Here is a 140,282-nt window from a genome sequence, read left to right on the forward strand (position 1 = left end):
GAGAATAAAATTCCGATTTCCTCCCAGGGATACCAGGGGGTCCTACTAGGCCAGCCCCAAGCTGCTGCTTCAGTTCACACCCTCATCCTCCTGTGCTCTCTGCTCACCACATGGGCCTCCTCTAAAACCTGTCATTCCTCAAGGCCTTTGTGCCTCTTCTGGTGAGTGGAATGCTTGTCCCCAGATTTTTTCACCTCTCTTTCCTTCTTACCATCTGTCTCCCTGACCTCTGCAGAGACAGGTCTTCTTGAAGTACCTTATCTAAAGTTGCCCTGCTTAATGTTTAAAGCATTTTCAATCCCTGAAATGATATGATTTATCGTTTGTCTCTCCTGTGAGTTCCAGGAGAGCAGGATCCTTTCTGTCTGTTCACCGCCACATTCCTGTGCCTGGACTGGGTCTAAAACAGGTTGGCACTCAAAAATTATTTTTTGAATACTGAGAAACAAAACATGGATCATTCCTCAACCCTATACTTATTTCTGAGTCCCTACACTTCTTTTTGGGCATCTGTCTGAATCTCTCTCTGGTTTATCTAGTTCCGTGGTTTTGTTTTTGGTTTTTGGTATCTCTGAGGCTTCTCCAATTTGTGTATCTTTTTGTCTCTCTCCTGCCCTTTTTTCCTGTCTGGATCACCTTCCTATGTCTCTTTGACTTTTGCTCTCTGTTTCCGTGACTCAATTAGTTTTGTTCTCTTCTGCTAGTCCTTCCTCCCCACCTCTCTCTTCTTCCTGCCCACCCTCCAAGTCTCTCCTATTTGGCCTGTCTCTCTTGTCTTGTCCCTAGGTTTGGCCTTCAGATGCTAGAATCCATTCTCCACTAACCAATTCTGTGTCCCTTCTCCAGCAAAGATACCCCACCAAATTTGTCCTCTGTTAACTTCCATGCCTTCTTTTACTCCTAGATCTCCATCTCACTCATTTGTATTCTTTTCCCTACAGTTTCCAGCATCAGTCCTTGGAACTCCCCCCAGGCCACTGACCTCTATTCTCTTCCCCTTCCTGATCTTTCCACATGAGCCCAGAGGGAAATTTGGAGCTTATGGCTCTGATTCCATCCCTCCTTGATTCAGCCCCCTATGCTTCCCTGCCTTTTCAAGTCTCAAAATGAAAGCTAGTGGACCCCCTGTCAGGAGGGCACCTTTCCTACCCAGTTCCTCCTCTGCACTGTGTTTGTGGGGGGTCTTCTCACCAGAGTGGGAACCCCCTTGAGGACAGGGCAGGATCAAGATCATCCATACAATGTCAAGAAGCAGTGGTTCACTTGCATGGAATCCCAGCACCCTGGGAGGCCAAGGTGGGAGGATCCCTTGAGCTTAGGAATTCAAGATCAGTCTGAGCAAGAGCAAGACCCCATCTCTACTAAACATAGAAAAATTAGCCAGGCATTGTGGTGGGCACCTGTAGTTCCAGCTACTGAAGAGGCTGAGGCAGGAGGATTGTTTGAGTTCAAGAGACTGAGGTTGCTGGGAGTTATGATGACCCCATCACACACCACCCAGGGTGACAGAGTGAAACTTTGTTTCAAAAAGAAAAAAGAAACATGCTGATTACTAGTGTTACTTTGTAACCATGGGTCTCAGGCCTTCTAGGGAGATTTTTACCAGCTTTCCAGGGTTGTTTATTGGTAACAGGGAGAATGAAAATTTGTACTGGGTCTTGCAAGACCACCACCACCACCCCCACACACATACACACAGGGGTCTGCTGTGGCATGGGGCAGGAGGAAGCTGAGGCAGGAGGATTGCTGGAGACCAGGAGTATGAGATTGCTGTGATCTGGACTGATGCCATGGAACTCTAGCGTGGGAAATAGTTAGACTGGAAGGAAGGAAGGGAGGGAGGAAGGGAAGGAGGGAGGAAGAAAAGAAAGTAAGTAAGGAAGGAAATCTATTAACTCCCAGCTTCTGCCAAGCTCAGCTGAGAAAGCTCGTTGCCCCAGCTCAACTGCCATCCTGCCCTGATGCCCTTAGAATCAAGATCAAATCCCTCTGTACCTTCAGACTCTGGCTTATAGCTATTTCTCCAGCCTCCCATCCCATCCATACCCTGTACATCAGCATCCCAGGACTATTAGCACTGTCCCTAATAGGCCACAAAATTTCACTTCCCCTCCCCTTCCTCACCTGGCAAACATCTACTCATCCTTTTAAGACTCAGACTGGTGGCTCACGCCTGTAATGCCAGCACACTGGGAGGCTGAAGCGGGTGGATCACTTGAGCTCATGAGTTGGAGACTAGCCTGAGCAAGAGCGAGACCCCATCTCTTTAAAAAAAAAAAAATAGCCAGGCATTGTGGTGGGCACCTGTAGTCCCAGCTACTTGGGAGGCTGAGGCAAGAGGACTGCTTGAGCCCAAGAGTTTGAGGTTGTTGTGAGCTGTGACACAATGGCACTCTACGGGGGGGCAAGAAAGTGAGGCTGTCTTAAAAAGGAAAAAAAAGACCGAGACTGGGCTCTAGGAAGCCTCCTCTGAGCATTGCCCACTCCTAGTACTTGGTCACTCTGTCCTCTGTTCCATGGTGCCCATTGTGGTCACTGTTATATCACTGACTGCCCTGCCTTACTGCAGTTTTTGATGCCTACAAACTCCTTGAGAGCAGGGGCTGTTATACCTCCAGGGATCTAGAGCCTAACGTTGCCTGGTATATTAGCAGATGCTCAGAAATGTTCATGGATGAACAGCTGAATTAATGAATGAATGAAACATAAATCTTTAAGTTTCAGGGCTTCTCCTGCACACCATCCTTGTGCTTCAGTATTTGTGTAAGAAAGTGCCCCCTGGTAAAGCAGTGCATTTCAAGGGCCAGAGCCTGTGTACGACACTGTATGTCAGTGTGTCTCTGCCTCTTAGTCTCTGGGGTCCTGTGTTCTCTTTGAGCATCATTCACATTACACTCCTGCTTCAACTCATTCCACAGAGCCTGCCACCCTTAGAAGAAAATCTAAACTCCTGACCTAACTTACAAGTCCCTGTACAAACTGGCCCAGTCTTCAGCCTTATCTTGTTGCAGGCACACCAGGCTCCTTACACTTCTCTGGAAGCTTTCCTGCCCCCAGGGCCTTTGCATCTGCTGCTCTGCTGGCAATACTTCTCCACCCCCAGCTCCACCTGGCAGGCTCCTTCTCATCCTTTCAGTGTCAGCTAAAACCACGTCCTCTAAACTGCGTTAAACTCCTCTGATGGAGCATTTCATAGTATCTTAGGTTTCTCCTATACCCTAATTGTAACTTACTGTGTATGTACATGACTCTGATTAATGCCTGTCTCACCTACAAGATGTAAACTCTGAAGATGGAACGAAGCCTGTTTTCCTCCATTCTGTATGCTCAGCACTCGGTGCCATGCCTAGCATTTAAGCACACAAATAAATTGGCAGTAATGAATGAATGAGTCTCTTTCTGTGCCTGTGTTTATGTCCCCTTCCCCAGGGTCTGCTGTGTACCAACACCTGGTACACAGCAGGTGCTTAATAAAACCGTGTGGAATAATGAATGGGAAAAAAAAATGAATGAATGCCTGCGTCCATCCCATTTCTCTTGGCCTTTGTACATCCCTTCTCTTAATCCTTCGGTCTGTTTATATAGAGCCTGTACGGAGTTTGTAGGTGTAACGTAGATTACATAGGTGTGTTATGGGCCCCTCTCCAGGAGTTGGGCTGGGCTGGGAGTCCCTCCCTCCCCTCCCCCGCCCCGCCCCCACATGCACACAGCAAAACATTAAAAAGAAAACATCTCAAAACTGCAAAAAACACCATGGCCCTCCCCCCTCCCCCTAAATCCCACAGAAAAATAAAACACGACGCTCCCTCACAAAGGCCCCCTCCCTTCCCTTCCCCCTCACTCGGGGTCCCTGCTTCGGAGGGTGGGGGGCGCTCCCCCACGCCCGAGGGCGGGGGCGGAGTGCGGGGGCAGGGCCAAGCAGTCTCTAGCGCGCTCACGGGGAAGAACGGGGGCGCCCCCGACCCGGCAGACTCGATGCACGCGCGCCCGCGCACGCGCCCCGGACACGCCCCCAAGCTCCCGGCGCCGCGCCCCTACACCGGCGTGGTTTTCCTGTTGAGCGTGTTGGTGTTGGAGGCGGCGGCCTCCTTGGCCAGGGTCCCGGGGGCAGGCGCGGAGGGTGCAGAGGGTGCAGGAGGCGCGGGCGCGGCAGGCGGCCCGGTGACCGTGACCGTCACACCTCCGCCGGCCTCCTTGGGGAAGGTGTTGTGCAGCGTGAGGAAGCCGGACGCCCCCCCGCGGTCCCGCTCTGCGCCCGCCCCGCCCCCACCGCCCCCTGCTGCACCGCCGTAGGCCCCTGCGCCGCCGCCGCCGGCCCCCGCCAGCCCCGCGGCCACGCTGCCCTTGGACGGGTCGCGGCTGAGCGTGTACATGGAGATGTCCGTAGAGGCGAAGCCCGGGCCCCCGGGGCCGCCGGGAGACGCGTCCCGCGACGGCGACGGCTCGCTGGAACGGGAGCTAGAGCGGGAGCGGCGGCGGTAGCGGAAGCGGTAACTGGGCAGACGGAGGATGGCCGAGGGGCCGCTCCCGCCACTGCCGCCCGCGCCCCCGCCGGCCTTGAGCAGGTCCGAGCGAGACTGGCAGTGCGCCTCGCGGCTTCGCTCGATGTAGATGTTGACAGCGAGCACGCCGATCACCTCTGCCAGGATGAACGACAGCCCGCCGAAGTAGAAGGACCAGCCGTACGAGTAGTGGTTTTTCTTCTCCTCGTCCCGCTTCGGGCCCGGCTCGCCCGCGTTGGCCGAGATGTACACAATCACGCCGATGATGTTGCTCAGGCCTGGGCGGGACGGTCAGACGGGAGCCTCGAGGCCACGCCCGGCCAGGACCCCATCCCCACCCCGCTGGTCTAAGATCCACCCCAGGGTGACCCAAGCCCCGCCCCGAATGGGCTAGACCCTATTCTGGATGGGCCAGGCCCCGGCCGGTCTAAGTTCCACTCCAAGTGGCCTGGGGAACCTGCAACCATGTTGCCTTCCATATCCCTGAGTGCAGCCCTCGCCTGACCAAATCCAAACTTCACAGAACCAATTTGGATTTGCTCAAAAAGCTGCATTCAAGGATCCTGAAGGCCACCTGTGGCCCCAAGACCACAGGTTCTCCAACCCTCCACTCCAAACTAGCCCAAGCCCCATCTCTGCTGGTCTAAACTCCCTCAGATGGTCTGGGATCCACTCTCGATTGGTGTAAACTCCAGACCCAGGTGGTCCAGGGCCGTCCTCAAACAGGCCAGACACCAGACTGGGCATCCAGAGTGTGGCTGGCTCAAGCCCTGACCTAGATGGTCAAAACTTTCTCAGCTAGTCCAGGCCCTGCCCTGCATAGTCTAGACCAAGCGTCCTCAAACTTTTTAAACAGGGGGCCAATTCACTGTCCCTCAGACCGTTGGAGGGCCGTACTATAGTTTAAAAAAAAACAAAACTATGAACAAATTTCTATGCACACTGCACATATCTTATTTTGAAGTAAAAAAACAAAACGGGAACAAATACAATTCACACCGCTTCGCGTGGCCCGCCGGCCGCAGTTTGAGGACGCTTGGCTCTAGACCCTGGCTGGCTCAAATAGTCCCACCTCAGATAGCCTAAACTCCACCCCCAGACAACCTAGGCCCCATCTCTGCTGCTCTAAACCCTGCCAGAGAGGGCCTAGGACCCACCCCAAGATGGTCTGGGCTCTACCTCTAATGGCCTAGGCTCCGCTCAGCTGAAACAGAACTCTCCCCAGGTGGTCCAGGCCCCACTCCTAGATGGCCTAAGCCCCACCCTCAGCTAGTCCAGGCCCTGCCCTGACTGGCTCAAAAGACACGCTTGATGGGATGGTTTCAGCCTGATTGGTCTAACTTTGTAACTGGATTTTCCTAAGGCCCCGCCCCACTGCACATGGCATAATCCCACTCTGATGCCCTGGGTCCTACCAATTGCTGATCTGAAGTCTCCGTTCATGATGTAATCCCAGCCTGGGTGTCTAGGCTAGATCCTCCCCTGCTGGTCTAAAATTTGCTCATCATAAATCAGGTCCCGCCCCCCTTCTGTCCTAGGCACCACCTCCGGGTCTAGGCCAGGCTCCTTCCCCGTCGTGCTTCCAGCTAGGCCTGCCTTTCAGGTCCTCTAAATCCCGCCCCAGCAGAACTAGAGCCATCCCAAAGCACACCCTGCTCTTTAAACAAGAGAATTCCTCCCTCTTCTCTGTATGCCACCCTTTCAAAAAAGCTCTGCCCCCTGGAATTTGCCCGTTCTATCCATTTAAAGTAGAAAGGGGATCTTACCCCTTAAAGATATACCCCTTGGGTCTTGAGTCCTAGCTCTGCTAGTCTAGGCCCTAGCTCTTGAGGCTCTGGTTTTGGTCCGCCTCTGCAATCAGCCAGGTTGATTCTCTGTGCCCTTAATACATAATCTCTTCCCCTCTGACTTTTCTGGCCCCTTCTTTGCTTAGCCTCTGGCACAGGCCCTCTCAGACTCCCTGGCTTGCCCCTTCTTGGAACCCCACAGTGTCTACGAGGACCCGCCCCTTACGGAAGTCTCCTCCCCCTTCGGCTTTCAAATCACTTTCTCCCTCTTCTAGCCCCGCCCCCCATGCCCAGCCCCGCCTCTAGAACCTCAAGACGCCTACTCAGTCTCTAGGTCCCGCCGCCTCTTTCAAGCTCCTCCCCTTCCGTCTCCAGGATTGCGGGCTTTAGAACCTGAGCTCGATTAAGCGCCGGACAGCTGTCTGTGCGAGTTCAGTCCTCTGAAGAGAGCGCGGAGACCGCACCTACCTTACCCAGCCCGTGGCGATGGAGCTGGGAAGAGCCTGGGAAGACTCCGGGCCCCAGGGGTTGCTCGGGACAGGGTCGCTTCGCAGAAAGACAGACACACACACATATGCTGCCCCCTCACTCTGCCTCTCACCTGCTGCCACAAACAGGATCCCGGCGCCCAGAATGATGTTCCTCTTAGACTTGTAGACGCGAGAGGCCGCCACGCACACACCCCCGAGCAGCAGCAGGATGGCGCTAAGGATGGGAAAGATGCTGGAGGCCCGGACAACTCCTGCAGGAGAGGAAGAAAAGGGGGGGAGAGAGCGAGGGGACGAGGCTGTCAGTCGCGGCCGCCTGCGCCCCTCTCTCTCCTTCCACGGTCCCGGGGCGCCTCCTGCCTACTCTGTCTCCGCTTCTTTTCCGCTAGTTCAGATTCTTTCCCATCTGGCTGTTTTGATTATTTTCATTCTTTGCCCCATTCTCTGTTTTTAAATTTTTTATCTTTTTTTCGGTCTTATCCCCCCCCCTTTTTTTAATTTGTCTTTGTTTTTCTTACTCCGACTATTTTTTTCCTCTCTCCTGGCATATTTTTCCCCTCTTTATTTCCCTAAATCACTCTCCCTGTTTTTCGCTCAACTTCTCTATCAATCCACTCCCTTTCTCTTCATTTCTTTCTCGCCCTTTTCTTTCTCTCTCCTGAGAATTTCTCCAGAGTCTTCTGTCTATCAACCCCCTTAATACCTCTCTGCACACCCCCACCTCTTCTGCCTCACTTCATCTATCTCCCTGGATCTCTTTACTCCTTGCCTGTCCCCCTCCTCTTTCTGCCTGGCTTCATCTATTTCTGAGTTTCTCTTCTCCTTCTCCTCCACCTCCTTTGTGATCCGGCCCATCTTATATTTCTGGGTCTCTCTCCTCCCCCCTCCCTTTTCTGCCCGGTTTAATTTATCTTCTAGGTTTCTCTTCCTCCCTCCCTCTCTCTTTGCTCTTCCCCTGCCGTTTAAGCCTGGGTTCATCTCCTTCTGGATTGCTCTCTCTCTTCCTCCCTCCCCCTTCTTCCTCCTTCTTCGTTCTCTTTCTCATTCATTCTCTCTCTGCAGTCCTTTCCACCCACCCGGCAAACCCCAGAAAACCAGGTTTTGCGATTTCTGAACCTGGCTAAGGCCGCAGCCAATCATCATTCAGGATTTGCCGCGTTCTCGGAGTAGCTACTAATCGCAACCCAGGCTTTCCCAGCCAGCTCTCGAGAGTGGCCAGCCCGGTTGCAGATTGCCCCCTTAGACCCAGGAAGCAATGGCCAATCCCAGCCCCAGAATCTACAACCAGTCACTACGCAGAGTTGCCGCGAGTGCCAAAGAGAACCAGGAGGCCAATCAGGACGCAGGATCGCCTCTCAGCCCGCCCCAAGGTGAGAGGAGGGGGCGGGAGAGAGACCACTGAGCCAATAGGCAGACAGAAGATCTCAGCATCTGGACTGGGATTGGCTAAGAAGCTAACTTCTTCGTGTCGATCCAAGTTCTGGGGTCCCAGGCCCTGTTCCGCCCCGCCCCCCACCCACCACCTCCCTCATCTGTCCCGGACCTTCACGTACGGAGTAGGTACTCCGCGCTATCATGGTCGTAGTCCGTGTCCTCCGGGAAATGATTGATCTTCACGCAGACACCTCTTTTCAATCCTGGAGGAGGAGGATGGTGTGGTGTGGGGACGATGTAGGGACTTCAGAGTTGGGGGCGGGGCAACCCCCAGTGGGAGAAGACCCTCTCCTTCCCCAAACCTCTTCTCTGTGATTATTAGGAGAAAAGACATCCTCCTGAGCCTATCTCGTGATCTGGGACAAACTTTCAACCTCTCTGGTCTCAGTTTCCCCACCTGTTTAAAAAATAAAAGGAAAAGAAAGAGGAAAAAGGCCCAAGGCTAACATTCTTCCAGCACCCACCACAAGGCCATAAGGACCTTTGCCTCTAACCTGGGGCTGAGTTACCTTACCAATTTGGGCTTCGACTTCCCTTGCTATAAGAAAAGTGGTCAACAAAGTAACCTTTCAGCTCTAAACTTGTTGAGAAGTCAAAGTGCGTGGGGAAACAGGGAAAGGGCTGAGGAGGGAGATGAGAACTACACTTCCCATGAGGCTCTGTGAAATCTTGAGCCCAACTGTAGATCAGCCCCAGTGGATCATGGGAGTTGTAGTCTCCTTAGTCCTGTATCGAGAGAGATTCCTAGTCTCTTTTGGCACTGTATGCTGAGGACTCCTCTGCAGAAAGATGCAGAGGCTGAAGCAAGCAAAAGCTAGAGAAGGCCTCGAGTAGCTTCTAAGGGTCATGAGTCTCATCTCCTTCCTCCTTTCCCAAACCCCTTCCTAAGGTCCTCATCCTATCTTTTCGTCTGTGGGGACAGTCTCTGTTTTACTACCTCTAGCACATCACTGGAGAAAATAAATATAAATCCAAATACAAAATATTTAGTTTCCTCAACTCTTTTTTTTTTTTTTTTTTTTGGTAGAGACAGAGTCTCACTTTATGGCCCTTGGTAGAGTGCCATGGCATCACAGCTCACAGCAACCTCCAACTCCTGGGCTTAAGCGATTCTCTTGCCTCAGCCTCCCGAGTAGCTGGGACTACAGGCGCCCGCCACAACGCCCGGCTATTTTTTGGTTGCAGTTTGGCCGGGGCCGGATTTGAACCCGCCACCCTCGGTATATGGGGCCGGCACCTCACCAATTAAGCCACAGGCACAGCCCAGTTTCCTCAACTCTTAAAGCTCCCTCCAATCCCAGGCCTTTGCCCCTTCTGTGGATCATTGCACTCACATTCTTTGCTGATGTGATACTTACCCTGCAGTGGGCAGCTCAGGGGACACCTTCTTGAGGAAGCTTTCCCTAGATACACACACATACACCACACCACACTACACATACACGCACACCTCCCACCAGAGTTGGTCAGTTTCATGTCCTGGGGTGCCCTTTAGGACATGCATCAGGTTGATTTATGATCTTCTTTGTCCTCAGCAAGCTGGTAGTTCCTCTCTGCGTCCCTAGCATTGCCCGGTAGGAGACCTGGCACACAGGAGGCCTCAAGAGATGGATGTTGAATGAATGAATGAAATAATGAATGAATGTAAGGGTAGCAGGAGGGGAGATTGGAAGCAGACCATGAGAGGAAAAAGGAAAGCAAGGGAAAGAATGGAGACAAAGGAGAGAAATGGGAAGAATGACCAAAAGGCAGTGAGTAAAACCACTAACATCTAACAAGTGTCATATCTACTTTCAGGTAGATTAACTAATAACATAATCTACTTTCAGGTAGATTAACTCTTTCAATGCTCTCAAGACCACGAACAGATAGTGTTGTTGGTGTCATCTGGTGGCCAAATTTTAGATTTTAGAGTGTCTCCACTTCCTTATTCTGGGCTCTTGCTGGCACTATGTAGGCCAACTTACTTCTATAAAAGCGGATGATAGGACCCACCTCACAGAGTTGTTAGGAGGATTGGATCCAGGTAGAGATTTAACACTTTGCCTAGAACACAAAGTCTCAATTGATAGTAGTCATACAGGATACCCATTCCCCAGATATAGAAACTGAGGCCCAGAAAGAATTCATCTATTCACAACTGATGGCTGATGAAAGCAGAACCCAATATACATCATGAGTGTAAGCAACTGGGCTGATCACCACTGTGATACCAGCATCTATAACAATGCCTGACACAAACTAAATGCTTCATAAGTATTTTTGATGAAAGAATGACTCAATGGGCCAAGAAGCACAAGAAAAGATGCTCAACATTACTAATCACTAGGAAAGTGCAATCAAAACCACAATGAGATACCATCTTATACCCATTAGGATGGCTACTATTTTAAAAAAACAGAAAATAAAATAATAAATGTTGGCAAGGATGTGGAGAAATTGGAACTCTGTGCACTGTTGGTAGGAATGATGCAATGTCTATGTAAAACATCAGGGGTGGCACCTCAAAAAAAATTAAAAATAGAACTACTGTATGATCCAGCAATTCCACTACTGGGGATACACCCAAAAGAGAATGCCTGTGTTTTGTTTGTTTGTTTGTTTGTTTGCAGTTTTGGCTGGGGCAGAGCTTGAACCTACCACCCCTCGGTATATGGGGCCGGCGCCCTACTTCTTGAGCCACAGGCACGGCCCAAAGAGAATGCCTGTTGACAGAGAAATGGATAAAACAAAATGTGGTCTAGGGTGGCGTCTGTGGCTCAGTCAGTAAGGCGCCGGCCCCATATACCAAGGGTGGCGGGTTCAAACTCAGCCTGGGCTGAACTGCAACCAAAAAAAAAAAAAAAAGCCGGGTATTGTGGCAGGCGCCTGTAGTCCCAGGTACTCAGGAGGCTGAGGCAGGAGAATCGCTTAAGCCCAGGAGTTGGGGGTTGCTGTGAGCTGTGTGAGGCCACGGCACTCTACCGAGGGCCATAAAGTGAGACCCTGTCTAAGGAAAAAAAAAAACAAAAACAAAATGTGGTCTATACATTTTGGTCTAATATTCTGTCTATATACATTTTGACATTCCCTTCCTTTTAAAGGCTGAATATATGTATTCATATGAATATTTGTATATTCAGCCTTTAAAAGGAAGGGAATTGTGACACATGCTATAACATAGGTAAACCTTGAGGACATTATACTAAGTGAAACAATCCCACAACAAAAAGACAAATACTATATGATTCCTATGAGATACCTGGAATAGTCAAATTTATAGAAAGTAGAATGGCATTTGCCAGGGATGGAAGTGGTGGTGGGGATAATGCAGGGTTGTTTGTTGGGTACAGCTGCACAACAATGTGAGTACACTTCACATCACTGAAGTGCATTCTTAAAAAAGATTAAGGTGGTAAATTTATGTTTTATGTAATTTACCACAATTTTTTAAAAGAATGAGTGGGCCAGGCACAATGGCTCAGACCTGTAATCTTAGCACACTGGGAGGTCAAAGAGGAAGGATCTTTTGAGCTCAAGAGTTGGAGACCAGCTTGGGCAAGAGTGAGATCTGAGGCTTGGAGCTCATAGCACAGTGGTTACAGTGCCAGCCACACACACTGAGGCTGGAGGGTTCGAACCTGGCCCAGGCCAGCTAAGAAACAATGGCAACTGCAACAACAACAACAACAAAATAGCTGGGCGTTGTGGCGGGTACCTGTAGTCCCAGCTACTTGGGAGACTGAGGCAAGAGAATCGCTTAAGCCCAGGAGTTGGAGGTTGCTGTGAGCTGTGATGCCATGGCACCCTATCCAAGGCAACATAGTGAGACTCTGTTTCATAAAAAAAGAAAAGAAAAAAGAGTGAGACACTGTCTCCACTAAAAATAGAAAAGTTATCTGGGTGTCATGGTGGGCACCTGTAGTCCCAGCTACCCAGGAGTCTGAGGCAGAAGGATCACTTGAACCCAGGAGTCTGAGGTTGCTGTGAGCTATGAAGCCATAGCACTCTAACCTGGACAGCAGAGTGAAACTCTATCTCAAATTAAAAAGAGAAAAAGAAAGAATGAATGAATGAATATCCAAATCCCAAATGCAAACTCTTATCCATGTGCACTTCCATCATGGTGCAATAGGTAAGATTGTGGGCTCAAGTTCCCTGCTTTCTTCAGTGGGATCATAGTAACTTCTCTTAGAACATCAGTGATAATTAAATGAGATTGAGTATGTAAACCACACAGCACACAGAATTTCTCAACAGTTTAGGGGCGGCAGAAAGAATGATAACTAGCACTGACTGAGAACTAACTGTGCACCAGGCATTGCGCTAAGCATATGATGGGTAGTTAATTAGCTCACTCAATCCTTAGGGCAAACCCTGGGGGATAGACAGTCAAGTGTAATAACTGCCTTTACCATGAGGAAACTGAGATACCGAGTTGAAGAAATTGCCCAATCTGATATAGAGGGAAAGTCGTGGGGAGGAGGCTGGAGCGCAGCTCTGTTTGGAAGGTCAGCGCCTATAAGACAGAGGAGTGTGCTGTGGCTATGGTGGTTACTTGAGCAGGGGCTCCAGAATCAAATGCTCTGGACTCATATCCCAGTGCTGTCACTTCCCAGCTGTGGTGTGTCTCTGAGACTCTGCTTCCTCACTGGGGAAAATGACTTTTGTAGGGTTTCAATGAGATTTCAATGGATGTTAAAATCCCACAAAATATGGGATAATTATGCCCCACACCACTACTGATTGGGCAAGGAGCTTTTTACATACAAGGATGGTGATGAGTCTTTCTGGACAGGTGAGGGTCAGGGGGCAGCTTGGTTTTTCAGCCAGGACACTGCAAACTGGGTTCTAGCCCCTCACACACTGGTGGCCCAGGCTGAGTCACTTCCCCTTTCTGCCCATGAGCTTCCTGCTAATAATACCTTCCCCCTGGCACAATTGTGAGGATTCAGTGAGATAATAAGGCAGGCAGAGTGCTTAGCACAGGGGCTTTGTGCAGTCAGCACTGATAAATAGCACCTTGGTCCCAGATTCCTGAGTCCTGAGAGAGAACCTAGAAGGCAGCTGAAGTCCCTGAGGAGGGACTGTAAGCTGAGCTATCCCATGTGGATGCCACCAGCCCCGAGTGGCTCCAGAGCTCTTGAAACATGGCAATTGAGATGTTCTGTGAGGGTAAAATATGCCCCAGATTTCAGGCTCAGAATGGAAAAAAAAAAAAGAAAGAAAGAAAGAAAAAGAGTGTGTGTGAGAGAGAGAGAGAGAGAGAGAGAGAGAGAATGTATCATATTTCATTAATAATTTTTATATTGATTACACATTCAAATGATAATATTTGGGGATCATGAGTTAAAGAAAATATATGGTCAAATTCACCTGTTTCTTTTTCTCTATTTTAATGCAGCAACTATAAAAATTTTCATTGTCTATGTGGCTCAGGTTATATTTCTATTGGGCGATGCTGGGCAGGGGCCAGGACTTCTGGATTATCAGGGAGGAAGGCTCAGGGCTTGGTCACCTGAATTCCTAACAAGAAGAACAAGAACACAGTAGCAGAAGCAACAACAAAATATGAAGAATATAATCCAGGCCCCAACTCTGGGTTTGCAAACCTTTTAAAGGCTTTGCCTGTATTAACTCCTCAAATCCCTCCTTGACCCTGGGAGTTAGGGGCAATTGTGATCCTCATTTTCCCGATGGTGGAAATGAGGCTCAGAGAGGTTTACAATATGGCCAGAGGTCACCCTACTAGACGAGGCACACAGGAGCTACACCCAGTTCCAGGAGCTACACTCAATCTGTCTTATTCTTGGGGTTTGCATCTCAGTCATCACATTCAACTGCATTTCGCAGAGAGACACTCCACCAGGAGATGGAGATTGAGCCCAGGAATTCCCAGGAACATGGTGACTTCAGGAGGCCATGGCTCAGGGGGTCTAGTTTCTATACTTTTGGAAGCCTGCTGGGATGAAAGTGAGTGGAAAAAGTACAGGCCAGCATTCAAATCCAGACCCTACTGCACATTAGCTGTGTGACCTTGGGCAAGTTACTTCACTTCTCGGAGACTTAGCTTCTTCTAGAAGATGAGAGTAATTATAGTACCTACTTTGAAGGATTATTGTGAGTATTCAGTGACAAATGAATGACGATTACAGGGACAATAAAGTCAGTCTTCATTTCTCCCTTCCTGAAACATTCATTTCCTCTGGCTTCCAGGTCACCCCTTCACCTGGTTTGCCCCAAACCTGTGGTTACCCCTTTCTCAACTCCCTTTGGTGGCTTCTCTCATCTCCCTCCACGGTGAACCAAACCGGCTCAGGCTTCAGCCCTGCAACTACTTGTTTTTGTTTGTTTCTGTCTCCTCCTGTAAGTGACTGTGTCCACTCAGATGCCAATGACCCTTGAATTTATGTCCTTAGTCCAGATCCTTCCCCGAACGATCACCTCACATATCATATCTCCCCCCAGGTCCGCAAACTATGACCTGAAGGCCAAATCCAGGTAAGAATGAGTGTTCTCGGTTTTAAATGACTGAGAAAATATCAAAGAAGATGACAATTTCATGGCATGTGAAAATGACATGAAATTCAAATTTCAGGGTCTATAAATGAAGTTCACTTAAAACACAGCCACTTTCACTCACTTACATATTATCTCTGGCTGCTTTCCTAGGTAGTTGTGACAACAACTAAATGCTTCACAAAGCACCCTGAAATATTTACTACATGGCACTGTGTGGGCCTCTTCACTCTGCTGACTCCTGTCCTTGGGTTATCTCTTAAAAGGCATCTTAAGTTTAACATGTCTAAAACTGAGCCCATGATGGCTGGGCACAATGGCTTATGCCTGTAATCCTAGCACTCTGGGAGACCAAGACTCAGGAGTTCAAGACCAGACTGAGCAAGAGTGAGGCCCCATCTCTACTAAAATCAGCTGGGCATCATGGCATCTATAGTCCAGGCTACTCAGGAGGCTGAGGTAGGAGGATCACTTGAGCCCAAGAGTTAGAAGTTGCTGCAAGCTAGGCTGAGACCATGGCCCAGAGTGAGAAGACTCTGCCTCAAAAAAATAAGCTAAAGGTGGCGACTGTAGCTCAAGCAGCTAAGGGGCCAGCCACATACACCAGAGCTGGTGGGTTTGAATCCAGCCTAGGCCTGCCAAACAATGACAACTACAACCAAAAAATAGCCGGGCATTGTGGCAAGTGCCTGTAGTCCCAGCTACTAGGGGGGCTGAGGCAAGAGAATCGCTTACACCCAAGAGTTTGAGGTTGCTGTGAGCTGTGATGCCGCAGCACTCTACCAAAGGCAACATGGTGAGACTTTGTCTCAAAAACAAAACAAAACAAAAAGCTAAAAATAAAACAGTAAAACTGAACCCATGACATCTCTCCTGAATTATAAACTTAATAAGAGAATATAAAAGGAATAAAGTAGGGAAACACATTCTATTATATTAATTGAAGTTGCCTAATAAAAATAAAATCTATTGTTAAAACTAGCCGGGTGTTGTGGGGAGTGCCTATAGTCCCAGCTACTCAGGAGACTGAGGAAAGGGGATTGCTTGAGTTCAAGAGTTTGAGGTTGCTGTGAGCTATGATGACGCCACAGCTCGCTACCCAGGGTGATAAAGTAAGCCTCTGTCTCAAAATTTTAAAAAATCCATTATTAAGAAAATAAAATAAATATAACAAAATACATTTTCCATGTTGTGAATGGCTTCCCCTCCTCTCAGGAGCTAAGGCCAAAGCATTAGAGTGGTGATTCTCAACTAGAGGCAATTTTATTCCCCAAAAGACAGTTGACAATGCTTAGAGATAATTTGCAATTTTGGTTGCCACAACTGGGAAGGGTGCTGCTGGCATCTAGAGTTCAAGGATGCTGTTCAATGTTCTACAAGGCACAGGACAGCCTCCACTGCACAGAAGTGTCTATCCCAAAATGTCAACAGTGCTAAGGTTGAGAAACCCTGATCTGAAGACACCCCTGAGTCTTCTCTCTCATATCCCACAACTACTCCATCAGCAATTTCTGTCCACAGTAGCGCCAAAATAGTCAAACCACTTCCCAAACTCTATTGCTCCCAACCAAAATGAATCTTCTGTTGTCTCATTTGCCTTCTCCTCAGTCATTTCCCAATACAGTTACAAAAGCCATCCTATTCAAATTTAAATCAGCACATGTGACTCCTCCACTCAAGAACCTTCAACGGCTCCCATCACAGGGTGTGAAGCAAAATCCTTTCCAGGATATATAAGAACTTGTGAGAGCTGGACCCCATTACTTCTTTGATTGTATCTTCCATGACGTTTCTCCAGCCCTGTCACCCACTCTGCCCCAGCCACACCAGCCTCCCATGGGTGGTCAAACACATGGGTACACTCTCACCTCGGGGCCTTTGCATCAGCATTTCCACAACCTAAAGTACTTTCCTCTGGCTATCTACATGTCTTCACCTCTCACTCCTTTTACATGTCCTCTCAAATGTCACCTGCTCTATGATGCTTTTCCTACTTTTCCTAGTCTCCTCATCTGCTTCCCGCACACACCCACCACACTTCCCCCTCCCCTCCTCTACTTCTTTTCCTCCTTAGCACTCAGTCCTATCTACCCCTCTAAATTATTTATTTATTTATTTATCTCCATGATCATCTGTCTCTCCCTTTAGAGGATAAGACAGTTAAAGACAGGGGTATTTGTCTGGTTGGGCTTTTTTCCCATTGAATCCAAAACAATGCCTGCCACTCAGGCAAACTCAATAAAAACTGGCTGTTGAATGAATGAATGCATGAATGAATGAATGGTATTCTTACTATATGCCACACACTGTCCTAAGGAGGTGGTGATGCACTCCCCAGACGTAGCTCTGTGCCTGGTGCTTGGTGAATGGACATGAGCTCAGACATCCATGGGAGGAAGAAAGCAACATGATGAGAGAGGTGAGGGGTGTGTGAGGCAACGGGGAGGAGAGGTGACTGCAGAGAAATGGGGACCCCACCTTCGCCTGATCTGAAGAAGTGCTGCTCAGATGCAGCATGTTGCGGTCAGTGTCAGTGTTGTCAGAGCTTTTGACAGCTCAAAAGAAGCCAGAAGTTGGATCTATAATGTGACATTTCCCTATTTTTAAATGTTGGCAATGGATTCAGATTTTGGTTTCAGTTTTAAACACACCACATTTGCCGGACAGAGGGCATCTGCAAATCCCCCCATCAGACCTGGATTCTCCTCTTGGATCTGCCCCTTTCACAGCTGGGCGGCCTTGGGCTAGTGGCTTAACCTCTCTGAGCCTCAGTTTCCTCATCCCCAACAGGAATGTGGCACCCACCTCCTAGGATTAAAGGAGATAATGTTCCTGGCTTGTCGTGAGTGCTCAGCAAAACAGAGGAGGAAGGGACAGGAGAAAAAGAGGGGGATGAAAAAGAAGTGAAGAGAGTTGGGTCTTTGGTGCAGGGCCGGAGAACATGGCAGAGGGCATTGTGAGCCCCACTCCTTCGCATCCAGATGGGAGGTACCTGTCGGGAGGTACTAGTTACACAGGGCACAGATGAGCCTAGGACTTCTGCTTCCCAGCCCAGCCCCTGTGACAAGCTGGGAAAAGTGTTGATGCCGAGAGTGGGCGGGTAAGGGAACTGGGGAGAAAGAGGGCAGGAGTCTAGGAGAAGTGGGGGAAGACACAGAGAGGTCCATCTGGGAGAGAGAGAAAACAGAAGGGAGGGAAAGAGGAAGATGGAGCTTGGAAGACGTGGGGAGTGGGGGGTCAGGGCAGAGCAGGCTTAGGGTCAAGCAATGAGGCCTGGAAGGGGTTAAGAAGCAGAAGGCGTGAGTAAAGACGGAGGGGGAAAAAGAAGACGGGGGCGTGGGGGTGAGGGGGTGCTGATGGGGAGACACAAAACCCAAGGAGGGAAAACAAGGAGGGGAAAGAGGGAAAGTGAATGGGGTGAGAGAAGGCATGAAGTTTCAGAGAGAGGAAGGGGCCACGAGTGGGGTGAGAGAGGCAGGGAAATCCCGAGGACTAGGCGGCACGTGGGGAAGGAAGAAGCCACCGGCAGGGCTTGGAGGAGATGGAGGGGTGGCTGGGAGGGCAGCAGGGAAAAAAACAACTCCAAGGGGGAAGGAGAAAGGGCAGAGGGCAGAGGGAAGGGATGAGGCAGAGGCGGGTTGCCCGCCTGGAGAGAGAAAAGAGGGGCGATGGAAGAAGCGGGCGAGGGGATACGACACCCGCGGGGCGCAGCGGCGGGGCGCCCAGCAGGGGGCCAGGATGCACCCTGGGGTTGAAAGGGAGCTGGGGGCACGAGGTGGACGCAGCAAGGGGACCTCCGGCCGACGAGGGGGACACGGACGGAGGCTCCAGGGGAATAAGGAGATGCAGGACCTAGAAGCTCCGCGTCTTCTGCGGGGACGCGAGGCTGGGGGCCTTCCCGCGCCCTACCTTCCAGGCAGCAGATCCTCCAGAGCCCCGAGTGCGTGAGGCCGCCGGGGTCCTTCTTCTCCGAGGAGCCGCCGCTGCCGCCGCCGCGGTGGGGGGGCCCGTCGTCGCGGCCGTGAGGTTGGTGGTATTGCAGATGAAGGCGCGCGTGTAGAGCCAGTAGTCGGTGCTGATGGCGATGGTCATGAGGCCGAAGGCGGCGAAAGCGCCCACCGTGGTCAGCAGCACCTGCACGCCCTTCTCGCACCACAGGCCCCTCTCCTCGTTCCAGCGCTTCAGCGACTCCAGGCTTGACCACGGGCAGCCGGGGGGCCGCGGGCCACCACCGGGGCAGCGGGGGCGGGGCCGTGCCGGCGGCTGGGGGGGGTCACAGCGCAGGCGGAAGCGGGGGCCCGGGGCCAGCGGAGCTGGGGAGGGGTCGGCGGGCGGGAGACGGCTCGGGGGCGGGGGTCAGAGCGCGGCCATGGTCGGCGGCTGGCGGGGGGTGGGGGGGCAGGAGCGAGAGGGCGGGTTAGACCAGAAGGCGCAGGGACCTCCGCGTCCCAGCTCCCGCCCCCGCCAGCACAAACTCTGCCTGGTGGAAGGAACTCCTTCCACGAGGATCCCAACTGAGAGCCTTCCTCTGAACACCCCCCATCTCTCTGATGTCACTAGGAGAACCCCCACCCCAGCCACCCTGGTACACTCACCGCACTCCCCCCTCCAGCCCCTCAGCCTGAGCCCAGAGCCTACCAGCTACTGTTGAAAGCCCCCTTCGCGGTCCTCACTCCTAACAGACCTGCGCCCGCTGGTGTCCAGTCTGTCCCCAGACAGATACCTTCACTCTTACCCTGCAGGTCCCACTCCTTCCCCTGCTAGGACCTCTACTCAAGACAAGCTCTCCTGTCTTCCCAACTTTCCCCCGAGTGTCTGTACAACATAAAAACCACTCCGCATACTGCCACTTCCACAGGGTAACCTCTAAGAGCCCTCCTGTCTGTTTTTGTTATTTAGTGATCTCTCATTGTCTCAATTTTCTCCTTTTAGGAAAAATAAATCTCTCCATCTCTCCTCAGCTTAAAAAAAATCCAAACCGACCCTCCCCTATATGCACCCCTCAGACTAACCATACGACCCCTTCCTCACTCAACCCTGTCCCCCATATCTCAGGCCAGAGATTTGCGACCCCTAACACACCTCGAAACCACCAGAGGACCCTTACCAATCTGATGCTTGAGTGCCACCTGAGAAATTCCGCTGTATGTGGCCTGAGTCTAAGTTTTTAAAATCTGGTGGTGGGGGTAGGGGTGGATTCTAATGAGCAACCCACGTCAGACCCACTGCGAAGGTGCCCTCCCATCTCCATCACATGCCCTCTCTCAGCCTCCACTCTCTTCCCTTGGACTACTCACCTCCATCCCCTACTACGTCTTTAACTCAAGGAAACCCCCCTACTTCCTCTCTTGGTTAAAAAAGTTTTCCGGATCTGCCCCCCCTGCCCCCCACAACTTAGACGAACTCATCCTAACCATCGTTTTCTCCTTCATTAAGAAAAATTTCCTCCATGAGCTCGGCAGCATTTTCTACTCACAAGAATCCTCTAGACCCCAAATTTCTCTTCATTCAGAAATATCCCAATCTCTGACTGTGCTCCCATTGTAGGGGGTGCATTGTACCCCCATTCTGCCCAGGATTTTCCCTACTCCCTTCCTCTTTCTGGCAGCATTTCTCCCTGCCTCCAAATCATCCCCAGCAGCACACAGGAGCACCCAACTCTAGATCTTCCTAACTCACTTTCCACACTCTTCAACTTCCAAGAAACCACCTCCCCAACTTCTCTTCCATTAAGGATCCTCTTGACTCCTGCCTAGTTCCTCCACACACTACAATATCTCACTTTCCTCTACCCAGGAAAATCCCCTCCAGAAGGCCTGAAGACGTCCCTCTACAGGAGCAACACCCTCCCCTCCAGCCCTCCAGCCCCAATTCCACCTGTGCAGGAACACACACTGTAACCCCCATCTTCTTCCAAATTTTAAAACATCTCCCCCCAACAGACTGCACTTCTCAGAAAAAAAATGTAATCCACAGGACTACAACTCTCTCCTCAGTTAGGAACACTTGGCCACTCTGCACCCTCCCATGGTCCATTCATTTCTGGCTTCCACACTGTCCCCACCATGTGCCCCCAGCCCTGCCATTTCCACCTAGGCATGTATTTCTTTTTTGCTTCCACCACACGCTTTCCCAGAATTCTTCCCCCAAATCCCCTACAGTTAAGAACCCAGAAACCTTAGAGGAGGGGAAGTAGGGGAACCTAGGTCCTGGTGCAGTGTGACCTTGGCCTCCTAGTTTCTTCCGGTATCCACCACCCCCCACCAGCTGGCCCCAGACTGGGTCTGCTCTCAGGAGGGGCTGTTTGAAAAGGTTGTCTATAGGGGGTGTCTCCATGGCAACCGGGCCTAGTGCCCCACACATTGTGTTCCCTCCCCCATCTCAACTCCTGCCTACCCACACACAGCCCTTCCTGGACTACTGTCCACCAGAATGCTGGACACTGGCATCCCCCAGCTGCCCTCTCCTCAGCATTGGCCCTTCCTCTCATCTCTCTCCAGATACTGAGTTTCCTCTCTTGCTCTCTCCCCTCACCACTGCCACCTCCACTCACTGTCTTAACAGATTCCTGCTTCCAACGGGATGAGCCCATGACCCTGGGCCCCCCACAAAGTGGGTCCAGAGGGGAAGGGGAGAAATTCTCTAACAAAAAAAAAGAAGATCTTTTCATCATGTCAATTTGGGGGGGACAATCTGTTTGGATTTCGGGACTCTTCAATTCATCTATCAGCGGCTGCAAAGCAGGAGAGAACAGGGGACCCCCAATTCTAAAGCTGCCGGATATGAGGGGATCATCATCCTTTCTCCCTCTAAAGGGGCCAGCTCTTTTCTCCAGAATGGGGGGGGGGGGTGTCACAGAACCTCAATTCCTCATCCACCCACCTCCGATTAATAAAAAGATCTGTCTCACCTCTGTTGACGATAGGTCAACTCTCCGATGCACTGGGGAGGGGAGGTCGAACCCCCCCTGCCGACACCCCCCCCAGAAAGACCCTTTGGGCTCCCAATTCTCGCTGCGTCCCCCTCCCCCAGCAGTGAGGGACCCAGGCGTCCGACCTGGTTGGGAGGCAGAGATGAAGAGGCGAATGGGGAACGGGGTGTTGGGGGCACAGGAGCTGAGGGGCAGCTCTGAGCTTGGGCCCCAAGGGAGTGAGGGTCGGGATATGGGGGGGGAAAGGTGAGGAGACAATTTGGTTCTCGTGTCGCTGGGTAAAGTGCGGAGCTGGAGGACGAGAGGGAGGGAGCAGCGAGGGAGGGGGAGGGGAGCTGCTGAGGGATGGGGGAGCCACGAAGAGGAGATGGATGGGGGAAGGGAAGCGATGGGGGGGGCAGGGTCTGGGTGGCAGAAGGAAGCTGGGGAAAGAGAACGAGAGAGATCCAGAGAGGGAGGGAGAGACAAGGAGAAACGGAGAGAGATCCAGAGACGTGAAACAGAAATGGGGGAGGGAGAAAATTGGGGGAGGCAGTGACTGGGAGCAGAAGGAAGTTGGAGAGACAGAGTGAGAGAGAGAATCAGAGAAAGAAGGGGACAGAGACAGAGCCCCAAAGAGAGAAACCAAGAGACAGGGGATGAGATGGGGAAGGGAGTGCGGGGGGCTTGGGGCACAGTAGAGAATGGGGGGGGTCAGGATCTGGATAACAGAAGGAAAGAAGGGCGAGGGAGAGAGTCATCCAGAGAGGGAGGAGGAGAGACAGATGGGGAGAGACAGACAGAGAGAGACGGAGAGGGAGGGGAAAGGGGGAAAAACAGAGAAAGGGGAGGAAGAGAAATTTGGGATGGGGGCAAGATCTCGGTAGAGAGAAAAATGCAGAGAAAGAGAGGAAACAAGAGAGTAAATGAGAGAAAGTCGGGGTAGAAGGATCTGGATAGCAGAAAGTACCTGGAGACAGAAAAGCAGGTGCAGAAGAAAAAGACCCAAAGAGAGAGCTAGACCGACAGAGACGGAGACAGGAAGGGAGAGAGACCCAGAGAACCAGAGACAGGCACGGAGACTGAGCAGGCACTAAAATGCAGGCAGAGAAAAATGATGAGAGAGGGGTCAGGCTGGGATGCTTTAAGGTGGTTAGCAATAAAGGATACCCCTGCCCCCTCCCCCACCCGCATCCTCAGCCCGGGATCCCTACCCCCATCCCCATTTCAAACCCGCCACCCCCACCCCCACTAGCCTCCATCTCTCTTCAGCATCGCTTGCCGCCGCCACCGCCTCTTCCTGTCGTCATAGCAACAGGATCCAGGCGCCCAGCCAAGGCTGGCAGCAGCGGCCGGAAATGAGGGGAGGGCCTTTTCAAAAGGACCCCAGGAATGCTACCCATTCCCAAAATCCAAGGGGAAGCTTAACTTCCCAGGGTCTTCCCACGACTCCTCCTCCAATGGCAAGGACAAAGATCCCCCCCCAATAAAATGATTTTAAATTTACCAGGATAGCAAGGCTTTTGACTTTTGACTTTCACCAACAAATTTTTTTCTTCCTACTTCCCTTTTCACTCCTAATTTGAACCTGATGAGGAAAAAGAGGTAGATTCTCCCAAGATGGAAATGGGGCTGGGTAGAAGAACAGAATGTGAAAAGCTTGAGCCAGAATAATTCCTAAAGAAACTCTTCTGGGTTTGGGGAGGGGGCTATGCAAGAGTTTTGAGAACGGGGGATTAGTTGGATCTAGAACTAGCCAGCAGGCAGTGGTAGGACCACTTGAGGTGTAAAATCTGGGTTGAGAGTTTCCTCTTGGTCGAGTCTGAATCTCAGAGATGGCCCCCAGCCACTGCATGACCTTGGGCAAAACACTTCCTTTCTAAACTCAGTTGCTCCTGGTTATAAAGAACATAAAAATTGCCTCCAATTAAATGAGAACATTGATGAGAAAAAGGTCTTTGACCCATGGTTCCAGCAGTTTTTTCTAGGTCTTCATGCAAATCTTATCAAAACTAGGAGAGATACAATGCATGCGATAGCAAATAAATAAATAAATAAATAAATAATAGCCAGGAATGATTGTAGGAGGTTTGCGTGCTTTGTTATCTCATAAATTCTTACAGAATCCTTGCAACATGGGCATCACATTATAGATGAGCAAACTCCAAGTTGTGTAAGGTTGTGGGTGTGGAGGGTGGCCAGCCAAAGATGGACTTAGAGTCATTTAGCCCAACACACCTTTACTGCTCTGTCGAGGTGGGGGACTGGGAGAAGATAAGACTAGTCCATGTTCCCCTAAATCTATTTACCGAGTGCTTGCTCATGCTGGTCTCTTCCCCTGGAGGAGTTTTATCTTTTAGTACCAGCATCTCACATTTCCACTGGAATTTCTTTAGGTCTGTTCACTTAATTCTCACTCTGCCCCATTGGGGGAAAGGAGTTGAGAGCTGCATTCCAACACTCCAGGTGTAGAAGCAAATAAACAACCCCCAGGTGAGGGATCCTGGTATTCATTCCTGGGAGGAATAGTTGTTCATCCTTTGCTCTCTTGTCAGGGAGAGGGATTCAGCCACAAACAATAATGATAACTGATATAATATTATAGACTCACAGTGTCTTGTAGGCATTGGCTCGGTCTTCAAAAGAAGCAGGTAATGGGCCTAGCGTGATGGCCTATAATCCTAGCACTCTGGGAGGCTGAGGTGGGTGGATTGTGCTCAGGAGTTCCAGACTAGCCTGAGCAAGAGGAAGACCCCATCTCTAAAAACAGCCAGGCGTTGTGGTGTGTACCTGTAGTCCTAGCTACTTGGGAGGCTGAGGCAAGAGAATCACTTGAGCCCAAGAGTTTGAGGTTGCTGTGAGCTATGATGCCATGGCTCTCTACCGAGGCTGACAAAATGTGGCTCTATCTCAAAAACAAAAACAAAAAAAGAAAGAAAGAAAAAAAAAAGAAGAAGTTTGTGTTATTAGCCCCCATTTTAAAAATATGGAAACTGAGGCTGAGAAGTAAGTGGTATTGGTAGAAAGCCAAATCAAGGCATGAAATTTGAGAGCATGTGATAATATTTAAAAAGCCAAGGTTTCTCAATCTGGACGCTACTGACATTTGGGCTGGGTAATTCTGTACTGTGGGGGCTGTCCCCTGTGTATTGCAGAACATTGAACAGCATCTCTTGCCTCTATTCAATAGATGCCAATAGCACCCCCCTAATTTGCACCCCCAAATAACATTTGGGACAGCCAAAAATGTCTCCAGACATTTGTCCCATGAGAAGCAAAATCACCCCTGGTTGACAACCACTAAAGTAAGCTAATAAGCAAGCAGGGGAACCTACTTTTTTTTGTTTTTTTTTTTTTGAGACAGAGTTTCAAACTGTTGCCCTGGGTAAAGTGCTATGGCGTCACAGCTCACAGCAACCTCCAACTCTTGGGCTTAAGTGATTCTCTTGCCTCAGCCTCCCAAGTAGCTGGGACTACAGGTGCCCGCCACAATGCCTGGCTATTTTTTGGTTATAGTTGTCATTGTTGTTTGGCAGGCTGGGGCTGGAATTGAACCTGCCAGCTCTGGTGGCTGGCGCCTTAGCCACTTGAGCCAGGTGCCGAGCTTACTTTATTTTTTTATTATTATTAAATTGCCTATATATTTCCTAATCAAATCAATATTTGTCTATGACTTTTTTTTTTTTTTTTTGCAGTTTTTGGCCCAGGCTGGGTTTGAACCCGCCACCTCCAGCATATGGGGCCGGCACCCTACTCCTTTGAGCCACAGGTACTGCCCCTGTCTATGACTTTTTTAAAAAAGAAAAGAATCGGACCACATACGGTGTCTCATGCCTGTAATCCCAGCACTCTGGGAGGCTGAGGCAGATGGATTGCCTGAGCTCACAGGTTTGAGACCAGCCTGAGCCTGAGTGAGACCCCACCTCTAAAAATAACCGGGCATTGTGGTGGGCTGTGTAGTCCCAGCTACTAGGGAGGGTGAGGCAAGAGAATCACTTGAGCCCAAGAGTTGGAGATTGCTGTGAGCTAGGATGCCATAGCATGCTACAGAGGGTGACAAAGTGAGACTGTCTCAATAAATAAATAAATAAATAAGAAAAAGAAAAGAATCAAATAGTACACAAGGAATTATAATAAAAACAATTCCACCTGTTTCACTTCAAATCCCGTTCCTAATTGGAACAGCCTTTTAAGATTCTTAGCTGTTTCTTCTCTTACTCCCCTTGATGTCCCTAAATAATAATTATCTTCTGGCTGTATCAACATTATGCATTATCTCAACATTTTTTTCTCTTTATAGATAATGAGTTAATTCATAAAGACCTCAACCTACCCTCCCTTCCTCCTCATATGTTAGTCCCTATATTGGTTAATTTTGTGACACTAAGTGATACATGAGTACATCATGGATTTTTATTTCAACAACTAGAGTGTATCTCTTTGTTTTTAACAGCTTTTTTGAGATTGAATTCGTATAGTATTCCCCCACTTAAAGTGTATAATTCCATGGCTCTTAATTGCATGGAGTTGAGCAACCATCAACTGTATATCAGTTTTGGAACATTTTCATTAGCCTATGGGGAAACCATGCACCCCCTTAGGCACCAACCCCAATCTCCCCACCCACCCCCAGCTCTAGGTAATCTCTAATGAACTTTCTGTCTGTATAGATTTCCCTATTCTAGCCATTTCATACAAAAGGAATCATGCAACAGCATGATTAGCGTAGTGTCTTCAAGGGTAATCTGGGTTGTGTGGCAGTATTTCAGTCCTTTTTGTGGCTGAATAATATTCCATGATATGGAGATACCACATTTTATTTATCCATACATCTATTGATGGGCATTTCAGTTGTTTCCACATTTTGGCTACTATGAATAATGATGTTGTGAACATTTGTGTGCAAGTTTTTGCATTGATCTATGTTTTTATATCTCTCGGGCATATACCTGGTAGTGGAATTACTACCTGGTATGTACCCTTTTGAGGAATGAGATAGTATCTCTTGGCTTCATTTGTAAGATAGGAATATTAGACCCACTGATCACCCCCTTAGCTCATGGAAGAATCCTTCACAGGAAAAACCTCATTCCTACATTTGCTCTTACATACATCTCACATTAACCAAGGCCTCCAATGGGCTTGAGACTCAGAGATAAGGCTGCTGAACCCCTTCCCTTAAGAAGGTTCTCCACCCTCACTTCCCTCTAGGGTAGGTAGAATTCTAAAATGACCTCCAAGCTTCCCACCCCCTGGTGTACATAACTGGTATTAGAATCTCCTCCTCTTGGGTGTGGACAAGATCTGTGAATAGGAGGGGATGTAATTTCCATGATTAGATGATATCACCTAGCAAGGTGTAGAGATTTTGCAGATATAATTAATTTTTTTTTGTTTGTTAGTTTGTTTTTTGAGACAGAGTCTCACTTTGTTGCCCTCGGTAGAGTGCTGTGGCATCACAGCTTACAGCAACTTTCAGCTTCTGGGCTTAAGCGATTCTCTTGCCTCAGCCTCCCGAGTAGCTGGAACTACAAGCACCTGCCACATGCCTAGCTATTTTTTGTTGCAGTTTGGCCGGGGCCGGGTTCGAACCCACACCCTCGGTATATGGGGCCGGCACCCTCCTCACTGAGCCACAGGTGCCGTCCATAATTAGGGTTCTTAATCAGTTGTTCTGAGTTTACCAACAACAAAATGATCCTGGGTGGGCCTGAGCTAATCAGGTGATCATTTAGAAAAGGATCAAGAAGATATAGATTCAAAGCCAAAGAGATTCTTTCAATGTCCTTGAAGAAGCAAAGTACCACACTGTAAGTAAAGATGTAGCAAAGACCTGACACTGAATAAAAACCAATAGCCAAAAAGAAAGAGAGAGACCTCAGTTAACCACAAATAAATAAATTCTGCTTAACTTGTGGGAGCTCAGAAGTAAATCTCTCACTAGTCAAACTCCCAAATGGGGACACAGCCAGATGACATCTCGATTTCAGCCTTTTGAGACCCTGAGCTGAGAGTTAAGTCATGCTGGACTCCTGATCCATGGAAACTGTGAATTAATACATGCGTGGTTTTGTTATTGTTGTTGTTGTTTGTGATTTTGTTTTTAGGGTGTGGGGGGGGATAGAGTCTCAATTCCTTGCCCCCAGTAGAGTGCTGTGTCATCACAGCTCACAGCAACCTCAAACTCTTGAGCTCAAATGATTCTCTTGTCTCAGCCTCCCACATAGCTGGGACTACAGGTGCCCACCATAATGCCCAGCTATTTTTAGAGATGAGGTCTCGCTCTGGCTCAGGCTGGTCTTGAACCTATGAGCTCAGGCAATCCACCCAGTTTGGCCTCCCAAGTGCTGGAATTTACAGGTGTGAGCTACTGCGCCTGGCCTCACATGTGTTGTTTCAAGCCACTGAATTTGTGGTAATTTGTTATGCAGCAATAGGTGACTAATACACCCTGTAAATCACATTGCACTGTGAAGTTCACATAGCAGCTACTTGGCCAATGTCCCATTAATGCTTCCTCAATGCCTTTCTCTCCCTTACTCCCCACAACCAGTCACCATAAATAAACCTTTCTCTTACCTGAGCCCTTTTCAGATACATTCCTTTTTCTGCTCTTGCCTAGGCTGTAACACATTCAGCACTGACTCTGTCTCTCCTCAACTTAAAATCCCCCTATGGCTCCCTATTGCCTTGGGAGAAAATCTAAGCTCCTCACCCATACACTTCTGCAAAGAGTCCCAGCCTCATTTTATGCCATCTCTACGGCTGCCTCCTGTGCCTTGGTGTTGCTTTCCCTACCATTCCTAGCTCCTTCATGCTTTGGGGATTTCCGAAGCATGAAGTGTGGTTCCCCTTCCATCTCTCAGCTGCATAACAAACCCTCTAGCCACTCCATAATATTCAACTTAAATGCTCCTTCCTTTAGGAAGCCTTCCCTGATTACCCAAGTGCCTTCACTGTCCCTTATGTGCATTGCCTCCATTACACTGCACTATGATTGGCACACGGGCCAGTCTTCACCCCTGCCCCCAGAGTGGGAGCTGTTAAGGCCAGGAAGAGGTCTGATTCATTTCAGTGTCCTCCCCCTGCCCCCACCAGAACCCAGCTTAACTAGTAGACAGGAGCCCTCAGTTCATGGTTGCTGAATGAATGAATGAGTCAGGGAATGAGCAGACCCACATCCTATGGTCTGCACCCTTCAGCAGCTAATTCCAAACTCTTATCCCTACCCAACCCCTCTCCCTGGCTCATATCCTGAGTGTGTGCTTTTCCCCAGGTGCTTGAGTGTTTCTCGTCAACAACAGCTGGGCCCTTTGTGTTTTCTCAAGAGGAACAGAGTGGTGGTGGCATGTCTTCCTGCTGTACCAGGAAGAGACGATCAGCGTTTCTAAAACGTCCTCATTCAGGGTGAAGTGGAAATATTCCAGTGCTGGGGAGTCAGGTGGCTTGAGTTCCAGTTCTTGCTTTTTTTTCTTTTTTTGCTTTTTTTTGCCTGCCCTAAGGGACCCAGAGCCAAGTCCGTGTTCTCTCTGCACCTTCTTCCTCTCCTCTATAGAAGGTGGTGGTGGTAGGGGGTGATAAAGTTGGTGATTTCTCTCTCTGGATTCAAAATCACACATCCATGGAATTCTGCAGGAGCTTTAGGGTTGTCAGGGAAGCCCCTGAAATTATGCATAAAATGTTGTGAGTGTGGGCATTTCTTCTGGGGGCCCATAGTTTTTCATCTGATTCTTGAGAGGGCTCCTAATCTCTTCCAAGTTAAGAACCACTGCTTATAAATGGATTTAGTACGTGAATAAAAATAAATGCTAGCGGGGGGAAAAAGTCAGGAGAGAATATATAAATGCATAGATAATATCTAGAGCAGTTTTCCTCAACCTTAGCACAAGTCCTGTCTGAGGCCAGACGATTCTTTGCTGTGGGGGACTGTCCTGTGCATTGTAGGATATTTTTTTTTTTTGCAGTATTCCGGTAGATGCTAGTATGCATAGCACTTCTACCCCCAATTGTAACAACCAAAACTGTCTCCAGACATTACAAAATGTAACATGGAGGCAAAATCATCACTAGTTGAGAACCATTGGCCTAGAAGAAACGGGGAACAGTCATTCTCTCTGGGAAAAAAAGACTGGTGCTTAAACTTTTAAGTCATGACTAAGTGTTACATTTATAATTAAAAATGAGTTTACTGTTAAATTACCTCCTTTTGATGAACCATTACACAGCCTTTTTTTTTCCTTTTGAGACAGAGTTTCACTATGTTTGAAGCCTCAAACTCTTGAGCTTCAGAGATTCTCTTGCCTCAGCCTCCCAAATAGCTGAGACTACAGGCGCCCACCACAACACCCAGCTTTTTTTTTGTTGTGGCTGTCATTGTTTTTTGGCAGGCTCGGCCAGGTTGGAACCCGCCAGCCCTGGTGTATGTGTCTGATGCCCTAACCACTGAGCTACAGATGCCCAGCCCATTACACAGCCTTTAAAAGAATGAGGCAGGCTCGGCGCCTGTAGCTCAGCAGCTAGGACACCAGCCACATACACCAGGGCTGGCATATTCCAACCCGGCCAGGCCTGCCAAACAACCATGACAGCTACTACAAAAAAATAGCGGGGTGTTGTGGTGGATGCCTGTAGTCCCAGTAACTTGGGAGTCTGAGGCAAGAGAATCGCATAAGCCCAAGAGTTTATGAGGTTGCTGTGAGCTGTCACTCCATGACACTCTACTGAGGGTGACAAAGTGAGGCTCTGTCTCTAAATAATAACAATAATCATAATAATAAGAAAAGAAAAGAAAAGAGTGAGGCAAATCTCTGTCTCTGATGCATTGCCTTGGGGACATATGGCAGTGGTGCTTAAACCTTTGATCTTAGGGCCCCTCTATATACTGAAAAGTTGTAGAGAGCCCCAAAGAGCTTTTGTTTATGTGTGCTATATCTACTGATACTCTGCATCTTTGAAATTCAAACTGAGGACAAATTTAAAATATGTACTTAAGTAAAACAATAAACTCATTGAATGTTTACATAAGCAACTTATTTTAATAAAAAATAACTATAGATTCCAAACCAAAAAATATAAGTCAGGCATGGTGGCTTATGCCTGTAGTCCCAGCAACTAAGGAGACTGAGGAAGAAGGATCGTTTGAACCCAAGAATTTGAAGCTGCAATGGGCTGTGATTGCACCACTGCACCCCAGCCAGAGCAACAGAGTGAGGGCTCCATCTCTAATATAATATATATGTAATGGAATTAATTTATATTTTGAATATTGATTCAATATTTGGCCTATTCCAAGAAAGTTGAGGTCATGTGTCTGCTTCTGGATTCAATCTATTGTGTTTTTATTTGTCATGAAGCCTCCTACAGAAGCTTCTAGACTCTATATACTCTGGAGAGAATAAGAGTGAAAAGGGAGGCTCGGCGCCTGTGGCTCAAGTGGCTAAGGCCTCAGCCACATACACCTGAGCAGGCTCGAATCCAGCCCGGGCCACCAAACGAAGGCTGCGTCCAAAAAATAGCCGGGTGTTGTGGGTGGGGACACCTGTGGTCCCAGCTACTTGGGATTCTGAGGCAAGAGAATTGCTTATGCCCAGGAGTTGGAGGTTGCTGTGAGCTGTGATGCCACAGTACTCTACCCAGAGCAAAAGCTTGATGCTCTGTCTCAAAAAAAAAAAAAAAAAAAAAAAGAAGAGTGAAAAGGGAAATAGAATCTTAATAATATCTTAGTATTATTATAGAAATAGTGTTGACCCCTAAATCTCTCAAACAGGTCTTAGGGATGCCTGGGCTCCCTGGGCCACACTTTGAAAACTACTGATGCAGGCTGGGCATAGTGGCTCACTCCTATAATCTCCGTACTCTGGGAGGCGAAGGCTAGTGGATTCCTTGAGCTCAGGAGTCCAAGACCAACCTGAGCAAAATAGAGACCCCATCTCTAGTAAAAAAGAAAGGGCTCGGCACCCGTGGCTCAAGAGGCTAAGGTGCCAGCCACCTACAACTGAGCTGGCGGGTTCCAATCCAGCCCGGAGCCTGCCAAACAAGAATGACGGCTGCAACCAAAAAATAGCTGGGCATTGTGGCGGGTGCCTGTAGTCCCAGCTACTTGGGAGGCTGAGACAAAAGAATCGCTTAAGCCCAGGAGTTGGAGGTTGCTGTGAGCTGTGATGCCACAGCACTCTACTGAGGGTGACAGCTTGAGGCTCTGTCTCAATAAAAAAAAAAAAAAGAAAGAAAAGAAAAACTAGCTGGGTGTAGTGGAGGGCACCTGTTGTCCCAGGTACTCAGGAAGCTGAGGCAACAGGATTGCTTAACCCCAAGAGTTTGAAGTTGCTGTGAGCTATGATGCTATGGCACTCTAACTAGGGTGACAGAGTAAGACTCTGTCTCAAAAACAAAAGAAAACTACTGATACATAGCATTGTTTGGTAAATAAGGTACAACAGTGTGTGAAAATGGTCATAGATAAATAGATGGAACTAGGTGTTTTCGATATACATGGAGGTATGCAGTTTAAGCATTGTAGACTCAGAAAACACTCACAATTCAAATTTTAGCTGGACCACTTACTAGCTGTGTGACTAGGAGAAAGTTAACTAACCTCTCTGTGCCTCAGGACCTCAACTGTTAGATGAGAATGAAAATAAGAGCCCCAAACTTCCTTGGGTTACAGAATGTAAAGTTCTTAGTTCTTGAATGCAAAGTGGCTGGCACATAAGGAGCACTCGATAAATTATGCAATTAATTTATGCAAATGATTGTTATTAAGCAGTGTTGGAAAATAGTAAGGTTGAGTTATATAACTGATACTAAGTGAGCTCCATAATACATTGTCCTGTGAAACTGGAAGGTACACAACTATGTGCATTCTATGATAAATGTATAAAATAAACTGCTACATACTCACCTGTATGTGGATTTAAAAAATGAACGTATGTGTGAATATGCATGGAGTAGTCCTGAAATTATGCATTAAAATCTAATAATACCCTGGGGGAGGAGGATTTCCGAGTGTCAGAATAACCTGACTTGCTTCAGATAGATGCGTAGTAAAGGGGAGGCTTTTCATGGCATTTCTTTAAAACAAAACTCAAATCTTTAACTATGGAATTTCATTCCACTTTTAAAAATTAACAAAAAAAACTAGATTAATTTTTTTGAGACACAGTCTCACTCTGTCACCCAGGATAGAGTTCGGTGGTGTCATCATAGCTCACTGCAACCTCAAACTCGTGGGCTTGAGAGAGCCTCCCACCTCAGCCTCCTGAGTGCCCCCACACTCAGTTACTCTTTTTTTTTTTTTTTTTTTGTAAGATACAGGGTCTTGCTATTGCCCAGGCTGGTGATTTTTTAGAAGGGCATAAACTTTAGGATTGTTGGTTAAGTTTTGGATAAAGTCAGCAAATATCTAGCACTTGCGTCACCACCATCCATCCTGCAGGCAAGGCAGACAGCACCAATTGAGCAGCATGGCAGACAGCAGCAATCAATGGGGACATCCTTCCTCTCTGAGCAGATGTTCAGAATACTTCTAATATTGTGTGCCAAGTTGCTACCACAGATCACTTAGCCCTGATAAAGAAGCTGAAACATATTTGCCCTCCCAAATCTCAAGCATGACCTCCAGAAATTCCTGGAATCATCTAAAATGACTCAGAATATTTCCCTCAGGGAGTCTGATCCTGCTGAATCGGGATTCTTTCCTGCTAACCTACCCCCACCAACCTTCCTGTTCTAGAGGGATTTGGAATCCTTCTAAGTCATCTCCCTCTTTTTTTTTTTTTTTTTACAGAAAAGGAAACTGAAGCCCCAGAGATTAAAAGACCTGTTCAAGGTCACAGAATGAGTTTGCATCAAATCCATAGTAGTAAAATTTAGCAGCAAAAAGAGGAGACTCTAGGGTCACACAGGCCTGGGCAGGAATTCTCCTCTGTATCTTACCAGCCGGGTGGCTTCACTTCACTGTGCCTCAGTTTCTTCATTCATAAAATGGGGCTCATTGGAATGCCACATGCACAGGATGGTTGGGAGGATCCAATGGGCTAATAAATAAAGGATGCTTAGCACAGCACCTGCTACCTAATGATAACTTCATAAATGTGGCTGCCATTGTTACCAGTTGTGGTGGTCCCTCAAGAGGGTAAATCACAAGGCAGAGAACTAAGGGGCTGGAACTGTGTTTCCTTTACCATACACTTCAAGGACAAGCTTATTAAACATTGAGGTTGTTCTCCATCTCTCAATATAGTGGGTGAAATCACAGATCTTGGAGCCCACTTTTGAGCCTCTGTCCTTTACTTGCAAAAACCGGGTGATGATTGTTCCATACAAGACTGCTGTGAAGGCTTGGTGCCCATAGCTCAGTGAGTAGGGCACCAGCCACATACACCAAAGCTGGCAGGTTCAAGCCCAGCCCAGGCCTGCTAAACAACAACTGCAACAAAAAGACAGCTAGGCATTGTGGCGGATGCCTGTAGTCCCAGCTACTTGGGAGGCTGAGGCAAGAGAATCACTTAAGCCCAAGAGTTGGAGGTTGCTATGAGCTGTGACACCACAGTACTCTACTCAGGGTGACATAGTGAGACTCTGTCTCAAAAAAAGAAAAAACCTGCTATGAATGTCTGACAAGGCCATGTACAGAAGGAAAGTGTTTAACTCATGTCAATTGTGCAATGAATAGTGGCCACTATTTGTCCCAACAGTGGCCCAGACAAGCATTAGAAAAACTCACCGCTCCCTGATGAAAGAGGAAGCTCAAGCTTTGGAACCAGAAGAACTTGGTTTGAGCTAAGGGCTTTGCCAATTTCTACCTATGAGATCTTGGACAAGTCATTTCACCTTTTTGGACCTATCTGCAAAATGAGGCCAATAAATCAACCTGCAGACTGGGGAAGACAGGTGAAGGGAATGATGAGTGTAGAGGGGGTCATAGTAATAATACAAAAGATAAGTTCTATCGCTCCTGAGCAGAGTCCTTTACCTTCCTAGAGGATTTACATGGGTTGAATTATAAATCACGACGATTAAGTAATTTAACAACGACCAACCTAGGGGTAGAGAACTGTACTGAGCCGCCTGTATCCAACCCCCTTCCTCTGGGCAAGCAGAGACGTGTTTGAAATAAAGTTTATTGAAGTTTCTGTCGGTATTTACATATGATACACGGTAAATAATAGAGCCAGGCCCCCCCCCAACCCACCCCTATCCCCACCCCAGTGTCCCCCAGCCTCGTTAAAAATCACTGCATAAAGACGGGTTAACTGCTGCAGACCTCCCTCCCCCTAAGATGCAAACTAAAAAGCCCCTGTCCCTCCCCTTCCCCCTCCCCCCACCCCGGGGGGCCTTTCTGGTTCCGTGTACAATACTGTGCTACCTCCCCCCTCCTCCCTAAAGAGAAGGCGGTGAGCGAGTTTCTGGTGACCTCCCTTCCCCCAAAATCTGTCCAAGGGGGGGCAGAAGGGCCCTTGACAGAGGCCAGAGTTGGGGGACTGAGATGGGAAGAGGGACATCAATGAGGAGGGCCAGAAAATGGAAGACTTAGAGGTTTTGGGGGGGTGTCGACCCCCGCTACTGCCCCTCCCTCCCCCGACGGGGCCTCGAGGGGGGAGAGGCGGGCACAGGTGTGGAGATGGCATGGGGTAACTCCCTCCACCTAGGGTCCCCATCCTTGTCGTTTGGTGTGCGGGGCTGGATGTACCTGCTTTGGACCAGCAGGCAAAGAGAAGAAAGAGTTAGAGAAGGAAGAGGAAGAAAAAGAAGCCAAGGTCAGCCGAGAAAGCAAGGAGATCTAGACAGAGCCCCCTAAAAGACAGGTAACCTTCAGGAGGTAGAAAAGAGCCCAGCCCGTGAGAAAGAATGAGGTCTCCCAGGGGAGCAGAGAAAGGGCGGGGGGAAAGCCAAGGTTAACCACAGCCGTAGACTCCAGTCCCCCACCCCACTCAGGAGCTGTGGGCCGGGGTAGCAGGTCCTCTGGCTGAACCGGAGTACCCTGCAGATCAGGAGGTGAGATTACGTAAGAAAAAAGAGAAGTCCAGGGCACAGGGGAGAAAAGCATGGCTGGCATTCCTGGTAGTTGCTGAAATCTATTCTCCAGCCCGGCGCCCCAGCTGTGCGGTGGGAGGTCGGGGTAGCTGGGCTCCAGCGATGCCACGGGATGTTGGGTGAGAGGAGCAGGAAGAAGGCGGAAGAGGTTAGTTGCCTGGGAGAAAGTGGGCCAAAGTAAAGGGGCGGGTCCTTAGGGCAAAGGGACGGGCAAACGAAGGGGAGGAGTCATGTGGAAGTGGAAAGGACCAATGAAGAGGAGAGGTCTGAAAGGGGCGGAGTCATTGAAATGAGTTTGGGCTACAGGAAAGGGGCGGGGCCTAAAGCCGGCTCCGCATCCTCCAGGTGGGAGGGAAAAGTCCAGAGGAAGGGAGTGGGTGCTGCATAGTAGGGGGACCCACGAGGAGGAGGAAGAGGAAGAAGGAGGCGGGAAGTTTCGAGGAGCGGGACCTCAGCAGGGAGAAGTGGAGATGTGCAGGTGGTCCGGGTACTTGATCGCAGGAGGGTAGTTCTGAGTCATCTGGATGGATACGTCGCTGGAGATGTCTGAAGGGCTGCGGCCACGGCGCCATGCCTCCGGCTGCAGAAACTGGCCCGAGTAGTCGGAGCAGTCGCTGAGACGCGGGCGGTAGAAGGCTGGGTGTGGACGGTACATTTCTTCCTCCGCGTAGCGCTTGGTGAACAGGTACACTGACATCACGCCGGCCCCCTGTGGCGAGGCACAGTCAGAGTCCTAGAGGCGTCCCCCCACCCCCTCTTACTCCAAAACTCAGGAGTCCCGGCCCCCAGCCCCATCCTCACTCAGGACCCTGGATCAGAGCTTTAGCCCCTTCCTCTTCCAGGGCCCCAGGAGTCCAATATCCCCCAACCCCTTCCTCTCCCAGGACCCAGGATCAGAGCTCCAGCCTTCTCCTTTTCCAAGACCTCAGAAGTCCAAGCCCTCGGGGTCCTCCCTCCCTTAAGACCTAGGAGTTCCAGTCCCCAGCCTCCTTCCCCCAAACCTCAAGCGTTGTACTCTCAGACCCCTTTTCCTCCCAGACCTAAGACATTGAGCTGTCACCTCCCTCATCTTCCAGGACTCAGGAATCAGCTCCCCTCCCCGTCCCCACCCCAGGACTTTTTCCTACTCAAAACTTTAGAGTCTGGGTCCCACCAACATCACCTCTTTGAGTAGGAAGGAGGAAGCAGCAAATGCAAACGACCACCCATAGCGATAATGAAAATACTGCTCCGAGCTGCTGGGCCTGTTCATGACCTCATCGTTGATGCTGGAGATGTAAAGAACCAAGCCCACCACCAAGGAGAGGCCTGGGGGAACAGAGGGGATACCCTTGGTCCATTAGAAGTGTACCTCTCTCCCCAGTCCTATCTCCCCTTTTTGTCTTACACTAATTTCTCTGAAGCCCCTTGTGTGCTGGCCCTTGTTGGGTGCAGGGAGCCCAGAATGATTCAATAATCTTCTCCCACCCCCCATTCTGCCACCCAGGGACTCACAATGCAATTGGAGAAGGTGAATATGAACCCTGATCAATAGTGACACATATGATGATAATGCGTTATGAAGAAGTAACACAGCCCTGTGAGAGTCCGGAAGAGGCACCAGACCCACCTAGGGCAGGGGCAAGAGAAATCAAGTGAAGATTCCTTTGTCTGAGTCTGAAAGGATGAGGCCCCAGAGAAGAATAAGGGCACACTATCCCCTTACTCCCAGCAGAGGAAACAGCATGGGCAAAGGGGGCATTGAGCCATCCCATCCATGTAGTTAGAGCATGGGTTATATCCAGAGAAAGGCTAGAGAAAGGGACAGGGACAAGGCCACAATGAGCCTCGAATGCCAGGCTGAGGAGCTTGGCACTGACACCAGGGGCACTAGGGAGCCATGGAAAGTTTGTAGCAGAGAGAGGACAGGGCCAGATCAGAGTGTTAGAAGATCTTTTTGTGGGCGGTGCCTGTGGCTCAGTGAGTAGGGCGCTGGCCCCATATGCTGAGGGTGGTGGCCCATATACCAGCTCTGGCCAAACTGCAACAAAAAATAGCCGGGCATTGTGACGGGCACCTGTAGTCCCAGCTACTCAGGAGGCTGAGGCAAGAGAACAGCCTAAGCCCAAGAGCTGGAGGTTGCTGTGAACTGTGACACCACAGCACTCTACCAAGGGCAACAAAGTGAGACTCTGTCTCTAAAAAAAAAAAAAAAGATCTTTTTGGGCTGGTTGGTGCTGGGAACAGATTGGATGGGAACACTGGAGTTGTGATACAGATAACTACAGATGTAGTTACAAACATCTGACATACATACAATTTGCACTTACAAATCGAGGCTATTACAGGTTATAGGTAAAGGTACCCATTCCAACTTACACACAAATTTAACTTAAGAACAAACCCACGGAACCTATCTCATCATAACCTGGGGACTGGCTCATATTCTAGGAGGAAGAGGACAAGGTCTGAGCAAGGGCTATATAGATAATAATTGCAGCAACAATATCAATAATAATAGCAAGTACAGTAGAACCCCTGTAAGTTGACCACCCAATGGACCATACCAAACTGGTCAACTTACAGAGGTGGTCAACATAAAGAACTAGTCCTCAGTACATGTGATGCATATCCAGTCTATGAAAATTAGGTCAATTTAAGAGGTGGTCAACTATAGAGATTTTACTGTACTTATATATGTCTTGGTCTGTGCCAGGCACTATTCTCAGTGTGGTATTTATAAACTCATTGAAACCTCACAACCACCCTTTGAAGTAGACACATTTTTATCACCATTTACAGTTGAGGAAATAGAGCCATATGGACAGTGTGGAGAGGCGAGGTCTGGTTTGAGAATTTTTAAGAGGTGATTATCATTTTCTCAAGATGAACTTTCCTTTAGATGGTAGCCATGCCAAGAGAAGCTTAGAACACTATAAAGTCCCCTGACCTAAATTAATCCAACTACTTCTAGCAGAATCTTCCCCCAGAATCCTACAAATAAACATTTGTGTGCCTATAACACACAGAACAAATCTCAATTCCTTCCATTCCCTACAACAGGGGTCCAGGGACTAAATCCAGCCCACCTCTTGTTTGTGTATGGTCTGCCAGCTAAAAATGGCTTTTACATAATTAAATAATTATTTTAAAAACCTCAAAAGAAGAATGCTATTTTGTGGCACATTAAAAGTATATATATATATATATATATATATATATATATACTTCATTTGACAGTTTCTCAAAAAGCTAAAGATAGAATTACCACATGACCCAGCAATTCCACTCCTAGGTGTGTACCCAAGGGATTAGAAACATACATTTACACACAAAAAAACTTGTACACAAATGTTTGCAGCAGCATTATTTGTTACAGCCAAAAATGGAAACAGGCTCGGCACCTGTAGCTCAGAGGCTAGGGCACCAGCCACTGATAACTACAACCAAAAATAGCTGGGTGTTGTGGCAGGCACCTGTAGTCCCAGCTACTCAGGAGGCTGAGGCAAGAGAATCGCTTGAGCCCAAGGGTTGGAGGTTACGGTGAGCTGTGACACCGGCACTCTACCAAGGGTGACATAGTGAGACTCTGTCTCAAAAAAAGAGTGGAAACAGCCCAAATGTTCATCAGCTGATGAATGGACAAGCCAAATGTGGTACGTCCATATGAAGTATTATTGAGCTAAAAAAGAGAATGAAATACAGATTTATGCTACCACAGGAATGAACCTAGAGATCATAATAAGCAGCCAGATGCAAAAGGTCACATATTGTGTGATTCCATTTATATGAAACATCAGAATAGACAAATCTATATCCATGGAGGCAGGAAGTGTATTAGTGGTTTCAAGGGAATGGGATGGAGAAGAAGATTGTGACTGGCTATTAAAGGGTGTGAGGTTTCTTTTGAGGGTGATGAAAATGTGAAATTAGCTAATGGAGATGGTTGTGCAATCTTGTGTATACTAAAAACCAGCAAGTTATATGAATATTATATAAACTCCCGAACTCAAGGGATCCTCCTGCCTTGCCTTCCCAGAGTGCTAGGATTACAGGCATGAGCCACTGTGCCCAGCCAGCAGCATTATTTGTAATTGAAAAACATTGGGAATGACCTAAATGCCCTTACATAGAGGATTGATGGAATAGACTATGACTATGAAACATCCACATAACAATGAACTGTGCCACTGTAAAATAAAAATTGAAAGATCTCTAGGAACACATACGGCATCCAATGATGGCTCCAGATCATATCACTACGTAAAAACCAAAAAGTCCAATAATATGCAAAAGAGTATGCAATATGCTACCTTTTAAGCAAGAAAAAAGGGTACATAAAAGTACATCTGCTTATATGTGCAAAAAGAGAGAGAGGAGAGAGAAAGAAATAGAAATGGGAAAAAATAAACGCAAAAAGTTGATTACCTATAGTGGGTATGAGAGAACAAAAAAAAGATAGAGAGGGAGTGGTACTTCTCTGAGTACATATTTTCATGTGATTTTGGCCTTTGGAATGATGCTAGTATTTTATATATTCAAAAGATATAATTAATGAAGATGGGGGAAATTTAAATTAAATATAAACAGAAATAAATGAATCTAACTTTATATCAAATGAACAATATAGCCACAGTGTATTATAATCCAAGTAACATTTGTTTTCTATTTATTTTTTTAATTTTTTTTTTTTTGCAGTTTTTGGCCAGGGCTGGGTTTGAACCCGCCACCTCCGGCATATGGGGCCAGCGCCCTACTCCTTTGAGCTACAGGTGCTGCCCATTTATTTTTCTTTTGAGACAGGGTTTTGCTCTGTTGTCCTGAGGAGAGTACAGTGGCATCATCATAGCTCACTGCAGCCTCCAACTCCTGGGCTCTAGTGATCCTCTTGCCTCAGCCTCCCTAGTTGCTGGAGTATAGGTGCTGGCCACAACACATGGCTAATTTTTTCTATTTTTGGTAGAGACAGGATCTTGCTCTTGTTCAGGCTGGCCTCAACTCTTGACCTCAAGGGATCCTCTCACCTAGGCCTCCCAGAGTGCTAAAATTATTACACTGGCCCCATCTAACTTTTGAATGCAATACTTTGATTAAATATTTTAGTCTAAAGACAGGATGATCTGGAAAGAAATTTTGAACCTTATTTAGTAGGATTAAAAAAAAATTGTTTTGTTTTGCTTTTTTTGTTTGTTTTTTTTGAGACAGAGTTTCAGGCTAGAGTGGTGTGGCATCAGCTTAGTCCACAGCAACTTCCAACTCCTGGGCTCAAGTGATCTCCTGCCTCAGCCTCCTGAGTAGCTAGGACAATAGGCAACTACTACCATGCCCAACTAATTTTTCTAATTTTAGTAGAGACAGGGTCTCATTTTTGTTCATGATGGTCTTGAACTCCTGAGCTTCAGTGATTCATCCTCCTTGGCCTCCCAGAGTGCTAGGATTATAGGCATGAGCCACTGTGCTCAACTTAAAACTATTTTTTTTTTTTTTTTGGTTTTTGGCTGGGGCTAGGTTTGAACCCGCCACCTCCAGCATATGGGACCGGCGCCCTACTCCTTGAGCCACAGGCGCCGCCGCAACCTAAAACTATTTTTTTTTTTTTTGGTAGAGACAGAGTCTCACTTTACTGCCCTCGGTAGAGTGCCGTGGCCTCACACAGCTCACAGCAACCTCCAACTCCTGGGCTTAAGCGATTCTCTTGCCTCAGCCTCCCAAGTAGCTGGGACTACAGGCGCCCGCCACAACGCCCAGCTATTTTTTGGTTGCAGTTTGGCCGGGGCCGGGTTTGAACCCGCCACCCTCGGTATATGGGGCCGGCGCCTTACTGACTGAGCCACAGGCGCCGCCCCCAAAACTATTTTTAAGAGATGAGGTCTTGCTATGTTGCCCAGACTGGGCTCAACTGATCCTCCCATCTCAGATTCCCAATTAATGGAGACAACAGGCACATCCCATTGCACCTGGCTATCTTATTAAGTAGGTATTTCTCCACAATTGATAAAATTTAATTATGGACTGTATATTACCTATAGTATTATCTAAATGTTATCTTGTGTGCACTGTTGAGTAAATATGTAAATACTTTGATGCTTGGGGGAGCTAGAGTTTCTTATTCTAAAAGAAGAAATACAAACACACAACAGGGTAAGGCAAGAAAAAGTCTGTGGTGTTTAGGTATCATTATACACTCCTGTTATTTAAATATGTTTAATAAAGTTGCTCACCTTTGTGTCCTGAAACATCCTAGAAGCAGCAAAACTCTAGGGCATTGAGCACACAAGGTACCCCAGACCTTGGTTTCTAACATCACCCCCTACTAAAAGGAGCTGGGGCTGCTGGGAACAATAGCAGATTTGGAGCAGAGTCAGTAAGATGCACTTGTTGAGCTCCAAAGCCAGGAAGTCCTCAAAAAATGATGAGTGCATGTCAAAAAGGCAACAGGATCAAGCTTAAAGTTTCCTGAGAGTCGAACTGATGATAATTTGAGCATCAAAATCCACAATAGAAGTAATGGCATATAACACATTGAATTTTTTTCTAAATACATGAGTTTATACGGAAGTATTTTTAAAAATAGACAAGTAAGAGAAAAAGGAAAGTTATTTTCAGTCACATACCAATTTATACGTGTAGGTGGAACAATACCAATAGCAAACAACAACAACAAAACCATTTTGCAACTCTAGAGGTAATATTAGATTCAGGCAAGAAGCACCAGGGGAAGGCTGGGAGCGGGGGCTCATGCCTATAATCCTAGCACTCTAGGAGGCTGAGGCGGGTGTGCAGCCTGAGCTCGTGAGTTCAAGACCCGCCTGAGTAAGAGTGAGACCAGTCTTTAAAAATAGCTGGGTGTTATGGCAGGTACCTGTAGGCCTAGCTACTTAGGAGGCTGAAGCAACATGATCACTTGAGCCCAAGAGTTTGAGGTTGCTGTGAGCTGTGACGTCATCGCACTCTACTGAGGGTGACAAAGTGAGACTCTGTCTCAAAAAAGAAAAAAAAAGCAGCAATCACCAAGGGATGTCAAATCCGACTGGATGAAAGAATCTCCCCATAGAATATCTATTAATTACAAGGAGAATAAAGCCTCCTTTATCACAAAAGAACCTGGGAGATACATGCACCACCTGAACCACGCGGTAGAAGCTGATATCAACAATAACAGGGCAGAGCCACTACACGTGGCTGCTGGTGAGAGAGGCTGAGTAAGCCACCGCTTCACTTATGTAGTGTTCCTGCTGAGACCGCGTAACCTGAATCCACTCCTGAGGATGCCCTGGGACACTCTACATCACCACTGGCTGTACTCTTCAAAAACGTCAACATGAAAGACAGAAAGAAGAAAAAAACAGAGCAGAGGAACTATATATAAACATAAAAGGGGACTACGGAGACACAATTGAGAAACGCAAAGCGTGATCTTAGATTGGAACTGGGGAAATGGGGAAAAAAATGGAATGGGGAAAAAAATGACAGTAAAAGATAGCGTTGAGGGCATTGGCGGAATATTGAGTAAGGACTGTGCATTAGCTATGGTATCACATAAATGTTAAACTTCCTGACTGTAATAATGGTGCTGTGGGCTGTGGTTACATAAGAGAATGCTCTTGTTCTTAAGAGGTACGTGCTGAAGTATTTAGGGGTGAAGTGTTTGAAGCTTATATTCAAGCAGTCCCATATATGTGTGTGTATGCTTTATGGGCATGCATATATAATATATGTATATTTGTGTGTACACACATGTATGTATTATGTATATACACGGTGTCCATAAAGTTTGTGTACGATTAAAATTGCATAATATTTAAAATTGCACATGAACTTTATGGCCACCCAGTATAACATTTGTGTACACACACATAGAGAGGGAGGGAGAGAAAGGCAAATGTGGCAAAATGTTAAAAAAAAAAAAAAAAGGGCAGCACCTGTGGCTCAATGGGTAGGGTGCCAGCCCCACATACCGAGGATGGAGGGTTCGAGCCCTGCCTCAGTCAAACTACAACAAAAAAAATAGCTGGGCATGTAGCAGGCGCCTGTAGTCACAGCTACTTGGGAGGCTGAGGTAAGAGAATCGCCTAAGCCCAGGAGTTGGAGGTTGCTACGAGCTGTGATGCCACGGCACTCTACCGAGGGCGATAAAGTGAGACTCTGTCTCTAAAAAAAAAAAAAAAGCTAGTCTATGGCCAGGTATGATGGCTCACATAATCCTAGCACTCTGGGAGACGGAGGTGGGAAGATCACTTGAGTTCAGGAGCTGGAGACAAGCCTGAGCAAAAGTGAGACCCCATCTCTACTAAAAATAGAAAAACTAGCCAGGCACCTGTAGTCTCAGCTACTCAGGAAGCTGAGGCAAGAGGATTGCTTAGGCCCAGGAATTTGAGGATGCTGTGAGCTGTGATGCCTCCACTGCACTCTATCCAGAGCAACAGAGTGAGACTCTGTTTCAAAAACAAACCAACTCATTAATAACAACAACAATACTGGTTCTAGTTAAGGAAATTTTAGTCTATTGTGTTATTTTTGCAACTTTTCTGTGGGTAAAAAAAAAAATCGTTTTTAGGCTCGGTGCCCGTAGCACAGCGCTTGCAGCACCAGCCTCATGCACCAAGGGTGGCAGGTTTGAACCCAGCCCAGGCTAGCTAATCAACTGCAACAAAGAAAAAATAGCCAGGCATTGTGGTGGGCACCTGTAGTCCCAGTTGCTTGGGAGGCTGAGGCAGGAGAATCGCTCAAGCCCAGGAGTTGGAGGTTGCTGTGAGCTGTGACGCCATGACACTCTACTGAGGGCAACATGGTAAAACACTGTCTCAAAAACAAACAAAAAAAACTTTTTGCAAATGAAAAGTTTGTTTAAAATAAAAATAGGTATCTCTAAATACAATTTTTTAAAGGTACCAAAGTGTTACCCTGCAAATTACTTATTCCTTGTAAAGGGAAAAACTCTTTTTGGTGGAGCGCTCTGATGGACATCACCTTTACCAAGGGTTCAAACTTTATACAGCTCCCAGTGGGACAACCTGGCATAGTTTGCTACCTGCAGTGATGTGATACAAAGCATACAGCGCAGCGCCTCCAACTTGCCAATTTGGAGGTTTTTGCCAATGATGTTCAACCTGAAGGTAATCAAGCCTCTAGTCTAGACACAACTTTTAGGTTACAGAAAATACAAGGAAAAGAAACAATGAAACAGATCCAGGATGGGGGCTCCTGTACATGGACAGGAGCATGATATCCAGAATATCATAGTCTTCAGGAAGATGAAGACATGGACCAAACGGCCAGCATATGAACCCGTGATCAATGACCAGGCTGCGCATCTCCTAGTCTCATAAACACAGCAGGATGTAAACAGCACCACCTAGCTCTGAAGGGTTCTTGCCAAAAACACAAACAAAAAAAACCTGGATCCATCTAAGCTGCTTTTTAGATCTTCATTTACAAAAAACCACAAGACTGGATGAATGTAGTAAACCACAAAATGAGAATGCAATTGGAAAACTCCAGAATGTGAGAATTCTATACAACAAAAGTCTAGATTTCTCCAAAAAGTAAATGGCAAGGAGAAAATAGAAGAGGGACTATTTTAGACTAAAAGAGGCTTCAGAGATGTATCAACTAAATGCCCATGTGGAATTTGGATCTAGATTTGCAACAAACTAACTATAAAAAGGCATTTATGAAACCAATGGGGAAGAGCAAACGCTAACTAAATATGATATTAAGCAATCATTCTTATTTGTGTGGGCTTGATAATGGCATTATGGTTATATTAAATAAAAGAGAACTTGTAATGCAGTGATACACTGAAATATTTGTGAATAAAATGAGTTGATTCCTGAGACTGGCTTTAAAATAACATAGTAAATGCAGAAGGGGGCATGGCAATATAGCTAGAAAAAGATTCACCATATGTTGGTAATTGTTGAAACTGAGTGAAGGATGTGTGGATTTCATTATAGTATCTGTTCTTTCCTTTTTATAATAAGATTTTTAATTTCTTTTCCTTTCTCCTCTCTCTCAGTCTCTCTCTCTCCCCCCTCTCCCCCCTGCCCATGATAGGACCTTGCTCCATCATCCATGAGCAACATCCAGTCAGAGGGAGAGACCAGCAGGGAGTACAGCACGGATGATCACAGCTCACCGCAGCCTCAAACTCCTGGACTCAAGTGATCCTCCTGCCTCAGCCTCTCAAGTAGACTAGAAGTGCTACCACCACACCCAGCGGAGTTTTTTGTTTTTTTTTAAAGATGAGGTCTTCCTACGTTGTCCAGGCTGGTCTCAAACTTCTAGCCTCAAGCCATCCTCCCACCTTGTCGCCCCCGCCCCCACAAAGTCCTGGGATTACAGACATGAGCCACTGCAATGAGATATATTTTAAAAGGAAGTGTTGTAAAAAAATAGTGGGGGAACTTGTCTAGACTAAAAGAGACTTATTGGCCAGGCACAGTGGGTTCAAACTTTATTCAGCTAGAACTACATATCCTAGATCTCTGGAAGGCGCAGGCAGGAGGATGGCTGGAGCTCAGAAGTTTAAGACCAAGCTGAGCAAAAAATGAGACCCTATCTCTACCAAAAAGGGAAAAAAAATTAGCCTGGCATTGTGGTGTGCACCTGCAGTCCCACCTATGTGGGAGGATGAAGCAGGAGGATTGGTAGAGCCTAGGAGTTCAAGGTTACAGTGAGTTGATGATTCCAGTGCACTTTACCCAGGGTAACAGAGTGAGACTTTGTCTCTAAATACATACATACATACTAAAATAAAATAGACTGGCTTGGCACCTGTAGCTCAGTGGTTAGGGCGCCAGCCACCTGCACTGGGGCTGGTAGGTTCGAACTCAGCCTGGGCCTGCTAAACAACAACAGACAATGACAACAACAAAAATAGCCGGGTGTTGTGGCGGGCACCTATAGTCCCAGCTATTTGGGAGGCTGAGGCAAGAGCATCACTTCAGCCCAAGAATTTAAGGTTGATGGGAGCTATGATGCCACGGCAGTCTACCGAGGCTGACATAGTGAGACTGTCTCAAAATAAATAAATAAATAAAATAGACTTATTAACCAAATGCCATATATTGCCTTAGATTGAATCCTGGTTCTGGGAGGAAAGCCATAAAAGACATACTTGAAACAACTGCAACAGTTTAAAAAGGGATTAAATTATACAACAGACTTATGGTAAAATTACTAGGTCTGGTAGTGCTGCTGTACTTACATAGAAGAATGTTCTTACTCTTAAAAGATGCTTACTACCATTTTCCTTTTACAGAAAACTATTATGACACCCACAATTTATGTTCAAATAGTAAAGCCAAAAAAACATGAGTGTGGTGTGTGTGAAAGAGGGAGAAAAGGACAGAGAGAGAGAGAGAGAGAAAGAGAATAAGGCCAAACATTTGTAACATTTGAATGATTCCGGTGGATGGAATACAGTAATGACTTCTCCATCAGTCTTTTCCCTAACTTGTGTTATTTTTCTTTGTAGCACCTATCGCCACATTATAATTAGTAACATTATATTCTCAATTCATTACTTTTTATTATAGCTCTTCTACCCCTACAATATGCTAGAAGCTAGTCCACCTTGTTCACTAGTGCACTTCTAGCAGCTAGCACAATATCCAGCACATAAGAAATACTAGTTGGATGGATAAATAGATTTGCCATAGAGCTGGAACATCTAGAAGAGCTCATCTATTCTAAATGCCACCATGCCTCTATCTCTTCCAAGAATTACCCTTCTCTTGCTCTGAACTTCCATAACATTTTCAACTTCTAGTATTCCATAGTTTTGAGACTCAAGAAAAGAGAGACCATCAAGCTTTACATGGTGATATGGCTGAGACAGGCCTTGAACTATGGGCAGGTTTCTAAGAAAGGGATACCTAGGGATGTCCAGAAACCATGCTTGCTCAAGGATTCACTCACTCAAAGGCAGAGGAGTCAGCTTGATTTCTCTCCCTCTTTCCCTCTCTCCCCCTTCATCCATCAAGAATGGCCACTTGAAAATGATCAGCTCCTGTCCATGTTACTTCCTGAATCTGTCCTAAGTCCAAACCGCTTTTTGCATTTATAGATCCCTTACCACAGCACAGACCTTATCTTCTGTGCCTATCCCATTGCTCCAAAATCCTCATCTATCTTTCTAAAGCCCAAAGCAGACTCTCTCTCCCTGCTCAAAACTTCTTGGCTCTCTGCTGTCCACAGGAGAATGTTCCCATTCTCCAGCCTGACATCGCAAGCTCTCTGTGGTCTGGATCCTGCTGACTACTTCTTCCTCACCTCTCGTTCCAGCCCTAGACGTAAAGGCCATGTTTCATGTTATGGCTCTAAATAACAAATGTTCTCCATAAGCAGAGTCAGAATCATGGTGGGATGAAAAGGAAACAAACATTTTTAGTGAAAGAGATGTTCTTTCTTCCTTTTTTTTTTTGTTTTTGAGACAGAGTCTCAATCTATCACCCAGACTGGAGTGCCATGGCCTCAGCCGAGGTCACAGCAACCTCTAACTCCTGGGCTCAAGCAATCCTCCTGCCTCAGTATCCTGAATAGGTGGGACTACAGTACAGGTACCCACCACAATGCCCAGCTAATTTTTCTATTTTTAGTAGAGATGGGGTCTTACTCTGGCTCAGGCTGGTCTAGAACTCCTGCGCTCAAGGGATCCTCTTGCCTCTGCCTCTCACAGTGCTAGGATTGCAGGCTTCTTTCTTTTTTCCTTTCTTCCTTTCTCTTTTTCTCTCTTTCTTTCGAGACAAGGTCTGGCTATGCTGCTCAGGCTGGCCTTGAACCCCTGGCCTCATGCATCCTCCTACCTCAGTGTCTAGAGTCCCTGAGACCATAAGCACACAACACACTACCACAACTGGTTTGCTGTTTTCTCTTTAATAAGTCATTCTTGTCATTCCTTTTCCTTCCTGGCCATTTAACATTGGCTCTGGTTTTCCAAAAATAACCTTCTTTTCCCTTTCTCTCCTGTACTCTTGTTCTCCCTCCCCTCCTCCTTTCTATCTCTGCAACCCAGCTCTCTTACTTGCCTCCCACTCCCTCAACTACATCTGCTTTGTGATTCTTAAAGCACAGTAGGCAAGAATTACCCACAGTCCAACTGAATGGAACCCACCTGCCTTTAGACAATAGAATTTCAGGACCATGGAGAGTTGCACTCATATCTGCCTCTTTATCTTAGATGCTTTATCAGGCCTTAATATACTTTGTTCTTCACTTGAGAATTTCCCCCTCACTCTTTCAGCATTGACTTAGATGTCACCTCTTCTTGGACGCCCTCCCAGCTTACTCCCACCCCCACCCCCCCATACTATGCAGCTACCTCAGGTTAACACACCTTCCCTTTTCTCAAGATACACCAGGCTGTCAGTCATCCACTTTACAAACACTTCAGTGACTACTTTGTACAAGCAACTATTCTAGACCCCACAGATGCCAATAAAAACATGTTTGAAGAGGTTCCTATGCTTTTAGTGTTTACATTCTTGTAGAAGGAGACACAAAACAAATAAGATGACAATAGCAATAAGCACTATGAAAAAAGTATGAACTGGGGGATGTGATGAATAGTACAGTGGGGGAAAGGCAACATTAGGTATCAAGGAGGAAAACATGTGAGCCCTGTGAGAAATCAGAGGGTAGAGACTTCCAAGCAGGGAGGAATAATGAGTGTTAAAGTCCTGACATGAGGCAGAGATTAGCATTTTCAAGGAGAAGAATGAGGCCAGAGTGGCTGAAGTTATAAGCAATGCAGAGAATGTTCATGAGTTAGAGATGAGGTCAGAGACCTGAGCAGTAGCCAAATCACAAAAGACCTTGCAGGCGAGAGTGAGGAGCTTGGCCATGTTGTGATTGCAGTGGGGATTTATTGGAGGGATTTCAGCCTATCTGAAAAGCTTTCATTGACATGTCATTGGAGGCTGTTCTGTGACTAACTACATTTGGGCTTGTGTTTGGCGTTCATTTGTGTCTTCACATCCAAGGACAGGGCCTGGTGTGCAGGATGTCCCACGACTGAGTGAATTAGCAGATCACACTGAGGATCAGGGGTTAATATGCGACACACATGGGCATGGCTCTTGTGGCCTGGAAAAAGAAAATCAATGTCACTCTAGCTTCCTCTCCAAGTCTCTTGCCAGCTACATCCTGTCATCATCTGGTTCTATTGATTCTTCTCTCTCCCATGGCTGTCCAGTCGCCCTTTCCTCACATCTCCAGCCATACTACAGACCTCATCTTCTATTGCCCGCACCATTGCACCAGACTTCTTCCCAGTTTGCCCATGTCTAGTCTCTCTCCCTCCAGTCTGTCCCCAGTACAGGTTCCAAAGAGATGTTTAATGCCCAGCTGTGTTCTTATCACTCCCCTGCTCCAACCCTCACACCTCTTTCTCTAGAATCCAATGCCAATTCCACCAATGACATGACCTATGGCAGCTCCCGTCTGTCTCTGTCACTCTCTCTACCTCTGTTTCCTCATTGGAAATATGAGGTAGTTGGACCAGGTCATCACATTCCAAGATCTGAGCTATGGCTATTCTTTCCACCCTTAACCTCTCCTATTAAACAAATCTCCTTCTCTTGTGATTTGTAATGTTGGTGGGCCAGTGTACTGCCATGGAGGGGAGCCTGGGTTTGAATCTTACCTCCTCTATGAACAACTTAACCACTGACTGCTCCTATTTCCTCAGTGGTAAGATGGAGATATTAGTGGTACCTGCCTTAGAGGGAGAAGACAAATAAATAGCTTCATATATGTAAAGTACTTAGGACTGCCTGGACCACCCTGGACTCAGTAAAGCTGGGTGTTACTACCACTACTACTACTGGTACTACTACTATTACTACTAATTTATTTCAAACTATTACATATTGAGTACTTACTCTTACAGCCCAAGTACTGGTTCAGGCCCTCTTTCCATCTATGATTTGGCCCACTACCAGCCTTTGTGTGGTTTGTAAGATAAGCATGGTTTTTACTTTTTTATTTTTATTTATTTATTAAATAAAGAGTCTCACTATGTCACCCTTGGTATAGTACCATCATGTCACAGCTCACAGCAACCTCTAACTCTTGGGCATAAGAGATTCTCTTGCCTCAGCTTCCCAAGTAGCTGAAACTACAAGCATTGCCACAATGTCCCGCTATTTTTTTGTTGCAGTTGTCATTGGTGTTTAGCTGGCCCAGGCCAGGTTTCAACCCACCAGTCTGGGTGTATGTGGCCAGTGCCCTACCTACTGAGCTATGGGTGCCGCTGATTTTTACCTTTTAAAATGGCGAGAAAAAAAAATATCCAAAAGAAAAACAATATTTCATGTACATGAAAATGACATTGAATTCAAATTTCTAGGTCCAGAAATAAAACATTCCTAGAATACAGATGCTCCTACTGGTTATACCTAACAGCTCTTGAACAACAGCTAAGTTGCGTAAAGGTAGAATTGCATAGTTGTATCAGAGACCCTGTGTCTCATGAACCCTAAAATATTTACCATCTGGTCCTAAACAGAAGAAGTTTGCTGACTGCTGACCAAGATTTGTCTTCTCATCAGCTGCACAAAGGCTGGCTGTAGGTCATACACTGAGTTAGTGATAGTGGTAGGATTTGTACCCAGGTCTTTCTAGGTTCATAACATGTGCCTTCAGCCACTATCCTCCACAAGCTTGACAGCACATGACTGGATACTATGGGGGTCAAGTGCATAGGTCATAGTCTATGAAATGAGCTTAAGGCAGCAGGTTCAATTTCTTCCAAATTACTCTATTTTTTTACATCAGAGGCCTGACTTCCAGCCCTGCTGTGCCATTAATCCTCAGCCTGACCCTGGGCAGTCAGTTCCTGGTGCAGTGTTGATCTCAGCATGGGTTTTGGAATCAGAATACCCTAGCTTCTCATTCCAGTTCCACAGCCATTGACTAGCTGTGTTGTCTCTTACCGTGAGCAATGAAACTTTCCTTATCATGTTTTGGGCGGGTTGAATAAAAATCCCTATGCTACCTACTCTTGCCCCACTTTTGTCTCTAGGCCACTATTTTTCCATCTGAAAATGATGAGACCTTTCTGCTCTGACACTCTGGGATCGTGATATTCTACATGTCTTATTTTAGCTCAGTGTCTGGCTCCACATGCCGTGATTCAAGTTTGCACAGAGATTGCGCCCTTGTTTCCCTGAAAAAGGTCTCATCAGGTTAGGTTAAAGGCATGGGGAGGTTTAACCTGGAGGAAGCTGGATGAGGAGCAGGGAAGAGAATGAAGGAGGAGGGTATATTTGAAGATCCCGCTTCAATATTTGCACAGTCAACTGGAAAGAGGGAGCCAAGTGCAGGCCCCAGGGGACAGAATGGAGATGAGACATACAGTGGGGTTTGTTCATAAAATACCAACTGAATGACAAGGGCCTGATTTGAGTTTAATTAAATTATGTTGAATTAATTTGAATTGAATTGAAGAACAAAGTCAGAATCAGCTGGGGTTAGTTGAGCTGACTTGAAGGATGTAAATGTGTTTGAGCTGCATTGATTTAGGTTGAGCTGAGCTAGCTGGGTTGGGTTGGACTGAGCTGAAATGCGATGGAGAGTAACATCCAGAAAAAAACTCTGCCAGAACTCTGGACACTCAAGACCTGCAGCACCAGTTTCTGCTGCTATCTTGGGCAACTTACTACACAATTCTGGGCCTCAGTACCCCCATTTTATCAAGCAGGCACTAACAATAACTCCCAGTTGAAGAAGTTATGAGATAGGTGTGAAATCACACATGCAAAAATGCCTTGTACCTCAAAAGAGAGAGAGGGGAAAAAAAAAATCCCTGTAAACAAACATTGAACTCAAGCTAATGACATGCATAGTGATGTATTTAGGGTAAAGTGTCCTGATGTCTGAAACTTACTTTGAGACATATCTGAAAAATAGGACGGATTGATGGATGGTTATGAAATACAGACAGATGGACGTTTTCAGGGTAATGGAAGTCTAGTGATACATTAATGGTTGACTCTAAGCAGTGGGTACTTGGGTGTTCGCTACAAAATTATTTTTACTTCTCTGTTTATTTGAAAAAAATTAAATAAGATGTTACACACAGAAAATAAAGAGCCTTGTAAACTGTTAATTGATAAAATATCAGAAGCAGTTAAAAATACAGCCTCTGGAGGCGAATTGCGTGAGTTTGATTCCCAGCTCTGCCTCTCACTAGTTGTATGGCCCTGAGCAAATGACTTCATCTCTCTCTGAGTGTTTGTTTCCATATCTGCAAAATGGGGCTATTAATAGTATTTACTTCATAGGGTGGTTGTATCAGAACAGAGCCTGGTACCTAATTAGCACCCAATAAGCATTTGCTATGATTTCTTCCTCTAAACAAGGTTGTGTAATGGACACTGCTATCTCTATTTCATGGAGAAGGAAAGTGGGACTCAGAGAGGTTCTGCAATTCCTCCCAGGTCACACAGAAAGGAAGTGGCTAAGGGGAAGAGAGATCACAGATTCTTGGAACTTGAAACAGTCCCCCAGCCCATAAGTCCTTTCCTTGGGCTCACCCGATAGGATGAAAAAGATGCCAGAAACGAAGGCCAAGATGGTCCTCTGTGGGCGGATGTGGCCGATGTTGCTGATGACGAAGGCCGTGAATACGAGGAAGAGACTGACCATGGGGAAGGGGGTGGCTGTGCGCACTGTCTCTGGGGGAGGGGGACGGGGAGAAGCAGGAGGTGAGGGGGACTCTGCAGCACTACACTAACCCCATTCCCTTGACCTCTCCGCTGCCACCACCTCTGCCTCTCGGTTTGGTTCCTCCCCTTTCCCACTAACCCCTCCCCTTTCCCAGATACTTCCATTGCTGGCCCCGCCCCTTCACACATGCCCCACCTCCTTGGATTGAGCCCCTCCCCTTCCTGCTGAATCCTCCCTAGCATCCAGACCCGGCTCTTCGAGACACTCATTTCTTCCCACTTCTCCATACCTAACCACCTGCCTTCTCTTAAGCCTCCATTCTTTCCCTTTCCACCCTATCCCCTGGTCCTGCCCTTTCTCCCAAGACTTGTGATACAGTTTTGCTTCCTTGTTGCCTAGGCACCCCCACATCCCCTCACTCAGAATATTCTCCGTGTTTTCCGTCACCAAGTTGATCTCCGGTTCAAGAAAATACTCCGAGGCCACACAGCGACCCTTCTCCCGACCTGAGGAGAACATAAAAGGGCCGGGCTAGATGAGAGGCTCTCAAGCTCTAGAGAGGCTTTCAGGGGCAGGCAGGATAGTTGGGAGGGGGGCCCTTGCGGAAGGGGATTCGAAGTCTAAGCTAAGGGGGGTGAGAAAGGGGGTGGCCAGGATGCCTCCTAGCTCCTCTTGTGAGCTCTCTAGAGACCCCTGGATAGAGGAGGAGAGGGCTGGATCCTGGGCCCTAAACAAGGGCTGTGGACCAGACTCCTGGATCATTGAAGAGGACAGGGGTCTTGGTGGTCGCTGGAGGGATGAATTCTTTTTTTCTGAACTGAGACTACTGATTTTCAGGGAGAACTCCAGCGTTTCCAGGGGAGTAATTAGGGACCTGGAGTTTGTCAGAGCATGGTGCTCCTGCATCCAGGGAATAAAGAACTAGACTTTGGCACTCCTAGTATAAATTTGACCTTCCAGGAGAAAAACATGTTAAGTTTCTGGATTTCTGGAACCCAGGGAGTGTTACTATGGATAAGGATACTCTGGCCCCACCAAGACAAAAATAGTGGAATGGAGGGCAGGAAACGGCTTACCTGCAAAGAAGCAGACGCGCCAGAGGCCAGCGTGCAGGGCCATCTTCACCTCCGTGGTCTGGTTCTGTGGCAATACTGTGCCTTCCTCCATGTACAGCCAGTAGTCAGTGCTGACCGCGATGCCCACGAGGAGCAGGCCACACGCACCAAACACACTGCTCAGCAGGGTCAGGGCACGGCTGCTGCAGTGACTCATCCTCAGAGGCGGGGGGCGCCCTGCGGGGCCTGTGGGACCAGAGGCTACAGTGGAGAGCCCCAATGGACTATCCAGAGTCCCAGACCCATAGATCAACCCAGGATGCTGACCCTTGCCAGGATACTCACTCCAAAAGCAAAATCTTTCACATCTGACTTCTGTGGGCTGTCTCATGACCCAGGCCTGGGTTCTGACTAGGGACACCAACTGTTGGCCTTCAACCTCTGAACTGGGCTTCCCACACCTGCTACCTATGCTGTGGCTCCAGATCCACATCTTCAACCCTGGGATAAGATTTACAACTATAGGGTGGCACCTGTGGCTCAGAGGGTAGGGCGCCGGCCCCATATACCAAGGGTGTCAGGTTCAAACCCGGCCCCAGACAAACTGCAACAACAACAACAACAAAAAAAATAGCCAGGCATTGTGGCAGGCGCCTGTAGTCCCAGCTACTCGGGAGGCTGAGGCAAGAGAATCTCCTAAGCCCAGAAGTTGGAGGTTGCTATGAGCTGTGTGAAGCCATGGCACTCTACTGAGAGTGATAAAGTGAAACTCTGTCTCTATTAAAAAAAAAAAAAGACTTCCAACTATAACCTTCAGCTCAGACCCAGAAATTAAATCCTGACTCTAACCATATATCTAGACATAGGCCCCAAGTATCAGAAACTCTGATTTAGATTTTTGGCCCCAGAATCAGGCCCACTCAAATCTAACCTCATATCCTTCTCTGAGATGTTAACCTTAGAAATCAGACCCCACCAGAACCCCTGACACAGAGCCTGCGCCGGTGACTCAGAAACTATAAGGCTGATCAACAGCTTCATCTGTAGGGACCTGGTATCCCACAACCCTGACTCTGCCTGGATTGAAGCCCCCAACTGTGAACACCAGACTCCAAGAAGAATCCATAACTTCAACTCTATGCCAGGACCCGGACACTGGACCCAAGTTAAGAAACTCTAACCTTGCTACCCAATCTAAACTCCATGCTCTCACTTGGCACCCTGATACCTTCCCTTTGGACCCCATTTCTGAACTGCACCCAGAAATCCCCAAAGTGTGTCACTGACCAGGGATCACGAACCCATACCCTTGCCTCAGACCCTTAACAGGCCTATCTAAGCCTTCTTTAGCAAAGCCCCACCCCCACCCCCTAGTTCAGACTCTAGAACTTACAACTTGACTCTTGCAACCCGATTCTAATACCAAGAACTTGGCCCATGATTTCTAACTCTGATCTCGTGACTTGACCTCAATTTGGCACCCCAATCTGAGATCACAGCCCATGTCCAAGTTCCAGAACCCTAATTTCATCCTCCCTAGACAGGCCCCTGAACCCAGAATGCTGGGACTCTTTCACAGGCTGCTAAAACCCTGAACATTGGGACCCAAAGACCTGGACCCAGGATCTTGACTAGAGACACCAGAATATTAAAATCATGAGCTGGGATTCACACTTACCCAGAATCCTAACGAGAGCACTGCAGTCAAAGAAGGAGCTCTCATCCTTCCAACTAATAATCAGTGCTCTGAACTACAACTCCACTCAGAAATTCCAGGGCACCATCGCATGACCCTTAACTTCCTACCAGAGATTCTGGACAAGGACTTTCAATCAAAGACCCTCTCCAACATTCAACATTGAACCTAGATCCCCCTACACTGGACCCTCCAGGCAAGAGAACCCCAGTTCATAGCTGTGGTCTCCCAAGTTCTAACTGGCAACCCAGAGATTCCAACTAGGGAATGCCTCAGTCCAAGAACCCTTATCCACAACCTCACATCCCCTCCTCAAGAACTGGGGAAGCAGGTGTACAAGCCCATGATTTGGGGCACTCAACTTGGGAACCTCAGCACATTTCAAAAAGAGATCTCTACATCCCCAAAGACTAGTGGGGATGGTATTTTAACTATGAAATATGGGACCCCTAAAACACTCCCCAATAATGTAACCAAGACAGGAGAACTCCACCTTTCTTAATCAGAATTCTTGTACCCTTAAAACTCTGCCCCACCCCATGGAGGACCATAGAGTCTGAGATACCCCCAACCCCATGCCTCCGATTCTGTACTCCCAGCATCCAGAGCACACCCCCTCCCCCACTTTTTTTTTCTGGAGGACTCAGGGTTAAGGAGTCCGACAACGATCTGACGAGGTTTTCCTCCCATCCCCCTCCAGGTGGCTCCGGGCTTGACCGCCAGCAGCCAGCCCCTCTCTCAAGCCTCTCAGCTCAATCCAGCCGCCCAGACTGCTTTAGTCCCAGATAGCTGACCTCAGCTTCCCCCATTTGCCCCTCCAACTCCCGGCTGGGACCTTGCCCATTCTCACTGTTCTCACTTCCCCTTTTAACCCCCCCTCTCCTCTCTTGCTCCAATTTCTCCTCACTAAAAGGGCCCGCCCAGATCTCCTTCTCCAGCCTTTCCTCCTCTGGGACCCTCCCCCCAGGCCTGGAGCCGCCTTCTAGTCCTTCTTTATCCTCCCCTGGATTCAGGCACCCGGGTCCCCGAGGTCCCATTCTTCAAGTCCTCAGCCCAAACTCCATTTCCCTTCAGTCTCTTGAGAGGCTGTAACTCCCCTTTTCTGGAGACCCCTTCCTAGACTCACCCCTGCTCGTAAGCCGCCAGGATCCTCCGCCTTCCTCAAGACCACTGCCTGCACCCTCCTCAGGGCCAACTGTCTCAGAGGCTCACACATTAATAGTATAGTTTCCCCACTCTTGGGACCCTCGGACTTCGTCCTCCGGGATTGGCCAGGCCCAAATGTCCCTCCATTCATTATAGCCTCCCGAATTCGGGTATCCTGACCCGCCAGGCTCTCACCCTTGGAGCCATTAGGGCTCCTTTTCGCCCCAACCCTGCTGGTGGACAGCTCCGGAGTCTCCCCCCTTTTGCTTCTAGGACCCTCCTCTCGAGCTCACCTCGCTCAGGGCTGGGCGGACGCTCCGGGCCGCGGGCCCCGCAGCCACATGACCGGCCTCGCGGCTTCCCCCGGCCGCTACCGCCGCCACCGGGGTCGCCGGTGCCCGCGCCCCCCGCCCCCGCCCCGGAGCCCGGCGTCCCGGCCCCTCCCGACCTCCCACCCCCCACCCCCCGCGCCCGCGGCCTCACTCGGCGGTGGGAGCCGGGAGCAGAGACCTGCGGCCGCTCATTGGCTGCTGCGGAGGAGGGGAGGGGCGGGGAGGGAGGGCGAAAGATGCAGGGAGGGAGGGAGATGGGCCTTGAGGATGGGGGAGGCAGAGAGAGAGCGAGAGAATAGAAACAGAGGCAGAGAGCCCGAGAGGGGCAAAGGCAAGAGGAGAGACTGGGCAGATAGTCACAGAGGGACCCTGAAGCTGAGAAATTCAGAGACTCCGCGGGTCTGCAGACTGCAAAAGACAGAGAGACAAAGAGAGAGAAAAGGAGAGACAGAGACGGAGTTTAGGACCCCCCACCACCACCACCCACACCACCTCCAACCACCACCTAGGCTCAGAGATTCTGAGGCCTTGAAGTGGAGAGGGTAGAGACCTCAAAAGAGATAGAGACGCTCGGAGGCCTTGGGCTGAGAGATGCTGAGATCCAGAGACCTTGAGCTTGAAGAAGAGACAGAGGCAGAGAGAAAGAGAGAGACCCTGAGAAGGAGAGACAGCGGGGACAATCCTGGGGGGGGGTCCCCTGATGAGAACTGGGGCTCTATCCAGGCCTTGGGTGGAGCCTGGGGTCTGGGCGGCTGGAGAAGCGGGAGGGGCGTCCCGGGCTGGGGTCCCCAGAGCAGCAGGCGGGCGCAGAGCTGAGCCGGTCCTGCAGCCGCCGCGGAGCCGGGAGCCGGGCCAGCCCCCCCCCCCCCCGCCGTGATGTCAGCGGGGCCACTCTTAAAGGGGCAGGCCGCCCGCCGAGGGTCGGAGTGGGGTCTGGGGCCCGGGCCTGCGGACACGGGATGGGGGTACCGTGGCAGCGATGGGGGAGACGGGGGTGGCCACAGCATCCAGCTGTGCCAGGTCTGGCAACCCACGAGCCTGCGGAGAAGACGAAACTCCGGGGCCGCGAGAGAGCCTGCGAAGCTTTTGGGGTTCAGTCCCCTCCAAACGCACAGGCAGGGGTCCACTCGGCGAGCCGGCCGCTACCTGAGGACTACGTTTCCCATCAGCCTTGGCGGCGAGGGTCGCACTTGGGGGAAGGGTCTGCGGCGATGTCTACTGGGAAATGTAGTCTATTTGGACTGTCCCTTTCACTCCCCCGACTCTCAAGTGGGTCAGGGGAAGGAGGTTCGGGAGGTGCGTCTCCCTGCCTTTTCCCTCGCCGCTGACTCTTGTGCTTAGGGGTTCTGGTTGATTGGGTTTCTCTGTCTTGGGGTCTTTTTCTCTGATCAAGACTCTGGTCTCTCAGTAGGAGGCCCGCCTTTCATCTCTCCTCTGGGGTTTTTCCTAGAGGAAGAGACTCCAGGGCCGCGATGGAGCCTGTGATATGTGCCTAAAGTGTCTAGGGCATAAGCTGCCAGGATCCTCCTAGGGCATAAGATGTGCCTGGGGTCTCTGACACTCTGTTACCTTTGGGTACATCTTCCCACATGCATCTGCCCACTTTGGTCCTCTCTCTGGCTGTGTGTGTGTGACGCTCTTTTCTTCTCTCTCTTGCTGTGGGTAGTGTCTGTCTCACTTTATGGATCTCTGCGCTTTCCCTCCATCCCTGCACCCGCAACCTCTCTCTGTGTTTGTTTCCACGTACAGTTCCACCTCCACACTCCCCTCATTCTCCAAGCTTACAAAAAAACATCCAAACACTTCAGCATCAGCATCCCAAATTTATTCTCCAGCAGCTGTGGCTGGGTGGGAGAGACTAAGGGGAGGGGAGGCGGAAGAAGAGGGGGAAGGAAGAAGGACAGAAGAGATTCCCAGAAAATGGCAGGCACTGGAGAGGGGAGGGGATGGTTCCGAGCAAGACTGGAGCCATGCACCGGCAGGCGGGGTTAGGGATTAATATGAGCAGTGGTGGGTTTGGGATGGGGAAGTCCAGAACAAAATCTAATTGGGAACAGTTGGGGAAAGAATCCTTCAAATATCCCAAGGATCCCCAGAGCGCAGAAGGAGGAAGTCCTGGAGGATGAGGGCACAGCCTCCCACTTACTCTAGAAAGGGAGTGAAGGTGGGAGGGGCCTTGGAGGTTGAGGTTTGTTCTGGAATCTGAGTCTGGAAGAGCCAACCCCATGAAATTATTTCTGGGGTCGGGGGAGACATAAAACTACCAAGAAGGAGTCTCAAATCCCATGGAGTTGGGATGGTGGTGGTGGTCCTGGAACCTGTTTGAGCGGAGTCCAGAATGCTAAGGTGGGGGGGGATATAGGGGTTGGCACAACAGAATCTAGAACCTAGGACGGCTCCAGAAACTGTATGGAGTTTAGAATGCCAGAGACGCTTGGGAGGGGCATCTAGATACCACGAGGGCAGAGGCCAGAACGCTGAGATGCAAGATCTGGAATCCAGAAGGGGGTGGAGCAGGTGGCATGGCAGAGGGGATACTAGAGACACCTAGTGGTGGCAGGTGAGATTACATGACTGGCACAGGCACCGGGCTGGTGGGGCTGCGGGCGTCCGGGTGCACGAAATCGGGGTTAATATAGGTGAAGCCCTGGAAATCGGCCTGGTCTATGCTGGCCAGGACTAGGCGGTCCGGGGGTGTCAGCGCTGGCGCTGCACGCGTGAAAAATTTGTCGAAGTTCTCGCCGCTTCGACCACACTGTGGGACAGGAGGAGGAAAAGTTAAGAATCTCTGCCTGCTCTTTGGGCGTCCTCTACATCCCCCTGCACACATCTGACTCTTGCAGGATCACTACATATCTCTCCTTTGTGCGAGGGGAGTCTCCGCAGAGGGAACCTCACCCAACCGCCATACGTGGGTATTAACACTCATGGGTACCCCACCATTCCTGGGATCCCCTTTTGTTGTTGTTGTCGTTGTTGCCTAGGTAACTGACCGGGCGTGGTCTGAAAGGAGGCGCAATCTCCAACCGTTCCAGTCGCTCCCAGTCGATCCAGCGGAAAAAACCATGTGCTCGGATGGTGGGTTCCCCATCTGGCCCTGAGCCCAGGCGCTTCCCTGGGTGCTTGGTCAGGAACTGTGGGAAACACAGTCATAGAGACAGATAGACAGAGTCCCAGATAGGGAGACCCAGAATGAAAAAGATAGAGAGAGAGCCCAAGAGACACAGGTGTAGAGATCCAGAGAGAGAACAGCGAGGAAAAACAGGAGATGAAGAGAGAGGGGAGGAATGGGAGAGAGGAAGAGAGGAGAAAGAAGAGGGAGAATAAATGAGAATGGGAAAAAATGAATTCTGGACCCAGAGGCCCAAGGCCAGACAGAGAAAGAGAACAAATCAGGGTGTGAGATTGTGAAGAGCAGAGGACCCAGAAAGAGAGGAGAATACATGGGGAAGGTACCCAGAGAGGGATGAAAAGAGGAAGAAGAGGTTGAAAATCTGGAGAAAAGGGGGGAATAAAGATTCAGAGAGAGGGAAATCCAGATATGAGAAGAGGCAGAAGAGAACCAGGGGGCTAGAAACCCAGAAAAAGAAAAGTATGGAGACCCAGGAGACAAATACCCAGAGAGAGAGAAAGAGAGAGAAAAGACCCAATTTGAGAATAGAGACCCAGAGAAAGGGGAAGACAGAAAAAGGGAGAGAGATGCAGAGTGTGTTTGTATGACAGCAAGGGCCTGAGGGTGAGAGAGAGAGATACAAAATACAGAGACACAGAAGGAGACATAGAAAAGGCAGAGACACAGAGAGCCCCATCACATGTAGGTAGCTGGAGGCAGAGGTATGAGACAGAAACCAGGGAGAGACAGAGACATGTGGAGATGGGGGCTGAAAGAAGTGTGCTAACATTTGCTAAAAACCTGCTACAGGCCAGGTGCTTGCTTTCTTAACTCTGTGCAACAGCAGAAGAAGAGGCTGAGGTTCACAAAGTTTTGGTGACTTGCCCAAGATCCCATGGGAAGAAAAACTGTAGAAGTTAAGTTCACCTGACCCACTTGGCTCAGGAAAGAGAGGCCTTGCCCTTTCAGCACTTCCTGAAAGCAGGGAGCAGGGAGCTGTAAATCATTGTAACAAAACCTATGTATTGTATCAGCTTTTCCAGCAGATGGAAGTGAAGTAACTTGAGGAGTGGGAACCTTTTTTCCCAATGGGCACTGAGGCAGTGATGGGGCACATGGGTTGTGAGTCAGGGGAAGCTTGGAGTAGGGGGCTCTCACCCCCTTGCAGATGGCCACGGCTTCCCGGGAAAGCGACTTGGGGTAGGTGACAGTTTGTTCCATGATGGCCTGAAACAGCTCCTCCTCGTCCTCCCCATCAAAGGGAGGCTATGAAAATGGAGGGGATAAAGAGTCAGAGACTTGCCAAATTGCCTTTCCCAGTCCTTCTACACACTCTCATCTTCCACCATGAATATGACTGGCCGTTGACATCACCCCCTCACTGACTACTTCCTAGAGAGAGATTGAACCAGACCACCAAAGGTTTATCTTTCTCCTGCTCCAACCCTCTAGTTTCCTATCTCAGATGCCTTAGCTCAGTGTATCTCTTGGCAGCCCTGCCCCTCTTTATCTATGATGGACATCAGCAGGGTGTTAATTATGCAATATGTCATTAAGGTAAAAGAGAGGAAAAAAACATTCTTTTGGTTGGATGAGTGGTTCCCAGTCTTCTGGCATTAGAGAAAGCAATACCAAGGCAAGGGTTTGTTTTTTTTGTTTTGTTTTGTTTTTTTGATACAGAGTCTCACTTTGTGGCTCCCAGTAGAGTGCTGTGGCAAAATAGCTCACAACAACCTCAGACTCCAGGGCTCAAGGCTCAAGCAATTCACTTGCCTCAGCCTCCAGAGTAGTTGGGACTACAGGCAGCTGCCACAACAATCAGCTATTTTTTAGAGACAAGTCTCACTCTTGTTCAGGCTGGTCTTGAACTCCTGAGCTCAAGCAATCCACCCACCTTGGCCTCCCAGAGTGCTAGGATTACAGGCGTGGCCACCGTGCCCAGCGAGGCAAGGATTCTTAATGTGGAGTTTAGGGAGTCTCTACCTAACTGAAGGGTCTGTGAACTTGAATGGAAAAAAATACTGCATCTTTATGTTTTTAAACCTCTAACTAAAATTAAGCATTTCCTTCAATTATGAATATAGGCAGAAGCAGTACTTGTGAGTTCATCACCAACAGAAATGATAGATATTTCCTTCTCACGTGAGAGTTGTAGATTTTTTTTTAGACAGATTTCTGTTACGTTGGATAGAGTGCTATGGTGGCATCATAGCTCACAGCAATCTCAAATTCTTGGGCTTGAGCAATCCTTTTGCCTCAGTTTCCCTAGTGCCTGGCTAGTTTTTCTATTTTTAGTAGAGATGTAGTCTCACTCTTGCTCAGGCTGGTCTTAAACTCCTAAGGTCACATAATTCATCCACCTTAGCCTCCCAGAGAGCTAGGCTTACAGGCATGCCATTAGATATTTTAAATTATCAGTCATTGATACTTCAAAAGTCCTGTTAATTCTTCCTACTTCCAATTATCATCAGAACTTACTATTCAATGCATTAATAGGAAATCACAGTATATGTCCATATCCAAGTTTTTAATATTTATACAACTGTATACATTTAAGTTAATTTAGCTGCTTGAGTTAGATTCACTTAAGTTTTACAGTTTTGGTTTGGTGGGGGGGTGCATTATTTTTATTTTATGCATTTAAAAAACATTCTTCTGGGGTGGCGCCTGTGGCTAAAGGAGTAGGGTGCCGGTCCCATATGCCAGAGGTGGTGGGTTCAAACCCAGCCCTGGCCAAAAACCACAAAAAAAAAAAAAAAAAAAAAAAAATTCTTCTGAGAAGAAGGCTATAGGCTTAACCAGACTTTTACTTTAGCATTTAGCATGTAGGGTGAAAGGATTCATGGTATTTGAGGGAAAAAAAAAAGAGGTTAAGAACCCTTGGTCTATGCTAAGATAACACTTCAGAACCACGGACAGCGCTATCCAGGTGCGACCTTGTAGGGCTGGGCATACCTCAGTTAGATTATAAACCTCCCTTCTAACTTGCTTCTCCTCAGAGAAAGGTCATGTACAGATGACACCCCAACTCTGTATTGCCATTAGCCACTTCAGTTTCTCCCCATCTTCCCTTACCTGTCCTGCCAACATCTCATATAGCAGAACTCCAAAGGACCACCAATCGACAGATTTCCCATAGGGCTGGTAGGCAATAATCTAGCAGGGAGGGTGGAAGGCAGGGAATCATGATTTGTTCTTTAAGAAGTCTATGACACCTCTGGTCTTACCCCTTTGGCACTATGCCCAACTTAATTGCTTTCAGCACAAGCTCTTCCCACACTGAATATTTTGGCCAGGGCTCTGCCCTTTTGGAAATTTAGGGAATAAAGTTTAGCTATTTAGAACATTCCTTTGGTCTCAAATACAAAGACTCCCTATGGACCAAATCACAAATTTCACCCACCTAGAGTATTTGGGTAACTAGACCCTCCCCTTCCAATATCAGATGTACAAGGCTACATTTTGCAGACCACAGATCCTTAAACCTGAATGTGTATCAGGCTCATCTAAGGAACTAATCTGAATAATAGATGTTTCTATCAAAATATCACATGTACCCCCAAATTTTGCACAACTGTAATGTATAAATAAAAAATACAAAATTAATAGATGTTCCCAGCCCTGAAGAATTCCAACCTCCATAAGCTAGAATTAAAGTCAGGAATATGTGTGTATTTTTCAATTTTTCCAGAGGTGATTCTGAATACCAGTCAGGTTTTGTGATCACTGACATTGATTGCTTGGGGATTAATTGCTTGAAAAGATCAAAGGGCAGCACCATCCATACAACCTCCTTCCAAACTTAGAAAAATCAGGACGTGAGCTCTATCCACTTATATGTACATCCAGAGCTTCAGCTCCACCACCTCAACAAAGTCAGCAATACTCCAGCCACATAAAATACTCAGAGTACAGCTCTCTAAGGATTCTTGAGGATCTGATCCTGTTCTCTTAGAACGTTCAACACAGAAGGCCAGACCGCTTAGATCAGAGAGTCTTGCACAATATTTATGAAATGAGTATCCACCCAACTGAATACCCCAGGGCAAGCCCTGCCCAGTTAGAATATTCAAGAGACAGCATCCATAGGCTTGGTGTTCTCAGCGCTGGGCCACACCCACTCAGAGTGCACTAGAAATAGTCTCCACCTCCTTGGCATGGTCCAGAAACAGGCACTACGGAGAATTTCTACGAGCTGGTCCCACTCTCTCAGAACACTCACCCACAGGTCCCACCCACTTTACCTATTTAGAGACTCAGCTCCACCCACATAGAAAGCTTAGTACACAGAGCTTGCCTGAGAGGGACTGGCCATGAAGGGGGAGTCTTTGCTGAGTAAAAATGCCTACAACTCACAACAAGTGCCCAGGGTCAGGCCTCACCCACTGTGAATACTGGACAGCCAGCCACACCCACTAAAAGATGTCAGAGTGGGCCCAGTTACCCATAGGCCAGAGGCTCAGTTACCTCAGGGGCTATGTAGTCCGGGGTCCCGCAGAAGGTGCGGGTGGTGGTCCCAGGGAAGACATTCTCCTTACACATGCCAAAGTCAGTGATCTTGATGTGTCCTTCCGCATCCAGCATCACATTGTCCAGCTTCAGGTCCCTGGAGAATGGGGGTGTGGGGTAAAAATTGTAGGAACAGTTGAACTTACCAAGCTGGAGGTCTAAGTTCGAATTCCTTCTCCTCCAGGGGACTGACATCCCCCCATGGAAAGTCCTGGGGCTGCTCACCTGTAGATAATGCCCTGATTGTGAAGGAAGAAGAGGCCTATGGCGATTTCTGCCGCATAGAACCTGGAGAAGCAGGTGGGAAGCCAGAAGGTCAGTGGTTGGACCCTACCCCTTTCCGCCTTCCCCTCCCTTCTCTCTTGACTGAGACTCACGCTGCGTGGGGCTCCTTAAACTTGCCCAACTGCTGAATGTGGTACATCAAGTCTCCCCCGGTGACATACTCCATCACGAAATACAGACGATCCTGGGGAGGAGTGGGTGGGCTTAGAGGTGGGGCTGCACCTACCTGGGGCTGGGAAACTCTTTTCCTATACCCTTGGGACCAACCAGAAACCCAGCGCACCAGGGCACACCCCTTGAGAGGGCCTTTAAGGTTCTAACCCTACTACCTCAGAAACTCTCAGGTGTTCTGGCCCTGCCTTCTCAGAATTGAAGATTAAGGAAATCCTGGGACAACAAAACCTCTTTCCACAGCCAGCCACTCACACACATATACAATTCTGGCCACCTGTTAGAGACCAAAGTTGTTCAGGCCTCGCCTGCAATTTATTTGTTTAAAATCCAGGAAGCTGGCCATGCTCATTCAGAGCCTGTGGAAATAGAGTCATGCCTTCTCAAAACTCAGATGTTTCTGACTCTTTGCCCCGTGCCTTGATCTTAGGGAAATAGGGAAATGCCTAACGTTTCTAACGTGTCCTTCAGTCAGAATCCAAAAAAGATGACCCCGTCACTCGGAGCCCATTGCTGGTCACGTCCATCCTGAAGTCATTTTCCTACACGCCTTTGCTCAGAAATCCAGAGCTGGCTACACCCTCTAAGGACCCAGCTCATCTCCGCAACAGGCATTCTGGCCACGCCTATTTATATGACCACGCCCCAGAGCCCTGCATTTGGCCACACCCACTCAGAGAAAGCAGGTTCATTTGCCTGGTCCTAAACTCAGAAACCCAAAACAGATACCTCATTCATCCACAGGGAGGTGAGGCAGGGCCCAGGGCCAGCCTCTGTGTTCTCCTTTCTTACCGGGGTCTGAAAGGTGGAGTGAAGCTGGGTGAGAAAGTGGGGCCTACCGCCAGGACCACGGCCCCCCAGCGCCAGCACGCGTTTCTCCACCAGCGTGCAGTCCACGTCGTCATCCTGGACGATTACGTCCTTTTTCAGGATCTTGATGGCATAGAGCTCATCGGAGCCCCTGCGTTCAGCCAGCATCACCTACGAACAGAAGTCCAAATGGCTAGTCCATTTTGGCAACTCAGAACCTGCCCCTCTCCCTTTCAGGAAAACACAGACACAGGATCTCAGTTCCTTCTCCTCTCTGTAAAGGAACTGGGTACCCTGACTTTGCTGCACACACCCTCAGGGAAAGTATCCTCATCTTTATAACTCTCCTTTCCAGGAACCCTTGAGGCCCAACAGAACCATATTTGGGGACTCAGGAGCCTCGTATCCCTCTCCTCCCACTCCCTCTCTAAGTGAACTCTCAACAGACATCCTGTCCTTTTCCCAGAACCACAGGACAACCTTCCCAAAGCTGCCTTTTCCTAGAACCATGAGGAAGCTGAAGTCAGAGATGTGCAGGCGTCCTGGGCTGGCCCCAAAGAAGCAGCGCTTGGAGTCGGTGGGGCTCGGAGAAGGGGAGGGGATGGGAGAGGTGGAGGGACCCATCCGCACCCGCTGTGAGAAAGAGACAAATCCAGGAGTCAAAGCCTGAATAGGAACAAGGAGACATCCCCCAAGAGGCACAGCATCTAAGAAGGAAAGGGATGGGGGTCAGGGGGAGATTGCCACCCTTCCACCCCATCTTTGGCTTAATTTTCTGACTTTTCATAGTCTTCAGGGTTTTGTTTATTATTTAACTAACATTTACCTTACTATATGCCATCTCTAGAAAACCCTGCTATCATCCTGATTTTATAGAAGAGGAAACCAGCACAGAGACAGTAAGTAACTTGCCCAGTCACATGGGGGGTAAAGGGCAGAGCCAGAAATCAAATCCAAGCAGTTCATCTCTAAAGTCGCTGCTCCTCACCTCTAAGCCAGAATCCCATAGAGAGTTTGGTAAAGCAGATGGCTGGGTCCCACTCCCAGATTTTCTGATTCCATAAATCTGGGGCAGCACTGGAGAATATGTGTTTCTAACAAGTTCCCAGGTGCAGCTGCTGCTGCTGCTGCCACTGGTCACTAGTCAGCCTGGGGAACACCCTGGGCTTTAAAGCTTCCCCACCTTTTCCTGCTGTGGTCCCCAAGAGGGACTCCAATGAGTGAACTGCTGTAATCGCTTCCACACTTGTCCCTACATTGATTGTTGCTTTTTCTAAAGCATTCCCTACTCAGCTGACAGAAGAACCAATTTAAAAATAAATAAACCAGGTCATGTCTCCCCTATTTGCAAACCCTCTAATAGCTTCTCTCTGCATTAGGGTTTTATTCCATGAGGCTTGCAAAGCTAGGCCCCTAGATCCAGTCACCCTGACTGCACACCTACTGTCCTTCCTCCCCCTCAGGGCCTTTGGGTTTCTTCCCTCCCATCTCCTCCTAGCTTCCTCTCAAACATCCTTTGTTTAGACCTTGACTCAACCATCACTTCCTGGAGGCCTCTCTAGACTTTCTAACTTGTCAGGGGCCTCTCTTAGCTCCCCTTTGCCACCTCAGACATTTTCTTTATACTGTTTCCGTTAGTAACTTTGCATCTGTCTGCCTACTGTCTATGAGCTCCCTAAAGTAGAGGTAGGCTTTGTTTCCCTAGACACAGTAAGAGAGCCTGGGACACAGTTGGGGCTCAAAAATTATTTATTGGATGATGCAATCGTGTGCAGAAGGGCAGTCTGACTGTCTCCATCTGACTTGGCTCTGCCCCTTACTGGGACATCTCCATAACCTCATCTACAAAGCAAGGACATGACTATGTCCCACATAGATATGTTGTAAAGATTGGCTACATAAACATATACAAGGCTTTTACAGCAGGACCTGACAGCAATAAGACCTGCTTGTACTTGCTGTATTGTTACCCCCATACCTACTACTGGCTTATTGGTAATATTAATTGGTGCCTACTGAGTTGTGAGAGACAGCTATGAACAACAACAGGGACGCACTCTTATAATTCTGATGCAGGTGGACCACACAGAACACACTGCTGTGAACAACAGGGATGCACTCCATCCAAGTTCACACACAGAACTTGAAAACACTTATGAAAGTTTCTATAAGAGTCAGGAGAGGCTGGGCACAGTGGCCCATGCCTGTAATCCTAGCACTCTGGGAGGCTGAGGCAGGAGAATCCCCTGAACTCAAGAGTTTGAGACCAGCTTCAGCAAAGACCTCATCTCTAGGCTCAATACCTGTAGCTCAGCAGGTGGGTCACTGACCACATACACCGGGGCTGGAGTGTTCGAAACTGGCCTGGGCCTGCCAAACAACAATGACAACTACAACAAAAAAAAGCTGGGTGTTGTGGTAGGCACCTGTATTCCCACCTACCTCCCAGCTAATGGGAGGCTGAGGCAAGAGAATTGCTTAATCCCAAGAGTTTGAGGTTGCTATGAGCTGTGATGCCACGGTATTCTACCAAGGGCCACATAGTGAGAAAGGAAAAGGAAAGGAAAGAGGGTGGCGCCAGTGGCTCAAGGATTAGGGCGCCGGCCCCATATACAGGAGGTGGCAGGTTCTAAACCTGGCCCCCGCCAAAAACTACAAAAAAGAAAAAGAGAGAGAGAGAAAAGAAAAGAAGAAAGAGTCAAGAAAAGCCTAGATAGCTAATTAGTGGTGTTTAATCTTGGAGATTCTATTGCCAGTACTTGATACAACTCCAATGTCACCTCTACTGGGGTGCCTCAAGCTGGTGGTCCTGCCAGTGTCTCCATTATAGAATGTCACCCTCTGTCACAGGGGTTTCTTTTTTCTTTTCTTTTTTTTTTTTTTGAGACAGAGTCTCACTATGTCGCCCTAGGTAGAGTGCCATGGCGTTTCAGCTCCCAGCAACCTCCATCTCTTGGGCGTAAGCAGTTCTCTTGGCTCAGCCTCCCAAGTAGCTGGGACTACAGGCACTCACCACAATGCCCAGCTATTTTTTTGTTGCAGTTGTCATTGTTGTTTAGCTGTCCTGGCTGGGTTCGAACCCGCCATCCTCGGTGCATGTGGCTGGTGCCGTAACCACTGTGCTATAGACATGGAGCCTGTCACAGGGGTTTCTAAGATTCTGAGACTCTTCCACCAGACTGTGAGCAACTTAAGCCAAAGAATGTGTCTCCCTTCCTTATGTTTCTCTAACATGACCTAGCACATAGTTTGGTGCACAAAAGGTCTTGGCAAAAGGGTGTAGAATAGGTGAAAGTTGGCTCAGTGCCCATAGCCCAGTGGTTAGGGTGCCAGCCAACTTTTCTTTTTCTATCACTGTACTTGCTTTATTATTATGCATAAAATTAAATGTAGTAAGTCAAGCCTCCACCAACCAGAGTCCTCTGCTTGTTTTGGGTAGAGGAAAGCAGGCAGCAGTTTATAGGGGACAAGGAATGTGTCCAAAGGGCCCTGTGCTCCCTGGCTCTCACTGGAGGATGTTGAGGAGCCTGTTGTCTGAGTGCCCAGCAGGGAGGAGCCTGGGGCCTCCAAGCCATGTCCCATGTGGGAGGTTACCAGGAATCTATGAACGCTGTGTCCCCTTCCAGTAGCTACACACAACAAGGGACTCTGTACCATCATGCCCCTCTCACAAGTCTCGGGCTTCCAGGCTTTGGGACTCTCCCTCCCAGTTCTTGCCACTTGCCGTTAAGGGATCAGGACCTGTCTCTCCCAATGCAGCAGAATCTCCAGAGCTCAGGGTGATTTGTCCTTTCATTGCTAATTCTCCAGAAACAGCATGTGGCCTGCAGAAGGCACTCAGTACATGTTTGTTGAATGAAAGAGTGGGACTGGCCTCAATTTCCAGCATGGGCCACAGATTTTCCACTCCAACTAAACAGATTTCTTAGCTGACATAGTGAGACTCTATCTCAAAAAAAAAGAAAAGAAAGGAAAAAAGAAACCCCTGTGACAGAGGGTGACATGCTATAATGGAGACACTGCAGGACCACCAGCTTGAGGCACCCCAGTAGAGGTGACATTGGAGTTGTATCAACTTTTTCAGCTTGGAGAAGCCTCAGCCATGGGCCTTACCTCCTCTGCTGGGGCTGGTGGGTTCAAACCCAGCCTGGGCCTGCTAAACAACAATAGCAAAAACAACAACAACAACAACAAAAATAGCTGGGCATTGTGGCAGTTGCCTGTAGTTCCAGCTACCTGGGAGGCTGAGGCAAGAGAATCACTTAAGCCCAAGAGTTTAAGGTTGTACCCGCTCCATGTACCAAGAGTGGCAGGTTCGAGCCTGGTCCCAGCCAACTAAAACAGCAATGAGAATTTCAACAAAAAATAGCCAGGCATTGTGACAGGTGCCTGTAGTCCCAGCTACTCGGGAGGCTGAGGCAAGAGAATCACTTAAGCCCAGGAGTTGGAGAGGTTGCTGTGAGCTGTGTGACGCCACGGCACTCTACCAAGGGGGACATAGTGAAACTCTATCTCAAAAAAAAAAAAAAAAAAAAATAGGTGAAAGTCTTAGGAAACAGGTGCTGACTGCCCTTCCTATTGCCTTAATCTTCAGAGTATACCCACCGCCTGCCTGGGTCTTCACAATAGCTTCCTTGCTTCCACCTCTGCCTTCTACACAGCCAGCGATCTCACCTCAGGCCACTCCTCTTCTCAGAGCCCTCCCATGCCCTCCCATCTCACTAGGTTTAACGCACAAAATCCTCACAGTGAATGACAAGGTGCCCCACTTCCCACTCTGACTTCCATATCCCACTTCTGCCCACTCCTCCTCTGCTCCAACTTCACTGTCCTCCTTCCTGGTGCTCCCTCCTCAGGGCCTTTTTATGTACCCTTTCCTCTGCCTGGTAGGCTCTTGTCCCAGATATCATGGTGGCTCACTCTCCCACCACCTTTAAGTTTTTGCCCCAAAGTCACTTTCTCATGAAAGTTTTCTGCTTACTATAATTAAAATAGCAAAAGCTTCCCCCAGCAGCATTTCTTAGCCTCTAGAATATTTTTTTGTTTGTTTGTTTGTTTTTGTTTTTTTTTTTGTAGAGACAGAGTCTCACTTTATGGCCCTCGGGTAGAGTGCCGTGGCCTCACACGGCTCACAGCAACCTCCAACTCCTGGGCTTAAGCGATTCTCCTGCCTCAGCCTCCGGAGCAGCTGGGACTACAGGCGCCCGCCACAACGCCCGGCTATTTTTGGTTGCACTTTGGCCAGGGCCAGGTTTGAACCCGCCACTCTCGGTATATGGGGCTGGCACCCTACCGACTGAGCCACAGGCGCCGCCCAGCCTCTAGAATGTTTAATTTTTCTCCATGTTACTTATCACCTAACATGTTATCATGTACTTATTTATTTTGTTTAAAGTCTTCCCCCAAGTGTAAGTTCCACAGGAGAAGGATTTTTTTTGTCTTGTCCCGTGTTCTGTGTCCCCAATAACTAAAACCATATCTTGCATGCAGAGGTGCTCAAAGCTCTTGAAAGATTAAGTGAAAGCATTCCTTCCTTCTGACTGGAAATCTGCTCTCTCTCTCTTTTATCTGGGAAATCTACCCCTTCCTCCAAGTCCCACTTATTTAGGAAGCTTTCTTTTTTTTTAATTTTTGAGACACTGTCTCACTTTGTAGCCCTCAGTAGAGTGGGTAGAGTGCCATGGCGTCATAGCTCACAGCAACCTCAAACTCTTGGGCTCAAGCAATCCCCTTGCCTCAAGTCTCCTGAGTAACTGGGACTACAGGTCCCACCACATCAGGCTATTTCTAGAGACCAGGTCTCACTCTTGCTCAGACTGATCTTGAACTCCTGAGCTCAGGCGATCCACCCTCCTCAGCCTTCCAGAATACTAGGATTATAGGTGTGAGCCATCGCCCACGCTTTAGGAAGCTTTCTTAACTCTCTGGCTGTGCTAGGTTCTCCTTAGTGCCTGAGGCTAACTCCTTTCCAAACACATTTGGGTTATGCCCATAGCTCTCTCCTCTGAGAGAAGAGGAATTCCCTCAGGGAGTAGCCTGACTCTACTTCCAGAACAGAGCTTGGCTAATGCTACACCTTAGGAATAGGTATTGGATGAGTGAATAAATGAATGGAAAGAGAAAAGTCAGTGACTGATAGATTAAGAAAAAACTTGGGCAGCGCCTGTGGCTCAACAAGTAGGGCGCTGGTCCCATATGCTGGAGGTGGCAGGTTCAACCTGGCTCTGGCCAAAAACAAAACAAAACAAAAAACCTCAAGGAGCAACACAGGTGTCACCTCTCCAGGAAGTGCTCCCTGAACTCCCTCCTCCAGGCAGAGTGACTGCCTCTTCTAGGTTTCCCCATGCCTTGGGATCCTTGTAATTTAGCACGTCTCCATGTTTTTTTTGTTTTGTTTTTTTGAGACAGAGTTTCACTATGTCGCCCTCAGTAGAGCGCTATGGCATCACAGCTCACAGCAACCTCTAACTCTTGGGCTTAGGTGATTCTCCTGCCTCAGCCTCCCAAGTAGCTGGGACTACAGACACCGGCCACAACACCCAGCTATTTTTAAAGATGGGTCTAGCTCTTGCTCAAGCTGGTCTCAAACTTGTGAGCTCAGGCAATCCACCCACCTCAGCCTCTCAGAGTGCTAGGATTACAGGTGTGAGCTACAGCTCCTGGCTTGTTTTTAAGTATTGTGACTGCGCCCCTACCTTGGGGAGTTTCTTCAGGGTCAGATTCACATCTCAATCCTGCGATTATCCAGCAAGCACATGATAGACCTGGCACAAAGTGTGTTCTCAACCCATGAAGACAAATCAAAGGGACAAGCTGGGGGAGAGAGAAACCGCCTCCATTCAAATCAGCTCCACTCACCTCATACAATTCCAGGGGGTAGTTACAAGCCTGGGGAAGAAGAAAGCCATAGTCAGGCACCCAAGAGAGGTAGGGGATTGCCCTAGAGCAGGGGCCAGTGGTTCCTAAAGCTCCCAAGCCATGGAGATGGACAGGAACTACAATTTCCATCAGACCCTGGGTTCAAAGTCCCCTAGAAGAGCAGAGGAAGGTATACCAGGGTCTTCTGGGAATTGTAGTCCTGGATCAGAGGACAACCAGGGATAGGGGAGGCCAGCTCTGAACAGTGGGAGGCTGGGCTGGGTTCCTTGGGAAGCCGGGGTCTGGGTACCTCAAACTTCTGGAGGAGGCTGCAGTTGTCAGCATCGGCCACCGGCACATTGTAATATTCACCCTCCTCCTGGTTCAGTAACTTGTACCTGACATACAGACGGAGACCAGAGGGCGGGCAGGGGAGGGGAGAGACGGGGCACCCATGGGAGAGGCAAAGACATCCAAAGGGAGGAAAGAGACACAGAGAGACAGACACACAGATGGAAAGAGAGAAAGAGTAAGATAAGGAGAGAGAGGGAGAAGTGGGTGGGAGGGGAGAGAGAGAGACAGAGAGAGATGTGTGCCGGGAGGTGGTGGGGAAGATAGTGGTCCAAAGGAGAGAGACCACACATGGATGGAGATGCTGACATGGGGATCCATCCCCAGGCCCCAGCCCTGCTCCTCACCAGCCATCCACAGGTGCCTTGAGCAGTTCTGAGACACCGAAGGACATGGCACCCATGAAGTCATTGCGGGAAGTGCGGTCCCAGTCCCACACCTCCACGCTGAGCCGGCGCTCCACGTCACCAGGCTTCAGGTTGCTGCAGGGATGTGGGGGGAGGACGTGCTGAGCCCAAGGCCCCCCTCACGTCCCCAGCCTTGGTGCTGCAGGTGGGGGCAGCAGTGGTGAACTGGGGGCTGTTTTCTGCTTGGTAAAATATCTCCCCACCTTGGATCCTCTTTGAAGGGGTCCCTCTCCCCCTGAGGCTTTGGGGCATTAGATAAACCTAGACAGCCTTTATCAGTTCCTCCCACATTCCTGGCCTCTCCCCATCCCTGTCTCAGTGGTCTTGCTCCCAGGTTTCTCTCCCCCTCTGAGTCTCTGCACCCCTCTCTTCTCTCTGGGTCTCTGTATCTGTCAGCTGGCTTCTCTTTCTCTCTCTAGCCCGCCCCTCCCTTCCCTTCTGTGTTTCTCTTCAGATTTGTGCCTCTTCCAAGACCCTCTTCTCTCTCTCTTTCAGTCTGTCCCTCTTTCTGGTCTTTTCTCTCCGAGTTATTGCCTCTGCCTGCCTGTCCATCTCTCTCTCTCTTTATGCACCCTCCCTACAACTCCTTTTATCCTCTTCCTCCTCTGTGCTTTTCCTCTCTAGGTCTGTCTCTTCTCTGTCCCTGTCCCTACCTGTTCTTGCCTCCACCTCTCTGGGTATCCACATGTTTGTCTGTCCTCCTCTGAATCTCTGTTTCTTTCTTTCTTTTAGAGACAGAGTCTCACTATGTCACCCTTGGTAAAGTGCTGTGGCATCACAGCTCACAGCAACCCCCAACTCTTGGGCTTAGGCAATCCTCTTGTCTCAGCCTCCGGAGTAGCTGGGACTATAGGCGTCTGCCACAACGCCCGGCTATTTCTGTTTCCTTTTAAACTTTTTTTTTTCTTTGTTTGAATCTCTGTTTCTTGATGCCTGTTCTCTCTTGCTCGCTCTCATGTCACAAAAGTGTGTGGTGGTGGTGATAGTGGTAGTATGTGTGTGTGTGCATGGGGTAATGACAATTAAATACACAGAGACCTGTCTGTCACTCAACTTCTATATCTCCCTCCCTCCCTTTCTCCCACCATCTTCTTCTACCCTTTCTGGGTTCCATCTATCCTAACACCTCCTATCAGCTGCTCTCTGGCATCTTGTGGGCCACCAGGACACTCAGATCATTCTCTATCAGTTATCATAGCCTCCCCTGCGCCCAAGGCTCACAAAACAAAAGTCTCGTTCCACACAGGGTTTAGCGTGGCTTTCACTGTCCGGGTCTTCTGTTTGGTCAGGTTCCGAGGGTCTGGAATGAGCTTCAGTTTCACATAAGGATCAGAGAGACCGTTGGGGTCCATTGGAATGAGGTTTCGGGCTTCACCAACTGAAGGGGAAGGTGAAGGAAGGTTAGAGATCCAGAAAGGGTCTTCCAACCCCCGCCCTCCAGTCGACAAGAATCCCAGGCCCTCAGTCTCCTTTCTCATGACCTCTTACCTCCCCAGTACCCAGAAGAGAGGTTGTAAAGCCCTTTCCCCAGTAAGCTACCCAGAAATCAGACCCAGAGCCCTTTTCCGCATTAGCATCTAAAGTCGGGACACTGGCGGTATCACAATAGTAAATCGGAGCTTCCCTTGGAACCAGATCCTCTCACGTCCCACCCTCTCAAGACCCCAAAGGCAATTAAGAGGCGCTAAAAGTTGCCAGAGATCAGGCTGGAGGCGAGGCTTCCAGCTAGAAGGGGCGTGGCCCTGGTGGTGTCCAACTTTCAGGGGTGGGGTCTGGAGTGTGGGGGTGGTCTAGAGGGGCATGGCCCAGGTATGGGTGGGGAGGATGAGCCCGCAGCAGTGAATTCGCGCCCCCCACATTCGAGGGAAGGGGCGGAGCCAGGGGAGGGGGTGGGGTCTCACCAGTGACGTGGATCTCGTCCGAGGTGGGCGCCCGAATTTCCAGCTGCAGGCGCCCGCGGCGCTCAGTGTGGTCCACGCCACACAGGGAGGGCACACTGCGCACACAGCGTCGGTGCACGTTCATCTCGCAGCCTGGTGAGGACAGGACGGAGTGGGGGTAGTACTTCAGGTCCCACCCTCAGCCCTTGACACCATCAGCCACTCGTTCACCCTACCCCGCAGCGCACGCATCTCCCGGAACCCAGGCCCTGCGCTTTGGAAGGGGCCCAGTTAGTGCCAAGTGCTGGCTGGAGCACTCACAGGAGCATTTCATGCCTTGGTGCACCAGCCCATAAAGGAGGGAGCCACAGTGGTCGCAGAAGGTAGGGCTGCTGTAGCTGTGCAGGCGGAACTTGTGCTTGTTCCGGGGATCCTGGGGGCAGAGAAGAGTCGCTTAGGGGCGTTGGGACGAGGGTCCTAAAACCCCAGGTGAGGAGCCTTTTGAACTCTGCCTTTCACCTTGCTCTCCCGGTTTTCCTGCTTCATTACACTTATTCACTCTACTTATTCGCATATTTATTGAGCACCTACTGTGTGCCAGGCACTAATCTTGCTGTAGGACCCAGCCTTGAACGAATCAAATAAAAAACTCCTTGTCACATGGAGTTTACTTTTTAGTGGAGGGAGACAAAATATAAACATAGTACCTAAATAAGACACCGTTTAGCAAATGGTAAAAGATGCTCTAGAGAAAAATGAATAAGGAATGGGGACCACCAGAAGTTGGGGAATGGAAATTCAAAACACAGTGGTCAGGGCAGGGCTCACTGACAAAAGTGGCACTTGGGTGTGGGGCCACCCTGAACTCAACATCGTTTTCTGGCAGCCTCTGTCAGTGTCTGCCTATTGCAAGGTCTACCTTCTCCGCGCCATGTGGGATGAGAAACATGACCCTTTGGTTATAATAGGCACGTAGGAGACCTAAATTAAAAAACTGGTGTAACAAACACAGAAGGGCCCAGCATGTTAGATGTGCTAAACACTATTACTCTCACTGCTGTTATTATTGCTGTAGGTATTATTAGTAATTTTACTGCAATCCCCACATAGCTCTGAATTATTTTTTTAGAGACAGGGTCTCACTATGTGCCCAGGCTGGTCTCAAATTCCTGGCCTCAAGCAATCCTCCCACATCAACCTCCCAAAGTGCTGGGATTACAAACGTGAGCCACCACATCCTGCCACCCTGAATTTAAATAACAGCTAGGCCACTTCCCCGCTGTGTGATTTAGAGCAAGTTCATTGCCAGATTTGAACTTCAGCGTCCTCCTTGTCAAGTGGAAATAAACAATCTATATCTTGAAGCAATGCTAAATTTCCAAAGCCCAGTTAAGCATCTCCTGCTCCCCCAATCCCCTACCCCTGGGGGCAATGTCTAGTGGTTAAATAATTTGATATTTTCCTTTTTCTTTTTTTTGTAGAGACAGAGTCTCACTCTATGGCCCTCAGTAGAGTGCCATGGCCTCACACAGCTCACAGCAACCTCCAACTCCTGGGCTTAGGCGATTCTCTTGCCTCAGCCTCCCGAGTAGCTGGGACTACAGGCGCCTGCCACAACGCCCGGCTATTTTTTTGGTTGCAGTTTGGCCGGGGCCGGGTTTGAACCCACCACCCTTGGTATATGGGGCCGGCGCCTTACCGACTGAGCCACAGGCGCCGCCCTCCGATATTTTCCTTTTTCTAAGAATGCACTGGAAGAATTATCATCATGGTGAAAATTTAGGACATTCTTGGACTTTCACTAATTTTAGTGGGGTTTCTATTTTGAATATGTATTTGGGAGGGGGGAGGAAACATTTGCCATGATCCCTTTCAATGATCTGGGCCTTTAGAGATCTTCAGCTGACCCTAACTCAAAGGGTTCCTGCCAACTAAACAAGACACTGTGTGTGAAGGCCCTCAGCAGGGCATCTGACACACAGGGTTCGCACAGCAGAAACTGTTGTTATTATTCTCAAAGTAAAGGTTTGTATTTAAAGGAGACCACACTGAGGCTCTGGTTAGATACATCAGAGACCCAATCTTGACCACACTGAGGCTCTGGTTAGATAAATGAGAGACCGAATCTTGGCTCTGCCTGCCCCCATGCAGCTAGGTGGTTTCCCCATCTCTGCCCCTTTGCTGAGCCTTGTTTCCCCTCTAACCTAGGGATATGAGCCCTCCCTGAAAGGTGTCTGATGAGGACTATATGAAATCACACTTGCTGGCTTGGTGCCTGTGGCTCAAGCGGCTACGGCACCAGCCATATACACTTGAGCTGGTGGGTTTGAATCCAGCCCAGCCTGTCAAACAACAATGACGGTACAACCAAAAAATAGCTGGGTGTTGTGGCAGGGGCCTGTAGTCCCAGCTACTTGGCAGGAGGAGGCAGGAGACTCGCTTGAGCCCAGGAGTTGGAGGTTGCTGTGAGCTGTGATGCCACAGCACTCTACCCAGGGCGACAGCTTGTGGCTCTGTCTCAAAAAAAAAGAAAAAGAAAAATCACACTTGCCAATACCTTAGCACATTCTTTTCTTTTTTTTTCTTTTTTGTAGAGACAGAGTCTCACTTTATCACCCTCTGTAGAGTGCCATGGCATCACACAGCTCACAGCAACCTCCAACTCCTAGGTTTAGGCGATTGTCTTGCCTCAACCTCCCAAGTAGCTGGGACTACAAGTGCCTGCCACAACGCCTGGCTACTTTTTTTGTTGTAGTTTGGCCGGGGCTGGGTTTGAACCCACCACCCTCTTTATATGGGGTGGTGCCCTACCCACTGAACCAAAGGTGCTGCCCTTTTTTTTTTTTTTGAGAAAGAGTTTTACTCTGTCACCCAGGCTAGAGTGCTGTGGCTTCAGCCTAGCTTATAGCAACCTCATATTCCTGGGTTCAACCAATCCTTCTGTCTCAGCCACTGGAATAGCTGGGACTATAGGCACCCACCACCACACCCATCTAGTTTTTTCATTTTTAGTAGAAACAGGGTCTCTTCCTCAGGCTGGTCCTAAACTCTAATCTCAAGCAATCCTCCTGCCTTGGTCTCCCAGAGTGCTGGGATTACAGGCCTGAGCCACTGTGCCTGGCCTCCTTAGCACTTCTTAAGCCCTTTATCCATGTTATTTTCTTTTCTTTTTTTTTTTGGTAGAGACAGAGTCTCACTTTATCGCCGTGGCTGAGTGCCATAGCGTCACACAGCTCACAGCAACCCCCAACTCCTGGGCTTAGGCCTCCTGAGTTGCTGGGACTACAGGCACCCACCACAATGCCCGGCTATTTTTTTGTTGTAATTTGCAGGGCTGGGTTTGAACCCATCACTCTTGGTATATGGGGCCGGCGCCCTACCCACTGAGCCACAGGCGTTGCCCAATCCATGTCATTTTCAACAAGATCAAGAGCATTACGAATTTTTTTTTTGAGACAGAGTCACCCTGGGTAGAGTGCTGTGGTGTCACAGCTCACAGTAACCTCAAACTCCTGGACTTAAGTGATTCTCTTGCCTCAGCCTCCCAAGTAGCTGGGACTACAGGCACCAGCCACAACGCCCAGCTATTTTTGGTTGCAGTTGTCATTGTTATTTAGCAGGTCTGGGCCGGGCTCAAACCCACCAGCCTTGGTGTATGTGGCTGGTGCCCTACCCACTGAGCTATGAAGACATTTTAAAAAAGTGACCCTGTCCTCACTATTTACCTCAGTTTTCTCATTGATAGTAAAAGTAACTTTAATGATAATAATAAACAACATTTGGACTCTCATTAAGGGCCAGATACCACATCCCAAGTGTGTGACATTAAAAACTCAAGACAACCTCATAGATAGGCAGGATTATCATCCCTGTCTTGTAGGTAAGGAACTCCAGAAGTTCAAAGAAGTATATTGACTCCCAGGAGGTCACAGCACCAAAAGTGCTGGGGCTGGGATTTGAGCCCAGATATTCTGGCTTAGGAGCCTCCGCTCAATGGAGACAGGAAAAATACCTAACCTAACCTTATCAATTGTTGTGCAGGTCCAGTCCTAAGTATATAAGATAAGTATATGATACTTGACAAGTGCTCCCAATGAGCGTTTGATAAATCAGAGCTCACAGTGGTAGTGGAGGTAAGCAGGTGAGGTGAAGCAGGTAATCAGTAAGGTATGTAAGTGCTGGTAGACAGTGGTGCTCAATATACATTCTATAAAGACATATCCTCTATGTAAGTTTCAGTTGCCTTCAACTGATAAGCTGACAAAATGCCTCATGGACTTCTGTGGATCTCTCTCTCTCTCTGCCTTATTCTCCATCTGCACATCATCAAACTGTCTCCAAACTTGTGTCAAACCCTGGAAGAAACTCTTCAGCCACCTGACTTCACTGAAATGTCAAAACAAGTCTGAGGATGTCTAGATGTGTGCTGTCCCATTTGGTTGCCAGTAACCATATGTGGCACTTTAAATTTAAATCAATTCAAATGGAACAGAATATAGATTTCTGCTCCTCAGGCACAGTAGCCCCGTTTCAGTGCTGCTAGCTGCACTGGCTGGTGGCTACTTCCTGGGCAGGGCATGTGGAGAACATTTTCTTCATTGCAGACAGTTCTATTGGTCAACACCATCTCAACTAGCCCCATTTTATAAAAGAGGAAGGTGAGGCTCAGAGAAACAATGACGTGGGAATGGGCAGGGGTGCCCAGCATTTTTTTTTTTTTTTGAGACAGAGCCTCACTTTGTAGCCCTTGGTAGAGTGTCGTGGCATCACAGCTCACAGCAACCTCAAACTATTGGGTTTAAGCGATTCTCTTGCCTCAGCCTCCCAAGTAGCTGGGACTACAGGTGCCAGCCCCAACGCCTGGCTATTTTGTTGTTTTTGTTGTTGAGACAAAGTCTCAAGTCGTCACCTGGGTAGAGCGCCGTGATGTCATAGCTCACGGCAACTTCCAACTCTTAGGCTCTAGTGATCCTCTTGCCTTAGTTTTTCTTTTCTTTTCTTTTTTTTTTTTTTGCGGTTTTTGTCCAGGGCTGGGTTTGAACCCACCACCTCCCGCATATGGGGCCGGTGCCCTACTCCTTGAGCCACAGGCGCGCAGTTTTTCTATTTTTAGTAGAGACAGGGTCTCACTCTTGCTCAGGCTGGTCTCGAACTTGTGAGCTCAAACTATCCACCCGCCTCGGCCTCCCAGAGTGCTAGGATTACAGGCATGAGCCACTGCACCTGGCCACCAACACTGACTGTTCTTGGGAGACCCTGATGTGGAGGGAGAGGTGCAGTGGGGGGAGATTGTGTATACCTGAGTGTGTGCATACATATAGTTACATGAGGGCTCTGTGTGTGCACATGTTGGTGTGTGCATGTGTACTGCAGGATCTTTGTGGGCCTCCCTCTCTGAGTATCTGTTCATTATATCCATGTTTTCTATTTTAGTCTTCAGGTATCTGCATCTCTGTCTGAGTATGTCTGTGTTTCTCTCTCAGTACCTCCAAATTCCCCTTTCTTTCTGTGTTCTCTCTCTCTCTCCTTCTGCTTTAGTCCCTCCCTCTGGTTCTCTATGTTTTTCTGCATCTCTGTTCTTCTTTCTGAGATCCTCTTACCTTGGGACCTCAGTGCTTGCCTTGATATTTCTCTCTCTGTTTCCCTCAGCTCTCAGTTTTTGTTTGTTTGTTTGTTTTTAATCTCTTCACTCCTGGATCACAGCCCGCCCCCTTAAGTCCTCATCTTTGGTCCCCTCATCCCTGTCTGCTCTCTGTCCCCCACCTGTGTCCCCAGCCTATTAGTCCCCCTCACATTCCCCCTTTCCAGGCCAAGGGCAAGGAATCTGGGCCAGATAGCTCCCCCTATCTCTCCAGCCCCCCTCCCCTCCCAGCCTTAAAAATAGCAGGAGAAATTGGGACGGACGCCGAGGGGGTGAGGGCGGGGGCGCGGCCTGAGAGGAAGAACCAGGTGTCCGGGCACTCACGTCCGTCTGGGGGCCCTTGCCAGCGCCTGGACATTCGAAGGTCACAAATTCGTGGCATCGTCGATGAACCACAAAGCTGCAGACTGAAGGTGAAAATCACAGACACACAGACAGAGACACGGATCAATCCAGAGAGAGACCCCAATAGGCAGAAAATTGGAAAGAGAGAGACTCAGACAGAAAAAAAACCAGGAAGAGAGGGATCTCAACATAGAAAGTCCAACAGAGACAAAATCAGAAGACAGACCTCATCATGGAAAGACAGAGAGAGAAGCACCCGGAGACAGAAGCTCCAGAGATGGACTCAGAGAAAGCCAGAGAGAGCAACACAGCCCTCAGTGCACACAGCCCAGAGACAGAGAGAAGGAATATAGGATCCCATTGACAGACATGTCCAATGGACAGAGATAAGAAACCAAGGAGAGAGGCAGACAGATCCAAAAAGAAAATGGAAATATCCTCAGAAACAGCAGAGAGCAGCAACTTGGGCAGAAGTGAGTCTGGGGGCGCTGCTACCCACCCGCCCCCCCACCCTGACTCACTGTGTTCTCGGAAGTAGCAGCTGGTGCTTAAGGACTCGCCCCCCTCTCCCACCGCCCCCTAGAACCACCACCAGGCCTGGCCCTCACTTGCCCATAGTGACCCCACCTGGCCTGCCCCTGCTTAGGACCATTGGTGTTGTCATGGCGACAGCAGCCTGAGTGGGGGGGGTTGTATCTTCAACCCCCTCCCGCTTCCCCCCTCAGCTCCCCTTTTCCAAATCTCCCTGTTCCCATGGCAACAGATTCTCCAAATATCTGTCCCCACCTGGAGCCGGCCGAGGGAGGGGCCCCCAGCACCACCTCCGCGGTGGCCCCACCATCAGAGCTCCCTCCCCACCACAGGCTGTGTCTCTGCCACACCCCCCGCCCAGGGCTCCCCCGCGCCTCTCTGGGGACCAAAGAACACGTGTGTCAAGCAGCCTCAGCTGTGGGTCCCCAGCCTCCACCCTCCTGGGGGACCCAGGAGTCCAGGTCCCCAGCTCTTACCTTGACATTGCAGGCCCTGTTTTCCAATACCCCTAGAAGAGGCAAGGATGTGAGGTCAGTGAAGAAAGGGACACCTGGACACCCCACTTCTGCAAGACATAGGAGGCTTGAGTCCTCTGACTCTCCTCCCGCGGAGCCAGGTGTCTGTACTCCAGCTGCCTCCTCTTTCTAGAATCCAGAAATTTTGGTTCCCAGCCCTTCTTCTCTCGGAGAGTCCAGCCCCCTGGTCCTTTCTCCCACTGACCAAGGACTCCAGGATTCCTGCCTCCTCCTCCTTCAGACCCAGGAGTCCAGGCTCCCAGACGTCCACTGCCCCTCCCCCGCATCCTAGAACCCAGGAGTCAGGACCACAGCCCCCTCTTTCCTCGAGAATCTGGTGTGAGAGGAGCCTGCACCCCTAGTCCTTCCTCCCTCAGGTCCCCAGCCCCCTTCCCTCACCAGATGAAGTCGGTACAGTGGCTGCAGAAGGTTGGCTGCTTGAAGAAGCGAGCGGTGAACTTGTGGCTCTTGACTTCATGGACCACCTTCTGCCTCAGAGCCCCCTTTCTGCAAAACAGGGGCCGGGGTCCCCCTTCTGTATCGCCTCCGCCGGGGCCCAGACCCGCCATGGCCCCAGGAACGTAAGCAGGGACCAGGACCCTGCCTTTCTGGGGAAACAGGTGGAAGGAAGGGAGAGGAGCTGGAGATTCGGGGATTCCGAGGTGGCTAGGAGAGGGGCGAGGCACTCCAGGTGCGGAGCGCGCGGGCAGGGAGAGGCACCCGCGGGCGCGCCCGCTCCGCCAAAGGGAGCGGGCAAGTGTGGGGCGGGTGGGAAGTGCCAAAGGCCGGGGCGCCGCGGAGCCGGAGGCACGGGCGGCGGCGGTGGGAGCTCCAGCTCCGGCACCTGCTGAAATGTGGGAGCCCAGGGTGGGGGGAGGCGTTGCCAGGGCGACCGAGAGGGCGGGGTTTCGGCTTAAAGGGCCCCCCTCCCTGAGACACGGGACGAATGTCCTCCCTCCCCCAGCCCCACACGTGCACACACCCACTCCGGAGGTTGACTGAAGGGGGTGAGGTGCATCCTCTGAGTCTTGCTCCACCCGCCTCCAATCTGTCATCCTGCCCCGCCTTCCTCCTCTACTTGGTGACACGGTGGGTCCTGCTAGCCCACTCGAAAATCTGTGTCTGAACGCGTCCCTCTCCTTCGATCAACAAACTTTAAGCTCAGTGTGATCCACCGATGAACATGGAGGCTTGATATCTCCCTTTATCTGATGCTCTCTGGGTCCTTATAGCTTTCCAGGCCTTTAAATTTGGAGGCTGTCTCTCTCTGGGAGTGTCTCTTTTGTCTTCCTGGAATTTTTTTTTTCTTTTTGAAACAGAGTCTCGCATTGTCGCCCTTGGTGGAGTGCTCTTGGCATCATAGCTCGCAGCAACCTCCAACTCTTGGGCTCAAGCGATGCTCTTGCCTCAGCCTCCCAAGTAGCTGGGACTATAGATGCCCGCCACAATGCGCAGCTATTTTTAGAGACCGGGTCTTGCTCTTGCTCAGGCTGGTCTTGAACGCCCGAGCTAGGCCTCTCACAAAGCTAGGATTACAGGAGTGAGCCAACTGCACCCTAACCCTAACCAGTCTGCTTTTCTTTGTCTTGACCTCTGTTTCTTTCCTTCTATTCCTGGAGTTCTCCCCCAACCCTTGGTGAATCTGTTTTCTGTTCCCTATCTCTGAGAATTACTTTTTCTCTCTCTTTTTTTTTTTATTTTCTTTGCTGTGTGTCTCCACTATGGCTGTCACCCTCTCTGGTCCTCTCTCTCTATCTCAATCAGTCTCCCTGTGTCTTTGTGAATGTCTCAAATATTCTTCTGCTTCTGTCTCCTTAAGTGTCTCCTTTTCCCTGTCTCTATTTAGTCTTTCTGGTTCTGTGGCTCTCTATTCTCTCTCTCTCTCTCAGTTGCTTTCTAAATGCATGCTCCCGTCTCCTCTTCCTCTCTCTCTCTCTGCACACCTTTGTCTTTATAGATTGTTTTATTAATGCTTTTGTCTCTGTCTCTCTCCTTTTTTCTGGCTCTAGAAACCAATCCCTACCCCACCCATCTCTCTCTCTCTCCCCCTCCCTCTCTCTCTGTTTTGCTTGCCTCTTCCTCCTCTGTATTTCTCCGGTTCAATCTGTTTCACTGTGCCTGTCCCTCTCTGTCTCTGTCACTTTCTCCTTCTGTCGCTAGGGGGTTCTCTCACTCTGAATATTTGAATCTCTCTCCTTCCCCTTTATGACTCAGGATCTCTCTTCACTGGCTCTGTGTATCTCTGTCCCTTTCTCGCTGATCCACTAGTTGTTTCTCTAGCTCTATGACTCTCTCTCTCCCTCTCTCTGGCGGGGGGCGGTGGGTGTTGTCTCCTTCTGTGATTCAATCTATTTCTGTCTCTGGCCCTATGAATCTGTGTTGCTGGGGTCTCTGAATATTTGCATCTGTCTCTTCCTCCCGGTGTCTCTGTAATGCAGTCTCTCTCCGCCCTCCCCTTTCTGTCTCTGTCTCTCTGACCCTCTCCATTTGTCTCTCTTGGCCCTGGGACTGTGTCTGTCTGTCTGTCTGTCTGTCTCTCTCTCTCTCATCTCTCTCTATCTCTCCCCTCCCTCCCCCCCACCGTATGTCTCTACGTCTCTGTGATCTCGGCTTGTCAGGCTGCCTCGGGAGTCCTCTCTCTGCGTCTCTGTCTCAGGAGTGGGGTAGGTCTCTTCCTGCCCTCCTCCCCTTGGCCGCTCCACCCTCCCCTCCGCCTTTCGGGAGGCAGTCAGTCAGCCCAACACACACACACACACACACACACACACACACACACACACACACACACACACACCCCTGTTACCAGGGGCAACCAGCGTCCGCCCTGGGCTGCCGGCGCAGAGCATCCTGGGAGTTGTAGTCCCAACCTCCGGACAGCTGTTTTCGGGACGCAGCCGAGAACTTCCTCTCCCGGCATGCCCCGCGGGGATGGGCGGGGCGTTGCAGCCGCGCCCAGGGGGCTCTGAACACCAACCCTGCTCTCTCCTTGATTGTTTTTGTGGGTCCGGGTCCGGGTCGGGGTTCCGAGACTCTCCAAGCCGAAAAGGAGGCAGGAGAATCCGAGTCTTCTCCTAAGGATCCTCCTCCTCAAATATGGGCCTTCTAGCCACCTCGAGGCTTCGGTCGTGCTCCAGGGCGAAGGATAGAGTGGTTCTGGTGTGGCCCCCCTCAACTGACTCCCAGCAAGTTCCAGTACAGCCCTCCTTGGCTTCTCTCCTTTTTTATTTTTTTTTTTATTTTTATTTTTTGGCTTCTCTCCTTAAGTTACCAACGTATCGCCCGGATTCAATAGTGATCTCTCTGGTTCCTTCTAGAGCGGGTCCAAGCATGTGATAGGGGAAGGAAGGGTGGCCGAGATCCCCTTTAAGAAGACAGGGATTTTTGTAGGTGGAAAGCTTTTCCTCGCCTAAAGGAGTGTGTCCTAGTTGCCCCTTCCTCCTCCTGTCCTTCCAGAGAGACCCTTCCCTCCCTTGCAGTATCTCTTCCCAATTGTTGTGGGTGTAGCTACAGAAGGAAAGTTGTGTTATTCTGGAATTTTGGAATTTTCTCAGAGTTACATATGTAGTTGTGATTCTGTTTATGTTGGGGTGAGATTCATCACTGGAGTAAGTCATTTGATCTTATGAAGATTTTGTTTGTTTTGCGACAGTCTAACTCTGTAGTCCGGGAAAGAGTGCCATGACATCATCATGCCTCACAGCAACCTCAAACTCTTGGGCTCAAGTGATCCTCTTGCCTCAGACTCCTGAGTAGCTGGGATGACAGGTGCCTGCCACAATGCCTGGAATTTTTTTTTTCCTATTTTTTGGTAGAGATGGGGTCTCACTTTTGCTCAGGCTGGTCTTGAAGTCCTGAGCTCTGGCAATCCACTGTCTCGGCCTCCCACAGTGCCAGGATTACTGGTGTGAGCCACCATCCCTGGCCTTTATGAAGGTTTTCTATTTACTAGGGGTAGTCCGAGAGCTTAGAGCTGAGGATAAGCTGGAACTGATGGTGGGAAAGTTGGCAGGATCAGGTCCTGAAGAGCTTTGATAGTACCTGTAGACGAGGTGAAGTGGGATATGGACAGACTTGAGCAGGGGAGGAGGGCAGGATCAGATCTGAATGTTGAAAGAATCCAATCCCTTTCAGGACAGGATGGGCTAGAGGTCATATGGCCAAGAAGGCTGGGGGCACAAAATGGGACCTGAGCTGGACCAAGAACCTGGAGAAGGGGGAGATAGTAATAGTATGGAGGAAAAATAGACAGTGTTTGCTGAGCCAAGAAGACAGGGGAGGTCAGAGCATGTGCTTGGGTTCTCAGCCTGGAAGTGGGGAACCTGGAAGAAATGATTTTGGAAGAAAGCTCCAGAACTCAAATTGGGACAGTGTATTTCTGAGGTGCTCGTGGGACTCCAAGGAGGGAGAAATCTTGTTCATTTCTATCCCACCCAGCCCTCCTAATATGAGGAAGTAATTTAGAAGGACCCAGACTCAGCAAACATTTTCAGATGAGACCAAGATCGTCTTTTCCCCAATCCCCTTCTCCCACAAGACTGAGGAATCTCGAACTTGCCCCTCACCTAGAATCCTCCCCAATAATAAAGAAAGCACAAATCTCTTTTAAATCTTTATATGGAGATTTTTAAAAAACATTATGGATGGGGAAGGGACAAGGCATCTATGAACAGAAACTGATGGAAACCAAAAGCTCCAGGGAATTAAAAAAAATAAAATATATATTTATACATTTATATATATCATGTTATGCATGTGAGTTTCAAAGAAGCAAGAAGCAGCAGCAAGAAGCAACTAACAGATACCCGTGTGTGTGCACCACACTCATGTGAGGCCATTCCTCTGGCTATGGTGGCACCAATCCCCATCTTCCCACCCACCCCCCCCAAAAAGAAAAACTGAAAAGAAACTTCTCTCTTTAACCAGGGGCCCACCGGGTAATTTTTGCTTTCATGACTAGAAAAAGAAAAGAAACAAACCCAAGCTGATATTGCCTTGAAGTTGGGCTGTGGCAGGACATGTTATTTTTAACACTGAGGCTAGAAAGCCACATTACTGCCCTCACAAATACTTCAGACAGCCTCACTCCTTTTTCTGATACAACAGAGAATAGCTGGGATGAAGGGTACCAGTCTCTTGCTTCCTTTATGACGGCCTCTAGGCAGTGGGTTTTTAGTAAGGCTGGCAAAACTTCTAGAACTGATCTCAGGCAAGGCGAAGCACTGCCAGGTGGGGCCTAGGGTCCCAGTATCTGTGCATATAGCCTCCTGCCCACTGAAACTTAATGACCCCCACCAAAGATTTTTTAACCTAAAGGGGAGGTCTACTGCATACCCTCCTCCACTGGGAGAAAGAGGGCCCAATCCCAAACTACCCACACTCCAACCCCCCAAACGCACACATACACACACACTAAGGCACAGCTAGGGCAGGCAGGCATGCTTTGGCAATGAGGCCCCTTGGGAGGCCCGTGACACAGACAGCTGCAAAGAAAGGTGTGGGATGTGCGGAGCTCAGCACCTTTGGAGGTGAGTGGAGGGCAGAGGAGAAAGAAGTCTCAGGGCTCCCAAGGAAATGGGAAGAGGTGATGAAAAAACCAGCAGGAAACCCAGAAAAGAGGTAAGAAGAAGAAAAGGTAAAAAAAAAAGAGGAGGTGGAAAAGAGAACTCAGGCAAAACAGGATGTGGGCAACAAAACAAAAACAGGAAGGCAAGAAACAAAACAAGAAAGGGGCAAAAAGGAATCAAAGAAAGGGGAGAGTATGTGACGAACCAGGAAGGAAAGGAAAAAGGGGGGAAAGTAAAGAAAACTCCTTGGTGAGAAAGATGAAGATATTGGAAAGAGGGAAATGGGAGCCCCTTGTAAGAGTCTTAGACTTTGACAAAAACCAGGCGGGCAGAGTACACCAAGTCAGCCATATATGCCAAAAGGTTAATGGCTGTCAAAATCGCCACAGCCAGTCGGCGGTCCCAGTCACACACGTAGTAGGAGTGCCTGTTACTGCAAGTCACATCTCTCGACCTCTGAGGATAGCCCTTATACCTTTCATCAAACTGGTAGAGGGGCCAGAGGACAAGGGCAGTGGCATAGAAGAGGACAGACAATAAGGCCAGTCCTGACAGAAAACTAGGGAAGGGGATGGGCAACATGTTGGTGCAGTCCCCCAGGTTCAACAGGATAGCAACAGCCGCCAGGATGAAGCAGATGGCATACACTGCCACACACCACTCCAGGGCAGGTTTTTGCTGGTACAGGGAGGGACTGCTGATGAATGCGAAGATGATGCAGGCCACGAAGGTCTCCAGCACTTTGAGCAACCCTGGCACGGTGGCCATGTAGCCAGTGATCTCGCCGGGCCGTGCCCGGGTCCAGGCCACTTCAGTGGCATAAGCCACACAAGCGATGCAGGAGAAAAAGGTGGCGGCAATGGCGTGGTCCCGAGAACGGCCGTGAGACATGAACTGGACGTAGGTAGTTGGGTAGATGATGGAGGCCGAGAGGCAGAAGAGGGCTGCGTAGCAGGCAAAGGTGATGGGGAAGTTGCGCCAAGACAGGGGGAAGCGGGCCTGGAGCCCACACAACTCGATGATGAGGATGACCAGGGTCACGGCAAAGCAGAAGCACCATGTGAACATGGACCAGTTACCCATGGGCCCTATCCAGGCATCCACGCTGGCCACCAGTGAGAAGGCTATGCAGGTGGATAGCAGCTGCAGCAAGCGGAGGAGGCCCAGGGGATGTGCCAGGGCCCGAGGGGACCCCACGATGGCTGGGGACCCCAGGCCCGAAGAGGACGACGTGGTGGTCGTGATGGTTGTGCGGGTCACTGTCACCGGCATGGCTGGGGGGAAAGGGAAAGACAGTGTCTTCACAAAGTTCCAAACAAGGGGATTCAGGCCTCCTAAGCCCCCACCTCCTCTTGGGACAAATTAATTTGGGCTCTAGGTAGAGAGTTCCCAGAATGTGAAGCTTTCGGTTTTTGGGGGGTGGGGGGGAGCAGGAGGATTGTTTATTTATTTATTTTTTTGAGACAGAGTATAACTTTATTGCCCTGGGTAGAAACCATGGTGTCATAGATCACAGCAACCTCAAACTTTTGGGCTTAAGTAATTCTCTTGCTTCAGCCTTCCAAGTAGCTGGGACTTCAGGTGCCTGCCACAACACCTGGCTGGTTTTTTCTTTCTTTCTTTCTTTTTTGCAGTTTTTTGGCTGGGGCTGGGTTTGAATCTGCCACCTCCAGCATATGGGGCCAGCACCCTACTCCGTTGAGCCACAGGCACCCCCCTGGTTTTTCTATTTTTAGTAGAGATGAAGTCTCACTTTTGCTCAGGCTGGTCTCTAACTCCTGAGCTCAATTAATCCACCCGCCTCAACCTCCCAGAGTGCTAGGATTACAGACATGAGCCACCGCACCCAGCAGCTTTCAGTTCTCAAACCAGGACAGTCGTGGGCAGACAAGGACTGTCACTTGTATGTTGACATATGTTGGTCACTTGAGTTGACATATGTTGGTCACTTCAGTTCCAGGTTCACTCCTCCCTCACCCTTGGTAGAATCCAGCAGTTGAAGCCTCTATTTTTCTCCTACCCAAGAGACCCATTTCTTTTTTTTTTTTTTTTTTTTTTTAATTTGGCCGGGGCTGGGTTTGAACCCGCCACCTCCAGCATATGGGACCGGCACCCTACCCGCTGAGCCACAGGCGCCGCCCAAAGAGACCCATTTCTCTCTGGAGGCCTAGGCACTGCAGAACCGCACTGCTTCTTCCCCACTCCCAGTGATACCCTCCTTTTTGAAACCCATTCACTCAAGATTCTGGTCTGAGCATCCTCCCTGCTTTCAATCTCCCAATAGCACCCTAGTGTTGTGTGGAAAACCCCATCTCTCAACTTTCTCCCTTTGGGTATCCAGAGAGTTGCACCCCAGCCCCTGTGAACAAACTTCTCCCCTACAACTAACAGTGATCTAGACATTCCAGCCTCTAAACAACCACGAATCCAATCTTGAGTGCTTACACTCTCAGGGACCCACATCCGGTCAGAGTTCCAACCTCCCCATCTGCCTTCTCTCACAGAGCTCCCAGCCCTGGAAAACCAAGGCTCTCCCCTCCCTGCAGGAACTGGGTCTCAACCGTCAGCAGCCCCATCCTCTTCCTACCTCCCTGCACAGAGATTGGGAATCTACAACTCAATCTAACTCCCTGCCAGAGTAGGGAGTAAAAGCTTAGTAGTTTCTTCCTCCCCCACCCGCCTCAGAACCAAGCTAGCTGGTTCCCCAACTTCTGGAAAACTCAACTCCCCAGATTCCTGACAATCCAGTGCCCTGACCCCTCCAGAGCAGTCTCTAGGTTTCCAGGTCCCATTATGCAAGGTCAGACACCTCTGGACACCAGGCCCTGGGCCGTGAGTACACCAGATGCCCCTGACTAATGCCCTTCTTCCCTTCTTCAAAAACCCACAGCTTTCACCTCCTTGTCCTACAGACCCTCAGGGATGGAAATGCCCAGCCTCTTAGGGACAAGGTACCCAGATCATTCCTCAGGCTGCAAAATCTCTAACCTCTCAGCTGTCACCACTAAAATATTCAGGCAGGCCTCCCTCAGCCAGGAGGAAATAACACTTCCTCCTTCCAGTGAAGGAGCACTATCACAGGTTTTAACCTCTTCCAGGCCAGCGGTCCCAGGACAGCAGGTCCCAGAGGCACAGGGGCCCAGCTCCTGGACACTCTTCCTCATATACCAATATCTGTGATCCTCTTCCTTGGAACCCAAGCTTCCAGGCCCTTCTCTCAAGATCTAGGAATCCTGGTTCCCAACACCTCCTCCCTCAGGCCCAAGGGTGCGGTTCTTCTGTCCTCAAATCCCTTTGGATTCAGGGCTCCGAACCCTGGCCCCTCTTCCCTCAGACTCAGGGTTCCACTCACCAGCGGCCTTAGCGGAGGAACCCACGGAGAAAGATCTGGCTGTGGACACGGACTAAGTCCCACACCTGGATAAGGCTGGTAAGAGCACCTGACGGGGAGATAGGACGTCAGCGGCCACCTATATCGGGCTCCTCTCTCCCGGGACCCACGAAACCCGCCAGCCACGCTGTTAGGCCCAGCGGCCGGGCGCACCTCCCCGCCGGGGCAGACACTAGGCAAGGAGCGCGGAAGGGGCCGGGACCGTGACCTCAGAGAGGCACCGCCCCTCCTCCTTCCTCCGCTTCCACTAACTGTGTGGGCCGGCGCGGGGGAGGAAGCGGGCCAAAGTTCACGCCCTGTGGGCAGGCGTGGGCGCGTGTGTGATCTTAACCCGGCTAGGCAGGGAAGCCCGCGGCCTGTGGCCGGCGGGCGAAAGAAACCGGGCGGTGGCTAGCGGGGGCGGGCTGCCCAGCCAAGCCCAGCGGCTCCACACCTTATAAGGGCTTCAAGTCAGCTCAGCCATCTGGAAAACGGCCGAGACCAGAAGGCGGTGCCTGGACCTCCGGTCCTCTCCTGGATTTCGGGAGAAGGGACCAGGGACACAAACGCCCAGGTCTTAGAAGGAGAGGGCTGGGTCCCTATAATGACTGGTGCATTTCTGGGTCCCTATAAAGGCTGGTGAGCTTGGACCCCTCCAAGAGTGTCTCTAAGAGAGGAGGGGCCTGGGACTCCGGATTCTCGGGGCTCTGGCTCCAGACCAGGCTGGACGCTGCGCGCGGAGCTGGAGTCCAAACCCGAGACCAATAGCCCGCTGCCGAGTTCTGAGCACCTGGGAGGTGCCACACCACGTGGGACACCTCCCGCTCCCCCACACCTCTTCCCAAGACCCGTTAGGAGGAAGTCGGGACTAGCCCAGCCCCCTGTTCTCTGGAAGGCGGGCTGCTGCCACAGAAGGGAAGGGGAAGAGAGGGACGCGACTTGCTCAGCTCGCCGCGGAAGGTGGGTCAGCAGGGGTGGGGACCGGGTGCGGCCTGACAAGCTCCGGGAGGAGGACCCCTGGCGAGGCAGAATTCTGTCCCCGCCCTTAGAGCTCCAGCAGTTGCCTGAGGTCAGAGCTCAGGAATGCACAGCCGGAGACAGAAGGAGAAAGAAGAAACACCCCTTCAGACCTCCTCACCCAGCAGCAGACTCCTTGCGCCACACCCACAACCAGCTCGGCGGTGCCCCCCAACTCTGCTACAAACGCCACACCCATCACTCAGCAGACTTAGGAATCCGGACCGCGAACTCTAGCCTCGGTTCTTAGCACCGGGGATGCTGGGCTCAGCCTTGTCCTCTCCTGGCTTCCCAGCACCGCCTGCATTTTAGGAGCACGGGCGCTGCATCTTACCCCCGCCCCTGGGCTTGCAGGGATCCCAAAGTTCCGATTCTGTCACCTGGATGGGGAGGGGGTCCGGTCTTTCTGAACTCCAGCCATTCTCTTACCCAAACCCAGGCCTCCTAACTCCAAGCTCTCCGTCCTAAAGAACCTACTACACCTACCAGATTCTTGCCTCCTTAGACCCATACACCCTAGGACCCAGGGGGTCCCGGCTCCCAGTCCCTCCCCCCCTCAGATCTAGGGGATCCCAGTCCCCAGCCCCTCCTCCCTCAGACCCAGGGGTCCAGGACCCCAGCCCCCTCCACCCTCAGACTTGGGGGTCTCCACTCATGTCCTCTCTCTGGACTTAAGAGCCCAGGCCCCTAGACACTCTTCCCTCTGTCCCAGTTGCCCCGGCCTCCAGCCCAATCTTTCCTAGGACCCAGAGGTCCAGGTCCCATCCCATCCTTTCAGACGTACGACCTGCATGAGTCCATGTCCTTTCCAGAACCCAAGAATCCTGGCCCAGCATCAGTCTTTTCAGGGACCGAGACGTTCTGAATCCCAGCCGATTCCTCCCTCTAAACGCAAAGACCGTGGACAGCTAGCTGCTCCCACTCTCTGAGTTCCCAGCAGCCTCACCTCAACCAGCCTGTGACGACTGCGGCTGAAGCAAAGACCACAGAGGTGGACTGTAAGGGTCTGCGGGCTGGGTGTGGCGAGTGGGCGGGGCCAGGGTCGGGCCGGGGCCCGGGCGGGGCTGGGCAGAGGAAAGGGACTTCCCCGAGCCTGGGCTACCCTAGTCCCGCCTCCGGGCGGGACCGATTCAGACCACTCCTCTCCATTTGGTGGATCTCCCGCCCCGCGGGGGTGGGTGTGTGTGGAGGGCTGAGATCACTGTTGCCGTGGTGACAAAACAGGAAGACACAACAGCTGGCGGAGTGGGGACTCCTGGGGGCTGCCCTCCCCAACACAGCCCTAGAGAAGTCTCCAGGGAATGCCAGGAACACCGTTGCCACAGAAACCCGCTTGTTTACAGTTTGTTTAGGACCGAGCCCCCCAAGCTCAGGTCCCAACCCCTGGTCTCACCTCACTCAATTTTCCTTCTCCCTGCCCCCTCCCCCCTTGTCTGCTCCGCTCCCTTCTCCCATCCCCCCGCCATGATGGATGAAACCTTAGACACCTGAGTCGCAGCAGATCGGGGGACCGGGCCCCTCAGTTTAATGCGGTTTGAGGCCTAGTGTCTCTGTCTCTTGGGTTCCTGAAAAAGAACAAAATTAGGATGCCGATGCATGAGATATGGAAGGTTCAGGGCTACGATTCCTTGACCCCTAGTCCCCTCCTCACCCCCCCCCAAACAAAAGCTGAATTTCTGTATTTAAGAATCTTGAAGAAGAAGCAAATAGTCCCTTAATCCCTATTTATACTGGGACCCTCGGTGTAAGGGATTACCGGGTCAGGACAGACTCTGGGGTCTCAGATATAATAATCCATGGGGGAGGGACGTTATTAGCAAATTTTCCGGAACCTAGCGCGGTAGAAGTTGGGGGCACACGATGCCTAAGCTACCCAGTTCCTTGGTTCAAAAGAGCAATCAAAGCCGACTTCTGGGTTTTCAGAGCAGAAGTGGTTGCAAGCCAAGCCTCCTGGGTCTGGAAGGGAGATATATTTTTGGCCTGCATTCCTAGCTCCTGGTCAGAGGAAGGGACTCTTAACAAGGACGGGACACGGGCTGGGGGCTTGGGATTCCTGCTTCTTGCGGGAGGGAGGACGTCCAAAGGGCTGAGGCGCCAGAACCGGGAAGGGCTGCAGGGTTTGTTTTAGGGGCGCCTCCGCGGCCCTAAAACCGGCTGACCAAGCCAAGCCAAAAAAAAAAAGAAAAAGGGGGGGAGTTGAAGGTCGCGATGCCGGGTCCCCAGGCATGGCCGGGGCGGGGACCCAGGACGCCTGGAACCCTCCCTCTGGCGGCGCTCACTCACCGAGGTCTGCGGTGGTGCCGGGTGCGGCCTTCCTGCGGCTGCTGCTGGGCGGGGCCTCGAGGCGGCTGCGGATGCTCCGCGCCGCAGAACTAATCCCGAGCTTCCCTCGCTGTAGCCGCTGGGTACCTTACCGGAACACGACTGAGGCAGCTTTGCGGCCAAGTTCCGGGGTGGGGGCCAAGCGAGTAGTTAAGGAAACGGGTCCGAAGTGGCCTCCGCGCCCAGCGCAGGAGGGGGGAGGGGCTGGAGAGAGGACCTGAAGGCGGGCGGGTCCGCCGAAGTCTGGGGGGTGGAGGACGGAGATATGGAGGAGGGATGTAGATAGAGCCTGTATACACACTTTTGTGCCCCTGCCAAGGGAGGGGGTCCCAGACCTTCCTTGTCATTCTGTGCCCGGCAAAACCCAGGGCATGTCAGCTCGCTCAGCGTCAGGCCTTGCCTAAGGAGAGGGGCTGGGGACTGATGGGGAGTCAGGATATGGTATAAATTTGAGGCTCCCAGGGATATCCCATTAACACGCCTCCTTGGTCCCAAGTGTAGCAACGTCTATTTGCCTTTCCTGCCTAAATCAGTCTTTTCTTCTAGCCTGATCCGGTAGTACACCAAATGGTCCAGAGATGGTCTCCACTTACATAACTTACTGCGTTGTGCCCTATAGTGGAAGCAGTCCCCCTTCAGGCACTAGAACCCTTCGGTAGCAAAGTTCAGGGTGGCAGGAACAGGAAGCAAACATTTGAAGACTGACTCAATGGGTGTTGTCTTATGGAACGGCACTCTTGAGTTCCCAGGGCTATGTAACCTGGCATCGTGTGTGTGTGCCACTGGGTCTGAGTGTTTACTCCTCCTGTAGGACAGCACCCTGGCCCCAAAGATGTTGTCTCTAACCTGACACTGTAACCCAGTCTCAAACAGGCTGTGCTTCTGTTCTAGGTTGGGGTACATGGACACCCCACCCACACACATCATGTCCTAATAAACTGAGTTCCTTGATCAGAAGCAACATTGTACGGGTGAACATGGTGGTGAATAGGCCCATTCAGTGCATACACAGATGTTGCTGTTGGCAGAAGTGCAAAGGGCAAGAAAAGTAAATACCAAGCCCAGAGTTACTTATTCTCAGAAGGAAAAACTCATTGCCCAATCCACGGCGAAAGAGGTCCAGTGTAATCCTCAGGTGACCAGGTATTTGGCTGGCCTTCCTAGGACACTGTACCACATTAGAGGCTCAGCAGCTACTGCTGCCAGTGAAGTGGGCATGCATCAGTGACATAGCTGGCAAAGCTTCACGGAGGAAAATTCATGTCTTGGCCACTTTGCTTATGAAAGAGCCCTACAGAGACTCAGGAAAGAGGCTGACAGAGATTGGCAAAGTGGTCATCTGATCTATGAACCCTCATCCTGAAGCCACTCAGGGCCCAACAAAAGTCAGAAAGTAGGGGCGGCGCCTGTGGCTCAGTGAGTAGGGCGCCGGCCCCATATACCGAGGGTGGTGGGTTCAAACCCGGCCCCCGCCAAACTGCAACAACAAAAAAATAGCCGGGCGTTGTGGCGGGTGCCTGTAGTCCCAGCTACTCGGGAGGCTGAGGCAAGAGAATCACATAAGCCCAAGAGCTGGAGGTTGCTGTGAGCCGTGTGACGCCACGGCACTCTACCGAGGGCAGTAAAGTAAGACTCTGTCTCTACAAAAAAAAAAAAAAGTCAGAAATTAGTGGAAACGCAGTTGTACCTGGAAGGGGCTTATTATGAATAATAAAAATTTTTTTTTCTCACCTCAATCGCTCAGAAAAACTATAAAGGTTTTAAAAGTTCCAGGCCAGGAACTGTAGATGGAGACCAAACATATGTTTCTTTTTTTCTTTTCTTTATTTTTATTTTTATTTATTTATTTATTTATTTTGTAGAGACAAAGTCTCACTGTACCGCCCTCGGGTAGAGTGCCGTGGCGTCACACGGCTCACAGCAACCTCTAACTCTTGGGCTTACGCGATTCTCCTGCCTCAGACTCCCGAGTAGCTGGAACTACAGCTACTCGCCCAGCTATTTTTTTTGTTGTTGTTGCAGTTTGGCTGGGGCTGGGTTTGAACCCACCACCCTTGGCATATGGGGCCGGTGCCCTACTCACTGAGCCACAGGCACCGCCCTATTTTTATTTTTTTAAGAGAAGGAGTCTTACTCTGTCACCCAGACTGGAGTGAAGTAGTGCAATCATAGCCCACTGTAGCCTCAAATTCCTGGACTCAAGTGATCCTTCTGTATCAGAGTGGCTGGGATTATAGGTATGAGGCACCTGGCATGTTTTGTAATATATCATAATATCACACAGATCTTTTTCTTTTTCTGTTTTTTTTTTTTTTTTTTGAGACAGAGCCTCAAGCTGTCACCCTGGGTAGAGTGCTGTGGCATCACGGCTCACAGCAACCTCCAACTCCTGGGCTCAAGCGATTGTCCTGCCTCTGCCTCCCACGTAGCTGGGATTACAGGTGCCTGCACAACACCCAGCTATTTTTTTTGGTTGCAGCCGTCATTGTTGTTTGGCAGGCCTGGGCTGGATTAGAACCTGCCAGCTCAGGTGTATGTGGCTGGTGCCTCAGCCGCTTGAGCCACAGGTGCCGAGCCGATATCACACAGATCTTACTTTGGGCCTATTTGAACGTTTATTCATCAACGAATATTGCTGAGTGCCTCTTATTTGAGAACAAAACAGCCTTAAAAATGCCTGCTGTTGGGCGGCACCTGTGGCTCAAGGAGTAGGGCGCCAGTCCCATATGCCGGAGGTGGCGAGTTCAAATCCAGCCCTGGCCAAAAAAAAAAAAAAGAATTGCAAAAATGCCTGCTGTTGGCTTGGTGCCTGTGGCACAGTGGTTATGGCGCCAGCCACATACTCTGAGTTTGGCAGGTTCAAACCCAGCCCAGACCAGCTAAACGACAATGGCAACTGCAATAAAGAATAACTGGGCATTGTGGCAGGCACCTATAGTCTCAGCTGCCTGGGAGGCTGAGGCAAGAGAATCACTTGAACCCAAGAGTTTGAGGTTGCTGTGACCTGTGACACCACGGCACTCTACCAGGGGGACATAGTTAGACTCTGTCTCAAAAAAAAAAAAAAATACCTGCTGTAATGGGGATTTTCTCTCTTAAATAAGTGGCAAAGGGTTTAAGTAACTTGTTTATTTGGAGGGAATATTCCTTTTTTTTTTTTTTTGAGAAAGCCTTATTCTATTGCCCCAGGCTAAAGTGCTATGGTGTCATAGCTCACAGCAACCTCAAACTCTTGGGCTTAAGTGATTCTCTTACCTCAGCCTCCCAAGTAGCTAAGACTACAGGCGCCCACCACAACGCCTAGCTATATTTTGGTTGTAGTTGTCATTGTTGTTTGAGAGGGCTGGATTCAAACCTGCCAGCTCTGCTGTATGTGGCTGACACCTTGCTGCTTGAGCTACAGGTGCTGAGCCACAGATATATCTTTTAAGACAACAGAGTATCTGCTCCTTTCTGTTATTTAGGTTTTATCAGCATGATGTCATCAAAGCATTGGACTATTTCAGGGTGTCCAACCTTTTGATTTCTCTGCCCCATATTGGAAGAGTAAGAGTTGTCTTGGGCCACACACTAAAAACAAAAACACAGGGCAGCACCTGTGGCTCAGTGAGTAGGGCGCTGGGCCCATATACTGAGGGTGGTGGGTTCAAACCCAGCCCTGGCCAAACTGCAACAAAAAAATAGCTGGACTTTTTTTTAGTAGTCCCAGCTACTAAGGAGACTGAGGCAAGAGAATCGCCTAAGCCCAAGAGCTGGAGGTTGCTGTGAGCTGTGATGCCACAGTAGAACTGAGGGCGACAAAGTGAAGACTCTGTCTCTAAAAATAAATAAATAAAAATAAACAGACACTAACAAAATGGTTAGCAAAAAGGGAAAAGATCCACACAGACTTTTTGTGATATCGAACACCACAGATTAGCAAAAACAAGCCCTCTGTGCCTGCTGGCTGGACACCCCTGCTGGGCTATTCTCTGGCTAACACGTCTTTTTACAATCTACTTGCCTCCTGGGAACTTTTCCTCATTTCTCCTGATGGTGTTCTGAAATTCTCATTTCTCTAAAGAACTTCCCAAGTGATGGACAGTGAGATGTTGATTCCCTCATGGTCAGACTGGCCAGCTGGACTCTGGCTCTGGCAGGGGCAGACTCTGTCTGTTTACCACAAATTCTATACGAATCTCACACCTCAAGCTACCTCTTCCTTTCTTAGCAACTTCCATTGTGACCTTGACATCCCCTGATAGAAATCTTTATTTCGGGCCGCCTGTGGCTCAGTTGGTAAGGCGCCGGCCCCATATACCAAGGGTGGCAGGTTCAAACTGGCCCCCGGCTGAACTGCAACCAAAAAAAATAGCTGGGCATTGTGGCGGGCGCCTATAGTCCCAGCTACTTGGGAGGCAGAGGCAAGAAAATTGCTTAAGCCTGGGAGTTGGAGGTTGCAGTGAGCTGTGTGATGCCACGGCACTCTACCGAGGGCCATAAAGTGACACTCTGTCTCTACAAAAAAAAAAAAAGAAATCTTTATTTCATCAGCCCTCCTTTTTTCACTTTCCTCCTTGTTTAGAACTGACTCCATGATCCAGAATTTCTAACACTCTTGCCATGTTAGAATACCTAACACTCCTCTGCCCGTCTGTCTTTGGAGTGTCCCTGTCTTGGAGAAGAAAAGCCCACCCATCGGGTTTTTTTTTCCAGGCTTACCCCCAAATAATTGAGCATTACTGGGAAAAGTCACATTATAGGGACTGGGAAAAGTCACATTATAGGGCAGAGTAGTTGCACTATCACTAAACGATCACCAAACTCAAATGTGCCCTCAACATCACCAGCCATCCCACTGCAGTCCTCTGGCGATTCCTCCCCCTCCCATATTCACACTGGCAAGCATCTTAGTTTGTCTTTTCTGCCTTATAGAAAGTTACCAGAAGCTGGGTAATTTATAAAGAAAAAGAACTTATGGCTCGGCGCCTGTGGCTCAAGTGGCTAAGACGCCAGCCACATACACCTGAGCTGGCGGGTTCAAATCCAGCCCGGGCCCACCAAACAACAATGACGGCTGCAAACAAAAAATGGCCGGGCATTGTGGCGGGTGCCTGTAGTCCCAGCTACTGGAGGAGATGGAGGCAGGAGAATCGCTTAAGCCCAGGAGTTGGGGGTTGCTGTGAGCTGTGATGCCATAGCACTCTACCCAGGACAACAGCTTGAGGCTCTGTCTCAAGAAAAAAAAAGAACTTATTTCTTACAGTTATGGAAGCAAGGGAAGTCGAAGGTCAAGGTGAGTGCCTTCTTCCTAATGGGGACTCTCTGTGGTGGTCCTACCGTGGGGCAGAGCATGCATGGTGAAGGGGCTGAGCGTGCTAATGCTAGCTCACATCTCTCTTCCTCTTCTTATAAGGCCACCACTGAAAACCCATTTTCCCAGTAACCCATTAATGCACGAATACATTAATCCATTCATGAAGGCAAAGCCCTTGGGATACAGTCACGTCTTCACACACCCCCCAATACTGTCACATGTAGATGAAGTTTCAACATGAGTTTTGGAGGGAATGTTCAAAGTATAGCAGCAAGTACGCTGTTTTTATTCTTCAAATCTTTGACACCCTCTACTCCCTCTCATTCCCTATGACTTAACCTTATTTACTCAGAGAAGAAAATAGGACAGCCCCTTAACTTTTCTATACAAACCTGACTACATTGTCAGGACTGTCTTCCTCTAAGAATAGGGAAGTTGTTCTCATCTCATGCCAATCCTTCTTTTGCTCTTTTTGATCTTTTTTTTTTTTTTTTTTTTTGTAGAGACAGAGTCTCACCCTATGGCCCTCAGTAGAGTGCTGTGGCATCACACGGCTCACAGGGCTTAGGCGATTCTCTTGCCTCAGCCTCCCGAGTAGCTGGGACTACAGGCGTGCTCTTTTTGATCTTTAAAGACAACTTCTCATGGGCGGTGCCTGTGGCTCAGTGAGTAGGGCGCCGGCCCCATATGCCAAGGGTGGCGGGTTCAAACCCAGCCCCGGCCAAACTGCAACAAAAAAATAGCCGGGCATTGTGGCAGGTGCCTGTAGTCCCAGCTGCTTGGGAGGCTGAGGCAAGAGAATTGCGTAAGCCCAAGAGTTAGAGGTTGCTGTGAGCCATGTGACGCCACGGCACTCTACCCGAGGGCGGTACAGTGAGACTGTCTCTACAAAAAAAAAAAAAAAGACGACTTCTCATAACATTATTATTGCTTTTAAGATGCTTCTTCTCTGGCTGGGTGTGGTAGCTCATACCTGTAATCCTAGGAGGCATGTGAATCCTTTGAGCTCATGAGAGTTTGACAGCAGCCTGAGCAAGAGTGAGATTCCATCTGTAAAAAATAGCCAGGTGGGTTGTGGTGGGCACCTATAGTTCCAGCTACATGGAAGGCTGAGGCAAGAGGATTGCTTGAGCCCAAAGAGTTTGTGGTTGCTGTGAGCTATGACAGCACAGCACTCTACCAGGGGCAAGAAATTGAGACTGTCTCAGAAAGAAAAAAAAAAAGATTCTTCTTATCTTTGCAGTCAATGGTTGCCAGTGAAAAAAGCTCTTATTGGATTTTTTTTAATTTTTACTTTATTTTTAATTTAATTTTAATTTTTTTTACTTTATAATTTTATTGGATGTGTCTGACAATCACCAGTTAGTTCTCATCCACGTTGACTGTCTGTAGATTTTTGAAAGTGGTAACAGGTACAGAGGTCACCAAAGTACAGAGCTTGTTTGGTGAATCATCTTCACTACGTTTTCTGGATAACCACGCACGGATACGATATAGGACGTTCCTTATGCCTTTGGCCCAGACAGCTTTGTTAAGCCTGGTATCAATGGGCACATCTGGAGTTCCCATCTCTTTCATGGCAAATTTCCAGACCTCTTTGAGTGCCCAAGGGGCACGCTTCTTGAAGCCCCCTCCATGGATGTGCTTGTGAATATTGATAGTGTATTCTTGAGTCACCACCTCGTTGATGGCAGACCGGCCCTTCTTCTTCTTGCCACGCTTTGCAGGAGCCATTCTGCAGGGCCCAAGTTGGAAAGAAAGCTATTTTTTATTTATTTATTTTTTTTTTTGAGGCCAAGTCTCATTCTGTAACCCTAGATAAAATGCTATGGCATCATCATAGCTCACAGCAACCTCAAACTCTTGGGCTCAAGAGATCCTCTTGCTTCAGCCTTCCAAGTAGCTGAGACTACAGGTGCCCAACACCAAGCCCAGCTGGTTTTTCTTTCCTTTCTTTCTTTCGACAGAGTATCACTATATTGCCCTTGGTAGAGTGCCGTGGTGTCGCAGGTCACAGCAACCTCAACAGGCTGGTTTGAACCCACCAGCCCTGGTGCACGTGGCTGGCGCCCTACCCACTGAGCTACAGGCACCGTCCTAGTTTTTCTATTTTTAGTAAAGCCAAGGTCTCGCTCTTGCTTAGGCTGGTCTCGAACTCCTGAGCTCAGGCAATCTACCCACCTTGGCTCCCAGAGTACTTAGGCTTACAGGCATGAGACACTGTGCTATTTCATTGGATTTTTTTAAAAGTGTGTATTTATTTTTAGTTGTGGCTAAGATACATATAAATGAGCGCTTGCCTGTGGCTCAGTGAGTAGGGCACCGGCCTCATATACCGAGGGTGGCAGGTTCAAACCCGGCCCTGGCCAAACTGTAACAAAAAATAGCTGGGTGTTGTGGTGGGCTCCTGTAGTCCCAGCTACTGGGAGGCTGAGACAAGAGAATCACCTAAGCCCAAGAGCTGGAGGTTGCTGTGAGCTGTGATGCTACAGCACTCTACAGAGGGCAACTGAGTAAAACTCTGTCTCTAAAAAAAAAAAAAATTTTACTACATGAAACTTTTTTAAGAGTACAATTGAGGGTGGCGCCTGTGGCTCAGTCGGTAAGGCGCCGGCCCCATATACCGAGGGTGGCGGGTTCAAACCCGGCCCCGGCCAAACTGCAACCAAAAAAAAAATAGCTGACTTTGTGGCAGGCGCCTGTAGTCCCAGCTACTCGGGAGGCTGAGGCAGGAGAATCGCTTAAGCCCAGGAGTTGGAGGTTGCTGTGAGCTGTGTGAGGCCACGGCACTCTACCGAGGGCCATAAAGTGAGACTCTGTCTCTACAAAAAAAAAAAAAGAGTACAATTCAGTACCATTAAGCACATTCACATTATTGTATAACCATCACTACCGCTTATATCCAGAACCTTTCTCATCTTGCAAAACAGAAACTCTGTACCCATTAAATAATAACTCATCTGCTCATGCATGGTGGCTCATGCCTGCAATCCCAGCACTTTGGGAAGCTGAGGCTGGAGGATCCCTTAAGCCCAAGAGTTTGAGGTTGTTGTGAGCTATGCTGCCATAGCACTCTAGCCAGGGTGACAGAGACTCTGTCTCAAAAACAAAAATAAATAAATAAGTAAATAAGATGGCAATTCTCCCCCAATCTATAGTTACCCTAATTGCCATAAAAATCTTGGCAGATCTGGGGTGTATGTGTGTGAAAATTAACAAACCTGGCTCGGCGCCTGTGGCTCAAGCGGCTAAGGTGTCAGCCACATACACCTGAGCTGGCAGGTTCGAATCCAGGCAGGGCCCGCCAAACAACAATGATGGCTGCAACCAAAAAATAGCCGGGCGTTGTGGTGGGTGCCTGTAGTCCCAGCTACTTGGGAGGCGGAGGCAAGAGAATTGCTTGAGCCTAGGAGTTGGAGGTTTCTGTGAGCTGTAATGCCATGGCACTCTACCCAGGGCGACAGCTTGAGGCTCTGTCTCAAGAAAAAGAAAAAGAAAATTGACAAACTTACTAGCGTAAGGCTTAAGAATAATCTGACCACAACCATTAGAATGGCTATTATAGGGCCTGGCGTGATGGCTCACTCCTCTACTCCTAACATTCTGGGAGGCCAGAGGCAGGTGGATTGCCTGAGCTTGTGGGTTCAGCAAGAGCAAGACCCCCATCTCTAAAAATTTCCAGGCATTGTGCAGGTGCCTGTAGTCCCAGCTACTTGGGAGAATCGCTTGAGTCCAAGAGTTTGAGGTTGCTGTGAGCTATGATGCCAGAGCACTCTACTGAGGGGGACAAAGTGAAACTCTATTTATAAAAAAAAATGGCTATTATAAAAAAAACAACAGAAAATAGAAACCATTGGCAAGAATGTAGAGAAATTAGAACCCTTTTGCTTTGCTGATGGGAATGTAAAATGGTGCAGCTTCTGTGGAAATGGTATGGCAGTTTCTTAAAAAATTAAACATAGGTTAGCCGGGCGTTGTGGCGGGCGCCTGTAGTCCCAGCTACTCGGGAGGCTGAGGCAAGAGAATTGCTTAAAAACCCAGGAGTTGGAGGTTGCTGTGAGCTGTGTGAGGCCACGGCACTCTACCGAGGGCCATAAAGTGAGACTCTGTCTCTACAAAAAAAAAAAAAATTAAACATAGGATTATCACATGATCCAGCAACTTCACTTCTAGGTGTATACCACAAAGAACTGAAAGCAGGGAAGCAGATAGATATTTGCACACCAATGTTCATAGCAGTGAGCGTTATTCACAAAAGACAAAAGCTCTAAACCACCCAAATGTTCCAGACAGATAAACAAAATGTGGAAAGACGTTATTCAACCTTAAAGAGGAAGGAAATTCTGATACATGCTGTAACAAGGTGGAACCCTAAAAACATTATGCTAAGAGAAGTAAAACACAAGAAAACGAATACTGTGTGATTCCACCTCTTGGAGTTACCTAGAATAGGCAAATTCATAGAAACAGAAAGAAGGTTAGAGATTGGAGAAGTTAGAGAGAGAGGCAATAGAGAGTTAGTGTTTCATGGGTACAGACTTTCTATTTAGGGGTGAGAAAGTTCTAGAGATGGGTAATGCTGTCATTTGCACAATGTGAGTGCACTGAATGTCACGGACCTATATACTTAAAAATGGTTAAAATGTCGCTTGTGAACTTTCTTCTGAATAAAATGGTCAAAATAGTAAAAATGGACCTGGCACAGTGGCTCATGCCTATAATCCTAGCACTCTGGGAGGCTAAGGGGAGTGGATTGCCTGAAGTTGACGACCAGCCTGAGCTAGAGCCAGACCCCATCTGTAAAATATAGCTGGGCATTGTGGGGGGCACTTATAGTCCCAGCTTCCAGGGAGGCTGAGGTAAGAGAATTGCTTTGAGCCTAAGAGTTTCATGTTGCTATAAGCTATGATGCCACTGTATTCTGCCTTAGGCAACAAAGTGAGACTCCGTCTCAAACATAATGAAAAATAGGCTCAGTGCCTGTGGCTCAAGCGGCTAAGGCGCCAGCCACATACACCTGAGCTGGAGGGTTCAAATCCAGCTGGGGCCCGCCAAACAATAATGATGGCTGCAACCAAAAAATAGCCAGGCGTTGTGGCAGGTACCTGCAGTCCCAGCTACTTGGGAGGTGGAGGCAGGAGACTCGCTTGAGCCCAGGAGTTGGAGGTTGCTGTGAGCCATGATGCCACAGCACTCTACCCAGGGCAACAGCTTGAGGCTCTGTCTCAAATAAATAAATGAATGAATGAATCCCAGTACTTTGGGAGACCAAGGCAGCTGAATTCTTTGAGCTCAGGAGTTGCACACCAGACTGAATGAGAGTGAGACCCCATCTCTAAAAAAAAAAAAAAAAACTACTCAGGTGATTGTGGCAGGCATCTGTAGTCCTAGCTACTCGGGAGGCTGAGGCAAGAGGATGGCTTGAGCCAAAGGGTTTGAGGTTGCTGTGAGCTACGATGCCACCTCACTCTACCCAGGGTGATGTAGTAACATGTCTCAAAATTTTTTTTTTTTTTTTTTGTAGAGACAGAGTCTCACTTTACGGCCCTCGGTAGAGTGCCGTGGCCTCACACAGCTCACAGCAACCTCCATTTCCTGGGCTTAAGCGATTCTCTTGCCTCAGCCTCCCGAGTAGCTGGGACTATAGGCGCCCGCCACAACGCCCGGCTATTTTTTGGTTGCAGTTTGGCTGGGGCTGGGTTTGAACCCTCCAGCCTCGGTATATGGGGCCGGCGCCTTACCGACTGAGCCACAGGCACCGCCCACATGTCTCAAACTTTTAAAAAGAAAAAAAAGATAAAAAGAGTAAAAAAATATATCCATTGCCTTACTCATTTATGTTTTGTTTTTGTTGGAAACATTATAATTCCTCTCTTCTGGCTTTTTTTTTTTTTTTTTTTTGTAGAGACAGAGTCTCACTTTACGGCCCTCGGTAGAGTGCCGTGGCCTCACACAGCTCACAGCAACCTCCAACTCCTGGGCTCAAGCGATTCTCTTGCCTCAGCCTCCCGAGTAGCTGGGACTACAGGTGCCGGCCACAATGTCCGGCTATTTTTTGGTTGCAGTTTGGCGGGGCCGGGTTTGAACCCGTCACCCTCAGTATATGGGGCCGGCGCCTTACCGACTGAGCCACAGGCGCCGCCCTCTTCTGGCTATTTTGAAATATTTAGTAAATTATTGTAAACGATGGTTTTCCTCCTGCACTATTGAACACTAGAACTTACCTAACTGTATCTAACTGTGCATATATCTAAGCAACTTCTCTTCATCCCCACCCCACCCTTCCTGGCCTTTGGTAACCACTATTTCACTCTCTACCTCCATGAGACCCACATTTTTAGCCCCCATATGAGTAAGGAATTCCATATCTGTCTTTCTGGGCCTGGCTTATTTCATTTGACATAATGACTTCCAGTCCCATCCATGTTGCCCTCAGTAGAGTGCTGTGGTGTCACAGCTCACAGTAACCTCAAACTCTTGGGCTTAAGTGATTCTCTTGTCTCAGCTTCCCAGGTAGCTGGGACTATAGGTGCCCAATGCCCAGCTATTTTTGGTTGTACTTGTCGTTGTTTGGCAGGCCCGGGCTGGGTTCGAACCCACCAGCTCTGGTATATATGGCTGGTGCCGTAGCCCCTGAGCTATGGATGCTGAGCCAATTATTTCAGTTTTTTATTATTGAGTTGCTTGAGTTCTTCATATATTCCAGCATAGTATTATTCCTTTGTCAGATGAATACTTTGCAAATATTTTTCTCATTCTGCAGTTTATCTCTTCATTTTTATGTAACCCCAATTTTTCTTTCTTTCTTTTTTTTTTTTTTAGAGACAGAGTCTCACTTTATCACCCTTGGTAGAGTGCTGTGGCATCATAGCTCACACGAACATCCAGCTCTGGGGCTTAGGAGATTTCTCCTGCCTCAGCCTCCCAAGTAGCTGGGACTGCAGGTTCCCACCACAATGTCTGGCTATTTTTTTTTTTTTTTTGTAGAGACAGAGTCTCACATACCGCCCTCAGGTAGAGTGCCGTGGCATCACACAGCTCACAGCAACCTCTAACTCTTGGGCTTACATGATTCTCTTGCCTCAGCCTCCCGAGCAGCTGGGACTACAGGCGCCTGCCACAACGCCCGGCTATTTTTTGTTGCAATTTGGCCGGGGCTGGGTTTGAACCCGCCACCCTTGGCATATGGGGCCGGCGCCCTACTCACTGAGCCACAGGCGCCGCCCTGTCTGGCTATTTTTTGTTGCAGTTTGGTTGGGGCCGGGTTCATACCCGCCACCCTTGGTATATGGCGCCGGCGCCCTACTCACTGAGCCACAGGCGCCGCCTTCTTTTTGTTTTTCTTTGCACTCTCTTTAAAATCTAGCGTGGTGGGCATTTTATACATAGAAGATGTCTCAATTTGTATGCTAAGTTTTCAAGGAAAATACTTGATCTGCATGTAGAATTTATAAACTATACAGTTGAAAAAGAAATTCACATACCCAAGTTATCCAAACATACTTAAAAAGTTACTAAATAGGGTGGTGCCTGTGGCTCAAAAGGGTAGGGCGCTGGCTGGGTTTGAACCCGCCAGAGGTGGGTTCAAACCAAGCCAAAAACTGCAAAAAAAAAAAAAAAAAGAAGAAGAAGAAAGTCTCATTCTGTTACCCCAGGCTATCATGCCATGGAATCAGGTTAGCTCATAGCAACCTCAAACTCCTGGGTTAAAGGGATCCTCTTGCCTCAGCCTTTGAAGTAGCTGGGACTACAGGTGCCCACCACAACACCTGGCTAGTTTTTCTCTTTTTAGTAGAGATGAGCACTCTTGCTCAAGATGGTCTAGAGCTTCAGAGTTCAAGCAATCCATCTGCCTTGGCAGAATGCCAGCATTACAGGCACTCTAAAAATAGCTGGGCATTGTGGTGGGCACCTGTAATCCCAGCTACTTGGAAGGCTGAGGCAAGAGAATCGCTTGAGCCCAAGAGCTGGAAGTTGCTGTGAGCTATGATGTCACAGCACTCTACCAAGGGTGACAAAATGAGACTCTGTCTCAAAAAAAAAAAAAATGGCTGAGCACAGAGGCTCATGCCTTATAATTTATAGTTCTAGCTCTCTGGGAGGCTGAGGTGGGTAGATTGCTTGAGCTCATGAGTTTAAGACCAGCCTGAGCAAAAAGTGAGACCCTGTCTGTACTAAAAATAGAAAAACTGAAGCAAAAGGATCACTTGAGCCCGAGTTGGAGGTTGCTGTGAGCTATGACACCATGACACTCTATCTGGGGTGACAACTTTAATCTCTGTCTCAAAAAAAATTAGATCCCAATAGTATATTGAACAAAATAATACATTATGACCAAGTGGGATTTATTCTAGAAATGGAAGGATGGCTAATGTTCACAAACCACTAATGAGATTTATCATGATTAAGAACCAACTGGAAAAAATTGGTATGATCATCTCAGACATGCTAAAGGGGCATTTGACAAAATTTAGTATCTATGAATATTATTTTTTAAACATTTAATAAGGTCTTGGTGCCTGTAGCTCAGCAGTTAGGGTGCCGGCCACATACACCAGGGCTGGGGGATTTGAACCCGGGCCTGCCAAAACAACAATGACAACTACAACAAGAAAATAGCTGGGTGTTGTGGCTGGTGCCTCTAGTCTCAGCTACTTGGTAGGCTGAGGCAAGAGAATCACTTAAGCCCAAGAGTTTGAGGTTGCTGTGAGCTGTGATGCCACAGCACTCTACTGAGGGCGACTTAGTGAGATTCTGTCTCCAAAAAAAATAAATAAATAAAAATAAATTTAATAAGTAGAGAGAGATTTATAGTTCTAAAGTCATGTGATATCTATGATCCTCCAGGGCTTCTATTCTATGAGGGGATTCTCTGGTCTCTGCTGTCTAAAACCCCTACTTCTCAGGATACCCTTTGCAAGACTTCAGGAGATATGAACTTGGGGCGGCGCCTGTGGCTCAAGGGTGTAGGGTGCCAGCCCCACATACCAGAGGCCCCAGTCAAAAACTGCAAAAATAATAATAATAATAAATTAATTAATTAATTAAAGGAGATATGAACTCGTGGATCACGTTTGATATTTTGGGGCCTTCCCAGAATGTCCATCCCTAACTTCTCTGGGAATAATTCCCTACTGTAGGCACACTATAGGCATAGTTGGCTTACTATGAAAGTTAAGCCTTCTTCCCACCTCCCTGGTTGGTTGGGTGTAGGCCATTGAATGGTTGCTCCTAAGGCTTTGAATTAAGAAGGAAAGAAGCAGAGGTGGTGGCTGTGGCTCAGTGGGTAGGGCGCCAGCCCCATATACTGAGGGTGGTGGGTTCAAACCTGGCCCCAGCCAAACTGTAACAAAAAAATAGCAGGGTGTTGTGGTGGGTGCCTGTAGTCCCAGCTACTCGGGAGGCTGAGGCAAGAGAATCACCTAAGCCCGGGAGTTGGAGGTTGCTGTGAGCTATGTGACACCACAGCACTCTACTGAGAGTGATAAAGTGAGATTGTCTTTAAAAAATAAATAAAATAGACTACGAAAGGTGGAGCGGCAACATGGCGGCGCGGGGAGCTGGTGACCCTGTGGATGATGCTAAGAGTGGAAAGGCCCCATTCGCTCAGCGCATCGACCCGACTCCAGAGAAACTGACTCCAGCGCAACTGCAATTCATGCGGCAGGTGCAACTGGCCCAGTGGCAGAAGACGCTGCCACAGCGCCGAACCCGGAACATCGTGACCGGCCTAGGGATCGGGACCCTGGTATTAGCTATTTATGGTTACACCTTCCACTCGGTGTCCCAGGGGCGTTTCCTAGATGAGCTAGAAGATGAGGCCAAAGCCGCCCGAGCCCGAGCTCTGGCAAGGGCATCAGGACCCTAATCTGGATGAGCATTGCACAACGCCACCCTGCTGGAGCTTCGTATAGTGGTTGATGCCCCACCCCCCTGTAGAAAGTGAAGCCTGCTCAGAGCATCGTTCCTTCATACTAACCTTGGATGATGATTGAGCCAGAGAAGCCAGGGACTTATGCATTTGGCCCCTGTCAAGGGAACATCGCCCACTTCATACCTTGACAGTCACTGCTCTCTTCTTGTAGTTTGTTTCCTTGGTTTTTCTTAGTTTCTGACTTTGTAGTTTACCACTGTCACCTTCCAGGGTCACAAATGTTATGGGGATAGGTGTACCAACTCTATAGTGTTGGAGCCTGAAGTGGGAAAGGTGGGGTCAAGTTGAGAATAATAAACTGAGTCATCTCTCCTGGAAAAAATCAATAAATAAATAAAATAAATTAAAAATAAAAAATAAGAAGGAAAGAAGCAAAGAAAGGAAATGAGAGTACAGGGGCAAGGGTGAGGACATCGTTAGTCAATATCAGGGAGAGGAGTGGCCAGAGGAGCTTGGTGACAATGCCGCTTCCCAATGTGGTTGTGGTTGCATATGACTTCAGGAGCATTCTCTCAGCTCTTTCTGGCTTCCTGCCGCACTCCTGAGCCTGATTCTCTAGCATTTCCATGCATCCTTTCATTCCTCCTCTGCTTCATGGGTCCAGAGGTAATGGCTGTCTGCTTTAAACAAAGCCACAAATAGGTAGGTGCCCTCGTTGTCACTTTGCAGGAGACCCTCAGGAATTCCCCATCCTCCATCCCAAGAGGAGGTTTCACGCCCATGAAGTGATTTTCCTTTTCCTCGTGATGCAGATTGGATTAACAGATGGTGACTTTTGTCGTCCTTAAGCAAAATAGACTGCAGTCTTCTGTTTTGAAGACGTAGGCTGCAGTTTGGAGGAATGAGGAAGGAAATTTATTTGATTCGTAAAACTCCCCTGCTAAATGTACTTATCAGACTGGAAATAGATCAAGACTCCATTTTGTAGGGGCCTGGTTAGGTAAACTACCAGAGATTTGGATAATGCAACAATGTACATGTCTTCAAAAGAGAATTAGGAAGCTCTATTTACCTAAATGAAAAAATTTCCAACTCATAGTTCTAAGTGAAAAAGGCAAGATGCAGATTGGTGTAAGAGGATGATACTCTCCTGAGTGTGCGAAAATATGAAAATAAGGATATGTACTCCTATTTTATTATTATTGTTTTTACTTCTATTCCCATTTACAGATGAATCTATTTTATTATTATATTTTTTTGAGACAGAGTTTCACCTTGTTGCCCTGGATATAATGCCATGGCATCATCACAGCTCACAGCAACCTGAAACTCTTGGATACAAGAGATCCCCTTGCCTCATCCTCCCTAGTAGCTGGGACTACAGGCACTCACCACCATGCCTGACTAGCTTTTTAAAAAACTTATATTTATTTGTATAAACACTGGAAAGATAAGAAATTCATTAAAAGTGGTGACTTCTAAAAGAGGGCAAAAATGAGATGTATGGTCCAGTGTGAGGATGGAACTTCTTTGTGTGTATATATCTACATTTCTTTTTTTTTTTTTTTTTCCAGAGACAGAGTTTCACTCTCTCACTTAGGATGGGGTATGGTGGCCTGACCATAGCTTATTATGACCTGAACTCCTAGGCTCAGGTGATCCTCCTGCTTTAGCCTCCCAAATAGCTAGGATCACAGACATGCACCACTAATAAATTTCTAATTTTAAGCATATTCATTTATTAGCTATTTAAAATTGTATCTACATTTTTTTTTTTTTTGAGACAGAGTCTCACTTTGTTACCCTTGGTAGAATGCCATGGCATCTTAGCTCACAGCAACCTCTGACTCCTGGGTTCAAGCAATTCTCTTGTCCCAGCCTCCCAGTTAGCTGGGACTATAGGTGCCTGCCATAGCACCCAGCTATTTTTTAGAGGTTGGTCTCAAACCTGTGAGCTCAGGTCATCCACCTGCCTAAGCCTCCCAAATGCTGGGATTACAGGCATGAGCCACTGTGCCCCGCAAAGTAAGCCTTTTGTGTATGTGTTTGTTTTTGTTTAGCAGGCCCAGGAGTTCAAACTGTTCAAACCTGCCACCCATGGTGCAGGGGCTGGTGCTGTAACCACTGAGCAACTAAGCTACAGGCACCTAGTCTATCTACATATTATATGCAGCAATGCATGTACAAGACTTAAAACATGTCTTATCCAGTACATGCTATGATATAGATGTATATATAGGACATGTGTATATTTTATATATACATATATATGTATATATATGCAATGCATATTTCCAGAAATATTCAGAAGAAATCAGTAAAAACAGAAGGGGAGGACTACTGGACAGCTGAAAAACTGAGATGGATGAGAGGTTTTACTGCCTACCCTGAAATGCATTACCAAGTCAAAACATGTAACTATGTATTTTAACGAACTATTTATAATCTGCCAGGCAAAGAGACTTATGATGACAAATGAATACACATGCTTTTTTCTGTCAAGCCTTCAGGAGAGGAGAGGGAGGGCCACAATTCCCACAATCCCCATTTTAGAGGTGGAAACAATGGGATCAAAGATACACAGTGTGCACATTCAAAGGCCAAGGTTAAAGGCCAGGCACAGTGGCTCACGACTGTAATCCTAGCACTCTGGGAAGCTGAGGCAAGAGGATCTTTGAGCTCAGGAGTTCCAGACCAGCCTGAGCAAGGTTGAGACCCCTCTCTAAAAATAGAAAAATTAGATGGTAGGCACCTGCAGTCCCCCTTAACTTGGGAGGCTGAGGCAGGAAGACTTGAGGCCAGGAGTTTGAGGGTGCAGTGAGCAAGGGTGAGGCAATGGCACTCTAGCCTGAGCCACAGAGCAGGACTCAGTCTCAAAAATGAAAAATCCAATCTTTATTTATCCCAGTGTCCATGATTGGCAAGTGTGAGGTTGACTCAGTACCTGCCGCTGGGTATGGAAGGTCAGAGCGCCAGGCAGAACACCAGGGGCACCCACCAGGCTGTGACTTATTTGGTCGAGTTAACCTCTGTGCGCCCTTTGCGGCCAAACACAGGACCCAGAACAGATGAGGCGCCCATAAAAATATCTCATTTCTGGTAATAGAAGGCTGAACTCGGGCTTTCCACCACTTGTGGTTTGTTTCTCTGTCTAATTTTGTAGAGAAAAAGGGTTAAAACTCAAAAAAGCAACTTATGAGCTGGACCCTGCACGGGCGCTTCGTGCTAGGTCGCCCCCTAGGGGATTCCGAAGGTAAAACACAATCATCCTAAGTGGGCTCCGGGTCATTGTCTGCCTTCTTCCCCTGTGAATGCCGCGCAGCGCGCTAAACACAGGACGCGTCCAGTGAACCAGACACACACGTTGCTCTGTAGACACACTTGAGAGAGACAAGGAATAAACCACACATGCACACACACAGCTGTTTTTGCATGGAAAATGTACAGGAGGTGGAGACCACCCTGGGCAACATTGAAGATCCCAATTCAAAATTCTTTTTGACTTTGCGCTCACTCTCTCTCTCTCTCTCCTTTTACTTTTCTTTTTCTTTTTTCGAGACAGAGTTTTACTCTGTCACTCTGGGTAGAGTGCTATGGCCTCAGCCAGCAACCTCAAACTCCTGCGCTCAAGAGATCCTCCTGCCTCAGCCTCTCAAGAGCAGCTGGGACTACAGGCACCCACCACCACTATACTCAGCTAATTTTTTCTATTTTTAGTAGAGATGAAGTCTCCCTTTGCTCAGGCTGGTCTCATACTCCTGGCCCCAAGTGATCCTCCTGCCTCAGCCCCCCAGAATGCTGAGATTACAAACATGAGCCACTGCACCCTGCCTTCAACATAATTTTAAGGCTCCCAACTGACTGAACCTGTTCTTGGTCAAAGAGATCAATAAAATTGAGTTGGTAACCACGAGAAAGGAAATCAGACATGCTTCATCATGTCTCCCTCACTTCTTAGAGAGGTCCTCTGAGACTCATTAACAGGTCTTATACTATGTAAGACCTACCGACAGGTTTCAATATAAACAACAGACCACTTGAGTCTGGGCCTATATCTGGTAGTTCCTCTCTGATAAAAGACCCTTACCTTAGCTCAAATATTCCTTTTATCTGATTCCCGGTTGATTAGACAGAGCCTAACTCTTTCCCCCAACTGTCGACTAAAGAATCTTTTTTTTTTTTTGAGACAGAGTCTCACTTTGTCACTCTTGATAGAGTGCCATGGCGTCATAGCTTACAGCAACCTCAAACTCCTGGACTCAAACGATTCTCTTGCCTCAGCCTCCCTAGTAGCTGGAACTGTAGGTACCCCCCACAATGCCTGGTGAGACAGGGGTCTCGCTCTTGCTCAGGCTGGTCTTGAACCTGTGAACGCAGGCAATCCACCCACCTCGGCCTCCCAGAGTGCTAGGATTACAGGTGTAAGCCATTGAGCCCAGCCAACTAAACAATCTTCAGGCGGGCCATGCCTGTGGCTCAGTGAGAAGGGCACTGGCCCCATATACCGAGGGTGGCGGGTTTAAACCCGCCTCCGGACAAACTGCAACAAAAAATAGCGGGGTGTTGTAGTGGGCGCCCGTAATACCAGCTACTTTGGAGGCTAAGACAAGAAAATTGCCTAAGCCCAAGAGCTGAAGGTTGCTGTGAGCTATTACACCATGGCACTCTACCAAGGGTGACAAAGTGAGACTCTGACTCTTAAAAAAAAAAAAAAAGAATCTTCAGGTGCAGTGGCTACTCCTGTAATTCTAACACTCTGGGAGGCTGAAGAAAGTGGATTGCTTGAGCTCAGTAGTTCAAGACCAGCCTAAGCAAGAATGAGACCCACCCACCCCCCACCCCCATCTCTACTAAAAATAGAAAAACTAAGAGTGGAGGGGAAAGAAAGAAAGAAAAACTAGCCAGGCATTGTGGCGGGTATCTGTCTACTCAGGAGGCTGAGTCAAGAGGATCACTTGAGCTCAGGAGTTTAAGGTTCCTGTGAGCTATGATGATGTCACAGCACTCTACCCAGGGTGACAGAGTAAGACTCTGTCTGGAAAAAAAAAAAGATTAAACTCCCCTATAACCTATAGGCCCCACTTTGAGATGTCCCACCTTTTTGGGCCAAATCACTATATACCTTCCACATATTGATGTATGACTTTGCCTGTAATTCCCGATTCCCTGAAGTTTATAAAACCACTCTGTGCCCCCACCACTGGGAATCCATTTGCTCAAGGCTTCTTGGGTGTGGCTGCACATCATGGTCCTCAAATTGACTCAGAATAAACCTCTTTAAATGTATAGAGTTTGGCTTCTTTCCATTGATAATACGAACGCTGTGAGAACAGGGAATTTATTTTAGTCACAGCTCTATCTTAGTGCCTATAACAGGGCACTGGAATACTTTCGGAGTGGAGGAACCTCCCCAGTCGGCCACCTTACCTCCACCATCCCCACCACCACCCTTAGAAAACCCCCAGCATCTTTTCCAAGGACCCCTGTCAGCTGCAGCCTCCCCACTTAACTCCCTGTCTTCACTGTCACAGCTTTCCATGTCCCTCCTCCACCTGGCAAGATTCATTTTAAAAACAGAACCGGGCTTATGTCATTTCCATTTAAACAGCCTCTAATTGCTTCCTTCTCCACTTTGAACAAAAGCCAGATTCTTTATCGCTCCTAAAATGCCTCCCATGATCTGGCCTCTGCCAGGCTTGGCAGCCTCCTTCCCTACCTCCAATGCCACCCTCTCCCTCTCTGATCAACCACATCAGCCACTGGGCTCTACAATGACTCTCCCTGTGTTAGGGTGTCCCGGGGGGCTCCTTAGCATCTTTAGATGGCTCCTCCTCCTCATTCTTCAGTTCTCAGCTTAAATGTTATCACCTCAGCTTCCTCAAAAAATTAAAAATAGAATTATCATATGATCCAGCAATCCCACTGCGGGGTATCTGCCCAAAGGACATAAAATCAGTACAGTGAAGAGACATCTGCAGCCCATGTTCACCACAGCACCACTCAGCACAGCCGAGACATAGGAGCAACCCAAGGGCCCATCAACAGACATGGATGAAAGAAATAGTGCTATATATTTACAATGGAATACTAATCAGCCTTCAAAAAGAAGGAAATCCTAGGTTGCACATGGTGGTTCACGCTTGCAATCCTAGCTCTCTGGGAGTTCAAGACTAGCCTGAACAAGACTGAGACCCCATCTCCACTAAACAGAGAAAAATTAGTCGGGTGTTGTGGAGGGTACCCATAATCCCAGCTACTTGGGAGGCTGAGGCAGGAGTATCTCTGGAGTCAAGGAGTTTGAGGCTGCTGTGAGCTAGGCTGAGGCCACAGCACTCCAGCCTGGGCCACAGAGTGAGACTCTGTCTTAAAAAAAAAAAGAAAGATATATATATGTATATATAGATCAGCGCCTGTGGCTCAAGCGGCTAAGGCACCAGCAGCTAAGGCACCAGCCACATACACCTGAGTTGGCGGGTTCGAATCCAGCCCCGGCCTGCCAAACAACAATGACGGCTGCAACCAAAAAATAGCTGGGCGTTGTGCAGGCACCTGTAGTCCCAGTTACTTGGGAGGTGGAGGCAGGAGAATTGCTTGAGCCCAGGAGTTGGAGGTTGCTGTGAGCTGTGATGCCACAGCACTCTACCTAGGCACAGTTTGAGACTCTGTCTCAAAAAAAAAAAAATTTTGATATGAGGACAATTAATGACAATTAAGGTTATGGGGGGGAGCAGAAAGAGGGATGGAGGGAGGGAGGTGGGGCCTTGGTGTGTGTCACACTTCATGGGGGCAAGACATGATTGCAAGAGGGACTTTACCTAACAATTGCAATCAGTGTAACCTGGCTTATTGTACCCTCATTGAATCCCCAACAATAAAAAATATATATATATGAATATATATGTATGTTTTATTATTCTTCAGGTATTGTGATGCCTGCAGATGAGGAGACCATTACCAATGATAATGCCTCCTCCTCTTAGGATCCCAATGGGATTCATTGGGATCCTAAGAGGAGGAGGTATTCCATGCCGTGGCAGGGTTGGGAGGGCAGGAGGTGCCCCTCTGTGCACTCAGGGGGAAGGTAGGAGCCTTTGTTGTTGTTTAGGTGAAAAGGTGACACAGGATAAGCAGGTTTAGGATGGGCTAGTTTGAATCATTTCTGTGGGCTCTGGGGTAGAGAGCTGTCCCTAGTTGTCTAGTTCTGGGCCTTGGGTGAGGGCAGATGGTTAGTGTTCATGAGTGTGACAGCCCAGTGGAGGAAGCAGTGGGAACTGGGGGCCAGACTGCTGGGTTTGTGTAGGTAAGGCACCACTGAAGGCCAGTAGTTTTCTATCTCTAGGAATTAGCTAGTCTGCAGAGGGACAGTCTTTCCAGGGTCATCCAGACTCCAAGATGTCAAAGTCTCAAAACTACAGACTAAGAAGACATAATTAATACATACTCCTACCAGGGGACAATTGTAATGCTTTGAGACATCTTTGATCAGCACAGCTGGGGGAAGGAGAGTAGTGCTCTTGGTATCTGGTAGGTGGAGAGGTCAGTGATGGCACTATCCATCCTACAATGCATAGAACAGCCCCACAACAAAGAATGACTCAACCTTAAATGTCACTTGTGCCAAGGTCAAAAACTCTGGTTTCAAGGCCAAGTGTGGTGGCTGTCACCTATAATCCCAGCATTCAGGGAGGCCGAGGCCAGTGGATTGCTTGAGCTCAGGAATTTGAGAACAGCCTGAGCAAGAGTGAGACCCTAGATCTATGGGTCTAGGGTCTCACTAGAAATAGTGAGAAAAAGTAGCTGAGGGCGGCGCCTGTGGCTCAAGGAGTAGGGCGCCGGTCCCATATGCCGGAGGTCACGGGTTCAAACCTAGCCCTGGCCAAAAACCACAAAAAAAAAAAAAAAAGAAAAAGAAAAACTAGCTGAGCATCTTGGTGGGCACCTGTAGTCCCAGCTACTCAGGAGGCTGAGGCAGGAGAATCACCCAAACCCAGAAGTTTGAGGTTGCTGTGAGCTATGACACCATAGCACTCTAGCCTGGGGCGACAGAGTGACATCCTGTCTCAAAAAAAAGAAAAAAAGAAACCCTGGTTCCTTTCTCCACAATTGATTTGTTAAATACAATAGTCTCTTAATTTAGTAGACCTTACTTAATCCCTCCTGTGCTGAAATATGGCAGATACAAACTGAACCAACAGGCTCGGCCTCACCTCGATCATCTGATCACTGGCTGACTCAAGACCCAGATGTTCTGAATGCACAAAAACTCCAGAAAGAGTGGAATGAAGTCAGGCTCTGAATGTCGACTTTGTGTTCCTCTTCCTGAGCCTTTAATTTAAGTCATGAGTAATTGTTTTGCTCTGAGATGCCTAAGTGGCATCTTTTGTATATTCCTGGCTCCTGCTTGGATAAGCATTCAATACACATTTGTCCCTCGAATCACATATGCATAGGTGAATGGATATGCATTACTGTGTATGAGCATTTAATGAACAAATGCGCAAGTGGGTGAATGGATGAAATAATGAATGCATCTTCAAGGAATAACGGATATATTTACCTTTGTTTTTCTTTTTTCTTTTTGAGACAGATTCTCACTCTGTGCCCTGGGTAGAGTACCCTGGATTCCTAGCTCACAGCAGCCTCAAACTCTTGAGCTCAAGTGATCTCCTTAATTCAGCCTCCCAAGCAGCTGGGACTACAGGTGTCCACCACAACACTCAGCTAGTTTTTTCTATTTTTAGTAAAAATGGGGGTTTTGCTTTTGCTCAGGCTTGTCTCAAACTCTTGAGCTCAGGCGAACCACCCACCTCAGCCTCCCAGAGTGCTAGTGTTACAGGCATGAGCCACCATGCCCAGCCAAATAATGAGTATATTAAGAGAAATGTTGGCTTGGTGTCTGTAGCTCAAGTGGCTAAGGCACCAGCCACATACACAAGAGGTGGCAGGTTTGAATCCAGCCTGGGCCCACCAAACAACAATGACAACTACAACCAAAAAATAGCCAGACACTGTGGCAGGTGCCTGTAATCCCAGCTACTTGGGAGGCTGAGGCAAGAGAATCGCTTAAGCCGGGTGGCGTCTGTGGCTCAAGGAGTAGGGCGCCGGTCCCATATGCCAGAGGTGGCAGGTTCAAACCTAGCCCTGGCCAAAAACCCAAAAAAAAAAAGAATCGCTTAAGCCCAAGAGTTGGAGGTTGCTGTGAGCTGTGATGCCACAGCACTCTACCCAGGACAACGGCTTGAGACTCTGTCTCAAAAAAAAATAAAAAGAGAGAGAGAAATGTTAAAGAGCGTCTTGTTTCTGAATCTCCCTAATTCCTTTATTTATATATAAAAAAAGAAAAATAGAGGGCGGCGCCTGTGGTTCAATGGGTAGGGCATGGCCCCATATACCAATGGTGGTGAGTTCAAACCCGGCCATGGCCAAAATGCAACAGAAAAAATAGCGAGGCATTGTGGTGAGTGTCTGTAGTCCCAGCTACTCAGGAGGCTGAGGCAAGAGAATCACCTAAAGCCCAGGAGTTGGAAGTTACTGTGAGCTGTGATGCTACAGCACTCTATGAGGGGGATAAAGTGAGACTCTGTCTCCTAAAAAAATAATAATAATAAAATAAAAAAAAATAGAACAAAAGCATGGCAAAGAAATATGCCTACAAACAACATTGTCAATGAAACAAAACAAATCATAACCCAGTAATCTTTCCTTTTTTTTTTTGTAGAGACAGAGTCTACTTTATTGCCTTCGGTAGAGTGCTGTGGGATCACACAGCTCACAGCAACCTCCAACTCCTGGGCTTAGGCGATTCTCTTGCCTCAGCATCCCGAGTAGCTGGGACTACAGGCACCCTTCAGAACTCCCATCTATTTTGTTGGTCATGTTGTTGCAGTTTGACCCGGACGGGGTTTGAACAGGCCACCCTCGGTATATGGGGCCGGCGCCCTACCCACTGAGCCACAGGCACTGCCAATAATCTTTCCCAAAACAAAAGATTTGGGCCTTTAAATTGAAGAGACTGTGGCTTGGCGCCTGTAGCTCAGCAGCTAGGGCGCCAGCCATATACACCAGAGCTGGCAGGTTCGAACCCGGCCTAGGCCTCCTAAACAACAATGACAACTGCAACAAAAAATAGCTGGGCATTGTGGCGGGCACCTGTAGTCCCAGCTACTTGGGAGGCTGAGGCAAGAGAATCTCTTAAGCTGAAGAGTTTGAGGTTGCTGTGAGCTGTGACGCCATGGCACTCACTCAGGGTAACATAGTGAGACTCTGTCTCAAAAAAAAAGGTAAAGGGCCTGTTATTCAGTAAATGGATCAATAATAGTCATCAATGAGACACATTCTGGGAAAACTACTAGATTTTCTTTTTTATTTATTTATTTTTTTCTAGATTTTCTTTTTAAAGAGGAAAACAGGAGCCAAGCTCGGTGGCTCATGCCTGTAATCCTAGCACTCTGGGAGGCCGAGGTGTGTGGATTCCCTGAGCTCACAGGTTTGAGACCAGGTTGAGCAAGATTGAGGCCTCCATCTAGGCGGCACTTGTGGTTCAGTGAGTAGAGTGCCGGCCCCATATACCGAGGGTGGCAGGTTCAAACCCAGCCCCAGCCAAACTGCAACAAAAAAAATAGCTGGGTGTTGTGGCGGGTGCCTGTAGTCCCAGCTACTTGGGAGGCTGAGGCAAGAAAATCGTCTAAGCCCAGGAGCTGGAGGTTGTTGTGAGCTGTGACACCACAGCACTCTACTGAGGGCGACAAAGTGAGACTCTGTCTCCAAATAGTTAGAATAATAATAATAATAAGGAAAACAATTATTTAGGCATCCAAGCAACAGAACAAATTACTTAAAAGGGAAAGAAAATTAGATTGGCATCAAATTCCTTGACCACAGTTCTGTGTTCCAGAAGGGAGTGATTCAGCTAATTTTTGATACTCAGCATCATATTCGGAAAAATAGGGGTTTTTTTGACCAAGTAGGATTGATTCTAGAAATACAAGAATGGCTAATATTAGGAAACTATTAATGAAATGTATCATATTAACAGAGTGAAGTAGGGGGGAAAATCAGATAGCTGGGCAACGTGGTGCGAGTCTATAGTCCCACAACTGTGAAAACTGAGACCAGAGGATGGCTTGAGGCCAGGAGTCCCAGGCACCATGCCTGTGAACGGCCACTGCTCTCCAGCCTGAGCAATGACAGACATAGCAAAGACCTTATCTCAAAAGAAAATGAGAGGCTCGGCTCCTGTAGCTCAGTGGCTAGGGCATCAGCCACATGCACTGGAACTGGCGGGTTCAAATCCAGCCTGGGCCTGCCAAACAACAATGACAACTACAACCAAAAAATAGCTGGGCCTTGTGGTAGGCGCCTGTAGTCCCAGCTACTTGGGAGGCTGAGGCAAGAAAATCGCTTAAGCTCAAGACTTTGAGATTGCTGGGACCTGTGACGCCACAGCACTCTACCCAGGGCAAAAAAAAGAAAGAAAGAAAGAAAAAAACAGGCCAGCAGTGGTGGTTCACACCTGTAATCCTAGCACTCAGGCAGGTTAAGACAAGAGGATACCTGATCTCAGCAGTTTGAGACCAGTGTGAACTTAGGGAGATCCTGTCTCTACTGAAAACAGAAAAAACTAGCCAGGTGTTGTGGTGGGCACCTATACTCCCAGCTACTTGGGAGGCTGAGCCAGGAGGATCCTTTTAACCCAAGGGTTTGAGGTTCCCATGAGCTAAGCTGACTCCATGACACTATAGACTGGGACAACAGAGCGAGACTCTGTCTCACAAAGATAAATAAACAAATAAAGAAATAATTAAAAACAGAGAAAAATTATATGATCATACCTGATATGCTAAAGAAGCTTTTGACAAAATCTACTATGCATGTGTTTTTTTGTTTGGTTGTTTTTTTTTTTTTTTTGTAGAGACAGAGTCTCACTTTATGGCCCTCAGTAGAGTGCCGTGGCCTCACACAGCTCACAGCAACTGGAGCTTAAGCGATTCTCTTGCCTCAGCCTCCCGAGTAGCTGGGACTACAGGCGCCCGCCACAACACCCGGCTATTTTTTGGTTGCAGTTTGGCCAGAGCCAGGTTTGAACCCGCCACCCTCGGTATATGGGGCCGGCACCCTACCGACTGAGCCACAGGCGCCACCCTGTTTGGTTGTTTTTTTTGAGACAGAGTTTCACTTTATCGCCCTCCATAGAATGCATGATGTCACAGCTCACAGCAACCTCAAACTCTTGGGCTTAAGTGATTCTCTTGCCTCAGCCTCCCAAGTAGCTGGGACTACAGGTGCCTGCCACAACACCCGGCTATTTTTGTTGTTGTGGTGGTGGTGGTTGTCAATGTTTGGCAGGCCCGGGCTGGTTTGAAGTCATCAGCCCTGGTGTATGTGGCTGGTGCAATAGCCACTGAGCTACAGGCACCAAGCCAAAATCTACTATCAATTCATGTTAACAGTCAATTAAATAGGAATTGATAGGCTGGGCATGGTGGCTCATGCCTATAATCCTAGCACTCTGGGAGGCTGAGGCTGGTGTATTGCTTGAGCTCATGAGTTTGAGACCAGCCTGAGCAAGAGCGAGACCCTATCTTTACTAAGAACAGAAAAACTGAAGCAAGGGGATCACTTGAGCCCAAGAGATGGAGGTTGCTGTGAGCTGTCACGCCATGGCACTCTACCCAGAATGAGTCTTCAGTCTCTGTCTCAAAAAAAAAAAAAAAACAAGGGCGGAGCCTGTGGCTCAGTGAGTGGGGTGCCGGCCCCATATACCGAGGGTGGCAGGTTTGAACCCAGTCCCGGCCCAATTGCAACAAAAAAATAGCAGGGTGTTGTGGTGGGTGCCTGCAGTCCCAGCTACTCAGGAGGCTGAGGCAAGAGAATCACCTAAGCCCAGGAGTTGGAGGTTGCTGCGAGCTGTGTGACACCATGGCACTCTATTCAGGGTGATAAAATGAGACTCTGTCTCTATAAAAAAAATTAGGAATTGATAGTTTCTAAAAATATTAGCTAGATAGATAACTTACTCTGAAAGTCATCATGTTATGTAATAAGCAAATAAAAATGCCACTAGAGGGCGGCGCCTGTGGCTCAGTGAGCAGGGCGCCGGCCCCATATACTGAGGGTGGCAGGTTCAAACCCGACCCAGGCCAAACTGCAACAAAAAAATAGCCGGGCGTTGTGGCGGGCGCCTGTAGTCCCAGCTACTCGGGAGGCTGAGGCAGGAGAATCGCCTGGGCCCAGGAGTTGGAGGTTGCTGTGAGCTGTGTGACGCCACGACACTCTACTGAGGGTGATAAAGTGAAACTCTGTCTCTACAAAAAAAAAAAAAAATGCCACTAGAAGATAAATCAAAATCAGCAACAAGGCAAAAAATGCCCATTTCCTTCACTACTTTATTTTATTTTATTTTAATTTTTGAGACAGAGTCTCACTTTGTTGCCCTCGGTAGAGTGTTGTGGTGTCATAGCTCACAGCAACCTCAAACTCCAGGGCTCAAGCAATTCTCTTGCCTCACCCTCCCGAGTAGCTGTGATTACAGGCACCCGCCACAATGCCCGGCTATTTTTATGTATTTATTTATTTATTTTATTATTTTTTTTTTTTGTAGAGACAGAGTCTCACTGTACCGCTCTCCGGTAGAGTGCCGTGGTGTCACACGGCTCACAGCAACCTCTAACTCTTGGGCTTACGCGATTCTCTTGCCTCAGCTTCCCGAGCAGCTGGGACTACAGGCGCCCGCCACAACGCCCGGCTATTTTGTTGTTGTTGTTGCAGTTTGGCCGGGGCTGGGTTTGAACCTGCCACCCTCGGGATATGGGGCCGGTGCCCTACTCACTTAGCCACAGGCGCCGCCCCCGGCTATTTTTGGAGATGGGGTCTTGCTCTGGCTCAGGCTGGTCTCAAACCCATAAGCTCAAGCAATCCACCTGCCTCAGCATTCCAGAGTGCTAGGATTACAGATGTGAGCCACCGCGCCTTGCCTATTTTATTTTATTTATTTATTTATGTATTTTGAGACAGAGCCTCAAACTATTGCCCTGGGTAGAGTGCCATGGCATTACAGCTCACAGCAACCTGCAGCTCCTGGGCTTAAGCAATTCTCTTGCCTCAGCCTCTCAAGCAGGTGGGACTATGGGTGCCTGCCACAACGCTCGGCTATCTTTTGGTTGTAGTTGTCATTGTTGTTTGGCTGGCCCAGGCTGGATTCAAACCGGCCAGCTCTGGTGTATGTGTCTGGTACCTCAGCCACTTGAGCTACAGTCAAAGAGCCAGCCTTTTTTATTTACTTTTGGAGACAGGGTCTTTCTGCTTCCCAGGCTGAGGCACAGTGGTGTGATCATAGCTCACCGTAACCTCAAACTCAGGGGCTCAGGTGATTCTCCCACCTTGGCCTTACAAAGTGCTTGCATTACAGGTGTGAGTCACCATGCCCTGCCTATCTCTACTACTATATAACATTGGAGAAAATAATTTCCATTGTGTGATGGAGAAAAGAGCTTCTATTTTTGACTGTCATCTCTGAGAAAAATCTATTCAGTCCCACTGATCTGCCATAAGGTTTTTCACTTTTCACAGAACCAAGAGGTGGAAGGAATTCAGCTTAAAATGACTTGGCATATTCATTCACGGAATATTCTCTGCCTATTTCCAGTTTGGTAGACATTGTTTAGTTACTTGTGATAAGGTGAACCAGAATGGATAAGGACACTCTGGCCATGTTTATTGTTGACCATACTCTATGTTGCTTCCCCAAAGGAGTCTCCCAGTACAGACAGCTGCTGTTTTTGCTAGCTGACTACAAATGTAATATCTCTACTTAAAAAAAAAAAAAAATCCAAGGGCAGCTACTCGGGAGGCTGAGGCAAGAGAATTGCTTGAGCCCAGGAGTTTGAGGTTGCTGTGAGCTATGACATCACAGCACTCTACTGAGGGTGACAAAGTGAGACTCTGTCTCAAAAAAAAAAAAATCCAAGGATATGTAGAAAAACTTTAATATCTTTCTCTCCTATCTTTAGGTTCATAGCTGAGACCCTTGTAATAAAAGACAGATTAATAAGACAAAAGCATAATCAAAGGCCAGGCTCAGTGGTTCATATCTGCAATATTACACTCTGGGAGGCTGAGGCAGGTGGATCCTTTGAGCTCAGGAGTTCCAGACCAGCCTGAGCAAGAGAGAGACCTTTTCTCTAAGAATAGTCAGGCGTGGCAGGTACTGGAGGCTGAGGCAAGAGGATCACTTGAGCCCAAGATTTTGAGGTTGCTGTGAGCTATGACATCACTGCACTCTACCGAGGGTAACAAAGTGAGACTCTGTCTCGAAAAATAGATAAATAAAACAGAAATTCTGAGCCAATCACTGAGTCTTCCTTTAGCTCCCTGAGGCTTCTTTTCCTTTTCTTTTTATTCATTCATTTATTTATTTATTATTATCATTGTTTTTTTTTTTGAGACAGAGTCTTGTTCTATTGCCTAAGCTAGAGTGCCATGACCTCAGCCTAGCTCATGGCAACCTCAAACTCCTGAGTTTAAGTAATCCTCCTGCCTTGGGCATCCAGAGTGCTGGGATTACAGGTGTGAGCCATTGTGCTTGGTCTAGCTTCCCAATGCTTCTTACTAAGCTAACTTCTATCTGAGACCAGGATTCTCCAAGAGTCGGAGATGAGAAGCTGGGTTACCTGAGCAAGAGCATATTTATCTTGGGAAAATCTGCCAGGAGAAAATACAAGGCTGCATAAGGGTCAGGAAGCTGGTGGGGTAGCTGACTACTAGACTGCAATCAGCAGTGACAGGAACACTAAGTTTAGCTCACTAGGAAGGATTTTTAGCAGTTCAAGCAAAGTGGAATTCTGAATCAAAAGTAAGAAGAGGAGGCCAGGCCCGGTGGCTCAGTGCCAGTAATCCTAGCACTCTGGGAGGCCGAAGTGAGTGTATAGCTTGAGCTCATGAGTTTCAGACTAGCCTGAGCAAAATCAAGACCCCATCTCTACTAAAAATAGAAAAACTGAGGCAGGAGGATCTCTTGAGCCCAAGAGTTAGGGGTTGCTATGAGTTATGATGCTACAGCACTCTACCCAGGGCGATAGCTCGAGACTCTGTCTCAAAAAAAAAAAAAAAGTAAGAAGAAAAAATGTATTAGGGAAAAACCTACATTTGGGTTCAGAAATTCAAAGGTGCCTTCTGGGTTAATAGTGATTCAGGAGAAAACACCCCAAAGGGCTGGGGGTGATGACTCACACCTGTAATCCTAGCATTCAGGGATGCTGAGGCCAGTGGATAGTCTGAGCTCAGGAGTTTGAGACCAGCCTGAGCAAGAGTGAGACCTGTCTCTACTAAAAATGAAAAACTGGGGGTGGCGCCTGTGGCTCAGTGAATAGGGCGCCGGCCCCATATACCTAGGGTGGCGGATTCAAACCCAGCCCCGGCTGAACTGCAACCAAAAAGTGGGGGGCGTTGTGGCGGGTGCCTGTAGTCCCAGCTGCTCGGGAGGCTGAGGCAGGAGAATCGCTGAAGCCCAAGAGCTAGAGGTTGCTGTGAGTCCTGTGACAACATGGCACTCTACTGACGGCGGTAAAGTGAGACTTTGTCTCTACAAAAAAAAAAAAAGAAAGGGCGGCGCCTGTGGCTCAGTGAGTAGGGCGCCAGCCCCATATGCCGAGGGTGGCGGGTTCAAACCCAGCCCCGGCCAAACTGCAACCAAAAAATAGCCGGGCGTTGTGGCGGGCGCCTGTAGTCCCAGCTGCTCGGGAGGCTGAGGCAGGAGAATCGCGTAAGCCCAAGAGTTAAGAGGTTGCTGTGAGCCGTGTGACGCCACGGCACTCTACCCAAGGGCGGTACAGTGAGACTCTGTCTCTACAAAAAAAAAAAAAAAAAAAGAAAAACTGAGGCAAGAGGATTGCTTCTGCCCAAGAGTTTGAGGTTGCTGTGAGCTATGACACCATGGTACTCTACCAAGGGCAAAAGAGTAAGACTGTCTCAAATTAAAAAAAAAAAAAAAAAGCATAATCAATTTAGTTTTATTTTTATTTTTTTGAGACAGGGTCTCAAACCATTGCCCTGGGTAGAGTGCAGCGACATCACAGCTCACAGCAACCTCAAACTATTGGGCTTAAGCGATTCTCTTGCCTCAACACAAGTAGCTGGGATTACAGGTGCCCGCCACAATGCCCAGCCTTTTTTTTTTTTGGTTGTAGTTGTCATTGTTGTTTGGCGTGCAGGGGCTGGATTCCAACCTGCCAGCTCTGGTGTATGTGTCTGGCACCTTAGCCCTTGAGCTACAGGCGCCAAGCCATAATCAATTTATTTAGTGTAAATCTTATGTGACACAATGTGTTCAGAAATGAAAACCTACAGTAGCAGAAAAACCTGTGTACTTTTATGCTAAGTTTGATGAAGACACAGATAGCCATAGAATAATAGAATTGGCCAAAGGGGTAGGATCTAATGGTAACAAACTGGAGGAGCCCAGGTGTGGTAGCTCATGCCTATAACTCCAGTACTTTGGGGAGGTGAAGGTGGGAGGATAGCTTGACCCCAGATGTTTGAGACCAGCCTGGGCAGCATAGCAAGATCCCATCTCTACAAAAAATAAACTAGCTGTGTGACAGGCACCTATCGCCCAGGTACTCAGGAGGCAGAGGCAGGAGGATCACTTGAATCCAGAAGTGAGGCTTCAATGAGCTATGATCAGGCCACTGTATTCCAGCCTGGGTGACAGAGTGAGACCCTGTCTCAAATAAAGAAACAAACAAACTGAGGGAAGTTAGCAAGGCCCAGTTAGTTCAGATTCTTCTGTGTCCCTGTGTCTTCAGATGTAAGAATATTCCTTTCCAGGTGGCACCTGTGGCTCAAGGAGTAGGGCGCTGGCCCCATATACCAGGGGTGGTGGGTTCAAGCCTGCCCCTGGCCAAAACTGCAAAAGAAAAAAAAAGAATATTCCTTTTTTTTCTGGCTCAGTGCCTATATCTCAAGTGAAGGCGCCAGCCACATAGACCAGAGCTGACGAGTTCGATCAAATCCAGCCCAGACTGTCAAACAACAATGACAACTGCAACCAAAAAATAGCTGGGCGTTGTGGCAGGTGCCTGTAGTCCCAGCTACTTGGGAGGCTGAGGCAAGAGAATCACTTAAGCCCAGGAGTTGGAGGTTGCTGTGAGCTGTGATGCCACAGAACTCTACCCAGGGCAACAGCTTGAGGCTCTGTCTCAAAAAAAATTTAAAAAAGGCTCGGTGGGCGGCGCCTGTGGCTCAAGGAGTAGGGTGCCGGTCCCATAGGCCGGAGGTGGCAGGTTCAAACCTAGCCCCGGCCAAAAAAAAAAAAAAAAAAAGGCTCAGCGCCTGGGGCGGCGCCTGTGGCTCAGTGAGTAGGGCGCCGGCCCCATATGCCGAGGGTGGCGGGTTCAAACCCAGCCCCAGCCAAACTGCAACAAAAAAATAGCCGGGCGTTGTGGCGGGCGCCTGTAGTCCCAGCTGCTCGGGAGGCTGAGGCAAGAGAATCGCTTAAGCCCAGGAGTTGGAGGTTGCTGTGAGCCGTGTGACGCCACGGCACTCTACCCGAGGGCGGTACAGTGAGACTCCGTCTCTACAAAAAAAAAAAAAAAAAAAAAAAAAAAAAAGGCTCAGCGCCTGTGGCTCAAGTGGCTAAGGCGCCAGCCACATACACTGGAGCTGAAGGGTTCGAATCCAGCCTGGGCCCACCAAACAATTACGGCTGCAACCAAAAAAAAAAAAAAAAATAGCTGGGCTGGGCAGCGCCTGTGGCTCAGTGAGTAGGGCGCCAGCCCCATATACCGAGGGTGGCGGGTTCAAACCTGGCCCCGGCTAAACTGCAATCAAAAAATAGCCGGGCGTTGTGGCGGGCGCCTGTAGTCCCAGCTACTCGGGAGGCTGAGGCAGGAGAATCGCTTAAGCCCAGGAGTTGGAGGTTGCTGTGAGCTGTGTGAGGCCACGGCACTCTACTGAGGGCGATAAAGTGAAACTCTGTCTCTACAAAAAAAAAAAAAAAAAAAATAGCTGGGCGTTGTGGGGGGTGCCTGTAGTCCCAGCTACTTGGGAAGGGAGGCAGGAGAATCGCTTGAGCCCAGGAGTTGGAGGTTGCTGTGAGCTGTGATGCCACATCACTCTACCCAGGGCGACAACTTGAGGCTCTGTCTCAAAAAAGAAAATTCCTTTCCTCTGGATGGGGGGGAGAGGAGGGTGACTTTCACAGGAGAGTCACATGTTTTTTTTTTTAAGTCAGTGTCTCACTCTGTCACCCTGAGCGAGTGCTCTGGCATCTCTAGCCATATCTCACAGCAGCTTCAAACTCCTGGGCTCAAGCGATCCTCTTGCTACAGCCTCCTCAGTACCTAGCATTACAGGTGCCACCACCACACCCAACTAATTGTTCTATTTTTAGTAGAAACGGGTTGATCTCCAACTCCTGAGCCCAGGCAATCCAACACCCTGGCCTCCTAGAGTGCTAGGATTACAGGTATGAGCCACCTTGCCCAGCCCACACGACCTACTTCTGAGGAAGCTCATAGAATTCTTGCAGGTATTAGGACCTGCTTCGGGGAAGAAAGGTGGGAGGTTAGAATCCTTCCGGTTTCTCAAATGTCAAGAGAGGCGTAGCAAGTCCTAAATCCTATCAGAGACAAAACCTATTCCTTACTCTGCCCCCAGTAACTTTTAGATAATTAGTTTCAAGGTAGCATCAGGCAGGCACAATTAGATACTGACCTTAACTAGAAAACAGAACCCACCCCTTACTCAGCACGTGTTTTTCTCCTCTCTCTCCCTCCTTTCCTCTCTTTTACTTCTTTCTATCCTTCTTAATAAAAGAAGTCGACAACTTGTCCTGCCTTTAAATGTCCTTTTTATCCAGTGGCATTAAACACATCTGTGTTAGCTGGGCATGGTGGCTCACTCCTGGTAATCCTAACACTCTGGGAGGTGAAGGTGGGAGGATCTCTTGAGGCCAATAGTTTGAAACCAGCCAGAGCAAGAGCAAGCCCCACCTCCTCTCGTAAAAATAGAAAACCTAGCTGGGTGTTGTGGCAGGTGCCTGAAGTCCCAGCTACTCAGGAGGCTGAGGCAGGAGGATCACTTAAGCCCATGAGTTTGAGGTGAGACACTCTCTCAAAAAAAAAAAGAAAAGAAAAGAAAGAAAGAAAATCTCTGCCATCTTGGTCAGAATTGAATCACCTCCCCAAAGGTCTGCTGAATAAAGGTGTCCTAGAATCACTGCTAAGGATCTTAACACATGAGACCAGCAGCAATTTCCAGGTGACCTTGTGTACTGGCTTTATCTTTGGCTGATAATCACAGGCTTTTAACAATTAAAAGATCTTTCTTGTCCCCCTAAGGGAACAATGGCATTCTTTCTCTTGCAGTTCTTAGGAATTTTTTTTTTTAGAGACAGAGCCTCACTTTGTGCCCCAAGGGCGGCACAGCTCACAGCAACCTCCAGCTCTTGGGCTTACGCAATTCTCTTGCCTCAGCCCGCCACAACGCCCGGCTATCTTTTGTTGTAGTTTGGCCGGGGTCAGGTTTGAACCCACCACCCTGGGTATATGGGGCCGGCGCCCTACCCACTGAGCCACAGACACCGCCCCATTTCTTAGTAATTTATCAAAACCTGGCTACTTGGCTTTGTGGCCACTTATATCATTGTTCATTGAGATTATTTCTATTTACTCTGGCGTCCTCAACTTTACTCAGCCGTGAGTCAGTTAGCCACTCACAGGGCAATACTTCATTAGTTCCACTTGCTCCTGTAAGAAAAGCTTTCTGTTCACTTTTCCTGTGTCGCAGCGCCCTCTGCTGGTGTCTAGCCCTCTGCAGTCACAGCCAGTCTTTGCCTGGCCCTCAGTGACGGAGGTCAGAGGTCAGTCTATAAACCCAGTCTTCCTGGTCCCATAAGAAAATAATTTATTTCTTCTTTTTTTTTTTTTTTTTAAGAGACAGAGTCTCACTTTGTCGCTCGCGGTAGAGTTCTGTAGCGTCACAGCTCACAGCAACCTTCTCTTGCCTCAGCCTCCTGAATAGCTGGGACTACAGGCACCCGCCACAACACCCGGCTAGTTTTTTGTTGTAGTTTGGCAGAGGCCGGGTTCGAACCCGCCACCCTTGGTATATGAGGCCTGTGCCCTTCTCGCTGAGGCACAGGCGCCGCCCAGTAATTTCAGTTTTGATTAATCACCATCCTTGAGGCTCGGCGCCTGTGACTCAGCGGCTAAGACACCAGCCACATACACCTGAGCTGGCAGGTTCAAATCCAGCCTGGCCGGCCAAAGAACAATGACGGCTGCAACCAAAAAATAGCCTGGCATTGTGGGGGCACCTGTAGTCCCAGGTACTTGGGAGGCACAGGCAGGAGAATCGCTTGAGCCCAGGAGTTGGAGGTTGCTCTGAGCTGTGATGTCACAGCACTCTACCCAGGGCCACAGCTTAAGTGTCTCTACAAAAAAAAAAAAAAAAAAATTTCTTTGTGGGCAGCACCTGTGGCTTAAAGGAGTAGGGCGCCGGCCCCATATGCTGGAGGTGGCGGGTTCAAACCCAGCCCCAGCCAAACTGCAACCAAAAAATAGCCGGGCGTGGTGGCGGGCGCCTGTAGTCCCAGCTGCCAGGAGGCTGAGGCAAGAGAATTGCGTAAGCCCAAGAGTTAGAGGTTGCTGTGAGCCGTGTGACGTCATGGCACTCTACCCGAGGGCAGTACAGTGAGACTGTCTCTACAAAAAAAAAAAAAAAATTTCTTTTGTGGGCAGCACCTGTGGCTTAAAGGAGTAGGGCGCCGGCCCCGTATGCTGGAGGTGGCGGGTTCAAACCCAGCCCTGGCCAAAAGCTGCAAAAAGAAAAAAATTCATTTTGCACTAATTGACTTCTGCACAATTAGTCTCAAGATTAAAATTGTTGATGTCTTTCTGTTGTCATTAATGATGAGGCAGAAAGAAATCACTTGTGCAATAAAAAAAAGGAAAAAAAAAGAAATCACTTGTGCAGGCAGAGCTGCAAAACTTGAGCCTCAGTTGGCTCAAATGAATTCATTTTCTTAACTATACGCATACGTGGGGCCTACATGTACCTTGCTCTGGTATGTGTACGTATAAAACCGTGTGCTATGTATAGACCTTTGTATAAACCAGTAATATTGTTCTAGAAACTACTGGGATAGGAGAGTTATTTATTTTTTTTAAAGCAATTTATTTTTTATTTACTTTTTTTTTTTTAGAGACAGAGTCTCACTGTACCACCCTCGGGTAGAATGCCGTGGCGTCACTCCACTCACAGCAACCTCTAACTCTTGGGCTTACGTGATTCTCTTGTCTCAGCCTCCCGAGCAGCTGGGACTACAGGCGCCCGCCACAACACCCGTCTATTTTTCGTTGTTGTTGCAGTTTGGCCAGGGCTGGGTTTGAACCCGCCACTCTCGGCATATGGGGCCGGCTCCCTACTCACTGAGCCACAGGCACTGCCCATAAGTGTTTTTTGTTGTTGTTGTTGTTTTGGCCAGGGCTAGATTTGAACCCACCACCTCCGGCATATGGGGCTGGCGCCCTACTCCTTTGAGCCACAGGCACTGCCCCAATAGGAGAGTTATTTTATAGAATCCTATCTCCTCTTGTCAATAAAACTAGGGCACCTTCTATTTGAAGCTTGGATCAAAAACATACTGTCCTTTTGGATAGTATTACCTGCTGTTTCAAAAATGATCCAAAATATATGTTTACAGAGTCAATTAAATTTTTCTTATCTGTGGGCTCCATTAATATGAACCTTTATTTATTTACATTTTAGTGTTAAGCGACTTTGTTCAAGTCATCCTCCTGCCTCAGCCCCCCAAGTAGCTACTACAGGTGCCCACCACAATGCCTGGCTAATTTTTCTTTTCTTTTCTTTTTTTTTGAGGCAGAGTCTCAACTTTCTTGCCCTCAGTAGGGTGCTGTGGCATCATAGCTCACAGCAACCTCAAACTCTCAGGCTCAAGAGATCCTCGCCCAGCCTAATTTTTTAGACAGTGTCTTTCTGTCACCCTGGGTAGAGTGCTGTGGCATCATAGCTCACTGCAACCTCAAACTCCTGGGTTTGAGTGATCCTCCTATCTCAGCCTCCCCAACAGCTGGGACTACAGGCAACCCACAACACACAGCTAGTTTTTCTATTTTTGGTAGAGTTGGGGGTTTCACTCTTGCTCATGCTGGTCTCAAATTCCCAAGCTCAAGCAATCCACCCACCTTGGCCTCTCAGAGTGCATGAGCCATTGCGCCAGGCCTGGGAAATTCATCTCTTTCTGCCCTTTGACATCAGAGTTCCTGGTTCCCAGGCCTTCGGACACACTCTCTGACTCTCTGTGTGTTTTTCCCATTGTCCTTTTGTCTGGGGAATTCTTTTTTTTTTTTTTTTTTTTTTGTAGAGACAGAGTCTCACTTTATGGCCCTTGGGTAGAGTGCCGTGGCCTCACACAGCTCACAGCAACCTCCAACTCCTGGGCTGAAGCGATTCTCTTGCCTCAGCCTCCCGAGTAGCTGGGACTACAGGCGCCCGCCACAACGCCCGGCTGTTTTTTGGTTGCAGTTTGGCCGGGGCCGGGTTTGAACCCGTCACCCTCGGTACATGGGGCCGGCGCCTTACCGACTGAGCCACAGGCGCCGCCCCTGATGCTAAGTTTTAATGTCATCACCTGAATCTTTCTGACAGATCAGGGCAGAGTAGTGGAGTCTGGGGGTGCTGGACTCTGACTGTTCCCAAAACCCTTGAGAGAGAGGACAACAAGGACAGGCACTTCCTGCTACGGTCTGTGGTCAGAGTGAGGACACAGCTCACAGGGAAGTTTCACAACCCCTATGCTCAGGCCTCAGTGAAGGAGGGAGTGTGATCCTGGCAGAGTGGAGCCCAGGAGGGCAGGGGCAGCCTCAGGCTGTGGTAACGGGTGTTGGGGGCTGTAAGATGGACTTTTCTATGGGCTCCCTCCTACCCCTCTTTCAAACTGGAGGACTGGCCTGGTGGCTGTGAGAGTATCCTTCCAGCTGATAAAGGTTTAAGCTACTTGAAGTTTGGAACCACCTGGGTCTGAAGGTCATCTCCAACATTTTCCAGCCCTGCCATGCAGGTCATACTCTTGGGGCCTCCCTCTGCGCCCGTTTCTCCCACTTGTATGTTGGGAATGAGGATTCCCATATTCAGGCTATTGACAGAGAGCTGATGATGCTGGTGGTAGGGATGGTGATGGTGTGTGGCACCCAGTGCCTCTCCATGTGACAACAAGGGTGTATGGAAACCCCAGATGTGACCTCCCAGTAGGGTAGGCTCTGGGATCTCCTGCAGAAGCAAGCTCGTCTTCAGCACGTGTTAGTGAATAGGGCAGACCTTCCTGAGGAGGATGAGTTTGGGAAGGAGGAGCGAGGGTTTGTTTGTTTGTTTTGAGGCAGACTCTCATTCTGTCACCCCAGATGACACAGTCATCACAGCTCACAGCAACCTCAAACTCTCAAGCTCAAGCGATCCTCCTGCCTCAGCATCTCCAATAGCTGGGACTACAGGCATCCACTACAATACCCAGCTTATTTTTTTCTGTTTTTAGTAGAGACCGGGTCTCACTCTTGCTTATGCTGGTCTTGAACTCGTGAGGTCAAGCCGTCCACCCCCCTCGGCCTCCCAGAGTGCTAGGATTACAGGTGTTTGCCACCAACCTAACCGAGGAAGTTTTCAGCATACACTATACAGTAAAATGACTTAAATTCCCATTAGTCATCTCCATAAGCCCACCAAATGCTTTCTCTGGGTGACTGACACCTCCTATTTTTCTCCCACCTTTCTCCACATGTTCTTTTTTTATTCTGAATTATTTAGCTCTACCTACCCACACACACACACCCCTCATGTGGTAAGATTTTCCACTCAATGGATCTCATACTCAAGTGGCTTTTACAAGTCTTTTCTTTTCTCTTCTCTCTCTCTCTTTTTTTTTTTTTTTTTTTTTTTTGCAGTTTTTGGCCAGGGCTGGGTTTGAACCTGCCACCTCCAGTATATGGGGCTGGCACCCTACTCCTTTGAGCCACAGGCACTGCCCTCTCCTCTTTTCTTTTGCATTCCTTTCCCCTTCCCTTCCCTTTCTTTTCTTTTCTCTGTTTTTCTTTTGAGACAGAGTCTCACTCAGTTGCCCTGGGTAGAGTGCAATGGCGTCATAGTTCACAGCAACCTCAAATTCTTGGATTCAAGTGATCCTCTTGCCTCAACCTCCCAAATAGCTGGGATTACAGGCGCCCACCACAAGCCTGGCTCGTATCTTTTATTTTTAGTAGAGATGGGGTCTTGCTCTTGCTCAGGTTGGGCTGGAATTCCTGAGTTCAAACAATCCATCATCCACCTTGGCCTCCCAGAGTACTGTGATTACAGGTGGGAGCCATCACACCTGGCACCAAGTATTTTCTGGGGAAAACAACAAACTTTATCTGGAGTGGCAAGAAGGAGAATTCTACTACTAGAAAAATAATAATTTCTCTGAACTCCACACCTAGCCACAAGACATTATTTTATTTTATTTTTGTTTTGAGACAGAGTCTCACTTTGTCACCATCAGTAGAGTGTTGTGGCATCATAGCTCACAGCGATCTCAAACTCTTGGGTTCAAGCGATTCTCTTGCCTCAGCCTCCCAAGTAGCTGGGACTACAGGCACCCACCACAATGCCCAGCTATTTTTTTTTTTAAATATGGAACGCTTCACGAATTTGCGTGTCATCCTTGCACAGGGGCTATGCTAATCTCCTCTGTATCGTCCCAATTTTAGTATATGTGCTGCTGAAGCAAGCACAATGCCCAGCTATTTTTAGAGATGAGGTCATGCTCTGGCTCAGGCTGGTCTTGAACTCATGAGCTCAGGCAATCCACCCACTTCGGCCTCCAGAGTTTCCATTTTCTTTTTTTTTTTTTTTTTGTAGAGACAGAGTTTCACTTTATGGCCCTCGGTAGAGTGCCGTGGCCTCACACAGCTCATAGCAACCTCCAACTCCTGGGCTTAAGCGATTCTCCTGCCTCAGCCTCCCGAGCAGCTGGGACTACAGGCGCCCGCCACAACGCCCGGCTATTTTTTTTTTTTTTGGTTGCAGTTTGGCTGGGGCTGGGTTTGAACCCGCCACCCTCGGTATATGGGGCCGGCGCCTTTCGACGGAGCCACAGGCGCCGCCCCAGTTTCCATTTTCTTAATCTTCCTCTTCCAATTGATTCAGGAAGATTCTCTTCCAAACACACAGCCCTCCTTGACCTAAGTCCCGGTGCTAGCCATTATAGCAAAACAATTCCTCAACCTCCTTATGTTTCTTTCTATCTGTTATTAACACAGTGGAATACTTTACAATAAAGAGAAGGCATTTTAATAATCGGAAAACCATATTTTCCTGGTGGAAACATTTTGAGTTTTCCCTGAATTGGCTTTCATGAAAAACTATTGCTGACCATCCTGAGCAAGAGAGAGACTAAAAATAGAAAAATTAGCTGGGCATGATGGCGGGCGCCTGTAGTCCCAGCTACTCGAGAGGCTGAGGCAGGAGGATAGCTGGAGCGCAGGAATTTGAGGTTTCTGTGAGCTAGGCTGAGACCACAGTACTCTAGCCTGGGCAGCAGAGCTATATTCAGCCATAAACAAATAAATGAATAGGGCGGCGCCTGTGGCTCAAGGAGTAGGGCGCCGGTCCCATATGCCGGAGATGGCAAGTTCAAACCTAGCCCGGGCCAAAAACCACAAAAAAAAAACAAAAAACAAATAAATGAATAAATAAATAAAATCAAAAAATACCTTTAAATAAACAAAAACTGGTCCTGAGACTTCAGATGATGAGGCTCTCAGAAGCAGGGACTGGGATGGATCATTCCATTCTTGTGTTTCCAGAAGTGAAGCTGAGGCTCGGCGCCTGTAGCTTAGCATCTAGGGCGCCAGCCACATACACCAGAGCTGGCAGGTTCAAATTCAGCCCGGGGCCTGCCAAACGACAATGAGAACTAGAACCAAAAAAATAGCTGGGTGTTGTGGCGGGCACCTGAAGTCCCAGCTACTTGGGAGACTGAGGCAAGAGAATCGCTTAAGCCGAAGAGTTTGAAGTTGCTGTGAGCTGTGACGCCACAGCACTCTACTCAGGGTGACAAAGTGAGACTCTGTCCAAAAAAGAAGTGAAGCTGAGCTTTTTTCCCTGTGAGAAAGAAGGGTTTTCTTTCTTCTTTTTTTTTTTTTGTGGTTTTTGGCCGGGGCTGGGTTTGAACCCGCCACCTCCGGCATATGGGACAGGTGCCCTACTCCTTGAGCCACAGGCGCCACCCCAAGAAGGGTTTTCTTTCTTTCTTTTTTTTTTAGAGATAGAGTCTCACTTTGTCACCCTCGGTAGAGTGCTGTGGCGTCACAGTTCACAACAACCTCCAGCTCTTGGGCTTAGGCGATTCTCTTGCCTCAGCCTCCGGAGTAGCTGGGACTACAGGCACCCGCCACAACGCCCAGCTACTGAGAAGGGCTTTCTTAAAATGGATGTACGAAATAGATAGATACTGATTCAGCTTCTTTCCACCCCACCTTCTGAATTCCTAGAAATGTGTTTTCCAACCCCTGCATCAGTGGTGTGGAAGGAGATTGGGCAATGAGTCGTTTGAGGAAGAACAAATGACATCTATGGAAAATCCAGGTCGGTGACAACTTTTTCCTCTCTCCCTGCCTCATCGCCACATCCCTCAAATGCATCCTCTGCCCACACTCCAACTTCACCCTCCATCCCTTGGACTACAGCTCAGCCTTCCTGCTCTTCCACCTCCAGGGATCCTCCCCTAGAGTCTGTCTTTCTCTACCCAGAGCCAAGACCCTGTCGAAATAAATAAAAGAAATTATTATTATTATTTTGAGACAGAGTCTCATTATGTTGCCCTTGGTAAAGTGCTGTGGCATCACAGCTCACAGCAACCTCAAACTCTTTTTTTTTTGAACCTCAAGCTGTCAGTATTGTGGCATCACAGCTCACAGCAACCTCCAACTCCTGGGCTCAAGCAAGTCTCCTCCCTCAGCCTCCCAAGTAGCTGGGACTACCAGCACCCGCCACAACACCCAGCTATTTTTAGGTTGCACCGTCATTGTTGTTTGGCAGGCCAGGCTGGATTCGAACCCACCAGCTCAGGTGTATGTGGCTGGCGCCTTAGCTGCTTGAGCCACAGATGCTGAGCCAACAACCTCAAACTCTTGGGCTCAAGCAATTCTCTTGCCTCAGTCTCCCAAGTAGCTGGGACTACAGGTGCCCTCCACAACACCGGCTATTTGTTGTTGTTGTTGTTGTTGTAATTGTCATTGTTGTTTGGCAGGCCCAGGCTGAGTTCGAACCCACCAGCTCCAGGTGGATGTGGCTGGTGCCCTAACGGCTGAGCTACAGGCGCCGAGCCAATAAAAGAAAGTATTAACTATTTTATTTTGTACCTAATAATTGGCCAAAGAAAATATTTCAAATTTTGCCAGGCATGGTCATCACACCTGTAATCCTAGCATGCTAGAAGGCTGATGCAGGTGCATTACTTGAACTCAGGAGTTTGAGGCTAGCCTAAATAGAAATAGAAAATAGAAAATTAGCCAGGTATTGTGAGGAATGCCTACAGTTGCAGCTACTCAGGAGGCTGAGGCAAGAGGATCATTTGAACTCAGGAGTCTGAGGTTGCTGTGAGCTATGGTGACATCATAGCACCTACCAAGGTGACAGAGTAAAACTCTATCTCCAAAACAAAAAAGAGACATAAGAAAATAAAATTCTGGGCAGCGCCTGTGGCTTAAGGAGTAGGGCGCCGGTCCCATATGCCAGAGGTGGCAGGTTCAAACCCAGCCCCGGCCAAAAAAAATTCACAAAAAAATAAAATAAAATAAAATTCTATGGGCAGTGCCTGTGGCTCAAAGGAGTAGGGCGCTGGCCCCATATGCCAGAGGTGGCGGGTTCAAACCCAGCCCCAGCCAAAAACTGCAAAAAAAAAAAAAATAATAATAATAATAATAAAAGGGGGCGGCGCCTGTGGCTCAGTCAGTAAGGCACCGGCCCCATATACCGAGGGTGGCGGGTTCAAACCCGGCCCCGGCTGAAGTGCAACAAAAAAATAGCCAGGCATTGCGGCAGGCGCCTGTGGTCCCAGCTACTCGGGAGGCTGAGGCAAGAGAATCGCCTAGGCCCAGGAGTTGGAGGTTGCTGTGAGCTGTGTGAGGCCATGGCACCCTACCGAGGGCCATAAAGTGAAACTCTGTCTCTACAAAAAATAAAAATAATAATAATAATAAAAGGAAAGGAAATTAAAAAAAAGAAAATTCTTTCTTTCTTTCTTTCTTTCTTTATTTATTTTTTGAGACAGAGCCTCAAACTGTTGCCCTGGGTAGAGTGCTGTGGCATCACAGCTCACAGCAACCTCCAACTCCTGGGCTCAAGCGATTCTCCTGCCTCCTCCTGCCAAGTAGCTGGGATGACAGGCGCCTGCCACAACACCCAGCTATTTTTTGGTTGCATCATCATTGTTGTTTGTCAGGCCCAGGCTGGATTCGAACCCGCCAGCTCAGGTGTATGTGGCTGGAGCCTCAGCTGCTTAAGCCACAGGTGCCAAGCTGAAAATTCTTCTTCCCCCCCCCCTCAGTTTTTGGCCGGGGCTGGGTTTGAACCCACCACCTCCGGCATACGGGGTCGGCGCCCTACCCCTATGAGCCACAGGCACCACCCCAAGCTGAAAATTCTTTATTCTTTGGTTGGAAATCACTGCATCTACTTGTGAGTCTGGAGCTGCAGTAGCTGTCTTGAGACCAAGAGGGGACCTGGCCCAAGAGAGGAAGGTGACAGTGTACAGGTGGCAGCGCAGGAAAGTGGACATCACCGTGCAGGTGAATTACTAACCCCCTAGGAGTTCAACTGCAGGACTCTATAACATATG

General features: G+C 48.7%; 6 protein-coding genes and 1 non-coding gene across 11 annotated transcripts; 1 reads left to right on the forward strand and 6 right to left on the reverse strand.

Moving 5' to 3' along the window:
- Positions 1-3,073: 3,073 nt before the first annotated feature.
- CACNG8 (calcium voltage-gated channel auxiliary subunit gamma 8) lies at positions 3,074-19,065 on the reverse strand (the record flags this gene model as incomplete). The annotated part of the gene is given in 5 exon segments (XM_053606122.1): positions 3,074-4,780; positions 6,891-7,031; positions 8,331-8,414; positions 18,619-18,726; positions 18,729-19,065. Coding segments are annotated over 5 exon segments (1,416 nt in total), but the record flags the coding sequence as incomplete, so codon positions are not given.
- Positions 19,066-35,155: 16,090 nt separating this feature from the next.
- Positions 35,156-57,671, reverse strand: CACNG7 (calcium voltage-gated channel auxiliary subunit gamma 7). Of its 2 annotated transcripts, none has more exons than XM_053605945.1 (6): positions 57,496-57,671; positions 54,382-54,606; positions 53,725-53,811; positions 53,173-53,313; positions 36,816-36,961; positions 35,156-36,362 (listed from the first exon to the last, which is right to left on the reverse strand). In XM_053605945.1, exons 2-6 carry the CDS (start codon positions 54,575-54,577, stop codon positions 36,105-36,107), a joined length of 828 nt encoding a protein of 275 aa, XP_053461920.1. In that variant the 5' UTR covers positions 54,578-54,606; positions 57,496-57,671; the 3' UTR covers positions 35,156-36,104. The 2 variants fall into 2 exon arrangements, with proteins under 2 accessions (XP_053461920.1, XP_053461919.1); XM_053605944.1 differs by lacking the exon at positions 57,496-57,671 and adding an exon at positions 54,706-55,598 and having other exon boundaries at positions 54,382-54,621.
- Positions 57,672-59,342: 1,671 nt separating this feature from the next.
- Positions 59,343-83,830, reverse strand: PRKCG (protein kinase C gamma). 2 transcript variants are annotated; one of them, XM_053605946.1, is made up of 18 exons: positions 83,349-83,830; positions 82,911-82,942; positions 81,883-81,965; positions 76,239-76,350; positions 75,939-76,070; positions 75,259-75,415; positions 73,978-74,112; positions 73,590-73,677; positions 73,280-73,309; positions 66,902-67,054; positions 66,404-66,592; positions 65,533-65,624; positions 65,381-65,443; positions 65,114-65,252; positions 63,722-63,802; positions 61,805-61,912; positions 60,528-60,668; positions 59,343-60,289 (listed from the first exon to the last, which is right to left on the reverse strand). In XM_053605946.1, the coding sequence occupies exons 1-18, from the start codon at positions 83,516-83,518 to the stop codon at positions 60,101-60,103; spliced, it is 2,094 nt and encodes a 697-aa protein (XP_053461921.1). In that variant the 5' UTR covers positions 83,519-83,830; the 3' UTR covers positions 59,343-60,100. The 2 variants fall into 2 exon arrangements, with proteins under 2 accessions (XP_053461921.1, XP_053461923.1); XM_053605948.1 differs by lacking the exon at positions 81,883-81,965 and having other exon boundaries at positions 83,349-83,799.
- Positions 83,831-87,549: 3,719 nt separating this feature from the next.
- MYADM (myeloid associated differentiation marker) lies at positions 87,550-95,838 on the reverse strand. 3 transcript variants are annotated; one of them, XM_053606846.1, is made up of 4 exons: positions 95,184-95,838; positions 94,388-94,465; positions 91,866-91,953; positions 87,550-89,787 (listed from the first exon to the last, which is right to left on the reverse strand). In XM_053606846.1, exon 4 carries the CDS (start codon positions 89,783-89,785, stop codon positions 88,817-88,819), a length of 969 nt encoding a protein of 322 aa, XP_053462821.1. In that variant the 5' UTR covers positions 89,786-89,787; positions 91,866-91,953; positions 94,388-94,465; positions 95,184-95,838; the 3' UTR covers positions 87,550-88,816. The 3 variants fall into 3 exon arrangements, with proteins under 3 accessions (XP_053462821.1, XP_053462820.1, XP_053462822.1); XM_053606845.1 differs by lacking the exons at positions 94,388-94,465; positions 95,184-95,838 and adding an exon at positions 93,847-93,970; XM_053606847.1 differs by lacking the exons at positions 94,388-94,465; positions 95,184-95,838 and adding an exon at positions 93,685-93,838.
- Positions 95,839-101,880: 6,042 nt separating this feature from the next.
- LOC128597374 (60S ribosomal protein L31-like) lies at positions 101,881-102,261 on the reverse strand. The gene has a single exon (XM_053607706.1). It carries the CDS (start codon positions 102,250-102,252, stop codon positions 101,881-101,883), a length of 372 nt encoding a protein of 123 aa, XP_053463681.1. The 5' UTR covers positions 102,253-102,261.
- Positions 102,262-110,058: 7,797 nt separating this feature from the next.
- LOC128597608 (cytochrome c oxidase assembly factor 3 homolog, mitochondrial-like) lies at positions 110,059-110,745 on the forward strand. The gene has a single exon (XM_053608110.1). It carries the CDS (start codon positions 110,063-110,065, stop codon positions 110,384-110,386), a length of 324 nt encoding a protein of 107 aa, XP_053464085.1. The 5' UTR covers positions 110,059-110,062; the 3' UTR covers positions 110,387-110,745.
- Positions 110,746-136,066: 25,321 nt separating this feature from the next.
- On the reverse strand, positions 136,067-136,173 carry LOC128597855 (U6 spliceosomal RNA). Its single transcript, XR_008383409.1, has one exon. It is a non-coding gene; the product is annotated as a U6 spliceosomal RNA (small nuclear RNA).
- Positions 136,174-140,282: the final 4,109 nt, after the last annotated feature.

This window comes from Nycticebus coucang, chromosome 10, assembly GCF_027406575.1.
Source record: "Nycticebus coucang isolate mNycCou1 chromosome 10, mNycCou1.pri, whole genome shotgun sequence".
In the NCBI taxonomy this organism is placed as follows: domain Eukaryota; kingdom Metazoa; phylum Chordata; class Mammalia; order Primates; family Lorisidae; genus Nycticebus; species Nycticebus coucang.

Coding starts and splice junctions, on each gene's coding strand:
- CACNG7 (XM_053605944.1), bottom strand. CDS start 54,925: ATGGGGCCGGCGCCCTACCCTCTGAGCCACAGGTGCCACCCTATAGTT. Junction 53,812..54,381: donor GCGCGTCTGCTTCTTTGCAG/GTAAGCCGTTTC, acceptor TGTTCTCCTCAG/GTCGGGAGAAGGGTCGCTGT. Junction 36,962..53,172: donor CATCTTTTTCATCCTATCGG/GTGAGCCCAAGG, acceptor CTGTTCCCCCAG/GCCTCTCCTTGGTGGTGGGC.
- PRKCG (XM_053605946.1), bottom strand. CDS start 83,518: ATGGCGGGTCTGGGCCCCGGCGGAGGCGATACAGAAGGGGGACCCCGG. Junction 82,943..83,348: donor CACTGTACCGACTTCATCTG/GTGAGGGAAGGG, acceptor TGCCTCTTCTAG/GGGTATTGGAAAACAGGGCC. Junction 60,669..61,804: donor CCGTGGCCATCTGCAAGGGG/GTGAGAGCCCCC, acceptor TGTTTCCCACAG/TTCCTGACCAAGCACCCAGG.
- MYADM (XM_053606846.1), bottom strand. CDS start 89,785: ATGCCGGTGACAGTGACCCGCACAACCATCACGACCACCACGTCGTCC.
- LOC128597374 (XM_053607706.1), bottom strand. CDS start 102,252: ATGGCTCCTGCAAAGCGTGGCAAGAAGAAGAAGGGCCGGTCTGCCATC.
- LOC128597608 (XM_053608110.1), top strand. CDS start 110,063: ATGGCGGCGCGGGGAGCTGGTGACCCTGTGGATGATGCTAAGAGTGGA.